Source organism: Diadema antillarum, unplaced genomic scaffold (assembly GCF_040938485.1).
Source record: "Diadema antillarum isolate AM-2024a unplaced genomic scaffold, OU_Dant_1.0 seq00000690_RagTag, whole genome shotgun sequence".
Lineage (NCBI taxonomy): Eukaryota > Metazoa > Echinodermata > Echinoidea > Diadematoida > Diadematidae > Diadema > Diadema antillarum.
This window is the reverse complement of record NW_027271595.1, coordinates 117,385-233,963: the sequence shown is the minus strand read 5'-3', so window position 1 is coordinate 233,963 and position 116,579 is coordinate 117,385. Positions and strand designations below refer to the sequence as shown.

The following is a 116,579-nucleotide window of genomic DNA, read 5'->3' as shown; positions in this document are numbered from 1 at the left end:
ATATTCATTTTGTTGACCCATTCAAGCAGCCATTACCATGGACACAACCTCGGGCTTGGTGACTGATTGATGGCAGCAAGGAACTTTGACAGGCATGCAGTAGTAGGTACTACCACTGGAGCACTCTCAGTCCTGAGTGACCCGATTACTGTAACCCACTCTCTCTCTCTCTCTCTCTCTCTCTCTCTTTCTCTCTCTTTCTTTGTAGTTTATTGAATAATACCTCTTTGTTCTTTAAAGCCTTGTTTCTTATCATTGCACACTTGTGTCCTCACATTGTTGGTGGAAGAAATACAGTCAACACTCTTTGTTTTCAATGCACATATTAGTTTTTAATGTTTTTGTTTATTTCATTCATCTGTAGGTTGCAAATTAGGGTCAATGTCTTACTTTACACGAAGCTCAAGTCTCTGTGTGTTTTTCGATTCCATGAGAAGTGATTATCCCTCCATCAGTGAAAACATAACATACAACTGTCAGTTCCTTGCAGTATGAGTTAAGCAGATTTGTTACAACAATAATCTGAAAAATCCCTATGTACATATCTTGTTTAAATATCCCCTTTAAATGGGTGAACTATGATATGATATCAATATTTTTGCATTAGTGTGGGTCAATATAACATAAAAAAGACATTAGTTATGAAAAATGATAATTTAAGAAAAATGACCTTCACTATAGGGCTCACACCCGTAAATATAATGGATTCTTCCCGGCCTGATCACAAATTCGTACCAAAGATACCAAAATTAATTCAGAAAAAAAATCATTAAAAATCAGGAAATGAAGGTAGAAGAAAAGTTTTTAGCTTACGTTGATGAGTGTGAATTCCTCTACAAAATATGTTCTGCTTGGCAGGTGATAGGTTTTTCTTGTGGAATTTAAAGGGACTAATTTAACTCGGCGCACGCACAGAAAATCAGAGCCTTTTTGAGTTAAAAAGACACGTAGTCTGACTTTGCGGACCTTTTGACAGAGTTTGAACTGAAAAAAACCGCTTGATATTTTGATGAGTGAAAGGGCACATCTTACTTTATTTTGACATGCGATATGAAAGACGCCGTTTGTATGAGTTATTTTACAGAATTTTTTAAAGTTTGATTTTTAACACACATCCCTATGGGGAAATATTTATGGGTGTGAGCCCTGAAATGGTTTTAGCGCAGTGAAATGGTTTCGTCTGAGTGACATGGTACGCCAAAGTGAAATGTATTTTTGTGAAGAGTGAAATGAATTTGTATTTAAAAGTGAAATGCATTTTTGTGAAAAGTGAAATGAATCTTTATGTAAAAGTGAAATGTATTTTTGTGAAAAGTGAAATGAATCTTTATGTAAAAGTGAAATGTATTTTTGTAAAAAGTGAAATGAATTTTAATTCAAAAGTGAAATGTATTTTTGTGAAAAGTGAGATGAAGCTTAATTCAAAAGTGAAATGTATTTTTGTGAAAAGTGAAATGAATTTTAATTTAAAAGTGAAATGTATTATTGTGAAAAGTGAAATGTATTTTGATAAAAAGTAAAATCAATGTTTGTGAGTGAAATGTATTTGTTAAAAGTGAAATGAATATTGGCTGGAGTGAAATGAATTTTGTATTGTTTCCTTAATGGCGTTCCATAGACCACACATCGAAAGGAATGGTTTTGAATTTGACATATGCGATGAGTGTGTGGAGCTTTTTCTCTCCGTTTTACGTCATAACAACATTGTCTCTTTCACTGTTTGAGAAAGGTATGTTCTTCACAATGTGATTGTCGCATCACTCCAATTTATATTAGTCACTCACAATATTTGCGCACATGAACATGCACGTGTACACACACGTTACTAATATGCATATTTACATATCAATAATCGTGTGTGTACACATGCATGTTCATACGTGCGTAACAATGTGTGACAATAGTAGAAAGACAGATATACATGTTGTATAAGAGCAAAACCTGATTCATACTTAGAGTTTATGGCATTCTGATTTTCAGTGAGTGTATAATACCGCAGTGAGTTCAGTATGAATGAAAGGCGTGTTGTGAAGGACTGGATGAGGTTTTCTCATTAATCTCTTATGTGAAAACGGTATGAAGCATGCTTACTGTAACGTCGGGAGTGTGTAGGCCCTTTTCAGGACCACAATACAATGACTAGTAGGCACATACATACCCAAGAAAGAATACGTGGTGCACCGTCAAGCCTTCTACATGTACTTCAAAACATCGATCTGAATCACTAAAAACTTGTCAAACAAGCTTTTAGACTAATAATGTTCCCACAGGCGTGACGTCCCTTTTGTTGAAATCGCAACTTATAGACCGTTTCAGTTATTTATTATGTATGTTTCTTTTCGTACAGCCTATAGTAACGGAGTATGTCATTCACCTGCGCTCTTCTATAAAGTTCCATATAGGCAAGAATTCACTTACCAGGTACTATAGTTGTTGTTAAATGAAACAAGCCCTCTGAAAGCTTTGTGGTTGTTCAAAGAGAATTCCGGCTGATTTTCAGACTTTTACTTTTAAACAACTAATGGGTGCAGACTTTCAAAATTTACAGTGATTGGGATAAGGAATAAGAATGTTTTCAAACATAACAAATCGAAAATTAACATGGATGATGGCACGGCAGCTTCACCATAAAAAGAAAAAATACATGAGCGGGGACATACAAAGGGAAGCAGAACAGAAGAAAAGAGCATGCATAAATTCTACACAGGTGGTATTGTAAATGGGTGGTACTGCTACGTTGTTGAAATATGCGAGCCTCCTACTCAAGCATTAAAATGGTGAGCGCCCAATCATGCATTCCTACACTCTAAAAAGACTCGAGTCAGAACTGACCCGGAACTGGGTCCGTTGGGGGTCATACACCGTTCCGGGTCAGAAATGACTTGGAATTTGGTCATGAAGACCCCGAATGGGGTCATCCTGACCCGATTCATGACTCTAAATGGGTCATATCTGACCACATTCCTAGTCATTTCTGACCCGGAACGGTGTATGACCCCAACGGACCCAGTTCCGGGTCAGTTCTGACTCGGATGTTTTAAGAATGTATAATAAAGCTGCTATGCTTGTATTCGATGGAATTTGTGTTGGGTTTTCAGAATATTGGTTTCTCTGCTCAAGTAACACAATCAATTCCACAATCTAAAAATGGAGCTGTCGATTTCTGTGCTGTACATGATGTGAAATTATGAAAATCAACTGGACTTCCCCTTTAAGGGCAACCTTTGTGAACCAAACATTCATAAAATCTGAATACATTATATAGGATCGGTCCATTGGTTTTTAGGACATGCAAGAGGTTTGAACACAAGCAAAATGCCAATGCATTTATGGATTTAAAGTGATGGTTTATTGGTTGAGATGGGAATTCAGATTATTTTGCAAGATAGTTAGAAACCACTTATAAACTTGCCACCTTGGAATCGTATATGCTGTTTAAAGGGATAGTACAGTATTGGTGGAGATGAGAATTGGGCTTTTAACTTTTTGCGAGATACCAACAAAACACTTAGGAAATAGTACAGAGCATACCATTTTAACAGGAATTCAAAGTTTATTTGATGAAAATCGGGTTTGGAATGACTGAAACATCAAAAAATAAAGTAAAACAAAGCGACCGTATAAAGTGTGGGTCCCACACTTACTAGAATCGCTCTGTTTTGGATATTTCAGTCATTTCAAAACCAATTTTCTTCGAATAAACGTTGAATTCCTCATGGAATTACATGCATTTTCATATTTCATAAGAGGTTTCTCATTATCTCACCAAAAAAATTTTACAAACCTGAAATTAGGTCTCAACCAAAACTATACAATCCCTTTAATATTGCATGTAAGGGTTTGCTATTATATATCTCACAAAATCAAAAACCTAAATTCCACTTCAGCCAAAATTATACCATCCTTTTAAGAAGTTGCTTGGGCTTAATCTTTTGTGCTTGACAAGCTTGAGCTTGTGCTTGAAGCAATATTGCTGTCATATATACACTTTATAAATGCATTTGTTATTTTCTACTACTCGAGTAGGGTCCTATAGGTCAAAGCACTCTCTCCGAGGAGTGTGCGCCAAATATTTGCAAGGGAGGCAATAAGGGAACGGCTGCAAAGTTACATTTACACCCTGGAAACGAATGTAATTTGTTTCTATTTATCTTCATAATTTTTTTGTTCATTTTAGTATTTATCATAATTGTATTGTTGCTCTCCAAAATAGGACCTGTTGATGGGAACATGTGGTGTATAGTCCTCTGTGTCTATCTAGAAAGGACATTTCTGTTGTATGTAGGTCACTTGCAAAGGCTATCAAAAATTAATGCTGAATTATGACTGAAATGATTCAAGAATTACATAAGTCACTGAAAGCAAATTAATACAAAGAACTATTGTCTCTGAGATATGATTATTTATTGCCCGTTTGATCGCATGCATGGCATGTGTTTGATATAATGTATAGGCCTAATGTGCACATAATAATGAATATTCTTCTAAGTTGAATTAAAAATTGATATAATTGATAGTTTTTGTTTTAGTTGCAAAATGTGAGGTCATGATATGTTGGTATGGTGTATGTCGGATGTCAATAAGTTTTTGTTTCAATTACAGTTGCACTTTATAACGTCTTTGGTGTACTTTTCTCATGTTTAGGTATAAATGAATTATTTCCCAAAATATCAAATATTATTATGTACAAAGATTTTTCACTGCTGAAAATAAACTTGTAATCAATCTTACAATCCATCTACTTATAGGCCTTAGGTTTTGGGGCCATCTTCCATCAGAAATAGATTGGATTTAGGCCCTACATAATTAATCATGTAAAACTGTACAACAGGTATGCACAAAAATTTAGGGCTCGACATTAGCGGTGGTCTGGGGCCACTGCAAATTGATGTTGGGTCACCAAATTTCCCAGTCACCATCATTCTTTTGGTGGCCCGGCGATCGGCAACTAAGATTCAAGAATTGCTATCGAAGTTTATATTTCTGACTTTCATCTACAAACGTCCTTTCATTTCGCGCGACCAATATATTTCTTCTTCCGTCTTTGCGGGTCCCCAAAATTGCAATTCTGAAGATTCTATAAAGCTCGAACCCACAAGAGCTACCAGAGAGAGGGAGAAAAAAAAGAAGAAGTTACTAGTAGTATTGAGCCCGAAACTGCACAATTCTATATTCCAAAGACGAAAACGTTCCCTACCATTGCCTACTGATGTGGAAGGTGAGATGGGCACCCCTTCCCACCCCAACCCCCTGGTTGCTTTGCAGTTTAGGCCTACTCGATCAATCCCAGATGCAGCCGGCTGAGAAACTTGGCATCCCTGGCTATTATTATGATGTGACATCACTTTTAACCCATAGAATACTATTTAGAAAAAGTCGTCATAAGAAAGTTTTCTACTGTTCACTTTTTGCTGCTATTTTGATCAATTATTTCACACCGTGAAGTGTCTCCCTCGTGACGCATGCAGTTCACAATCAGTTCGATTTTTTTTATTTATTTATTTTTTTTTGGTTCTCACTGCAGACGTTGTACAGTATGGGAACTTTCGTTGTCTGCTATGATATTATTCTGACAACAGACTTCGTCAGACTGGCGTTGACTCGCCGTAGATGGAGGCTTTACCAATCACTTCCAATAATCATGCATGCATATAATATGCAGCTCGCAGGGGGAGCCGGAGCACAGAACTCTTACACATGTGTAAGAGTTCTGTGAGCCGGAGGGCCACGTGCATTGCATATGGATGACTATCCAGTAAAACAAGGGGTCCAATGTCGAAGGAAGTGTCTGGATACCCAATACTAGAGATCAATAGTACCGCGCCGCCCCTTGGACAGCCAAGAAACTACAGGCCGAACTTCCTACAGACAGGCATAGCATACAGCTACTCGCAAACAGCGAGGTTGGTCGAGGTTAGTCGGAGGTGCATGATAGCCAGAGCTGTGTTTGCTGTGTGTAGACTTTACAGCGCCGCGGCCACGATATCCTTTGGCCTGCCCTGGGAACCCCGGGCTGGGTCGGGGGGCGGGGCGGGCGGGCGGGCGGGCGGGCGCTTTGTTGTGTATGTGTGAGAGCGTTCGGGCTGGTCGCAGTTAGCGTGAGGATGAAACTCTATCCTGAGTCTTTATGCTTGTAAAGTTGTTCTGATTATTACATTACTAGGAATTCTAGAATCTAAATTAATACAGTACAAGTAGAGCTCTAACAGTTAGATCTATTAAAGGAGACAAGAAGAAACCAGCTGGTTCCAGGTTGGAACAGAACACACGAAACTCATTTTCACTTGTTTCTGTACCATCTTGGAACTGCAGCAGCGACCCCAATACGTACCGTACAGAGCTGTTACTGTGTACACAGCGCCCCGCGCCGGGCCCGGGGTAGCCCCGGAGACCGCGCCGCCAGGCGCGGTCCTGGCGGCTTCCCCCCAGTTTCGCTAATGTGAGAGCTCCCCTATTCTGTGTGCTTGTGCGAGTGATTGTGAATTCTGTGAACATCGGTGAGCTGCTTATAAGACATCATTTTGTGCATCACAAGCAATGAAATGCCTCAAACAGTCGCCGATGATAGTCATTTAGGTTTCATCGACCCATGTAAGTATTCCTAGTTGTTTCTGTTGAAAATTTAAGGAAATATAGCGCCGCAAAGGCACCCGTTTGTTCAACATGAAGATCTGAAATGGGAGCACGGCGCAGCCGCCACACTGCGTGTGGCGGCTGTCGCAGTTAGGCCCGGGGTTACATCTCTCACTGCATTTGGTTTGATTTTAATCGTTTAAAAAAAGAGAAAATGATCAATGTACTATGAAAGTAGAAAAAACAGATTTGCACTGCAGAGTATAATTCGGTCCTTTGCCACACCAGGGGGCGTGGGCCAGGACCAGGAGGTGTGTCACCTCCCTGGTCCTTCCCAATTCTCAGGTAATAGTAATTGCACTCGGTACCAGTCCACGTACTAGTACTAGGCCTATGTAGTAGGCTACCACTACGTGTACTAAACCTCGGTCTCAGAGCAAGCTCTAGCTAGCTCCTGCCTTGGGTCATATAGTGGCACAAAGGATGGAGTTGAGATCTCTCGGTCTCGGGGGCAATAACAATCACAACACCTCGAAAAGCAGCAGACATTCAGTTGATATCTGTATTCGTAGTTTTGGTTCAATTCTCTGCTGCCATCTGTGGCCGATGTTGTCACAAATGCTTTTTTTTTTTTTTTATGCCCTGACATTTTCACTGCACTGTGTATACCTGTAGCTGTACTGACTCTCTTTTGTGGCCTTCTGTTTGAACAGAATGCCACACGGTGTGATATCTATAAATGCAGGTAGAACCCTTGGCCTTGGTTTCTTGAACTTGAAGAACAGATCACATCTCGTTAAGTCATCAGCAGCAATTTTCAGCTCCCCCATCACCATGGCAACATCTAATGGAGCTGCTTCACCATACATTGTGGTCCACAGCTTGTTCAAGGATGGTCCACGGGGCATCTTTGAATGTATGAAGAGAATGCATCCAGAGGTGTTTCAGCTTTGTCACTTCATCGATTGTGATGTTCCCTTTTCAGGTAATTTTTTACTGCCTGGTTGACGAATGGGTTTTAAAACACTTCTGCTTGTCACATGCAGTATTAATGTGTCTTGGTCAAGTCAGTGAAATGGCATATGAATCATGATATATAATGACTTACAGTTTATTGAATCATGTGGCTCGTTCTTATCAAAACTGAAGTTGTCTAAGGAGTCCACTTCAACTTTTTATTCAAGCTTGCACTTTTTCACATGGATGAAAGTAGAAATGCAGCATGTGCAGCACCTCGGAAACAATCTAAACAAGAACGACAACTCGTCGAAGAGATATGAAACTTCCCTGAGTCTGAGAATATTCCCCAGCACAATGAAAACGAGAAGAAAATAGAAATGTTGATTATTTATATGCAAGCTATTATGGAGAGGTACAGGCATACATTTACCCTGGGCATGTAGCACCTTGAATCGAAAATGAACTGCTGTCCGCCAATTTTACAATTTTGTTAAGACACCAAACATTTTTAATGATCCTAAGTAATTTGTAACTTTCCACTGCAATTCCACTAAAACAGCTCTTACACGTACATTCCTTGCGCATGACATGATCCCCTTTCCCTGCTTTCATAGATGAAATCATTGAGAAGTTCAAGAAAGCAGACGTTCTCCTGTTGGATACAGAGAGATTACCATCCTTAATGAGCCTGCTGCAAAGTGCAAAGTGGGTCCAGTCAACATGGGCAGGTAAGTTTTCTCGGCACCTTTTAACCCCAAAACATCAGTAGAAGGGTGCTTTTCAACTTTGTATATTTTGTATGGCTCTGAGATGCCAGGAATGTGTATTTCTTACACATCCCAAGAGTTAGCATTGATGTGTTTTCAAAATACCAAAGTTGTAAGATTGCTACTTGAAGGTAAAAACAGCAAAAATGGCTTGTATGATACTTTGTATTCGTCAGGATGTTGGAGTTTGTATACCGTTCTCTAGTTGGAGTAACAAGAAAGACCTTGTATGAATTTGACATTACTGTCCCAGTTTATAGTGTTAAGGGAAACTTCCGGTGTAATACTCCTCTCAACTGTATCAAGTTGTTTGTAATCAGAAGCGTGGTAAATTGTGGATCATTCTACGAAGAATTTGTAGTCCGCCACATCTCATTGTGAGTATATGATACCATCATCCAAGTATTTAGCTGGGTAACTAAAACCGCATCCAAGTTTTGGATTTGTAGATCTGTAGACAAAGGTTCAGGAAAACAACAATGTGATCTTTCGTTTGAGATTGCTTTCACATGTAGTTTTTGTGCAACACATAGTGTGGCTAACATACAAAATACAATGAACATCAATTTCATTTGTGTGTGTGTCTGTGTGCGCATGTGTGTCTGTGTGTCTGTGTGTGCATGAGTTTCCTGTCTAAATACAGTCAAGGAATGATGCACATTGTGCCATTTTTTTTAGTTCATTATCTGTTGAAAGTTATATTTTTTTTTAGTTTGCTGAAGATGCCTAAAGTTTATATCTTGTTTTTGATGAACAAAAACAAGTCTTATTTTAGCACTTGTGTGCTTTGATTTTCTTCTTTCTTTTTTTTGATAGCATTTTTATTTAGGAATCAAGTCCAGTAATGATGTTCATCAATAATCAGGGTAGAAGTAAATTAACAATAATTTCACATTGACATCAGGTTTTAATTGGTCAAAGGTCGTCGTACCTTGGCTTGAAATGTTTTATTCAAGTCATAACATCAGCTAGGAATGTTTATCAATCTTTGGTGAGAAGGATAAGACAAAGAGATATAAGTTGCCTGAAATTGTGGAAGTGATAGGTGAAAGGTCACCAAAAATTGAGGTTTTCTTGCTGTATGTTGGTTTTCTTGCTGTAAATGTCCAAAGGGACGTAAGTTCAGCAGTAACGTTGGTTGGTATAATATCTAGAAATAAATTTAAAAAAAAAAAATTTAATGAAAATTTCCCTTGTGCAGAGAGGATTGAAGGTCAGTCCTCAGTTTGTGGTCATGATCAATGAGCTTTGTCAAAAAGTGTGTGAGGGACTGTGTCCTTGCATTGCAAATTGAGTGGTTGCTTGAGAAGCACAGGTCTCCATTTTGACTGTGTACAACAGTCATGTTGTGCTCTCCTTTTTGTTTTTATTGCAGGAGTTGATGGTTTTATTAATCACATGGATCCTTCCCAGCTGCCTCCCAAGTTCACCCTGACAAGGTTTGCTGGAATATTTGGTACGCACATGGCAGAGTACGTCATCGGCCATATTGTGGCGCACGAGCGACGCTTTGCTCTCCTCCGAGAAGCGCAGAAAAGGAGTGAATGGTATGATTGAAAACCTTTTTTTTTTCTTTTTTTCTTTTGTTTTAACAAAGAAAGAGGGGGCACAGGCCTGGTGCGCCCCCCTCTAGATCCGCCACTGCTTAAGTTCTCATTTGTGATAATTTCATATCATTTGTTTATGTATATTATGTATATGATGATGCCATGATCAAACTCAAATAATTAAAGCATATTTATATTATGAGTTCCAGATTTGACAATATTATCTAAGTGAAGCAAACTGGAAACACATCGATTGTCTTAAAGACCTGTTCTGATTCAATAGGTAACTTACCATGAAAAGAACTCATTAGCTACAAATAAAACTCTTGCAAACGGTTTTGCTATTGTTTTTGTGATTTTAATGAATGTTTAAGAAATCGCAGCTACACTGAAGTTTTGACAGATGTCTTACATACTTTGATATCTCAGAATAAATGGCCTAGTAATCACTAGAGTAATGGCTCAATATCAGCTTGATACACTGATAATGTGCTATTTACAATAGTTTGTTTTGCTTTTTATGCCTCCGCCAACGAAGTGGCCGGAGGCATTATGTTTTCGGGTCGTCCGTCCGTCCGTCCGTCCGTCCGTCCGTCCGTCCGTCCGTCCGTCCGTACGTACGTCCGTCCGTCCCGTTTTGTTTTTGTCGATATCTCAAGAACCGTGTGGTGGTTTCACATCAAACTTGGTATGAGGGTATATCCTGGGGGGATAATACTTTGTTTGGATTTTAGGGTCACGGGGTCAAAGGTCAAAGGTCACAGGTTATTTTGTGGAAAAAAAAGGATGAAAATTCATGTTTTTCTCCATATCTCGCAAATGGTTCAAGGTATCTTCATGGAACGTAGTATATATGCTTGTTCCAATGGGCAGTGATTATCTAGGGAAGTTGGGGGTTATGGTTCAAAGGTCAGGGGGGGGTCAAAGGTCAAGGTCAACTCCTCAAAATATCACTACTTTCCTTATATTTATGCAATGCCTGAAGGTTTGTTGTTTTGTTTTTAACTTGATGTATACATGTATTACCCAATATATATTCTGTGGGAAGTTTCTTGCAGAAAGGTCAAAGGTCAAAGGTCAAGTGAAAGTGCTGAATTGCACTTTTTCCTCCATATCTCAAAAGTAACTCAAGGTATCATCATGAAACTAACATATTTATGCATGTTCAACCTAACAGTGATTCTCTTTGTAACTGTGAGGTCAAAGGTCAAAGGCCAGGTTTAGATAATGCTATTTTCCCATTTGATACTGAAATTATACTTTTTCTCAATACCTTGAAAATTACTCAATGCATAAACTTATAAAAGGATCAAAAGTCAAGTAAAAATCATCAGTTCCCCAAATACCTGCACTCTGACGTTTTACTCATTCATCCCATTGAACCTAGTTCTAGGAAAGTGAACATTCAGCACATTTGTGTCAAACCTGTCATTTTAATATTTTGCCAATTGTGTGAAACTGTCATCACTCATTGTCAAGACATTGTACTATAGACCTATTAGGAGAACCATGCATTATAGTGGAGGCATATCAGTCGCCGTAGCGATATATCTAGTTCCTGAAACTTCTGTATCAACAGGGTTCAAGGAGAATACACCAGGATTGGTTATCACTTACTCAAGGGCAGAACTGTTGCTGTCTTAGGTGCTGGGGACATTGGCACTGAAGGTATCAAGATGAAGACTTTTGTTTTGTTTTGTTTTGTTTTGTTTTGCTCTGATATTTTATACTAAGTATATCTTCAGAATATAATTTGGTAGGTTAGATATTTATATGAATTTGTATATATATATATATATATATATATATTCTTTTTTTTTTTTTTTTTTTGTTAAGTAGAATGATGAAGGATGATGTGTAATATTCATACTTTTGTAATTTGGTAAAATGTAATATTTTGTGCAATATATTTATATTTAAGTATGATTTTTGATGTAGATGTTGTGTATGACAGTTCAATGTGTTTTATTTAATTTGAATGTATCGATCTATATGTCATTGCAATGTATTTTAGCCTTCGGGCTACGAGTTTGCAAGTTTTTTTATCAAATGAACCATTCTAATAATAATTAAAAAAAACCACACACACACACAAATTAACTGTGGTCTGAAATATTGTTACTTGTGTCAAAGCTATATATTAACAGTTCAAATTTTGTTATTCAAAGGTATGAACATGAAAACGTGTCAACATATCATGGTGCATTGGACAGAATTGGTCTGTGAAGGGGTTGAAGGATAAGACATTGAGATTCTTGAACAGCCTGTCATGTGTAGATGCTGCTGTGTGTGACATCTTAATGGTGATTAATATCATGGACCTACTTCGGATAGTAGGTCCACGTTAATATGCCGCCAAATGCTAGCTGTGTATAATCAGGTTTATTTTGTAGCAGCTATTACCAGGCTTACAAAGATATGTTCTGGTACTACATCAACTTTAATCAGGCAAAATACTGTTAAGCCAGTTTCAAGTTTATACTCTGTGTGTGAACACAAATAGAAAGAGCAAAAACAACAACAAACTAACAAACAAACAAGTGAAAAGTCTTATATGACTATACATTGTTACCATATTTAATGCCACTTATCTGTTTACTGTGATTGTCTACTCAGATATTGTCTTTGAATAACCTTTGCGCTTAGCTTTAATGAATAAAGCAATCATGAAAATTGGCTGCAATCTTCGACCATTCACTCTACACATATCAAGGTTCATATCAATTGATTGCTCTGTCATGGGTATACTTACAGAGCTTGGTTTACTGCCGTCATACATGTACCATGAAGAAGTCTTTGAATGCAAAGTTTATGACATAATCCTTCAAGGAATCCTTGAGTTTGAGATACACTTTCCAAATATTTTGGACATAAAATTGCTTTGTTGTAATAAATTATTGTATGGGGTTTGTCATTTAAAAAAAAAAATCAAAATATACTCAACCACTGCAAACGTACGTTTTTAAAGACTCAGTTTGACCTTTAACTTTCACCATTGTCAAATGTGCTCCAAAACTGAAAAGATGTACATGTGCTTTCCCAAAGTTGATCATAATGATACTGACCTTTGAAGAGTTGTATTCATCACTAGTAATGAAGTTATTACCTCCGCCAAGGAAGGAGGAGGTTAAGTGAACATTGGCGTTGGTTTGGTTGTTTGTAAAATAACTCTAAAAGTTTTGAATGGATTAAAAATGAAACTTGCATAAAAAGTCAATATCTACACAAGAAACACCTCATTCGATTTTGGAAGAGATGCGGGAATTTTATGGACTTTTAAAGGATTTGTAATCTTTTAGCATATGAGGTCAACGGACTTAGGGTTCAAGCTGCGCGTACTGGAGGTTTACATACATGCACTAAAGCACAGGCTCTGCTCGACATGCAAGGCACTGTGCAATGACATAAACAAAAGGTTTCTATTTTGGGAAATTTCATATGTGTAAGGGTGAAAATGAGTTGCTGGCTTGGTGGAGGTCTGTGCTCCCGGGTGCTTTTCTAGTTGCTTATCAAGTTTGGCTCTTGCATCTTGACTGTGTGACATTAGACCTCTAATATCATGACTCAAAACCTAGTCTTGTAGATTATGCAGGATGCAGGATATCTGGTTCCATGACATTTGCTCCTGCAACAATCGTTCCCATTATTAAAGTATCTGCACGCTGGGCCAATCACAAATTCTACCCACAACAATAACCCTAACCCCAACCTAAAAATGCTATCACAACCCTAACCCAAAACGCTATCACAACCCTAACCCTAACTCGAAGTCCTTGGAGAAAATAAGACCGGAGTCGCAGGAGCAAATGTTGTGTCACTGGATATCCATACTCAAGATTACATTGAGATGATACCTCCTGTATTTATGAGTTATTGGAATGACAAGATATAACTGTGCATGAAGGTAAAGACAGCAAAAATAAAATATTTGCTGTACCTTGTGGTGGCATAAAAGGCATGAAAAAAAGAAAAGAGGCGAGAGCGAAAAGACAAATCTCATAGAGACAAGAAACAACCAAGATATCACCAGTTGCATTGTACTTCCCATGATTCAAGCTAGCATGCAACTAGCTCTTACAGTAGGAGAAGGATATCAGAATCATCCCCCTTGACTTTTTGTTTGTGACCTTCCTTCCCTGTATTGACTTCAAAATAGAGCCCATCTGCTTTGAACATTTTGGCCCGAATTCACGAAGGTGGTACAATTGAAACCATGGTTTAAACCATGGACAATTTGTATGGAGCGCCAAGTGTCGCATGGCCTATTTCGTTACAAAATCGTTCATTTCAATGTTCATTTCGTTGATGATCATTTTGTTGATGAAATGTTGTCATTTCGTCGATGAAATGACTGATTTCGTAACGAAATAGGCCATGTAACACTTGGCGCTCCATACAAATTGTCCATGGTTTAAACTTTGGTTTCAATTGTACCACCTTCGTGCATTTCGGGCCTTAGGCTTTCTGTCTACACTCTTGCCGTCGTGTGAGACTGCACTGTCTTCCTTTTTCAGATGTTCAACTCATTACCCTCTAGATTTTAGCACATGCCATGCCATGCCCAGTTTCCGTAAGTATGTTGGAGTAGAAGTGGATATTTCCCACCAGTTGGTTTCCCATACCGAAATCCAGATGTTCCGTCAGATAAAAAGTATTCAGTATAAAACTAATGTGGATTTGTTTTGTCTTTGACTGTTTCTTTTCAGTTGGGCGAGTGTGCAAGGCTCTCAACATGCGAGTTATTGGCCTTGTAAGGAAGGACCTTCCACCTGCCCAGAGATCCAGCTCCATTGATGAATACAAGTAAAAGCAAAAAAAACAGAACAAAACAAAGCAAAACAAAAAACAGCGTATTGTATGTACGCTGCAAATGCCGCATGTATTGTATAGTGTTCTGTTCAACACACCGGAACTGTCTTTCAGGACATGTCATAGAAAGCTTTACGTTTTATTTATGATTTTTTTTTGCATAGTGTGCAGGAAATATCATCTGCTCATACAGATTTCATGACTTTGATGATTTTCCTAGTTGAGATTAGTGAAGATTTTGTTTATGCTTTGATACATAGTTTTGTTGACATTTCATATCATCCTGTCAGAAGTAGTGTCATTTCGTTAGTTCACCCCCTAGGCTGAGGTGAACTGTCCTACATACTTTTCATCTTCCATGTGAGTCCGTAATCATCTCCTTTAACCTGTTGCGGACGGACTGATTTGGCTTCAACAGGCATTTCCCATAGACACTTGCCCAAGTGTACTCAGGACTCATTCTCAACAAGTTAAGGGAACAACCATTCTAAGGAAGATTTTTGTTTTATTTTTTTTTCTGTTAAATCATTGTCAGTGAAATATTTGTACAATGGCCATCACTTCTGTGATGAAAGGACCAAAAAATTATTCATAGCATTTGTGGAAGTTATGGCTGTGCCTGCTGTCAAATTCTGTACTTTTGTCACTACAGTAAACCCAATATTTTATAAGCACAAAGCTTTGGCCTAGGACTTATGCCTATCATCAAAATGTAAAAACAAACAGAAGATGTGCTTGATATTTGTGAAGGTACCCAATACAATAGCAAGCAACATTAATTATTTTCTTGGCTTTTCACTGTAAAGAAATCATACCCATACAATCTATGTAGTTCAGTGGCACATGCTTTTAATGCAACAAACAAACAAACATACAAACAAGCAAAAACAGGTAAACAAAAGTCTTCTTTAGCCCAGGCTCCCTTTAAAGGACAAGTTCACCTTCATTAACATAAGGATTGAGAGAATGTAGCAATATTAGTAGAACACATCATTGAAAGTTTGACGAAAATCGGACAATCCGTTCAAAAGTTATGAATTTTTGAAGTTTTTGTGCAGTAACCGCTGGATGAGAAGACTACTGCAGTGTGTGAATAACTTAGATGTCACATGCGTACAACAATGTAAGGAAAATATAAAGAGAATTTCACAAAATTTCATCTTTTGAAAAAAGTACACATTCCCCCCGACTCGTTACCGACAAATGTTATGGGTAATATTATTCCCCCTGCCTTTAGAAAGCGGCAAGTCAAGTGCTCTTTTATTATGCGAAAAAAGTGAAAATATGTCGAATTTTCTTTACGTTTTCTTTATACTGTTGTACGCATATGACTCACAAGCTGTAGTAGTCTCCTCATCCAGCGGTTCCAACACAAAAATTTTAAAAATTCATAACTTTTGCATCGATTGTCCAATTTTCCTCAAACTTTCACTGATGTGTTCTACTAATATTGCTGCATTCTCTCAATCCTTATGTTTATGAAGGTGAACTTGTCCTTTAAGTTATCATGATGACTCCAACAATATGGACCCTTCTCTATATCCTCCAGGAAGGAGTGCTGCTCCCAGCGGGGTATGTTAGACTTGGGTATTAAATAGGCGCTAATAGTGATTGTGTAATGTAAGCATTAGATAAGACGAATGGGAGAGAAAAATGTGCTCTCCACTGTGAAAGAGTACCAATGTTCCTGCCCTTTGAACAGTCGCTCACATTGATATTAATCTATGTGGGCGGGGGGGAGCATGGAAGGGACTGTATCCTGCAAAGCTAATCATCTATTTGCTCTCTTATCAACCACATGAAAAGATACGACTTGCCACTTTGACCCCATCAAACAAATACCGGTAGTACTGTTTTCCCCTATTGCTGCTAGTGTTGTAGCTATTACATCTCCCCAAATCATGTTCATGCACATGTTCCCGCACTCTATCATGTCCATTTTGCTGAGTTTGCACATTTTGCCGTATGTATCAGTGTAAATTCATTGACTTGGCAGAGATATGATCTAATGCAGTGAGTGCAAATTAGGTATAAAATAAAATAAAATAGTGTATCTTTGATGGTAGCATTAGAAATGCCTGGTTCCCAGTGTGATTGGTAACAAACTGTCATTTTGAAGAGATGACACAAATAATAATCTTCCTGCCTTTATAAGAGCTAATGAATTAATGAACAAACTATATCATTTGTAAAACTGGAAAAAAAAATGGGTAAACAGTATTTTTGACACATTAAATTATATAACAATCACATGATCCTTCCTCTTTGTCATAAAAACTTATTAGTTTTTGTGTCCATGTGGATTACTGGTTTCCTCTCAATATCATACTCATGCTAAAGTTTGGAGCATCTAAATGTTTCGATAATGCAACTTACAGTGTGACTTATATACAACATTAATTTGCCACAACTTTTCTTGATTTGCCGAACTTGAACACTGGGATAGAAAGATATGTATGTGTGCCAAAACAAACACTTCAGTCATGCACTTGTTTGCATGGGAAGGACATAATTTGCTAGTTTAACTGACTACTTGGATAGTTAAAGTGAGTGAATATAATGTTTTTTATGCCTCCGCCACGAAGTGGTGCCGGAGGCATTATGTTTTCGGGTTGTCCGTCTGTACGTACGTCCGCTTTCGTTTACGCGATAACTTGAGTAATATTTACTGGAATTTTACCAAACTTGGTTCAAGTATGAAGTATGATGGGGCAATGATTTGATTAGATTTTGGGTGAAATCGGCTAAAGGTCAAAGGTCAAGGTCAAATCATGAAATTGTGTCCGTTTACGCGATAACTCAAGACTGGATTGAGCAAATTTCACCAAACTTTGTCCGAGGATGATGTATGATGGGACAATTACTTGATTAGTTTTTCAGTGAAATCGGACAAAGGTCAAAGGTCAAAGATCAAGGTCAAATCCTAAAATTTATCTGTTTACATGATAACTCAAAACTGGATGAAGCAGCTTTCACCAAAGTTGGTCCAAGGATGATGTATGATGGGACAATTAGTTGAGTAGATTTTAGTGACACTGGCAAGAGGTCTAAGGTCAAAAGTTCAAGGTCAAATGCTACAAATGTTGCTATTTCCCCCATATCTATGCAATGCCCGCAGTTATTTTCTTGAAACTTAGTGTAGACATGTAGTACTGCGTAAATATTCTCCAGGGAGAGTTTCATGTCATAAGGTCAAAGGTCAAAAGGTCAAAGGTTAGGTGAAAATGTTGCAATATCACTTTTCTCGCAAATGGTTCAATGTATCTTCGTGGAACGTGGTACATATGCATGTACTGACTGGCAGGGATTATCTAGGGAATTTAGGGGTCATGGGTCAATAGTCAGGGGTCAAAGGTCAAGGTCAACTCCTCAAAAATGTTACTATTTCCCTCATATCTACTAGTTTATGCAATGATTGCATTATTAGTTTTAAAATTCAATATAATAATATGTATTACTTAATGGAGATTCTCTTGGAAATTTCCAGCCAGAAGGTCAAAGGTCAAAGGTTAATGGTCAAAGGTCAGGTTTAAATGAAAAAAAAGATATATTTAGTACTGTAATTACACTCTTTCTTCATACCTTGAAAATTATACTCGACGCATAAACTTATACATTCTGTAATAAGGTCGGTCAGAAGTCAAGTAAAAACTTTCAATTCCCCAAATATGTGTACCTGCACTCTTTAATAGACAATTATAGCAAACCCAGATTATGGAAAGTGAACATTCAAGATATTTCTGACAAACCTGTCATTTCGATATATTGCCAGTTATGTGAAACTGTCATCACACATTGTGAAGACATTGTACTATACACCTATTGGGAGAATCATGCATTATGGCGGAGGCATCAGTCGCCATCGCGACATTTCTAGTTTCAAATTGTATTTTGTAACAGTCATCTCATTTGTGTGTTTGTAGGAAAAATGAGGATCTTCCATACGTCCTTGGCGAGGCTGATTTCGTTGTCAATGTACTACCCAGCACTCAGCAAACAATCAATTTTCTGTCTGGGGATGTTTTGTCACTATGCAAGAAGGTAAATTAGATTTTTTTTACTGTTTCTCATCCTCACAATGTTTCATTGTTTTTATTGTTGTTGCGTTTGCTGCTGCTGCTGTTGTAAATAGTGTCGTTGCAAAGAACTGGGGAATTTGTTGTGTGCATATATATGTGTGTATTCTTAATTTATTCTTAATTTTATTGAGAATGCAAGATCCACTGTATGCTGATACTTAATCATGTGAACAAGCAGATTTATATGAAAGGCCTATAAATTTCCGAAGGTCATACTCGTACTAATGTGAGTATATTATGTTAGGATAGGTGTAGTTCATGTGAGTATTAAGTTATGTGAGGATATGTGTATTTCCTGTCTCTGTAAAACATTGTTTTCTTCTCTGTGTCCTATATCTCGGGCAATATTTTTCTTCTGATGTCGTTTGTCATTGAAAGTACAGAAAATAGGGATTTTTTTTTTCCTAATGTCTTTTTGATGATTTGCCACAATGTCATTCTCTATGTGCATTCACAGATAATTAATCCATCAACAAATTTTGTGCAAAGTTTATTGTGATAATAAATGCACCAAGGCACGAGCTAGAGTTTACCATTACTTACAAGAGTTATGTCAAAAGTTGCAGTCTTTTCACATGTGTGTTTGGAGGAGGAAACTCTAAATCTGTGACCAAAACAGTGTATAGCAATTACCTCACTTTGCTTTTGAAATCAACTTTAGTAGACAAGTGACATTGTGTGTTTGCATTTTGCAGACTTCAAGTGACATATATGTTTATATTTTGCTGACTTCATATTTCATTTAATATCCCCTTGTTTTGGTTTTTTTTTAAAGGGAATTTTTGAGTCGCATGTATTGTTTTCATCGGTATCAGAGTTAGCTCACTTATATTATATTTGTTTTCTGTCAATCCCATTTATATTCTTAGAAACCAGTATTTATAAATGTTGGACGTGGAGATGTCATTTCTGAAGACAGTATCATCAAGGCAATAGGGTGAGATTTCAGTATGAACAGAATAAGAGTGTGTTTTTACACATCCTGATGTTGCAGTTTCATGATGAGTGGCTTTACTTAATTGTAATATTTTCTGTTGCACAAAAGCAGCAAAAAAAAAAAAATGCCAAATAGGACTTTTTGTTTGGGCAATATTTGTAAGAATAAACATTCATAATGAGGTTCAACCATCAAAATTGGATGTTCTGTATCAACTGAAGTCAGTTTCCCATAATCTATACGGAAAAGAAAAGGGGTTTTGAAATGAAAGTTTTATTCAAGTGCTCTGACCCCTTGTCAATTGCATATGTGAAGGGATTTGAAGTCTGTTTGGCTAAAAAGGGGGATTATCAGATTATCTCAAATATGACATACACACTAAGTATATTGTATTCATAGAATTATTTTATGACCTAGAACAAAATAGTTCATAGAACTATTGTGTACAATGTCATCTGTTTCACAAGTGGAAAATGAATTAAATAAAAGCATGAAATGAAGAAATTTGTGTCAAAAGAAAGACTGATAAATGCAAATGCCAAGTTTTCAAGGACAATACTGTGTACACTGAATATTTCTCGAGATTTTTATTTTCGCAAATTTCACGAGTCAGGTGCTATTTACGAAATTAAAGACACATGAAAATATTGACTCTGATCCCGAAGTAAATGTGATGTACGTGGGTACACTTCTCTGTTTAGTACATGACTCGACGTTCGCGAATTTAACCACCCGTGAAATCGTTGGGAATTCCCGATTGGCGAAAATTTAAACTCACAAAATATATGCCGTATACAGTATATGAATACTGTTATAGGAATAAGTTCCCAACACAAGACTGCTCTTGCTCTTCTAATTTTTGTAATAGACTGATAATCATTGATATGCTTTACAAGTTTGTAACCTGAGGATGAAATCATCACTCTGAATGACATTTCAAAGTCCAGTCAAGACCATGAGCCCTAGCTATCAAAAGAAATTAGATTCTGTTGATGTGCTGTTGAAAGATTAGATCTTGCCAAGTTAGATGGATTGTGGATCGTTTGTAGCTCATCAGTTCACTGTGTGTAGATGTTTTGAAAACATTCTAGAACTATAGCTTAGCTCATGCCCCTTTTAAAAACAACATTCCGTCGATTTAGTTGTTTGACATTCTTTTGATTTTGGATGGACAACATGGTCATTTTCAAAAGTCATGCCAACAGACAGACCAACATGAAATTTGTGTGATCAGTCATTCTAAATAAAGTCCAGGATGTTTATCTCAAATGAATATTTAGTATGGAAAACATATTGCAGGGTATTTAAGAGCTAGTCTTGACAATCTGAGACCAAGCAGTACTTCCATAATTTGCAAAGTACTGTATACGCTATAATTTTTGCTTACATAAATGTTCGTGAATTGCCGCCGTCACACATATTCGCGAGTGGTAAAATTCGCGATTGGGGGACCAGAGAAAATATGAAGTGGCAAAGAAAGTGTGAATTTTCAACTCACGAGCAAATAAGAATGATACTAGTTATACACTGCATGAAAAAAAACTTACCAAACTCTGCGAACTAGTAAGTTGGAATTCAACATTTTTGAAGTGGTTAAGTCCATCGCGCTAGATTTCTGACGAGTGGTCCCCTTGCGATAATGGATTGGCTCTCTACAGTATTCGTAAGTAGACGTGGACGTGCGTAAACAAGCTTAGCCAGTATGGTCTGTTCGGTAAGTCGTGACATGGTATACTAGTACTGAAATGTTCGTATCATCAAGGCAAGGCATTCATTTTGGAAGGTAATATTTTCGCGTGTTGTTAATTTCGCGAATAGCTCCCGACACGCGAAATTCGCGAAAATGAAACCCCCGCGAAATATATAGCGTATACAGTATTCACTCTTTCCACTCATCCTGCTTTGCTTTCCAGGGAGGGGTGGATTTCCCATGCTATACTCGACGTCACCAATCCAGAGCCGCTACCAAAGGAAAGCCCTTTGTGGCAAATGCGAGAGGTAGAAAAAAAATATCAACTTTGTTTAGTTCTAATGATTCAGAGTGATCAATTGGGTTGAATCAAACATAAAAGGACAAAACATGAGACTTATACTTGGTATTAAATGAATTTAAAAATTTGATATTACATACTAATGCAGGCAGGAAATTCCACATACACTGTATTTGGCCCAATCTACCAAATTGATTTGTGAAGGAAATTGAAGATTACACTAGATTGGTGAAAAAGTTGTCTGCTTTTGGTATCATAATTATGTACATCCAGGTTCAAGGAAAACTTTTCCATCAAATACTCCTGGTAATGTTTTGGAAAGATAATGATGCATTATCATACAAATACCTATTTAATTTATTAATATCACACACACTTGAAATATGAAAACTGTAAAATAAAGACATGGGTGAAGCAAAAATAAATCTACATTTGAACAGATATGATAACTGTGTTACATGCATGCATGATGTATAAAATTATTTCAACATTAGCTAATCTTCCCACTCGTATGCTTGACTGAAGCCTTTGTTTTCCATTTGCTCAGGTTACCATCACGCCACATGTTTCGGCACAATCACATGGTCCAGAGGTATGGTATCACAAATTTTTAAAAGTCAACATTGTCTATTTATGTGTTCAGAGAGGGTACCATACAGGGAAAGAGATACTGTAAAAGTGGTTTCTTTCGCGTACATATACTTTTGCGGTTTCCATCGGTGCCGATTTTTTCGCGTGTGTTTAAATTCACGGTTGACAAAATCTGTGAATTCACAGTCGGCAAAAACTGTTTTATTTTACACATGAAAACCCAAACTATAATCCAATTATTCTTTTATTTATTAAATAGAAATTGAAATTAAATGCAGACTTACCTGAAATCCCGTCTCTCGAGTACTTTATAACATGCTTGTACCTACATTGCGCGGTATCGCTGTGTGTGTGTTGACCATCGATACACTCAATGTGCGGAATCTTCGTGTTTGCATGTGCGCAATATCGTTGTAACAAGCGGCGAGTTCAAAACATTTTCGCGTGATGTTAAATTCGCGGTTCAACATCAAAGCGCGAAAAGCGCGAAAATAAAACCACCGCGAAAGAAACCACTTTTACAGTAGTTCGTATCTCACTTCAACATTAGGGCCCTGTTATAGAATGAAAGCCAATCAAGCACATTCAATTCAGGTACCAGCCAATTAGAAATTGGTATTCAAACACTTTAATGTTTGATATTCTGACTTATGTTTTATCTCAGCTTTTGTGCAAGATGGCCCAAGAAAGATTGTCTGTGTTTGTCATTATATATTTGTGGGCTCTTTATGACAAAGTACCAGTTTGCAAAGTTTTTAAAACATTTTCAGTGATTGAAATGCTTGACAGTTATACGATGAAAGACTATTACACTTGATTGTAATGATTATCTTCGCTGTTTTAGAGTTAGTTTTAGTAGTAGTGCTATGTGTATCACAGTCATTTCCCATGGTTCCAAGGGTGATAAAGGCATGTTTTTGTTGTATTTTAGGCACAAAATCACAGACAATGTAATCAATGTGATATACTGGACCAAAAAAACAAAATCTTCTCTCATGAAGAGTGTAATATCAACATGTTATCACATGACAAGCCAAAAGTGCATTAATTGTATTCTAAATCTTTTGATCCACCCAATATACCATGATCTGATTAGCTCGTCAAATGGTGTCGTGCTGAGCATTCTGAATTCAACCTTGATAGGCTACCGAGTCATTTCATCTTCTCACAGAAATGTCCCATATGTATGACTGGAGAAATGAACTCATGCATACTTTCATACTGACATTATACATACCTGAAATGTTGCAAATGCTTGGATGGTAGGGATTTCCATACTAATATGTATCAAAACAGAAAACTATAACAAACTTCACTCTGAGTGCTACAGTTCTGTCATGTGATTCTCTCTTGTGTGGAAATTCACTTGTAGGTCACAGAGGTGTTCATGGAAAACTACAAGCGCTACATCAACAAGGAACCACTCAAGTATCAGCTAGACTGGACAGCAAAGTACTAGAATCCTTGACTATAGATTAATTGCAGATTACCTGTATACTATTACATACTCGAACTACAACTTTTTTTTTTTAATTTGAACTCATTTTATGTATCAGTATGGGAAGTCTTTTTCTATGATAAATAAAAGTGTATCATTTTGACTTTGTGTAGTTACTTCTCAGTACTGCTGGTTGTGGGGGTAAGAAATTGGTGTATAGCAAAGATTCTTATTTTTCTAATTGATCACTGTACATCTATAATCATCTTTCATTTACATCCATGCAAAGCCCTTAAATTGCTTCATTTATACATTAGTAAGAGAAGTGTAGACTTGTCCCAGAGGACCTTTACAACATTTTGAGAGTTAAGGCTGCATATGCACCTTTCATACATGCACAGTCAGAATCTGAATCATAAAACTTATTAAAGATGCAGTCATATACGTTCCACTGGCTGTGAAAATGACTTATTCAGTTAGCTTTCTTATGTGTCATGTGTGTGGCTTGTGTGTTTGAGAAACTGTGTGCTTCCCAACTTTTATGTATTCTAATCAGTTGAAATAACTCCCTAGAAGACACTGCTTATCTTGTAGCTTCCAAACTCACTGCCAACAAGTGTGTGCACTCTCTTTGGGTGAGGTTGTTTTATGCAAATTAGGCTACTGAACAGACTATCAAAGCAGTGGTTGGTGGTTTGGGGGTTTTTCCAATATTTTGGGAATGCTCCTGTATCTACCCTTTTTGAGGGATACAGTTTTGTCAGTTACGCTTCTTCTGCGGCTGAGAAGTGTTTTATGAAATTGAATCAACGTTGATGCAAAAATACCAGTACTTAGGAAGGGTAGTCCTCTTGTATGATTGATGGAATAGACCCAGTAAAGGTCAAAGTGTAAGTGCCACCCTTTTCTTCAGTAAATATCATGGAGTAACTCCTTGAAATGACTCACATAAGATGTTGCAGGCTAGCTTATCAGTGCAAAACTGCTCATATTATGTGCAAACAAAGCTGGATATGACTTTATCAGCCCTATAGAAAGAAGCAAACAAAGAACTTGCCTTGATACAGCAGCATTGTGTTACATTCATCATTAAAGTTTTTGTAGCTTTGTTTATTGAGAAATGTGCCTATTTGCCGATTGATATTGGTTTTAAATTACTGTAGGCCCTACATTTTGACAAGGAGAGAAAAGGGTGTGTTCAACTCATATTGACTCAGACTTATGGCTGAATAGAACTACATGTATTAACCAGTACAAGAATGATATAATAGTGAGTGTTCTGCAAGTATTTTGAATTTAACTAATTACCAAATATACATACTGTAACAAGTACAGGACTGGAATATTCTGTAATGATTTTCCTTTTTTGTTGTAATGTTAAAAGTTTTTTCCCCTCATTTTTAGAAACTACAAAGCAATGTCTGAACCTTTCATTTTGTGGCAATTTCTTAAAATTCCTTTAAAGATTAGATAATTACACTATGAGTTCTCTTTTATACAGTTCATCTGAGATTTTTGTGACTTCACATTTAAACAAGTGTTTAACTCATGATGTACATTTTTGCAAAACCTTTTCGTTCAGCATTAAGTAATGGATGCTAGATTCCAAGTGCTTTTGCATATCTATAGTTTTATGTCAAATTTTTTGTCTTTCAACTACTGTCTGACTTTGAAAGATTGTACTGTATGTATTAGGTGAAATGACAGTCTAATTTTCTAAGTTTGAATGAAAATTGCATGTGAAACATATTAGGGCAAAATTTGAATCATATATGGAATATATACAATATTAAACTTTCAATGAATTTCAACTGGAATGCATCACTTGCTCAAGTTGCCAAATCTAAAGGAAAAAGAATGATGTGAGTGATGTCTGATTTTTTTTTTCTCATCATCAGAGACCTCTAAGCAGAAATTATATCATTCCATGGTGAAAAAGAGTAGAAAACACTTACAGTAGAAAGAAATGTAAACTTTTTTTTTTCATCTCTAGCTTACAGCAGACAACAAAATGATTACAATGTGGGGAGAAACAATTTTTTTTTTTGTATGTTGTTTTGCATTAGTAGCTAATTGTTTGTCACCAAATTTGACATTAACCTTCAAGTGAGTCTGAGATATATTGATGAAAGACATGAAATCTGTGTGTAATTGAATATGATAGTCTCTCAGACAAGCCCATGTTATTCCACTGCCTGCAAAATACAGGTAATTTGGCAAATGAGTTATTTGCAATCATGTGTATGAGCTACAAATTTGTTGATGCAGTCATGTCTATTCACTGTGTACCCTGACTGTACTTTGCCATAGTTTTGTAAAACATCTACAAGCTGCAAGAAGCTCGGTAGCAGATGAACTAGAACACTGTACATGATTTATGCGAAAGATTGTGTGCTTTGTTTTATACAGTATCAACCATTGATATGTTAAAATATTTGTATGTCAATATGCACACAATTTTTTTGTATGTTGATGGAATTGCAGTCATGTCAGAAGATTGTTTTAAAAAAATAGAATAAGAGATGTGACATTTATTCATCAGACCTCAAATTGTGAAGCTGTCTGTCTATAGAGGTTTCAGTATGTGTGATTGGCTGTGCTTGCATATTCCTGTCTAAACCATGTGTGTATCCCAACATTGTGACAGATGAAAAACATTACATTGTAGGCCTACTGTAAAACAAGAAATATTTGCAGCATGCAATTTTCGTGAAATGGAGCTGATGGCCTTTTGAGAAGCATGAAATTTTCACGAATTTGCACTGACATTCAATGTTTATAGTGTAGACTAACTATACACAGCCCAATCGCTGTAAAAATGTGTTTTCTACAGCGACTGGGCTGTGTATAGTTAAGTGTAGAGAGAACATTTGTGTGCATTTTGGTTTCGTGAATCTTTGCTCCTTGTGAAATTCGTGAAAATTATGCAAAGTATGCAACAATGTAACAGGACCTTCAGGTAAATACAAGGACATGGCCAATGCATCTCTTATACGTCACACACACATAATCACACATCCAGATTCGTTGCCCGACACAATATCTTTTCGGAGAGCTCTGAAACTCTGTTTTTTAATGTACGTGTGGCAGATTGTTGTAATATCCTGTACATGATACTACATTGCAACATTGTTTGATTTATAGGAGGGTGATGTGGTTATGTATGTGTATTCATCAAGCCACCAACCACTCGATAGAGAGAGCAAGAGATATATACGAGCGCTACAGCATATTTCCTGCTTTTCTTATAATGTGTTTATTTTGTTTTTAAATGTAAGTAACATTAGTGTATGCAAGAAACATGGGTTTGTAGATGGGTGAGATCACGTCACTCTAAAATTTGAAAGGTCAAGACAGACACAGAGCTGTGATAGATATGTGTGATACAGTTGAAGTGTTTAGTTTCTAATCAACGTACATAAATTGTATTGAATATATCAGATTTATTCATAGCAGCCATAAACCAAGAAGGGGCAATTGTCAACTATAAATGGAGAGCCTATATACAGGGCCTGCGGAACGTATTCAAAATGTGTGTGTGTGTGGGGGGGGGGGGCACTTCTGGGTTTCATGAGCTAACAAGTAAGAAAAAAAGGCCTTCAGCACAACTTCTGGTACCACTTCCAGGTTCCTTCAGCTGACAAGCAAAAAAAAAAAGTCTTCAGTGCAACACCACACTTCAAGGTCTCTATTTCTTTCTAGTGACACTTATGCACTTGCGGGTAAAAAAAAAAAGTGGGGGGGGGGGAGGCCAAAGTGGTGACACCTTATGTATTCCTTTGTATGGTGCAAAAAAAAAGTTGGGGGGGGGGGGGGGGGGGCAGCTCCGCCGGCCATGATAGGCCTATATACAGGCAGTGTTGTCTCAAAAATGCTAATCCCTACTGAAAATGGCCTTATATATCTTCTTCTCATACAGTTTTCTCGTATAGTTTGGCTATCGCCAGTCTTCCACGTGTTTCGTGCCCGAAGATAAACACGCAAGAGAAAGATAATTCACTTTATTACGCGTGGGCAGATATCAGAAGGAAAAAGTGTGAAAGTTGAGGATAGTTAATTGCATGGACGGTCAAAATCACTTTTGCTAATGGGAAAAAAAAATCAAAATTGTGTTTGTTTGTTTGTTTGTTGGTTGGTTGGTTGGTTGGTTGGTTGGTTGATTTGTTGGTTTGTTGGTTTGTTGGTTTGCTTGCTTGCTTGCTTGCTTGCTTGCTTGCTTGAAATAGCATTGCAAAATATAAAGTTGTTGACGTGAATCGTCAATCCAAATTGTCCAACATTTAACCGACAACAACAGTTCCTGAGTACTACCAATCCAATCAGGTGACCGATCATATGACATTATTTTCTCACGGGGTTTAGTCTGGTTCGCAGACGTTAAAATATCATTTGGTTGGAATACGGTCGCACTTGGCGATCATAAAATCAGGCTATAATCTTTTTAAAAAAACACAAGCATTTGTTTCAGTATGTAGAGACTGATATAAATATAATCATCTTCCTCTGGGGTTATGGGGAAGAGTCGTAGCTTCACGTATCTGTGAAAGAAAAAGTGATCGAGACTATTTAAAAAGCCTAGGCCTACATTTGATCTATGAACCCTCGCTGCATTTAATATCAACGCGGTGCGTGGTGCCGGTGCGGGGATGCGGTGGTGCATGGTGGTCATCAAAAAGGGCGAAACTGGAATTTTCTACCGTAAACTTTACTCACTCAGGCTTGTATGGACTACGCAACGAAGTGTGGTAGCGTAATCTGTCAACGCCAACAGTCTTCACTTTAGAATTTGTTGTTGTGGAATGGCTAAGGTAAGAATCTCTCTTGACTTACGGTAGAAACTCTACTTGATTCCAGTCAAAGAGGTCAAGTAAAGTCATAAAGTCAAAAGTCCATTACTGAGCACAGCACAGAGCCGGGCCGGGCCGGGGGAACCTGCGCTCCTCCACCCATTGTCCACGCAGCGCAGCGGCGCAGCTCCGTTCATGCATCATGTAGGTTAAAACAGTCGGATATAGCGTCTATTATTATTATGAGAGAAGTACGACTATTTGACATTAGAGAACGTCTATAAACGTCAATATTAACACACTAACGTTAGTAGTCCTCTGACGACGTGCAGACTAAAGTAGGCACCCTAGAGAAGTAGAAGGAAAGTGATAACCGGTACATCAGATTAAAATTAGTCACATTACCTGGTTAAGAATGGAAATTTACTTAAATCTTAAACTCTGTATGTTCTTTCATCCAATTTTTTTGTTGTTGTTGTTCATCGGATGTATGTACTAATAGATCTAACGTTAATTCTAATATAATTGATATTTAAGGTCTAAAATTCTAAAACTCTAATGCAGAGACTCCAACCCAAAGCACCTTCTGATCTGGTGTATAATTTAGTGGAGATTCTCCCGCCTGAAACCCCTAGCAAACGGGAGACTCCAAGTTGATGTGTGCAAAGCGCGAAATTCCCAGGGTTCTAGATGCTCTCTGATCTGGTGCTATCTAAGGTTTATTTTTTTCAACATAGGATAGCAATAAGTAAGAAATCCTTTCCAACGGGAGACACAGAGCCACCAGGGCGGGAGAAATTAAATCATAAGCGGGAGAACGGGAGATTTTGCAAAAATGAGTTTTCGGCGAGAGATCTCCCGTCAAAAACAGGAGAGTTGGAGTCTCTGCTAATGTTTATGTCTAATCAAAGATGCTAGTACTAGTAGTGTGTAGGATCTTAATCTAATTTTAAAGGACAAGTTCACCTTCATAAACATAAGGATTGAGAGAATGCAACAATATTAGTAGAACACATCAGTGAAAGTTTGAGGAAAATTGGACAATCGATGCAAAAGTTATGAATTTTTAAAATTTTTGTGTTGGAACCGCTGGATGAGGAGACTACTACAGCTTGTGAGTCATATGCGTACAACAGTATAAAGAAAATGTAAAAGAAAATTCAACATATTTTCACTTTTTTCGCATAATAAAAGAGCTCTTGACTTGCCTCTTTCTAAAGGCAGGGGGAATGATATTACCCATAACATTTGTCGGTAACGAGTCAGGGGAATGTGTACTTTTTTTCAAAAGATGGCATTTTGTGAAATTCTCTTTATATTTTCCTTATATTGTTGTACGCATGTGACATCTAAGTTATTCATACACTGGAGTAGTCTTCTCATCCAGCGGTTACTGCACAAAAACTTCAAAAATTCATAACTTTTGAACGGATTGTCTGATTTTCCTCAAACTTTCAATGATGTGTTCTACTAACATTGCTACATTCTCTCAATTCTTATGTTTATGAAGGTGAACTTGTCCTTTAAGTACCCTTGACCGAAAGAGCGGTCTGTATCTGGTCGTCAGGGATATGTTCGGCTTGGAGTCTGCGTCTGGCTTCACGGATCCCCTCCCATACAACATGCTTACACTACAACATAGTACAGGTATATAGTCTAGATTAGCTGCTGCTACTCTCATCCTATTTCTATCTGTCCATAGGGCAGGGTTACCATATCCAGGATATAAATTCCAGGAAAATTCAAGCAACACTTTACTTCTGCAAGTCTGCATGTGCAAGGGTCCATATGCCAAACATGAAGCATTGCTTTATGTAGGTAGACACCTAGAGTAAAATACCCTGTTTGCAGCAGGCTTTGTTCAGCCTCTACAGGGTGCCTATTTTTTTCGGCAGGGGCCATATTTCATTTGTTGATGAAAAGACCCAATCAGGTGTCACTTCCTGTAACACTTGCAAGTAACTAATGTGCTTGTGTTCTAAAGTGGGATTACACATGATGTTCATTAGTTGTTTTAGTGATGAATGAAAGTGCCCCTGCCAGAAATAGGCACCCTGCTGCAATAGTGGGATGCCCAGTATAATTTCACACTTGAGCAGCTGCATCAAGGGATTAATATATTGTATCAAGTGCCAACATCGTTCATATAGAGGAAAATGTTTACCTATTGACATTTTATTGTAAGTTGCAGGGAAGGCTTTCAATCCTTGAAAAGAAATATGTTTACTGGAGTGAATGATTCATGCAAATGTAACCAATCCGACTTCAAATTTGAGTATCATCTCCTAATTGCATTTATTTCTTACAGAGTGTGATGTCTTGCTTCAATGTGTTGAAAATTGCGTTGGCTTTGCTGGGTTGCACTGTGTGCATTGACCACACCCGCGCTCTCAATAATGGATTAGCCTTGATACCACCTATGGGATGGTTGTCATGGGAGCGGTTCCGCTGCAATACAGATTGCATTCATGACCCAGAGAATTGCATCAGGTATGTTCTTGTGAATTTCTGTCTTTGAGATCATCATTGATGAAAGTTTTTGGCACTTGTCATGAATTTATTCAATCATGTATGCAAGATTTAAGCACAAATGTTGTTATCACTTGTAACTGATTACAATTTCATGCCATGTCAAATGTACAAGAATACTACATACACCATATATTTCGCGAGTCTAAATTTTCGCGAATCGGGAATTCTGGACGATTTCGTGAGTGGTTAAATTCGCAATCGTGGAGCCCTGTACTGAACAGAGAAATGTACTCGTGTATGTCACATCCACATTTGGATCAGAGGCAATATTTTAGCGTGTCTTTAATTTCGCGAATAGCACCTGACTCGTGAAATTTGCGAAAATGAAAACCTCGCGAAATATTCGGCGTATACAGTAGTATCATTCAAGTGCATGTAGATATGCTGTGCTCACACTGCAGTTGTCAATGATAATCATTCTATAATATTGTCATGTACTTTTTAATCATTAACACATCTCTTTCATGATTTACGCAACACATTTTTACTAAGTTCTGGTCTCATGCTGCCAATGTTGCTCTGGTTAAATCTCCAAGATTGAAAGTGAAAAGTGTGAAACTTCATAGAAATTATAACTTTATGTATGCATTTGATTCAAAAGTGAGGTAAAAATCACTTTTCAATGTGGTTGCAAGAGAACCTAAAACTCAAGCAGTACAGTTTGAAATATGTGATTTATACATCATATCATCAGAGTAGCCCCTCACTCGTTATATGTCACCTTTAATTCACTTTCAGTGACTTTGCAAAAATTAAAGATCCTATTTAGATATTACAAATAAATTTTATTTCTACATGCCCCACCATGTAAGTGCTTTTCTGTTTAGGTCTCCCCATGCTAAGTTTGTCTGCTTGTCTTTCTGTCTTTGTGGGTGTCTTATTTGTCTGCCTGTCTTTCTGTCTTTGTGCGTGTCTTGTTTGTCTGCCCATCTTTGTGTATTTGTGGGTTGTTTCAAGTACAGCTACATAATGACTCTGAAGTTTTCATTCCCCCCCCCCCCCCCCCCCCCCCAGTGAGCACTTGTACAAGACTATGGCTGATCTACTGGTTAGTGAGGGCTACAGAGATCTTGGCTATGAGTACATTAACATAGATGACTGCTGGATGGCTGGCACGAGGGATGAAAATGGCCGACTCTATGCTGACCCAACACGTTTCCCCAATGGCATGAAAGCACTGGCAGATTATGTGAGTCAATATGTAGTGTATTTACTTCCATCCATGATTTTTTTTTTTGGTTGTTTTTTGGATAGATTAAACAGCATGTCACACAATACCGAATATTGTACAGCTACCATGGCAGAAAGCTCATGCACAAGAGGAAGTCACTGGACTGGGTAAGAAAGAATTTCAACCTGAATACTAAAAAGCATTGCACCCACAAAGTCTCATCCTTAAATCTCCACTGGTATTGATCTCTTGTGTGTCCAATCGAGAGGAAACCATCAGCGAGCTTTCTTGACTGAAAAATCAAAATTTCCTCTGTCGGGAATATTATCATGTTTTTGTGGTTAATACAGCTGTAAGTGATGCTTTTCACTTACTTGCTGTAAATGTGAATATATGTTTATACTTCTGTATACATATGTGCTAAATTGTGACAGTGAATCAGAGGCTGCACTACATTTGCTTGATGTGCCTTTGTTGTAAATCACAAGTTGCCTTTTTTTTTCAAAGTGCTTGCACAGCTACACATGTATTGTTAATAATAAATAGTACTTTCAAATGTGATCTTGGTGTTTTATTTCACAGGTCCATTCTAAGGGTCTCAAGCTTGGAATCTATGAGTCCATGGGCTACTTTACCTGTCAGCATCTGCCTGGAACCTATGGCCATATAGAGACTGATGCACAAACCTTTGCAGACTGGGGCATCGACATGGTAAAGATGGATACATGTCACACTGCAGGTGCTAAACTAGCAGGAGAAGGTATGACTGCGAGTTGGTTCCACTGGTGCTTCAGGGGCCTTGCGTCTTTCAGAAGGAACTTGCCACAACCACTTCAGTCATTTAGAATCAGAATGTCGCGTGTCAAAACCTTTGATAAATGTGTGTGTAAATGTTACTCTTTGTACGTTCATATAAGTTTTAACTTTAAAGTGCTCAACTACTGTATTGATCTTTGTATATTGTGCAAGACAGTTGAATAGAGAGTTACACACTATTATTACATAGCTAATAATATGCTGGGCTTACATTGTACGCAGGGTTTATTAACTTCATAGGGTATGATTTTGAGGTATATACATATATTTTATATAATTATACATGTATATGTTTTGAGGGGGTGTCGTCATGAAAGTGGTATAATCATTATCCTTTTGTAAAGTGACAATGCTTAATATGACAGGATTTTACAGAATGATGTTACAACTGAAAAGTGTTTATATTCAAAGGTGTGCTGATGGCTTTTTGCTTGTATTGATTTATCAGGACTTTGTCGAAGGAAAAGCATACTGTAAAACTGGATACTGTTCGCGTGCATGTTGATTTCGTGAATTTGGCAAGAGCCCAAAGCTATGAAACTAAAAGGCACGCAAAAGTTCTTGTCTGCACTATATGCATTGTATGCCAGTAGCAATTCTTGAAAATGTTATGCCGCGATGAAGGCTGTTGGCACCATTTCATAAAAATTTGATGGCTCGAAAATATCTTGCTTTGCAGTAATGCATCTTTTATGTCTTCCTCTGATAACAAACATCTTTTTTTTTCTCCTTCTGTCTCATTAGGTTTCATGAATTTTTCCAGAGCAGTGAATGCAACAGGAAGACCAATTTTATTCTCATGTGAATGGCCTCACCTACATCCTGTAAGTTTTATGTGGTAGAATGCATTACACCTTCATTTATCATTGCTTAACATTTGCATATTTCAAAGGTCATAGTGTGAGTATACTTTCAAGTGTGTAAAAAAATATGTGACTTGATTTCACTTGTATTTCTTGTTACATCATTCCTTGTTCATTCAGCTGTACACACTTCCCAGTACTTAACAAGAGCAACTATACTCATGAGAGCGCAGAATATGGTGCCATGACATTTGCTCCTGCGCCAATTGCTCCCATGAAATATCTGCATAGCCCATGCTAAGCCTAGCATAAATTCTACCCACAAACATAAACTATGCCCTAATCCTAATCCTCACAACAAACTAAACCTAAGACCCTTTTACAACCCTAACCTTAACCCTAAATCCTTAAAGAAAATAAGACCAGAGCAATTTTTGCAGAAACAAATGCCATGTCACCCAAAATGTAACTTGAATGCATGATGAAACATAATTGATGATCTGCTAGAAATTACCCCATCTGGGAGATCATTGTTTCAGTGGCAAACTGTGATGAAAGAAGTTGAAGAATGAATAAGTTACAACTGTCAGCTGTTGTGTCCATTTGATAGTATGCAGTAGAATAAAAACTAGAAGGTACATGTAGTTCTTGCTGACTGTATGTTACTGTAGTATAGCGCACTCTCGTTACAACAAACACAGTTAAAACAAAATTCTTGTTAGAGCGAAGTACAAATGCAGGTCCCAAAATAATCATTCATGCAAATTTCTATATACTTTACTGTTCGGCTATAATGCAATTTCAACATAATGAACGAAAATTGCTGGTTCTGAGGACTTTGTTAGAGGGAAAGTACCCGCCTGTAGTTCTGCTGATGTGCATCGTGTGTAGCATGGAACAAAGTTGAATTTCTTTCCAGTGAACTATTCTTGCGATAGATATGCTTGTGGTATGTGAAGGATATCTATCTGAGTGATTTCCATAAGGACAAAATAAAGCAACCTCTCCCAAAAGAATGTAATGCTTTGTGTCTGCATGTTAGGAAATTATATCTTGTTGAAACTATAGTGTACACATGGATATGATACGGTATAGAATGATTCACTTCCAACAGCACTTGGAATACAACATTCAATCTGTTATTACTGATAACACCTTCATATCTCCCCGCCCCCAAGTATCAATGCAAACTTCTTTACTAAGGCCCTCCTATAATCTTACACATGTCTTTTTGTTTATTTCAGTCAAATCTGACAATCATCGCAGAGTACTGCAATACCTTCAGGAATTACATCGATATACAGGACTCTTGGGACAATGTCATGACAATCATCAAATTTTTCGCTGCACAGCAAGACGAAATCACCAAAGTCTCGGGTCCTGGCAAGTACAGCGACCCTGACATGGTAAAAAAAATATTTTATTCATTTCTAATAAGTTTTGATTGATGTTGGTTTTAAATTTTCAAAATGATACCGATTGGAAACTTCCATTGCTTGAAGTGCAAGAAAAGTTTCAGTTCTGACACCAGAACGAAAGAGCAGTTTTAGTCACAGATAACTATGAATGCCTGTGTTTAAAACACTTTATTGAAATACCACAAAACTCTTGATATCATGATCTTAATTTGTTCAAATATGTGGCAAACTACAATGTAAATGATAAATTAATCGCCTTGTAGAAATTGTTACATCAAGAAAAGTAATCACCATTTTTTTTTTGTGCCTGCTCTCAATAGGACTGTCATTACATTTCATTGTGTTTGTTACTGCAGCTGAAAGTGTAATCCATCTGTCAGTGTGATCTGTTTGCCCTTGTTTTCTGTGAAATGTGCAGCTGATAGTAGGGGACTATGCCCTGAGCATTGACCAATCCAAATCACAGATGGCATTGTGGGCCATCATGGCAGTCCAGATGTCCATGTCCAATGACCTTCGAACTTTGGCACCCTGGGCCAAGGAGATTCTGCAGAATAAAGAGATCATAGCTGTCAACCAAGATCCTCTTGGTATCATGGGGAACAGAGTAATACAGGTAATGATGAAGTCCCACTGCAATGTCCATCTTTTTTGTAGCAGATCTTGTTATCAAACAAAGGTTTAAGGTTTGGAAACCATTGATTTTTGTGTAGTATGTGTTCATGAACACTTGATATACTTCTGTCTTTGGCAACTACAATTTCCCCACCAAAACTGAAGAGAAAAAAAAATCTAAAATGTCAGTTCATTCACAAGTTCTTCTTAACTGACTAGAGTGTGTTTGATCCATCAGACACAGCCACATTATTACAAATGAATGATGATATCATTTTCGATATCATTTCATCAGATCAACCTTTCACTCTAGAAAACTGTGGTGAACGATCTGATATCTTAACTGACAGATAGATGTACCCAAGTTTGATCATTATATGATGTCGCATGTTAAGACCCAAAAGGACTCGGAAAAAGTACTGGGTCCATTTGATGTATGTTATATGCTATTCCTGAAATGTTATCGAGTCACAAAAGTAGCGTGCAACACACTTTAAAAAATTTGTATTTCTCTTAATCACTTCTTTCAGGCACCTGTCAATATTGATGTCTGGGTTAAACCTCTGACAAATGCTGCATTTGCAGCTGTCGTCTTCAGCAAGCGCACCGACATGCCTTACAATTTCACCCTCACCATATCCAAGCTAGGATACAATCATACGGCTGGGTATGTCATGCGTGACCTCTTCCTCCACCAGGACCTAGGGACCTTTCTCCCAAGTGAGACAATTAGCGTCATGGTGAACCCCACTGGTGTCGTCATGTTGCAGGGTCGCCCTGTCACGGGCAAGAAGAGGGGGAAAGTTTGGGGAGAAAAATGAGACTTGGACTGTCTACGCTATCATGAGACATAGTAAATGCCCATTGTGGCTAACACGTCATGAAGCTTATCAGAAAATTGTCAATCTTTATTCATGCAGTTAATATGACGTATACAAGTCTACCCACAGAAATTCAGAAGTTATCATGAGAAAATTGTACTTTATTCTTTACACCTATCTTCTTTTTCTTTGTTCTTGTGCAAACCTGAATACATGTATGTTGTTGTCATGATTACAGTTTCTCTGTACTTTTCATTCCTTGTTCTTGTGATTCTCAATTAGAAATCGTAGATGCTCAGAAATCAGAACTCATGTCATAAATTATCAGCATCAACACAAAGAATCAGATATATGATGACATAAATGGTATCCCGGGGTACCAAATAAAAATCAGCCATTTTGTTGAATTATTTATTTTTTTAAAAGGGTTGTACCCTGGGTGCCAAAAAGAGGAAATTATTTTGGTGCTGGAGCTAGCGTGCGCTAGCCACTGCACTGCACTGCACTAAAGCACACGCTAGTGGTATCGCAGCTTCCATGCAGTGGCATGGGAATGCTATGTACACGCACACACAGTGCATGCATTTTTCTCTGGCTGTCCTCGAGTGGACGTGAGGTGGCGCTACACAATGCGGTTACCCGGGGTACCGGGTACTACGGTACCCCGGGGTGACACGTGATGCATCATATGATGTGCTCTCTATGATTTTGAATCGTGACAACCTTGAAAGAAATTTATCATAAATGTATTAAACTGACAATTGAAGATGTATGTGGAACTACAATAGATTTGTGTGCTTAAAATTGAAATATTTTTGAACAAATTATATTTTCCACAGGTTTATATTTTTGTGATTGCCTCATAATTTAGTGAAAAAAAAAGATATGAATATACATGTATCAGTAGTTAATGATGGAAATGTTGATGAAGGCTACATTGTTTAGGTCAGGAGAGGATACAGACTTGGTCTCCAATGCAGCATCACTTTGATTTCTAGTAATGTAAGATGCTCTTTCTAATGAGATATGTGATACATTGTAGTTATTTCTTCTTCTTCTTTTTCAAAGAAGGCAGGTATGCAGTCATTTTTAATTTCCAGAAAATTATTCTACGGGAGAAGGAAATGTTGATTAGTATCTACATTTGATTTTGAATGTGCTACATCAGCATGCCTTCTTTGTTGTGTTATCTTTCTGGAAGATATCAACCCTCTTTCATTTTTCCATTTCGAATTATTGTGAAAAAATATATATACAATAGACCTAATTTTACAGTTTTGGGCATGCTTTTTAGATAGTGACAAATTATGTTGTGCATCAACACAAATTGTGTGGTAAAGAGTGAAGCAAGAATGGAAATGCCAGTATATCTTTACCTACTTTTGGAAATAGCCTCATTCACTCCTGAAAGTGTAATATGACACATCATGGATGGATTTACCTATTTCTGAAAATGTTTGTACAACACAATGTCTTTCATGAGTTGTTGCATTGAAACAAAAATGTGCAATTCCACGTTCACTTCTGAAAGTGTACAACACATGATGTGAGACGGATAGACCTATTTCTGGAAATATTTGGACAACGCAAAATCTTTCAGCTGTTTATACATTGAAGCAACAGATGTGCAATTTTCCACACCAGTATTAAAGGGGAAGTACAACCTGAGAAATAAGTTTGTTTGAATAGAACCAGAAAACTGAGAGGAACAAGATAGTAAAAATGTGACCAAATTCTGTTTAAAAATAAGAAGTTAATCAAAAAGAAAGTGACTATTCCATGATTTGGCATGGGAGATTACCTTCTATATGCCCTGTGCATAAAGTTCCATGAAATCTCTCCTTTTTTCGTTGATGACGGAATATATTTTTTGTATACAGTGGTTGTGTAGAGAAATATTTACAATGATTGCATTAAAGGTGTATGTATACCATTGGAAATTTACTTGATGTGAAAATGAACATTTCTCATGTTATAGTACAAAGCAAATGGGGGGGGGGGGGATGAGCTTGCGCGCTGTGACATCAGCCTGAATTTTCACTGTCCTGTTCCTCTATTTTTTTTTTTTTTTTTTTTTTTTTTGGGGGGGGGGGTTCTGTTCAGACAAACTTAACTTAGGGTTGACTTCTTGTTTAGCTCTTTGCCTACATGCATGTGGTCTCTACCATACCATGTGTGCAGGGGATTTCAGACCCAAAAAGGGAAGAGGTTGAATTCCTGCTTGAGAGTCATCTCTATGTGTATTGAAATATGGTCTGGCTGATAGTCTGCAAAAGTGGCTGACACAAGTTATGCAATAACAGTGAAACATCTGTGTGAACTGCTGATATTTGTACTGCTTATACCAAAGAAATATGGACATTTTGTACAGATTTTCATATCCAATTTATTTCATAGTGCAACTTGAGATAATCATGTTGTGTTATGCTTCCATATATTTGTTTATGTATAGGCAGGGCTCGACATTAGCAGTGGCCTGGGGCCACTTAAAGTTAATATCGGGCCACCAAAGTTCCATAAGGGTTCTTTGGTGGCCCTATCAGGCAGCTTACATTCAAAATGGATTGTTATGTGACCTATGGGCCATTACATTTCCTTTTCAGGCCACCAAAACTTCAGTTTTAAAGATTTTAGTGGCCCGGATGTACCACCACAGGAAAAAAATTTAGTGTCGAGCCCTGTTATACATGTAGGTATTGTATCCCTGGTACATGTACCAGAGGATATTTTGGATTCAGCAATATGCCTCCACTGCCGCCACATCCTATTTGTGTACATAAAACTGGCCACGTATCTTGACAGATTTTGTTCAAGTTTTGTACAGAGGTCTTTAATATCATAGTCAAATCTGAACCCATGTAGATTTTGGTGATGCTAACCACAATGCCTTCCCTTTTACAGGGTCAAAGACAGCCAACATGCTATATTTCTTGCTTGTGCTCTACCGTACACATTTCTAGATTGATTTTCTTCAGAACTTGTAAGGAGGTGCATCATGTTGAAACTTCAACCCTTTATTGTCTTTGGTGATGCTCCTTCCAGTGTTCTGCCTTTTATCGGGTCAAATGCATATTCTGGTTGATGCCTCATGTGTAGCTTATGGGCAGCAATTCTTGACATATTTTTTCCAAAACTGATATGGAAGTGCATTATCTAAAAATCAAGCTGTCTGTAAATTTTGATGGTAGCACCTTCTCCTGTTCCAGCCTGATAAAGAAAACATTAGTTGTTGTGTTGTTGTTGTTTTTTAAGTCTCCTTGTCTGCACTTTACCAGGATTTTGTTCAAGATTTGTACAGAGATGGATCACCATCAAAAGGTCTTGACCTGGATTACTTTTGGTCATGCTTCCCGTAATGCTTTGCCTTTTATAGGTTCAAATGCCGCCACCATGTTATACATCTGTATTTCTTGTGAAAGTGTCTGCTTGGATATGACATTTTCGAGCATTTTCAAGTTTTTCAAAAAGCTCTATTGACAGCACATGCCAGACAGAATCTTGTTGAAAGAAGTTGGCAGATGTCTTCTGCTCAGTTTATCTGTTGGCATGATTTTTGCATTGCGCTGGTCTTCAACATCCAGTGGTATGTATGATTTCGATTTCATTTTATGTATACATGCACTGATTTTTGATAATAAATTCATACTCTTCTTTCTATGTAAAAGAGTTTGTGATAATTCCTTTGTATCTTGATTTTCTGATGATTGAAGAATGTCACAATTAACCCTTCAGCTGGCAAAAACTCTTCAAACGTTCAAAATAGCTGTGAGGCTAAGAAAAAGATAAGTCTGTTTTCTCATTGGTTTTTTGTGAACGATATTTTAAGAGATTTTTTTTTATCTCAAACTCTCATGATACAACATCTTTGTGCAATCAAAAATCAATTCACACATGTGCTTTCAGTCACTTCCACCATTGCTAACACAACAGCATAAAGAGAAGAGGAATCATCCTTGTTATTTTATATACAGTGTATAAGAACCAGTGATCTCTGTTTAGTAAGTTTGGTTTAACTTTACTCCCACTTCCAAGGTATGTTAAAGGGCTGGTTCAGTTTCAGTTGAGATAGGACTACAGGTTTGCAATGGGGTTTTTTTATGAATTTTTTTTTTAGATAATGAGTTGCTTCTTATGAAATATGAATGAGCACATAATTATAAGAGGAATTCAAAGTTTTTATGATGAAAATTGGTTTTGAAATGGCTGAGATAACCAAAACAAAGCAATCCTAATAAAAGATGGGACCTTGTTTTATTTTGTTTTTGATATCTCGACCACATAAAACTGATTTTCATCAAATGAACTTTGAATTTGTGAAAGAAACAACCAATGTAAAGATTTGAATCGGTCTGATTAAGTAAGTATTGTTAAATAAACAAAATATGAACAATAGTTATAATGAAAAATTGTTTCTAGACTAAACCATCTACATTTGTGGTTTATTTAGAAAAATAGTGATACCTCCTTATGTTTTAGACTTTATTGCAAAATTTTTACATGGTAGGATGTTTTTGTTACAACTGACGTACACATATGCATCAAATGTAATATCTTGAACATTTTTGACATCACTACTCCGAATGGCGGTAAACATAGAACCTTTGAATGGATGGTATAGTATTGGTTGAGATGAGAATTTAGCTATTAGCTTTTTGCAAGATACTTATAAACCACTGTATGAAATGTTAAATACCATACGATTCTAGAGGAACTCACAATTTAATTTATTTGATGAATTAACTTTATCAGTTTTAAAATGGCTGAGATATCCAAAAACAAAGTAAAACAAAGCAATCCTAATAAAAGGTGGGTCATATCCCACAATTGTTAGGATAATTGCTTTGTTTTAGGATACCTCTCGTTTCAAAAACCAATTTTCATCAAATTAACTTTGAATTCCTCCCATAATTATAAGTTCTTTCATATTTCATAAGAGGTTTCTCATTGTCTCACAAGAAAAGAAAAGGAAAAAAAAGTCGGAAACTTAAAGCCCCATCTCAACCGAAACTATACACCCCTTTAAGAACAGGTGTGAGCACAATCCCTGCGCAGATAATCACATGACCTGCCATCTGCTGGCTCGTCATGTGACTACAGTCTTGCAGTATGGAAAGCTGCAATACGAAAGGTACCACGGATAATGAAACATATTAGAATGTATAAATCAGTATCCAAAGCTACATTCCAGTAAAAAAAGATCGAATCTAAATTATTATTTAATAGCTAAATAAATCATATTTGTAGAAAGTATAGACATATTTTTACAATGTACTCAACCTGATCTTTCCGTTTTATTTAGCAATTTTGCTTTCCATAAACAGAAACTCCTCCCCCCCCCCCCCCCCCCCCCCCCCAAACACACTGCAGCTAGCGATAGGCACGAGTCATGCGATTCGTACCGTACCATCCACATTCGTTTTGTATTTGGTGGAGGTCAACAGCAACACGCACCACATCCACCCCTTTCCTTCGACTGTCGCGACATACGTATACAGACGAGGAGCCTGTACATGACACATCTTCTGCCGACCTGAGACTGTGAGAGGATTTGGATTTTTGTTTTCTTCGTCTCGATCTAAACCGTTAGGCCTACTTGTCTTTGGTTAGGCCATTTTGCATGTTTTGGTGAGTATGGAATCGGGGATTAGGCCCTCCCTAATAATGTTAGATCTAACTTGTTACGATAGAACCGTGTCTACAAAAACTCTGTCTCTGTAACAAGTTAGGCCTAGGGTTAAAAGTCTAACGTTAATATTAATAAGGAACCCAAAGAGCAATGTGGATTGAGTGAGATGAGATGAGAGCAACAACATTAGTAGAACACATCAGTGAAAGCTTGAGGAAAATCAAACAATCAATGCAAGGAACGTTATGAATTTTTAAAGTTTTGGTGTTGGAACCGCTGGATGAGGAGACTACTGTACTAGAGCAGAGGTTTAATGACGTATGAGTGGACAACAATATTAAAGAAAATATAAAGACAATTCCACAAAAATTCACTTTTCTAGCATTATGAAAGAGCATTCAAGCACTTTACTAGCCACTGTCAGAAAAGCAGGGGGAATAATTGCTACCTTTATATGTCAGTATCAAGTTGATGGAATTTGCAATTTTCACAAAAATTGATGTGATATTCCAAGACAAATCTGGTGATGTGTTCACACCTAAACATTTATGACACCATGTGTGTTGTCATTTAGTGAATGCTGATACAGTGTACCGCTACCGGTATTTGACTTTGGAATTTTCGAATTTTCTCTCTTGGGTATTTGTACATATTATATGCAAACATAATTTTTGTCAATTATTTAGCATCTGTAGCGGACTTATCCTTGCCGATTGACCAGGCAAGCCACGCACAACCACAAGGTCCTCTTATCACTACTTAAAAAATAGTTTTAGGCAAGTCATATTGTGCTAATACTAGGTAGTGCGAGCCGAGCATGATTCAACCACAACGCTGTCCAAAATTTGACTGCCTGCTACGTGTAGAAACCCTTACGCTTTTGTGCAAGGTCGAACCTTCTGTCCATGGCATGGGATCGAGGTCGAACCTTTTGGTGCAGGTGCGTTAATATTAAACTGCAATGCTTCAGTAACTTGATGTGATTTGATGTTTATCTCTTTCAATGCGCTTCATCTTCAGCAAGAGAAAGGAAATTTTGGTAAAGACATGTCTAGATACAAAGACAAAGTACCAGTAGTATGGGACTTTTGTGAGGAGATGACATCATTGGCAAATTATGTGAAATTCTTCATAGCTTACTTCCCATCAATCACATAAATTTGAACCAAATTGATTATCAGAAAGCGTCAATGCAATATCTATGTCAACTTTTATGCCATCATCCATAACTCGCTCTTCATGAGAGATTGCCACATATAATGCTGCCTGCACAATCAACATGGGAGCTAAACATTAAAGGGATCGTACAGTTCTGGTTGAGACCTAATTTCAGGTTTCTAACATTTTTAGTTGAGATAATGAGAAATCTCATATGAAATATGAAAGAGCATGCAATTTTATGAGGAATTCAACGTTTATTTGATAAAAATTGGTTTTGAAATGGCTGAGATATCCAAAAAAGAACGATTCTAATAAAGTGTGGGACCCACACTTTGTAACGATCGTTTTGTTTTACCTTGTTTTTGGATGTTTCAGTTATTCCAAACCCGATTTTCATCAAATAAACTTTGAATTCCTCTTAAAATGGTATGCTCTGTGCTATATCATAAGTGTTTTCTTGGTAAATGGTATCTTGTAAAAATTCGAAAGCCTATTTCTCATCTCAACCAAAACTGTACTATCCCTTTAAATGATTGTGGCAAGTTGAAAGAAGTCATTCGAGGAATGTGTGTGTATGTTTGTCTATCTGTCTCACTGTTTGTCTGTCTGTGTGTGTCGGTCTGTATGTGGCTATGTATATGCTCTAGGAACTGCATTTTTTATTAAACCACCTTCATTAACTTGCTGTAAATCATTTGGACATTTTCTTACTATTTGATATATTACCCGGTACTGTTTTTGTTTTTGTTTTTTTAATCTGAAGTTGCTGCATACACATGCAATATTAAGCGAGTGCAAGGCACTATTAAATGTTGGAATATGGAAAGTGTTTTTTGCTCAAAACATAACAGCCTAATAGAACATGCCAAGTCCGATTTTTTAAAAAAAAAGTTATTTTACTATGATTTGCAAAAACAGGGCAGAGCAGTGATGCAGTGTTCTGTTGAAACATAAGGAGTCTGTAGCTTGATTTTATTGTTGTTTTTATTCTTGTTTTATTGTTTCATTCACATTTAGTAAATCTCCAGTGAAGTTTACCTCGCAATCATGATGAAGACATTCCTGGTGCTGATTGCTCTGTGTGGCGTTTCCATGGCCCTCGATAATGGCTTGGCAAGGACTCCCCCGATGGGGTGGCTTGCCTGGGAGAGGTTCAGGTGCAACATTGACTGCAAAAACGACCCCAAGAATTGCATCAGGTATGTCTTTACAGGAGACAGCACTTGGTGAAGAGATATAGCACTGTACAGTGTGCATCCAATTTGTTATAATGACATCTTGTTCATATATATACAAAGCAAAAAAAAATCTTTGTGATGTGCCTGTATTATGTGATACAAGGTTTGGTGATCATGTGGCTGTCACACCATCTTGAATGTGGGACGTTTGAATGTCGTCAAACCAGAAGAAAGATGCTTTCTTCAGTGGAAATGATTACTCCCTATAAAGCAAGTATAATGCTACACCTATATCAGGATTATTTATTACACACTTTATAAACAATATATTTAACTCTGGAAAAAAAGAAAAAAATTAGTTAACAGGAAGTAGTTCATCCTTGCTTTAAAGAAAATAAAAAAAAAGAAAATGCATCTGCTGATGAATGAATTGCTCATTTTGATTCATAGTTTTGACAGAGAATTTCATTGAGACAGGATTCCAAACCCTGCAGATTATTTCATGTGATACCCACTTAACTCGTTGAGGACGGTTTGATTTTGCTACAACATGCAGTTCCCAAAGACACCTGCCCGAGTATACTCAGGACTAGGTCCTCAAAGGGCTAAGACAGATATTAACACAAACATCCAAGAAGATATGGAATGATGTATTCATTCTTAATTTATTTTAAAGGATGAAAGTTTTAAGATATCAATCCTATCATTGAATTTTGCTATAAAAAAGAAAAATTGTAAAAATCATTGGAGGATGTAGTAAAGATGGTCAGATGTTCTGTGCCAAATGTTTGCAGTGAAAACCTGTTCAAGGAAATGGCTGACCGTTTGGTGGAAGATGGGTACCTTGATGCGGGATATGAATACGTCAACATTGATGACTGCTGGTCAGCAAAACAGCGAGATTCTCAGGGACGTCTCCAGGCTGATCCAGACCGATTTCCCAGTGGTATTAAGGCTCTGGCTGATTATGTGAGTAATCATTAGCGCATCCCATTCTGGGTTATATTCCTTTACCCTCACCAAAAAAATAAAGATAAAAAGAAATAATTAAAAAATGTAAACAAAACAAAAAGAGTTGCAATGGGATCAAATTTTTCAACTACATGGTCAATAGTATTGGTGCTTTGTGACAATACTCGCAAGTTTACAAGAATATGTACCCATATACACCATGTATTATTTTTTCAGCTCCTATTTTCTTATACTATGAAAGTGGACATTTTTCGTGCATTTTGTGCTACCTGAAGCGAGCATGAAAGTCAAAGCGCAACAATATTTTGCTTCTTTCGTGTAATACATGGATTATTTTTGTCATTGATCTCAAGGTAGATATTGTAGTGGTATAACTTGGTATATTTTCTTCCACAGCTGTCTTGAAGACTTTTTCTTTTGTTTTGAATAATTCTCAATAAGTCTTCTCAGCAGTCTACATTTTTGTTTGTACTTCTTGTACCACATAACTTTAATCTGATGTTGATTCTACGACCTCTTGGTAAATAAAATGACAAAGCTTTATTTGATTAAGGGATTTTGAGAGACAACGCCCCCAATGCCAACGTACTTTTCAAGCATTCATGTCCATTGTCTTTACACACTTTATTTTTCCCTGGAGGCTTGTTTTGCATCCTGTGTTATGGCCTTGTTGGAATTTGATCAGTCCTTAAGAGATTCTATATCACATGTTTTAGTTTCTTCAAACAACTGTTTCACTCTTTAGTCAACATTTAATTTGTCATGTGCACAGCATGTAAACAGCCAGACTTTGGCTTTACCACACTGCCTGCGTGGTAAAAAGATGGTGTGATGTTATGAGCTTTGTGACAGTTCTCGGGTCTGTTATCAGTTTCCAATGATAATACTTCATTTTTTTTTTATCAAGATGCCCTTCCCCTAGTCCTTTGGTTTAGACAAGCAGTGTAGTGAACAGATTTATTCAAAGGCCATGGCAGAATATAAAAGGGATACACTCCTCATAGGTCTTGTAGACCCTGGTTGTTGCCCCAGTCACGTAGACATGATGGACAACCACAGATCTGATCCAGGGTGATCCGAGGTGAGATCCATGTTGACGCATTGGACATCCTTGGACATCCGTGTATGTCTGTGTAGATCCGGGGACATCCGGGAGGCCAACATGGCAACTTTTGGAGGTCAAAAACATCCGGCGTCATCCGGGGATTGCCGTGTTGGCAGAGCAATCTGAGATGGTCCGTGTGGATCCGTGTAGATGCCATGTTTGTCCGTGTAGATGCCGCGCTCTTCCGGCCTTATCCGTGTAGCTGCCATGTTAATACCATGTGTACAGTCATACCAACACTCGTCGACACTCCATCGAGGTCGAAACCATCCCGGATCTTCCCGGGTCTCCTCTGATCTCCCTGGATCACCGTGCAGATCCTTGAGGATCTGTGTTTATATGTGACTGGGGCCTGAACACAAGTTAGCTGGCAAGCAAAACAATGTTCCTCCTTTCAATTCAATTCCACATTCTCATCCCACCCCACCCCAACAAGTCTACGCAGGTTGATTTTCTCACATTACTCGTACGATTGTCATTTTTTCTGTTGACAAAGTTTGCCAATATTGAATATGCAGAGGCATGGAAAGATACTACCACCACGTTCCTTACAAATGTACATTGTATATAACTTAGCCAATTATTTCTGTCCATTTTAAAGGTACATAAAAAGGGCCTCAAACTAGGGATTTATGCTGACTATGGAAACTTCACCTGCGGAGGGTACCCTGGGAGCCTGGGTCATTTGGAAGTGGACGCACAGACCTTTGCCGACTGGGGTGTGGACATGCTGAAGATGGACGGGTGCTATGCAGACCCCCACACGATGAAGAAAGGTATGATACTCTGGTGGAAAAAAAAAATGAACAAAAACAAGAATGTGTAACCTTATGTTTATGTTTGTCGTCCAGTTTCTCAAGAACACACATGGTGGCTATGGCAAGACATTTTCATGTAAAAGGTCCTGTATAGTGTTGTGACATTCTGTGAATTAGTCACCCTGAAGTTTACAATTCAAGACCTCTGTAGAAATGCAGCTGGCCCTAGTAGAAATGTGGCTGGCTGACTATTATGTTCTTTTTGAAGGTGTACAAAAAAAAAAGTCCACCCCATTCCCCCATCCATGCCCCTTATAAATGTAGAGTATGAGAGCCATTTTATTTTAAAGCTATAAGATTGTCCTCAGAACCATGCAGAATAATGGTTTAAGTTACTGGTTTAATTCTGCTGCATTTAATTTTTTTCAGCCGACAAACTTTCTATGGAATATTTTTCAGTATGTTGATATGATAGCAACTCTTGCTGGAATGACAATTGTCATGGTAATGACAAGATTCCAGCTTCCTGATTGGCTGCTGCTAAGGGAAGTTGCCATTCCATCAAGAGTTGCTATCCTAACATCTTTTATGAAATGGGGCCCAGCTTGTTGATCGAATCTGCAATTAGAATTGCCTAATCATGTAGTTGTCTCTGTTATTACCTTCATTTGTATCCTTTAATGATATCACAAGTAGATACATATCTTATTAGAATCCACAGACTAATGTTGTGCAATTGTAGCGACTTTGACATCCCCATCTTATTTTCCATACCAAGTGGACATTTATACATGCTGAAGTGATGGTGTAGATTAAGTGACACTTTTAGCTATCAGTTACCATAGTTCTAAGCATGTCCCAAAATATTGGAAAGATATTATTTGGCCCCCTCTTTCTCCTTACATTCTACCAGGTTATCCAGAGATGACAAAGTACCTGAATCAGACTGGTAGACCTATCCTGTTCTCATGCAGCTGGCCAGACTATGAACGTGCAACTGGCATTACGGTAAGAGAGCACAGTCTCATAGATTACTAGTACTTTTATTAGGTCGCATACACCAAAGGCTCAAGTAAACTTTTTGCAATCATTCATCGTGTGGCGTCTGCCGTGAGGTATGCATTTTGCATAAACTGTTAATAACATTTTCAGCTTCTCCTTGAAAACCTCTGGATGGATTTTCACCAAACTTGGCAGGTAGCATCCCTTGGGAAAAAGGATCTCCATGTAGCGCGAAATCACATTTGCCGAGAAGTTTCGGGTTTTGCCAGAGCGGGTCTCATATAGCCATACGGCAAATCAGCTCATACACATTAGGTGACGTCGCTCAAATCCGATGTTTCTTGTAGCGAACGGATCTACGTGGTCATAGAAATTGGGTGTTTTTTCAATCTCAAAAACAGTTTGGGGGTAAAGTTACATTGTCTGAAAGATATCCAGTTTTGTTAACTAGCTTCTTAGCTTTTCGTAGATAATTAACTTGTCATATTTCTAGATTCTCTATAAATTTCTGCTTTAAAAAAAGATAAAGAAAGAATAAAAATCTTCTCTAGATCCCAAAGTGACAAAGCTGAGCTAGTGGTATCAGGGTATCAGTAAGTGCACTGGTGACTGTAGTTTTAAGTTTCTCCATGGCAGATCCAGTGGTATCCCCATGGGGCCCTATGGAGGGGGGGGGGGGGGGGTGCAGGGACCATAGTGGCCAAACTTTATATTGTCATCTTCTTCTTGAAAATGCACCATCAAATTTGAACCAAGCTTGACATGTATTATTGCTGGAGTAATTTATACGTTTTTGTACAGATTGACACAATTCCTCACTTGCAGCCCCCAGGGGCACTATTCCTCGTAAGAGAAAGTATGCAACTCAGATTTTTTTTTCTTGCATCCAGTTTCTCAATCGATACTCTAAATACAGATGAGCCAATTACAGCACAGAGCAGTATAAGAAATGTAGGGTGCATGAATTGCAGCTTTGCACTAGTTTTCAAAAGGGCAGATATAATCACCTATGACTTTTCTAGATATGGAGGACCTTGAGGGGCATCCAACCAGGGATCTCAACTGAATACCGAATCATTGTACGTGTAGCCTAGAAACCCAACTCGTGTTGTAAGTACATCAATATGTACAGCAACAATGAATCATTTTACCACACAAATATTCTCACCTTCCATGCAGGACTGTATCTGATGCAGAAAAGAACATATTTGTTATTTCTTATTTCAAAATAACACATAGTAAAGTTGCCAGAGTGAAGGTAAAAATGCACAGGTGTCTGCATGCTCTCCACCATTCGTATGATTCCGTGAACCGGCTTGCTCACTTCTCACAGGTTGACTATAAACTTGTGGCAGAGAACTGCAACATCTGGCGTAACTATGACGACATTCAAGACTCGTGGGACAGTGTCCTGAGCATCATTGACTATTACACCAAGGAGCAGGACACCCTGGTCCCTGTGGCAGGACCCGGGAACTTCAACGATCCAGACATGGTCAGTGTTGTCAGACGAAACCAGATGTAACTACAATATACGCCGAATATTTCGTGAGCTTTTTATTTTTTTTTTTGCGAATTTCGTGAGTCAGCTGCTATTTGTCAAATTAAAAACAGCCGAAAATATTGACTCTCATCCTGATATGAATGTGATGTATGCATAAACTAGTACATTTCTTCGTTCAGTGCAGGACTCCACGATCGCAAATTTAACCATTCGCGAAATTGTCAGGAAGTCCCGATTCGCAAAAATTTAAGACTCACTAAATATATGGCATATACAGTATGTAAGAAAATTTTTGTGAGTTAGTCCCTGTGGCAGGACCCGGGAATTTCAGCTATCCAGACATGGTCGGAGTTGTCAGACAAAACCTGATGCAACTATGTAAGCAAAGCTTTTTGAGTTAGTGATAGGCTAATCTTCTGGCTGTGATACACAGAAGCAAAAAAAGAAAAAAAAAAGGGAAGGGGGTGGTGGAGAGACACATTGATGCTTAGTTCGTAACATTATTTGATATCAGTGGTTAGCACTGTATTTCTAAGGAGATTTTGTGATCCAAGACATGGTTGATCACTGCTTTAGCTCTCTCTGTGCAGGACCTCTTATGTCCACTTGATTACTCCTATTACTCACAGGCATAAAATCTAGCATAGCAAAAAACAAAAACAAACAAAAACAAACAAAAACAAAAACAAAATGATGGTTAGCATTGCATTTGTAAGGAAATGTTGTGATCCAAGACATGGTTCATCACTGCTTTAGGTCTGTGCAGGACCTCTGTATGGACACTTCATTACCCTTATTACTCACAGACATAAAATCTAGCATAGCTAAACAAAAACAAAAGCAAAACAAAACAAAACAATGGTTGCATTGCATTTCTAGGGAGAGTTCGTGATCCAAGACATGGATGATCGTTGCTTTAGCTCTGTGCAGGACGTCTTATGTGCACTTCAGTACTCTTATTACTCACAGACATAAAATCTAGTGTAGCAAAACAAAACAAACAAAATAAAAACAAAAATGTAAGCAAACAAACAAACAAAACTGCTGAAAACTGCTCCAATAGTGTTGAGCCATTGGAGTAATATGGAGTAAAAACTAGGGCCCCTTTTGAGTCCAGACATAAAATCTGAGAAAATCTGAAAAATGGGGTGCTTTGGTTCAAGTTACAGGATTTTATGGTTTGTTTGTTTGGTTTTTTTTTCAGAGGAATGAAAGATTGCTATCCACACAACCATGCCTTAATGTAAGGGCCAAAGAATGTTTTATTAAAGTTGCTTTCCTTCTGTGTGTGCGTTTTATTGTTTTTTCCCCGTCAGGCTTTGTGGCCACAGGTCACAAATAGAGCAGGCACAAATATGGGAAGAATTTTTAGTGTTTGTTTGATAACTCTTTACGCAGCTCATCATCGGAGACTTTGGTCTGAGCTTTGAACAGTCCAGGGCCCAACTGGCCATGTGGACCATCTTTGCTGCCCCAATGTTCATGTCCAATGATCTCCGCACCATCCGACCAGAGTTCCGGGAGATGCTGCTCAACAAGGACGTCATCAATATTGTGAAGGATCCATCTGGTCACATGGGCAAACGTGTGCTACAGGTCAGTGAACTTCACTTGATATAATTTGCTAGCTCTCCTGTCATTCTGCTGACACAGTCTGAGAACACAGACCCCTTTTCTGAACCTATTTACAGCTTGTGTGACCACACCTAAGTATTAAAAGCAATGTGAGGTTAAGGGTGAAGGGGGTTGGGGTTGGTGTTTCACACTGAATTTCTCCTCAAGCAAAACTCTCGCCCAAATTACCGACTATGAGCTGTATCCTAGGTCCACCTATCATGTCTGTGGACAAAGACTGCCTAGATTTTAGAATATCGAAATGAAGAAATTCACAAATGTGCATGACACTGCAAAGCAAACACGACACAGGGAATTCAGCTCTTTAGGTGAGAAATTGATAAACGGAACATTTGGGTCAAGTTCTGTGATATTCCAGAAATTAGCTGATACATGCATTAATGCATTGAGACATGATTTTTCTAAGCTATTTCATTTCAGTGTCATTTCAAATTTCTTATCATAACATTGAAGGAGATGAGCAGGCAAAATATGGTCACACTTAGTTTTGATGCCTGGTATGTAAACCCAGGATATGAGGTGACAGAAAGTGAACCATGTGTTGTTGGACAGTGTCAATGTATACAGCCAGAATTCTGTACATATTTTCAACAAGAGGTGCTTGATTCGCAGACTTCATATTAATCCCACTGTTGTGAAAAACATCAATAAAGAATGCAGATTAAAAAGGAAAAAAAAAACCTATACAAGTAAGATATCTTTATAAGCTTCAGAGAGCAAAGCAAAAGCACTGTGACGTTGCCCAAATAATATCTCTGTAGTTTTAACATGCTACAAAACCAGCCAATGCTTGTCACTCATAGCTTGCATCATTTTGCCAACTCATGTTACTCAGGATTCACTGCTACAAAAGGGCAAAACTAACCCACAATCACTAAAGAGCAAAATAATAGTGTGGCTGTTTGTACGAGCTTGTACGTGGATTGCTTAAACAAAACAAAATAAAGAGCGAAAAAGATGCCAAGCCAAATGAGTAAGCATGTGTAGTTCATTTTCATCATCAGCTACCTCATTTCTTCAATTTCTTCGCTGCTTTGCATGCTTTAAGATGACCATTTAACATTGATAAACATGCACCATGCTTTTGACTGTGCAAAATCATCATGTGTCTTATTTTTCAACAAGCACACCCATGAATATTCCATCGGTGTTGACTGTCTTTTGTTTGGACACAATCATTTTATGCTCCTTTATACGTCATGTCAGAACAGACTCAAAATATTTCATTCTTTCAGCCTGTACCACTGCGTTGCACAAATTTGCATTTGCCTGTTTAAGCATTCACCAAAGTCATTCCAATCAATTTACCCCCCCCCCCCCCACATTGTCTGCCCAAGCAAGTTCCAGTTCTATTGTTCTGCCATTGTCTAAAGCATGAGCCAAATTTTTATCTTTTCATTATTGCTGTAATCGTGGACTAGCCGTGGATATTTATTTTTTCGTGCGTCATTTGTAATGTCAGTGGTTATCTCATGCATCTCACAAGCTGCATGAATTGTCATATTTACATCAAATTTATAGATATAATAGATAGTATGCATATCAAATTACATGAAATAAGTTCAAAATTATAAACATCTTGTCTATCATCTGTATAGTGTTGCAAATATGATCAGCTTGGGTCGTTGAACTTGTGCATCATTTCTGTTAGGTTTGTAGGGTTAAAACAAAACATTTTAAACTGTTTAAGTCATGAGATGATTAGATTTACATGTGTCACTTCTACATGAATAATGACAAATGAAATTGTCAAACTGTTAACAGGACAGGAAAGTGTAAGTGAGCAGCAGGTGTGCCTTTTTTTAATGAATTATATGTAAATGATAAATTTATGTATTTGCAATGATGATTATGATTTGAGATGGATACATAAAGATTTTTAGTCAAAGGTGGCTTATGTTCTGATCTCTTGATCTACAATTACAAATGGTTTCTGTGCCAGGGACTTTAGACAGTGTTTATAATGCTATGGGGTTTTCTGTACCAATCAGCACTCAGAGCAGTAGGGTTTAAGTAGTCAAAGCAGTATATTATTTTTCCCACCTACTACATGTATGTTATCTCATGCGATCTTGAGCATGGAAGTGTCAAGGGGTATTACTTAAGTTCTGAAATCACCTTGCTTTTTCATAATATTATTACTGTAAATAGATCATAGTAATAAAATAAGATCATGCAAGTTTTTGCCTACTGTTGCTTGTTGTGCAAGATGCCATTACACCTGACCAGTTTGACTGAGAAAACCATAGATTTACCATTCAGCTAAACTACTCGCTATTAGTCTGTCATTACTTAATGCTGTGTAGGCTAACATTGGGCAGGCAGGATATTTTACTCTCAATGTAGAAATCAAATTTAGGTTATTAAAAAAAAAAAAATAGATAGATATATCTTTCAAATTCTCAGAACAGTGCACTCCCATTACAACGAACATGGTTATAACGAAATTCCGGTTACAAAGAAATAAAAATTTAGGCCGCAACATTATCAGCTCTATGAATTTTTCTTGTTTATTTGTTCGGTTATAATGAAATTTTGATATAACGAAAGAAAACTACCGGTCCTGAGGACTTCGTTATAATGGGAGTCCACTGTAATCTATCATAGAAAAGTTCTACGTAAAAGCTGCTATTTTTGCATACAGATAATTTTTCAAATGAGGAGGTCACAGACATTTTTATGAGATGTTGTTTTAGAGATATGACACTTTCGTTATCGTTGGACGAAATTAAGTGCACATATGTCTGTCTGTTCACTCCACAAATTTAATGCGATTAAGATCAGGTGGCAATATTTATCGAGTGTTGTTCACATATTCGCAGCCCAACAGTGATTCCTGAAATTCTCAAAAATGAAATTTGCAAAATTAACAGCTTTTATAGTGTATATGCACTTAAATTTTCCTGTTCACGATGTCTGACAAGGAAGGTGAGATTTGAGTGCACGTGGTTACATTGTGTGTATAACCTCCGCCTCCCGTTTAGAACACAAAGTATCACATTGAGGCGTGGACGAGACCGTTGCAGAAGTCGCGATGGCTCATAGCCATCACGAGCCGGTACGTGAAGCTTCCGATCAATTTTAACACGACCCTAAGCCAGCTGGGGATCCCCGCGAGAGCGAATGGTTACATGGTGAGCGGCGTGCAGGGCATGGGTAGTGACATCATGCAGCATCTTGGTATGGAAGATACTCTGACACAGAAGGTCAACCCAAGTGGCGTAGCACTTATGACGGCATTACCAATGCAATGATACTTTATGGACGAAGATTATTCTCTCATTCTACGAGGAAAATAGACTTTATACAGAGTGAAAGTGAAATACATCATGTACTGGACTTAAATGATATTTCCGCTGTTTCGTTTACAAGAAGAAAATATGTACTGCAAAGGGTTTGTTCAATAAGAAGTATTTATGGATTTGTCATTTTATACATTTATTTAAAGAAAACAGTAAAGTGTTGATGCCAAACAGGTGTGTATTCATACACTATACTCAAACTCTTTCAAAACAGTCACAAAGTTGAAATTTTGTAAAGGATGTAGGTCCGGAAATGAAGTGATAAATTGCATTGTGCCTTTGCCTACGGTAGAATTGCTGCCTATGTATTAAGTTTATGTGTGCAATAGTCACATTGATTAGTGTGCATTGCCCTTGTCATACTCTTTTTGTTGGTATAAATTGAATTATGTGCTCCTTCATGGTGATACTTACTCAAACACAAGATTGGAGTTTACAGTTCTCTTCTATTTTTTCTTCTTTTCTAGGCCGCATTGTCCTACAGTGTTATCAGATGCGCTTTTTGTGTACAATGTAATAGAATACATACCGGTATATCTTGTCATATCTCCATGTTTGTAAGTGCTATGAATTCTATCCCACCTAAGTCAGCCTCACACAAATACAAAAAAAAAAAAAAAAAAAATTGGCTAAGACAAAAAAAAAATTTACCCCAGTTGGACATTAGCAGGTGTTAGTTCATTTGTTTTATTTATAAAGTAAAAATCCACATAAGTGGAAAGATTTTCTTCAGTCCCTGTTGTTGGATTTAACTGAGGGGAGGTTGACTGTACTTTAGAAATAGATTTTGCTAAGCAGCTCTCACAAAGAAAGTATTACACTCGATAGTCTGCACGTTTAGTTAACAAGCACAATTATCAAGTTATCTCGTGTATAAGCAGAATATTTATAAGTAAGTGTGTAGAAACTGGTAATTCATCAGGATACAACCAGAGCAGAGGCTGTGGAATGAAAATTAAATTTGGTGTACTGTACAGTATGTCCCAAAAAAAATTACAACGGGGACCTCCGCAATGATATCTTTCAAAATAGTGAATCAATCTAAATACAAATTCAGGGTATGAAACTATAACTCATTGCCCACATCTTACGGAAAACCCCATTCGATTTGCTTCAGTGGTCAAAGAGAAACGAGGAATTTTGTAGAGGATATCGGGAATCTCTTCTGTCCAAATTCTGTCTATTATTCACACACAAGAGCATTGAACTGCTAAAATTGGAAGAATCAGACTCATGACATGCTTTACAACAATCCACATTTCTCTGTGACCGCTTAACCAAATTGAATGGGATTTTCTGCAAAATAGAGCTATGATGTTATATTTTAAGACCCTGAAGTAGCACTTAGACAGGTTGATCATATTGGGTGTTATCAACTCGAAAAGCTGATTGTAACTTTTGGGGCGACTTACTGCAGTATGTCCCCCAAAAAATTACAATCAGATTTTCGCATTGATAACGGCCAATATGATTAGATTTTTTAATCGCTACTTCAGGGTCTTAAAATATAACATTCTAGCTCTATTTTGCAGCAATCCCCATTCGATTTGGTTAAGCGGTTACAGAGAAATGTGGATTGTTGTAAAGCATGTCATGAATCGGATTCTTACGAGTTTAGCATTTTGATGATCTTGTGTGTGAATAATAGACAGAACTTGGACAGAAGAGATTCCCGACATCCTGTACAAAACTCCGTATTTCTCTTTGACCACTACAGCAAATCGAGTGGGGTTTTCTGTAAGATGTGGGCAATGAGTTATAGTTTCATACCCTGAATTTGTATTTAGATTGATTCACTATTTTTAAAGATATCATTGCGAAGGTCCCCGTTGTAATTTTTTTGGGGACATACTGTATTTTGGTAAGATTGCATATTATGCATCTATTGCTGTGTATCAGCACAAATGTAACACCTTGAGAACTTTGTAGATGAATGTTTTATGTGAATATAGTCTCGACATGATCGGAGAAAATCTTAGTTACTGTGCTGTAAGTGTTGGATGTTTTCAAAGGATTAGCAAGGAAAAAAATACAATCATGGTTGTGAATATAAAAATTTGGCTCAGTCTTTCATTCCACTGTGCTGTATGCTTAGTCATTCATTATTTTTTGACATAGCCATCAAGGTTCACATCATTCTTGGTGGAAGTGTTGTTTTGCTACCACACCACACACAGACAATCAACAGCCTTGATTTTGACAATACATCCTATCACTATCAGTAATACATCTATCACTGTCAGCATTAATTGATGTAACCAGGAATTTTTTTAATGTTGCTAGATGGAAGAAAAAAATTGCTGATTATGTGACAAAAGTATTGCATTTTTTTCTGCTTTTCTTTGCTATTTTCTTTTGGGCAAATGTTCTTTTCCAATAAATATTATGCTAAGAAGTGATTGCAATAAAAAAAAAAATTGTTCCAATCTGTTTTGCTTTATACATATATGATCTGCAAATACTGCTGTGGCTTCACACTAAGTGCTTTGTGCATAATTTGTACACATTGGTGATGGATTGCATATACTGTATTCATTGTTGCCACTGCCATGAATATTCTGGGTGAGTGTTTGATGTGTTGGCATATTTGTACTTTCATGATATGCATGATTCATATTATTGATGTGTATAGAAAAATGTGTTTCACAAAGCACAAGAGAAAAATGTCCTCGATATATCTGTAATGCTAGAATGGAGTGGGATTGCCATTGTAGTCATCTTTATAAGTTCTGCGTATTCACAAATATACACTCAGGAATTAAGGAAGTAAACACTCTTTCAAGCTTATATTTCTCATAGAATGTTTAGCTAAATGTTAATGTATTATATACCATGTGAAAGGTAATTTAATTGGCTATCAACTTGGTAAGTCAATAAAAAGGGAAACTTTATGCATGAGTGAACACTCTTTTTTTTCTCTTCCAATGTATAGAAATAAAGATTGCAAAAATGAACAAGTCGTCATTCATGCGTTAATGCTCTTCCATGTAACAATAAAAACAAAGACAAATTAAACACAATAAAAAACATGAAATCAGTTGCATATAAATAAACTTATATTCTCTTCAATATCTTTAAAGCCCAAAAGATCAATAACACCAAAAAATAATGGAGGAAAATGAAGAATTCACTGTCAAATCCAATTCAAATGAAATGAGAGATGAAGCAATATTAGCAAAAATGGTAGGAGTTTGAATTGATTTCTCAAATTGGGACAATAGAAAATTATATTTGGTTCTTGAATTTGTCTCGTATATCATAAATTTCTAAACTGAATGAATGAAATAAAGATATTCTGTTCATTTAATCATCTTTGTGCCCTTACTTTCTATGTCATTTGAAGTTTGAGTTGACAAAAAATTCTTGTAGTTCCTCCCCCTTTCATTTCCCACTTTGATTTTGTTTGAGGTTGAAAAGAGATAAAGAGAATGGAAACTTATTTTTGCTATTTCATTCATACCTCGCATTGTGTTAAAGTAGTCTTTTATTACTATTGTTGTTTTAAAAGGCATTTGCAAATGAAAGACAACATATCAATTTTTGCCATTTGTACGTTTGTGCTTTGGAGGAGAAAGACAAATACGTTCACTCATGCATAAAGTTTTGATTTATATTGACCTACTGGTTTGATAGCCAATTGAATTTAATATGGTATGTATTGCACTGTCTGATTTTCATCAAAATCTTCTATTAAAAATTATGAACTCGAAAAAGTGTTTACTTTATGTTTTTGCTGAGTGTATATTGCTTGTAGGATGTAGGACAGACAGTTTGAAAGGTGGAGAAAAACTTGCTGTCCTGTGAGTATAAAGTTTATGAAAGGCTTGACATTCAAAACCTACTATGTCATCATAATATATTTAGAATTTTTACATTATAAAGTTTGCCTAAACACGTAACTGACACTGAAATCTACCTGATCTGTACATGATAAGGCTGGAACATAAACAGCATACCATAATTTCCTCTGTGTAGTGATGTTTAACAATATCGTTTCCACATGATCATACATAACAAGTTATATTAGCAACTATTAAACATATAAGGAGTCTCTCTCTCCCTCAATATGTTTATGCATTTACATTTAGTATGGTTTATAAATATATTGTATTTTTAAGATAACAATAATGATAACATTCAGAAAAATAGTTGACTAGAAAGGTGCCTTATCAGTACATGCTCTGATTTTATGAAACCTATATAGGTAAATGAAGGTGAAGGTAAATTCAATTCATATATATTCAAAAACATTCAATTTCTGAATTTATGATAATTGGATGATTTTCTTAGTTTACCGCTGCAAATGCTGTGGGGAAAATCATTCTTAACCACAGCAATATTTGGTAAAGCTGTGTTTATGATATTGGACTCATACAGTGTTTGAATATAGGCGTGATAATGAAACTTCCTTTTGGAAATGGCACAAGTATAGAACTTACTTTATGGGATATATGTATATATGTATGTATGTACGGTGTATATATATATATATATATATATATATATATATATATATATATATATATATATATAATTATATAATGTGTGTGTGTGTGTGTGTGTGTGTGTTATAGATGCTACCTAATTGCATAGGAGATGCCATGGCAGATGACAATACTACATCTACCAGTATGTTGGACAAACAACTGCAATATTCACATCTGCTTGGCTAGAGCCCTTGGTTGCTAATATCCTGTAACATCTCTCACTATGTCATTTTGAATGGTTTTCATTTTGTTTTCATGTTGATTTCAAGCATGTTGCATGGGATTATTTGAAATTGTTTTGCAGTGGATAGAATGCTTAATCTGATTAGTGTTGTACTCTGAATGAATGAATTATAATCTGTGTCTCCACCCTACATGTTCTCATCATCATCATCACCACCGCCAGCGCCTTTCATCTCTTTCTCATTTTCATTATTTTTACTCAATTATCATCAGCTCTCTCATGCATGTACTTTTGAGATGGCTTTGTTGATCCAGTTGAGCATACTTTTTGTTTTTTCATTCATCTGCCACATCGTTCAGAGGGCCAACTTTGACACCTTTTGCATACGTCATCAACTATCAGATTGCTGAATTCAGTAATACATAGACTGATTTAGTGCAAGGTTAGCACACGGCAAACCACTGATCTTGGGTTTTTAAAAATGTGTATGATTCTAAAGTGCATGTCTTCGTTCTAGTATAAAAGGGCCCTCCTATGGTGAAGAGCTTCAGAATTTTAAGCTGTAAATGATATGATCCGGTGCATACTGAATGTAATGTTGTGGCATATTTGATGAAAAAGATTGTCTCAAAGTGTGACCTTCTTTGTGAAAGGAAATCCATGTTTTGTTGTTGTTGTTGTTGTTGTTGTTTTGTTAGGCGTTGGAAAAAATAAATATCAAGCATATAAGCATCAGAAAGACCCCTGAGGCGTGAGTCTCACATGAAACTTGGAAGTCTGACATGACTGTTGTTCAAACTTTCGTCATTGATCATTGAACCAAGTGTAAAAGATATAAGAAAACCCTATTTCTACCAGCAAATCATTCTATCTGTAGAGTAAAAATAAAATAATGGGAAATCAAATAGATAAACGTTAAGACTAACATGAGGAAGAGAGAGAAATTTTATAAGGAACAACAAAATGTAACAAAGAAATGCAAAAATAAAAAGTTAAACTAAACGGGTAACAAAGAATGAATATGAGGATATTTGCACTTGTACCGTTATTAGGCCTTCTGGTTACAAAGGTGCGACACAGTAGAACCTCATTCCTGTATTCTTCTTTTATCTCCCATCTCACTTAAATCTGGGGTAAAATAGGTATTTGCAATCTACTAATCAGATGCTTGTATGGGTGTCCAACCACCATCAACCATCATCATCCAATGAAATAAAGAAGGAAAACATGTTTAGAAATACATAACAAAATTCAAAAAATAGAATACGCATGAATCGACATGACTTTTGGAGGTTCTTATAATGTAAAACATTGTTGATTATGTTAAAACGCAAGCAGACTCTCAGTGCTTCTAATCGGGCTAAAATAAGATCTTGGACTTAATTTGCATATCTGATCAATTACATGTATAATGAGATATTGATAATTTCAAAATATTTGAAGACACAGTAACTCTTGTAGATTACCACACGGATGTCGGCCGTGCCAAATTTCGTCATGATCGCGCCACTGGTGGCCGAGATTTCGCCCCCCCCCCCCCCCCCAAGTGCAGGTGTATGTATTACCTTTCAGTCATTCCATCATGAAAAAAAAAAAAACTCAATGTCTTCATTTCATTGCATTACTCGCATGTCTAATTATCATCTCATCTCATATCACATCATCCCACTCATCATATCCTTTTTGTACTCCCATTCTCTTCGTTTTGACACGGATCGGTGCCTGTGATATCGTGGATCCAGGACCACAATGTTGAGATCTGGACCCGTAACTTGACGCTCGGAGAGTACGCCACAGTCATTTTGTACCGCGGAACGGATGCGCCACTGAACTACACGACCAGCGTGAAGAAGTTTGGCTACGCCGCGGGCATTTACGATATCGAGGACATGTTCACTGGACGCGACTACAACGATTTCAGCACCGACGATTCTTTTTCGATAGTTGTCAACCCGAGTGGGGCAGTGATGTTGAACGCCATCACAAGTGAACGGAAAAGGGCGCGTGGTAGAGGTTTTGTGGATGTCCGAAAATACAGACCTGTACAATAATGGAGTGAATTAATTCATACAGCGTGGTTTCCCTCTCTGTGTTGAACAATTGAAACGTCTTGTGGAAATTATTGTTTACATGTTGATAATGTCGTAGTGTACTTATTCGTTTGCATTTCCGTTCTTTCTTGTCTTTTGTTCTGTCTTTTCATATTCTATTAGCGATTTCTAAGATTTCCAAGCGCTTGCGCTGCATAGGTAAATGTGAAATATTCTTGACGGTTGCACTGATAACTAATGATATATGGGACTGGATGTGACCGAGCTGTTCTCGCTTGTTTACTCTTTGCTATGAGGAATGGATGGATAATTGGATATTGCAATGAAGTATACCGGAGGAGTTTGTATCATGGGGCCTAAATTGTGGAATTTGTGGTGCCGAAAACGATCTATTTTCAGTCGTCTAAAAAATTTCACTCCCATATCTTATTACTGGACAGTAAATCGTATGTCCTCATAAAGTAAACCAGCATATATTATACATCTGAGATCTCATTTTTCACTCCGCATACGCTATACATAAGACGCAGTCCATTCTTTGCGAACATATCTTTTTGTCAGACGAATCATGTTCATTTCATTGTGTGGCTCATGTTCATGCATCTTGTAAACCTTCGTTCTTATACACTGTTCTCTGCTTATCGGATGGCGTCCTGTTTTTTAGAACTCTGGGCGGCATAAAGATAACAAATAAAAGAGGGAATTTTCATTTAAAGATGACACACTTTTTAAATGACACACTTTTCTGTTACAGGGTAAGGAGAGAAGAATGAGAAGAATAAATTCCCGTTGTGTCATTATTTTGTGATATCACTTTGACTTATTAAATAATCCAGTTTGCTAGTTATTAAATCATAAGGCAAAGTTTTTAACCCCCCCCCCCCGTAGAGGAGTTACCCCACCCCCCCAAAAAAAAAACAAACAAACAAACAAACAAACAAACAAACAAGCAAACACACAAACACACAAAACGAAACGAAACAAAACCGTATAGAAAAAGTGGAGAGAAAATGGCTTGAAGATCTGCGTATACATTCCGAGAATTGCAGAATCAATTGCTTTCTTTTGAATATTTTAATATCTACATCAACCTGAAAACTAAGCAGAAATCCCATTGCCTCCTCCGTACACTCAAAACACAAATACAGATAGACAGATACATACAAACATAGGGTACGTAAACACAAGCAAAATGCACAGGGAGCAAGTTCACGAGTAGCGAATGTAATGACAAATGATCGGCGCTGAACTGCCACAAGTCTGCTAATGATAATATTGGCATATCAAAATATGCCCTAGCATGTGTGAAGATGTCGTCAACAAATTGTAATTCTAGAAATCTTGAAGTGATGGTATGTACGATCTAGGCCTAAGTCCTGCAGTAATGTTTTTGTCAGGACTTACAAGACAAAAAAAAAGAAGAGAAAGTTGATAAGGGTGTCAAAGGCCTGCATGCATCGCTCTTACTACAGGATGGAGCTATCGAAATCTGGACGAGAAACATGAGTCTGGATTCGTACTCCACGGTTATCTTGAACAGAGACACCAGCGTACCGACAAACTATACAACCTCCGTGAAAAACTTCGGATATCATCAGTGGATATACATGATAACCGATCCGTTTGCCGGACGAAATATTGGCCAGTACAGCACAGACATGAACATTTCACTTGTAATCAACCCGTCGGGTGTTGTTCTGCTATATTCGTATCCCTTCTCGGATCTTTCGCCTCCATGACGCAAAATGAAGAGCAATTTCAACCCGTTTCCATCTGAATATTATTATACCTCCACACCAAGTTTCCGCAAACAATGGATTGGACTTCCCATGTGGATTAGGCTAAGCAGTGTGAAATAATGATACTTCGAATATCTGTTACACAGTTTGACTGTTCCTTAAGGCATCTTTTATAGTACATTTGGTGTTAGTGACAACAAATGGTAGGCCTACGATTCTTGAAGCGACATGATTTTACATCGTAAACATGAATTCAGTGTTATGATGATGATGATGATGATGATGATGACTTTTGACCTCGTGAGTTGTTATCATATGACATTTCTATGATACATTGTACTTCGATACGTTCTGCAATGATTCACCTATATGTAGTGCATTGTACTAATGTCTTTCAGAAGGCCATCTTGCACTTAATTACGCCATTTCTATGATATAATGATAGTTTCCTATATACCTGCTTACAGCGTTGAAGAAGTGGTTTTCCGGAACCTCGTTTAAATCGAAAGTTTGGAAATTGAACAAGAACATACAATAGTTAGGGAAAAAATCAAATTACTCACGACAAACTCATGGCAATCAAGGATCTTGGTGCAGGTAAAGTAACAGGACGTGCATTAGAATTCACTTTTATCTAACGTTGGCTCAAAAATCTTCTTTATGTTCTGATGCCATGTTATTTATTGCTTGGATAATTAAAGCTATAGTTTCCTACATTTGAAAGAACTCACAATGTAATCATAGTGATAACTGTAAGTTCTGTACTTGTGTACACGTACAACAGCACTGACATGCGAATGTAGGTGAAAGATTTTCCTCCTCTCCAACAGGACTACTGTGATGTAACCACAGTTGGAGTTGGCTTTGTGCAATGGTAGCAACGCTTCTCCAGAATGAAGAATGACTCAGTAGTATTATTAAAAGAAGTATGATGACGTTGGCTTTCTTGTATCCCGTGAACAAAGTATACGTATACAATACATGTACTTCATACAAATACATGCATTCTTGTTGATACTTTAATTCTGTTCATCGTTGGTGAAAATCAAAATTGCAGATGACTTGCACTGGTATCGCTGTCTCTGACATAGAAATGAATCATCAATATCATAATTATTTTGAAAATTATTCGACAATCAATGATGATGATCTCTTTCGTCCTTGTCAAACTTGTAAATGGAATGATTGTCTTCGGAGTAACAATCAAATAAAATCGTAAATGTAGCATGATGATACGAGACGTTGTCCTGTCATTTTTCTGTTTCTGACAATTTGGTTAAAACCCGTCAAATTACTGGTCAAAATACCTTTAATGTCATGGCTTTCTCAAAGCTCACTGAAATCAGCTTTCAAGTTTCTTTGCCCATGTTGTCATCACGATTTAAATATACGTACATCAGTGTCATTTATATAATCACATTCAATGCGTAATAATGCCGTTTTTGTTTTTGTTTTTGTTTTTTTTTGCTTCAGGTAGTCTTAAGCATACACGGAATCGAAATGAAACTATTTTCCTGTTAATATCAACGTTTCAAACTTTGCACCAATCACAAACGCGGCAACGCCGTCATGACGTTGACGCTGTGTGGTGAATCAGTTAAAACTTCGCATTTGTATTTGATTACGTAATACTATGGAGCTCCATGGTAGTAGGCCTACATTCTGGTGTGTGATGCAAATACAGTACACAATTTTCCCTCCAAGAAATAAAAGTTCATGCTTTTGCCGCCAGATAAAAATCGCCTCACAACAATTCAATAATCTGCACGCATAATACAGTTGTTAAAACACATGCAAATCAAGCATCGCAATTTGTTGTTGTTTTTTTTTGTCTACCAAACCAGTGGGTTTCATTGCATTAAAAAAAAGGTCAGTTCATCACCCCACAAAGTAACAGAACAGAAGCTTTATTTGAGTTGCTTAGTTCATTTTTGGAATAACGAACCCTACCATATACTCGTAGAAATGAACTTAATCGAGATTATGTCGAATCCCCTTTTCCCATTTTTTTTCTCTTTTTTTTTCTTTGTTATTAATGGACCCTATTCCATATTCGGCGAAAAAATGAACCTTCGGTGTGACGAACCCATTTTAGTTCTGGAAAAGCGAATCTTCGAGATAACAATTATAATAATGATAAACCTTCGGATAAATGCAACAAAGTTCGCATCTACAGACGAACCTCTGGTAAACGATTTGTGTGTGTTCGGTATAACCAACCTTTGGAATAGTGAGCAACAACAGTCCACATCATAGTGCGGAGAATGGGTCGGTCATCATTTCTGTCCTGTGCACATGTGCATATACATGTACGATATATATCAATGTGCGCGACGATGAAGGGGTCATTCCTCGATCTCAGACTCGACCATGGATTAGAATAGTGGCTTCTCCTTGTAGGTGTCGTTGACGCGATGTCGACTTGGACAATTAAATACTCACTGGCTTGCGTGGATCGTAAGGCATGGACGATACTACAACCACACTGGATAAACGTACTCTATAGACTTCGAGGGACGTGAAGAAGCTTGAGTCAATTAATATCTTTCATGTCTTTGAATATTACGAGTAACCGTCCTTTTATTTTTTTTTTGTTTCATTGTTTGAGGAGGAAAGCTGTTAAAATGTTTATAAAGCTATGATCTCGATCTCTATCTGTCTATGTCTATCTATCTATCTATCTATCTACTAGTATCTATCTATATGTCTGTCTATCTGTTTATCTCTCTATCTATTTATCTGTCTATCTATCTATCTATCTATCTATCTATCTATCTATCTATCTATCTATCTATCTATCTATTTGTCTATCTGTATATCTATTTATCTGTCTATCTATAATCCATCTATCTCTTTCTCTGGATCGTTGCTTCTTTAACCAATACTACACCACTCACGAATATTAATTTGTCATTTAAACGCTACCTCGCAACACTGTTGCGTCGAATGATCAGCATCCAGTTCCACGCAAACTGTCGGTACCGGTAATCGACTGAGCTGTGATTACTGATGCGTTTTGTGAAGTCAAATGGTCATCTTGAAGCTTTTTTTTAATGAACGAGACCTGTATCAACGATGAGCTCGTTCGAGGAGAGAGTAACGAAGAAAATTGAGTTCCCTACTAAAAGTCCTGTTTGCAAACATTTATCAGACACTATAAGCAAGAGTATCGTCATCTGCCTGTGCGTCTAAGCTACCAGTCATGATATTTTGCCTTAAACACTACTCTCATCACACTTTGATTTCATTAGCTTATGCAAACCAGGGCTGCCATTTTGTATGCTATTTGCAGGGGAAGATTTAGTGGCGAGTAATGGCTCAATTTGCCTCTTCATTATTTATCGTGTAGATCGAAGAAATCGACGTGTGGAAGAGGAATCTCACGTATTACGACGAACATGCTCTCGCCTTCTTCAACCCGACCAAGCACAACCAGACGGTGTCGCTCAAGCTGCAAAATATCGGATTTAACTACCTCATGGGATACGAACTCGTCAATCTCCTCGATCACCACGACATCGGTCACTTCGATCCGTTCTCTTCCTACGATTACCACGTTCCGGCAGAGGGCGTCCTACTGATTTATGCCTATCCCAGCGAGTGACGCACATCGCGAATTTTGACGCATTCGAAGCAACCGCGGGAATCATCATGCCGACGAAGACAAATCCATGTGATCGCCGATATAACATGACAATGAGTGGACTTCGCGATTTACAACAGCTCGTTCTCATTAATAGAAGTAGTCAATACTGAACAAACAATTGTGTCCATTTGAAGATGAGCTCGATATGTACAAACAGAAAGAAAACAATCCATTGTTTATCATATTAGGTACGATGTCACTGAGAACTATTAATTTGTGACTTCAAAGTATCTATCTGTCAGACAGAACATGTCAGTGTCACAAACTATGGTGCGAAAAAAAAAAGTTGACATGATCACAAGTAAAATGTTTCGAAAATTCTCTGATGGGTGCATGAAGAATATATTTTTTTTAATTCCGCTCGCGAAATCATCTGAGAGGTTGACCAAAATGTTTTCATCGCATCTGTTGCATGACTGCAATCGATAAACGTACTCCCGATTGTTTTGTTCAAATAATAAGATTTTACGCTCTAACAGAAGAAGGCCGCATATAACTTTCGTTTAGAAAAAATAACAGGAAACAAAAAACAACGCCACACAATAGACAAATAACATACTTTTTCTCCAAACCAGGTGTTGTGCTTGGCTATATCCTACATAATATGATTTTTATTCATCAGCATTCTTTTTCCCGTTAGTGTTGATATATATTTCTCAAACGTATATCATTGTTTTGTAAAATCGAATAACATAGATGTGTTCGAAATGAATATCATACATCCCAAAGTCAAATTTCACATCCACGTGGATAATTTGCAGGATGATATTCCATGATTACGAAAGCAGCATCATAATAGCTGCGTTCGTAATAATTTCAGACGGACGTGATCGACGTGACTGATTTATCTGTCCCACCGAGACGCCTAGCACACCTCACTGAGCAAATTTACTGACTGATAGTCTCGACTTTTTTTGACTCCTGCCATTGAAACTCAGATCGATGGAGTCGACATATGGAGGCGGAATCTCACCAATTGGGAGGAGTACAGCGTCGCCTTCTTCAACCCGAGTCCCGAGGACAAGACGGTCTCACTTCAGCTCAGCCACATCGGGTTCTCGTACGTGTTGGGCTATGCAGTGATAGACGTCTTCAATCAAAAGAATTTCGGTCATCGAGAGATTTTGTTTCCGTACAACTACACGGTCCCCGGGGAGAGCGTGCTTTTGACTTATGCCTATCCCAGTAAATAAAGTTTAATGATCTAGTGCGAGAATGTCATCGATGTCATTAGCAACAGTGTTGATGGCTGGAATCAAGCATGGTGAACACTAAGCACATGTCATGGTTGCGTGATAAACCAACAGCAGTCGACCGAAGACGGTATAAACGTAAATTCGGGACATGCACGTACAAAGAATTTCTGTCATATCGACGTTGAGAGTTAATAATTATTTCCTATTCCATTGTACCATTTAATCGTGCTAACCGTTCTTACGATCAAATGTATTTCATCCTCAACTTGACTAAGAAAAAAAAGTAGGGCTAACTGTTGAATGATGGTAACGAGAGAGAAAGTTTTTCAGCAACAAGACTTGCCACATATTTCATCAAACGTAATATTATTGTTTTATTGCAAAAGCTGGCACCATTTTGGACAAGAGTACTATAGTAAATTGCAAGACACTGTATGTCAAAGAGACAGTATGATTATTGTCGTGGGGATGTTTCTCGTGACCAGGTGACCATGGTGACTTTGTCCAATGTGTTTGTGAATAAAAAGCAGTTCAATGCACCTCAGAACAAACTCTCTTTATGAATTATTCATCATTGCATAGGTAAGAGAGAAAGGGAGAGAGGAGGATTGAAAACAGTTATTTAATCGGCTGCTGAGGAAAGAGTGTCATCCGAGCTGGTGCGTATGATAATCATAGTGGACTCCCGTTATAACGAAGTCCTTGGGGCCGGCAATTTTCTTTCGTTACATCGGAATTTCGTTATTACCGAACAAATACGCAATAAAAACATAGAGCGGATAATATTGTGGCCTGACAATGCCAATTCTTTTTTTCTTCGTTGTAACCGGAATTTCGTTATAACCGTGTTCGTTATAACGGAGTGCACAGTATTTGTTAACAATTCTTGTGATTTGATAAAAAGAATACAATGTGTGTACCCAAGAAAAGCTTGTTTTCCCTCTGAGTTCACTTGCTTTGCCCATACTGCCACGTACTGATGATGACAGCATTATCACCATCAGCCTTGTCATTATGATTATAGCATCTGTGCGCTTTCATTTGCAGTTTAAAATTAACCAGAACTATATGGTTGTCTAGAAAAACACAATAAATACACACATAGATCCTATATGCAATTTAGCTTGCTTGCAACCATACAAACATTGACAATAGTGTTCTTTGCTCTCTTTTGTTGTTGTTCTTGTATCGTACTTTTCGCATGAAACTGTTTACGCTTGATGAATGCAAATGGAAAAAAGACTCACAATTTCGTCAAATCAGGTCATCACTCACACCTTAAGAAAAAATGAAAATGCATAAAGTGTTCTGCTCAATGATGCAATCAGTGCAAGTATCTCATACATTATGGAAAATAACGTGATTATGATACATATATGATTTATGTAAGTATACGTGTTTATTGATATGTACTGGTGTGCATACTGATGTTCAGACTGTTCTTGTAAGTTACGCTTAGCCTCACTTAAGCTTTAATCTGGTATTTGATTCATTTGAGTCATGATATGTGATGAGCTGCGCAGATGTGGAGCTGATACCAACCTTTACCCGCCAAGATTTCTGTCTTGTCTGCGTGTGTGAGCTGCTTTATTTCATTCGGGTCCAATTATTATTCACATACTCTAACCCCTTTCGTGAGAACAGCTTCACATAATATACGACCAGTAACTTATAAAGGGAGAAAGAGGAGAAAGGCTTTTTGCCAATATGACACCTTCTGAAGTATTAGCTTAGAATAGTTTCAGATCGAAGGAAGTATCTTGTTTTCACCAGGTGACGTCACACGTAGACGCGTACGTTCGTTCGCTCGGCTACCATCAATGGGTCGCTGCGTTCCTGAACCGTGAAGACGGCGGAAGCCCGACTAACGTCACAGTGACGTTCAAGGCGCTGGACTTACCCGTGGACCAAGTGGAAGGATTTGACGTGCTCAACTTGTTCACGAGGGCGTACTCAGGATATCTTGGCCCCAACGCCAATTACACCTACACGGTACCGCCAACGGGAATATCTCTTGTCCTCATCGGTGAAGCTGAGTAGAACGTCGGGACATTTCGGGACGACAGACTCCAGTCTCTCAATTAGTCGTGCTAGGGACATTACTTGTAATAGAAACATTAAATGTTTTATTCAAGGATAAACATTTCACCCGTATGCTATAGTATATAAGGCGGAAACGTACATGTACTTCGATCAGGCTTTATACATTCACACAATTATTTGCAAGGCTTTCAGCAAACTTTTCTCTATTGATTTGAAGTTCATCTGCTACATAAAGGGAGATGTATCAACAGTGAGATACGAAATTATAGGTAGAGCCCTTTCCAACAATACAAAGAGACATTTTACGTAATGCCGTGCATCTTGACGTTATCTGAGTAAACTGCATAATGTGATTACAATGTATTCAAGCAACACGAAATATTGTTTATTAAATACTCAGCAAATACACTCGTCAAATTCTGATGACGAAGTAGTGGCCTATAATATAGACGACGAGAGGACCTAAGCCAGTGTGTCGGCGTGTCGGAAAGTCTGATTTTGATTGTGTTTCTGTCTAAAAGGACCTGCTGTTCAAGTATACATGACCACTAGGGTGAATTTAGTGATGTATTTGAATAGTATTAAGTATATTGACTGCTGGATGGCTTCAGTAGCATCTGACATAATTCCTATATCTCCTGCGTGTATGCAAAATCTGCACTTATGTCATTTTTGCTGCTTATTCTTTAATTGTTTACTGCATCAACACCCCCCCCCCCCCAAAAAAAAAAAAATAAAGAAATTCAATCTTTCCAATAATGTTAAACATGACGATTAGTAAGCTTGTTACATGACTGGATTTCAAGCGGCTTACATTTCTTTGGCTTTGTTTTGTTCATGCCGAACACACATTCTTTGAAGCGCTGTAGAATAAGGAGTTTTCTCGAATGATTATGCTTCTTTTATCCTTGTTCTTTATTCACTCTATATATCAGGCAGTAAACCGTCTCATGTTAAGGACCAAAATATTTGTATTCGTTGCGTAATGCAATCACTTTTAGTATGATCATTATCATTGCTCCCACTTTCCTTTAGTTTGTCTGATTTTTGCTTTAATGATGTACTTTTCACACGTAAGAATCGGTAAAATTGGGTATAACGAAGAATTTCCCAGCGTTGGAGAAGATAATGTTTAACTTTCCTCATTCCTTTACGTTTGTGTGGGTGTCTTCAACGTCCATACTTTTTGTGACTGTGGCTCCTAACTTTTAGCATCGTATACTTATTATATTTTTGACAGTATGTGCCTTACATAATATATACCAAAGACAAAGAAAGCAATTCTGAAATAGTACTTGTACCCCATCCTCCATCTCATTCTTCTGGGGTTTTTTTTCATCCTTTTCTTCCTGTGGTAGGCCTATGGTGTGTACCCCATGTCTCCATAGACTTATATGGAAATAAGAGTCTGAATTCGAGTTTAGCCCGTATAATACTTTCATTCAACAAGGCACAGATCGATGTACAGTGCCCCTCTTGACCCAAACATCAGAATGGATGTAACAAAAAAGTATTTCGCCTGGCTGAAAACCAGCCATTCATCTTCTTCTACTGCTGTTCTTGCTGCTCAATGCAACTAATAAAAATATAACTATAAAATGAACAAATCGATGAGAAGTAAAATCAGTCGCTCCTCTTCATTTTTCCACCTTACTGTTTCACCGCCAAAATATATCACCATTCCATGTCCCCAGGCTGTTAGATCAAAAACCGTGTGGAATAAAAGTTTTCGTAACGATATCCGTATAATGTCTTATGTCAAAGATGACCAACGCTGACCACAGTGTACTTGAGGTAAGAGGAGGACATGGAGAAGACAGTGGGATGAAAAAAAAAAGAGGAGGAAGAATGGAATGGTATCAATGGGGAGAATGATGGTAATCATGAAAATGATGACAGAGTGATCATCGTGATAATAATAGTTGATGTAGTGCCGCTGATACTGAATGAAGTGATGTTGCTGATGATGACTGAAGTGATGATGCTGATAATGAATAAAGTGATATTGCTAATACTGATTGGAATGATGTTTCTGATACTGACTGTAAGTGACATACATTGTTGATACTGATTGAATTGATGTCCGGATACTAACTAAAGTGATGTTGCTAATACTGATTAGCGGATTAGCGATTGCGGATACTTATTATATGATGTGATCAAGCTGATGTTGATTGAGATGATGTTGCTGATTATGTCTGTAAGTGATACTGTTGATACTGATCGAAATGATGTTGCTGACACTGATGGATGTGGTGTTGCTGAAACTGACTGAAGTGATGTTTCTAATAGTCACGAGCTGCTGACTATAGGCGTGCGTTCGTCCGACCAACCACGCTATACGCAAGGGAAAAGGTATATACTATAGTATCGCAGCTGCACTACCTTAGAGGAAAAGCACAGGTATATTTCAAAGACGTTCATTCACTAGAAATCATATTGCAAAATAAAGTGCAGCCTGAGTTTAATCATTTCCGGTGATTCATTACTGTTAAGGAAATACAGTCATGTTACAGGTCATATAGAGAACTCAATTTGTGATGCGATGCCTGTATATGGTATTCACCTGGACTGTATCATCGGTGTGATCACCTTTATTTTTTTTCTTAACGCACCTTTGATGATATAGTCAATCTCTCGATTGCTCATGGACGCAGAAGCAGGACTTGTAAAATCAGGCACATTGTACTTTACACAACAGCCGAATGTCATGAATAATTTTATTTCCTGTGATTCTTATGTCTAGTTGGAATGACATTTTCAACGCTTCATGTCACACGAAATACTCAGACTGTAACAGCGTCTCTGCCATCTGTTTGCCAGCACAGGTCCCTGTACTTTTGATGTCTCGATATGAATAGAATGAGGATGATAGATAAGCGTTAGCTCAAAGACTGAACCGATCCCCCTCAGTCAGATAGTCATGCAGCGTGCCGGTATCCGAAAGGAACGATTCATCGTTTTAATTAGCTTAATGGTGCAATCATCGTTAGCATCAAAGCCTTAATGCTCCCTGTAATTGTTGTTGTTGTTGTTCATCGCTACTCTGAGTTTATGTATACACCCAGCGTACCGATTGCATTGGAGATGGTGTCCTCATAATCACATCTTGTTTATCCCAAGAGCTAAAGCTGACTTTCTCCCCCCCCCCCCCCTCCATCCCATCTTCCTCTTTTCCCCCTTTCTCTCTACGTGTCACGCTGCACATTTTCCATGATAGTACACCAGAACAACTCGACTTTCTCTCGTGCTATGTTTGTTCGTTTGGTTTTTACGGGGCCTAATTTGCAATTGCCAAAATTTCTGTTTGCATAGGGCTAGGCCTACACTATTTTTTAATGATTTTTATAGCTTAAAGGTGCACTGACCCGAGATTTAAGAGGGCGCTGTTGGATGGAGCGCCCTCTTTAAACCTGGTTCCGTTTCCATTTCAAAGCAATGTATAATCGCTCTATTATATTTTGATCTTGTTTATCTTGTTTATCCCCTCATCTCCCAACATCCGTATCTGACCTTACACACACACACGTTGATATCAATGTGTTTAGTGATGGAATGATTTGCAACACACAATCACACAAACACACCATCATCAACAGACAAACCCCTATCGAAACTGTGCTGACACAGTGGGCACCCATTTTCTCCCAATCAAGAGATCATTGTGTATTCACTCTGAAACATTGAAATCTATACAGTGTCCCAGTATTTTTCTCCAGTGTCGTGCAGTGCTTCCTAAAATCCTTGCCTTGTCGTAAGATTTGACATTATCTGATCAGTGCCCTTGCTTAGTGTAGGATTAACCATCATCATAACACTTTAGGCCCTACCCTGACGGTTTTGCTATCACTGCTTTGAAGGTCACGAAACTCATCGACGCGTACGTGCGCGAGCTGAGCTACAGAGGGCAGAGTTGGGCTACCGCGTTTCTTAACCGCGGTAACGGCGGCTTAGCGGTCAACATAACCGTGTCGTTCGAAGAACTTGGGTTGCCGGTGCACGGTGTGCTGGGCTTCGACGTCACAGACCTGGTGAGCGGGACATACTCCGGTTACCTGACCCCCGATTCGTCATACTCCTATCTGGTGCCTCCCACGGGGGCTGTGTTTGTCCTTATCGGGACAGCACGATAAGTCATGAAGGTGTACCTCATATGCCCACAAATTTCTAATGCGCTAGTGCAATGGCTCCAAAGTAAAGATAGCAATCATCATTTGACACAAGACTTAATTTGGCATAATATATCAGCCTATACATTTCTGTGAATCAAAGAGATTTTCGACTCATTGTTTAGTTTCACAGAAGTTTCACTTCCCACATGAAGTTCAACTAACCACTTTACTGTTTCACCGTCAAATTCACCATTCCATTACACCAGGCTGTGGCACATGAAGATGATATTTGACTTAACAAAACGAGCATATTTTTTTTTAGCACGAACAACTCATAAACTCGACAGAAGTTGAATGTTCCTTTATCAACTTGAATCATCTAAGGTATTATGACACTACGCAGACAGTAAAGTTGTTATACTTAATCATGTTGCATCATGTGCGTCATGATTACAAAATGTACCTCCTGGCCATTCATTCTTATATATACAACGGATCTATTCGTGTTTGAACATACCTCACCCCAAGATCTTGATGATAACGAATTAACATGTATACATAGTTATGCTTCGATATCAGACGCACTTAGAAATACTCATACTGATACGATATAATTTCGTCCACTTTAATGGAAGTTGCATGTATATGTTATTGTTATTGTTATTGTTATTGTTATTGTTATTGTTACTGACTATGCAATACTGCTTTAGATGCACGAGTATAATCTACACAATCATGATTCCATTCTCTCATTATGAGTTTTCGACATGCGCAGTAACAGAATTGTGATAAGAACGGCGCTTAAACAATATTGATTTTGTTCTCCTATTTTGGAGATCATGTGCATAAACTATTATTGAATGATGATACATTTATATACTTTGTCGTGTCATTTCATCTTATTGTTTATATGGCAGTCTACCTGTTAACCTAAATAATTATGATCTGTATTTTTGTAATCTTCAGTTGAATAACTTTGTCGTGTTTTTTTTTTATGTTGAGATTTCACGTATTACCTTCACAAAGAAATTTAAAAAATGGCAATGTAATAATGGAATCATTATTTCGTTTCTCAGAATAGGTCACTTTTTTCCTGCAATTTGATTTGATTTTTTTTTGTTTTGCTATCGCAAGTGTGCATTGCTTTCCCGTTGTTTTATCCGTACATACATTTTGTATTTTGTTTCATGAACATGACTTGTACTTTTTTCCAAAATTGCTCAACTATGAAGTGCCAAAAGTGTCCTTCTACGTTATGCACTATTTTTTGTTTGATTGATGTAAAAATTGAATTGAATAACGCTGTATCAAAACAAAGCAAAAGTCGTGGTATCAAAACAAAGCTTTGTTTTGATATCGGATATCATCAAGATTCCTGAAGAAGGAGTTGGACGCCGAAAATCTGAGTTGAATAAAGGTATAATTTTGTGGCCAAAAACGTACGTACCTGTTTGTTTATAGATGTATAATATTTACATTGATGCTCTGACATTGAGCTAAAATCACGGTAACGCAAAGTATAAACGATGTAGCCGCAATGTAAGTTTCAGGCAGACTCTACATTGGGAGCTTGTTCTTGTAGCTTGCTCCATTTATCGGGGAAAAATAATCGTCTTCCGCACATTAACATACACGCAAGACTTACATTTATAGGATACAGTTAAACCACAAACGCATGAACAGTACTCTAAAGACAACACAAAACCGAAGACACTATTTATCATTCAACCACAGAGATACAGACATAATTATAAAACTAGTAATTCGATGCTCTTAAAGGAATGGTATAGTTTTGGTTGAGATGGGGATTCAGATTTTAACTTTTAGGGATATAATTAGAAACCACTTATGAAACATCAAAGAGCATACAATTCTAAAGGAATTCAGAATTTGTTTGATGAAAATAGTTTTTGAAATTGCTGAGATATCCAAAACCACGTAAAACAAAGACTATAAGTGGTCCTATACAGGAAAAGGTGGTCCCATACCACCGTTCAAGGACCTCTTTGTTTCTGGATTTCTCAGCCATTTCAAAATTAATTTCCATGAAATAAACTTTGAATTCCTCTTGAAATTGTATGCTCTCTCATATGTCATAAGAGTTTTCTCATTATCTTACAAAAAAAAAAATGGACACCTAAAACCCCATCTCAATCAAAACTATACAATTATCCTTTGAAATGTTGGTATTAATCTCAATACTTTCTTGTATGTGCTGGTAGTTTGAAAAGGGAATGAAATGCACCGAGAAGTTTTATACAATTTATTAATTGCAATATAGATTTCTTTGTCCATTAAGTCTGCCAATTTGACAGGGGAATGAACTGTACCCAAGCGTTAGAATTTTATGGTCGTTCCGCCTAATTTCGATCGTATAACGTCACCCCATTGAAGAAAATACAATGAATAAAATAGAAAATTACTGCATTACATCCGCCGCGCAATAACTCATATAACCCGAACATGTTTACCCATTCCCTACGGGAACCTGGTGGACTGTGTTAAGTCTATGGGGATTTGTTCAGAATCCGGTATGGAACAGGTTATAATAGACAAAATCATACGGAGACACAATAATTCGTGATACGCTATCCCAAACACAGAATAACATGCACGACTTTAAGGTAAATCCATTTACGCTTCTACATTAGCATTAAAAAATGGAATTGTGAGTGAACACAGTGCACAAAACACAATTCTGTATAATATTGGAAATATAAGAGCATTTATATACCATTGTAATTATATAATACAGACGTAATATTAAATTAGTACTGCTATATATACCTTATATTGTAAGAACATTGTGCATATTATAAAGCCAGGTTAAATTCAATCCCCGTATGTCAAGTCGGCTATATGTTATAATACAAAACCATGCAATCCAATTCAATGCCAATACGTTCATTTGGGATTGAACCAAGATGAAATGGAAACAAAAACAAAAATATGCATAATAAACAAACTTCTGCTAAGCTGCTTCTATAAAGGAATGACTGCTCAGGTCCAATCAAGACGCGAGATATACATTTATGGTTTACTAATTCCTATAGGCCTACTGGTATAGGTTCTACAAGTGTTTTACGTGCATGATGATGATGATATAATGGTAAATGTAGACAAGCAAAATTACAAGATAAGTTGTCACACAGATAAACAACTGATTGTACGAACTCAAGACGTGTACATTCATATTACTCGATCAATTTCAGAATTAATGTGGAAACAGACAACAAGCGTATATAATCATCTTGAGTTTCATGTGTTCTCTCACAAGTGCAATTGCGAAATTACTGATCAGTTATCAATAATATAGTTAGCATATGGCCAAGGGAAGGAATGATTATGAATTATTCACGAATATGTGAATATATATACTTGTATTTATCTCAGTGTCTAAAGCTCTTCCTTTGAGGATATCGAGCACTCTTCATAGAAGGATAGAATCACCAAGTGTATATACATATATATATATATATATATATATATGTAATATATATGTGCATTCTATATATATATATATATAGAGATATATATATATATATATAGATATAGATAGAGAGAGAGAGAGACAGAGATGTTATAAAAAAAAGGTTTAGCATCGACTCTCAGTGTGTATACATTAACAATAGGCCTTCATCAAGGATTGTAAGTATTTTTCTCCGTGGTCCGTGGAAGAGAACGAAGAGAAAAGAAAAACAACAGAAAATGGAATATAATAATAATAATAATAAAATATTGAAAACACGATATGTGAAAATTGTAAGGTATTACAATACAATACAATACAATACAATCAGATCATTTATATAGCGCCCTTACACAGTCAATGACTGGTTTCACAGCACTTTACAACAACATTCAGTTACAGATTGGCATCAAAAAGGAAAGTCTTAAGATTCTTCTTGAAGACATCATCGTATTAGGGATCCAAGAACACGTTTATAGGGCCTACTGTGACTAAGTTCACAATATCTAACTAGTCACTGTAGCTTAAGGCACAAATATGATTTTCCATTACACAACAATAAAATCATATTTCATCCGGTGATTACAAATGAATAATTGGCAGTATTTGGTATATTGTGCCCCAAAGATGCGGAAATAAATCACCCATATTAGTTTTTGTTGTATTCACAGTTAAAGATAAAGATATATTTACAGGTTGAATGTTTGAAAATTGATGTTGATATAAGATAATGTTATATGTTTTTCTGTTTTATAACGTTGGCAAAAAGGTGCCTCTCTTATGTTTTACATGTCATTATTGAATGTTGTTCATGTAATTGTGTATTGTATATTTTTGTTTTGTAAAAAGCATGTGAATAAAACAAATATCCATGATATGGACAATAAAGACTGAAATGAAATGAAATGAAAGGAAATGAAATATTCATGAAACGATCAGCATAAGGATATATTCCTATGGATAGATACAATTTCGCCACGAAATTTGACCATGAGAAAAAAAAAAGGACAATGTGGCCAAATTTGGCGTGAAGTTTTGTTGTAGAGTCCAGCGGCGACTTGGCCGACAACCCTGGTCGCGGCATTTAGCTGAAATGCGTTGACCCCCTCATTTTCTCCCCCTTAAGCACATGAAAACAATTTACAGGTGGCAAGTCTGGGGTTGTTCTATTGGGTTACCGAAACATATCATTTCTATATATATATATATATATAAAAACAAAATGGTGGTCCAACATGTATTTCTAGTGGCCCCGGACCACTGGATCCTGCTGCAATTGTCGAATCTTGATGTATTTATTATGTAAATACAAGATGTTATTCGGCATGTTCGGTATAATAGACAATTCCGGTCTGAAAAGAATGAGTAAAATTTCACAGGCACAACAATGAAAATTTGATTGAAATCGGATGGAAAATTCAAAATAACACAGTATCAATACAATGTAGTAACAAAGAAAAATACATGAAATTAACAATACTACGCATCACAAAGGCAGATGAAATTGAACTAAAATTAAAGTTGCAGGAAATGGAGGAGACATGCTGAAAAGCCAAGTTTGTATTTTTCAGTGTCCTCGTGGACAAAATAACTAAATACTGTAACATCAAGGAAGCAAGTTGCTATATATATATATATATATATATATATATATGTATATATATATATATATATATATATATATATATATATATATATACATGTACATATAATATATGTAGTCGTATACCTTGGGCTGACGGAGACCGCTACCGATGGTTTCACGTCCTTCCGCTGGACGATCTTCAGGCGGACTGGCTCCTAAGGCTGGCTGGCTGCGCCGCGCGGTGGGTCAGTTTCACGCTCCAGTGGCTTCCTATATATATATACATATATATATATATATATATATATATATATATATATATATATATATAATATAAAAGAGCACACACATACAGACTTACACAAACAAACAACAAACAAACAGTCTTGTTAAAGACAAAGAGAGAGAGAGAGAGAGAGAGAGACGCGGAAGGAGGAACAGAAAGAGACATGAGGACAAGACAGGACAGGACCTTGTTCTCGGGGTTTTTTTTTTTGTTTTGTTTTGTTCTTATTTCGCCTTTTTTTTATGTTAACCTTCTTTTTTTCCCTCACTGGGATATTTATTATTCTCTTCCATCCGACTGTATATACACGTAATACATCATATTTCAAATAACATCATACTTTTTTCAAATACAATACAATATAATATACCTCAGGAAAAAAGGTGTCTAAAGAGACACCATTTTTTCTGAAACACTTACAACTTATGATTATTTCTTCCAATGAATTTCTCTTTATCAAGATATTCCCTTATACTATATTTACATAAATCAAAACGAGGCGTTACTTTTTCTTATTTTACAAACATAAATTTCATATCTCACAAGCATGGTAATACAATTCAATGCCGAATTGTTAACCCCCAAAACCAAATAATTTATTTTCCGTCCTAAATGTTATTTCTAACCCCGTATTAACATTAATCCATTCTCTTACTTCAACCCACCAGCTATCAACATATTGACACTCACTCAAAAATGTATTAAAGTCTCAACATACACATTACAAAATAAACATTCTTTTCTTTAAACCAATCCAATTGTATTCAACATCTTATTCGTATGTAAAATAATTCTATTAACTATTTTAAACTGAAACCATCGTAAATTAACATCCTTCGTGCTCTTGAACGGGGCCAACGAAATAGATTGCCATTTCTTTTCTTCAAATTATATCAGTTGTCGCCATTTTAAAAATCCTTTACATTGATATGCATGATTTCTATTCTTAACAAAACAGCATAAAATTATGGGAACATCCTTTACGATGTTTCATAACCAATTTTAAAATATCAGGTATAATCGGTTGACAAAACTTTTCAATATTATTCATACCTCCATCACAACTTGCTTTTTTAACTGCATGACACATTCCAAAATAATCTAAAATGTTAACGTCAACATCATATTTCCTCTTAAAAGCAATAAATGATAATACATTTCCTTCTTCATCTAACAAATCATTAACAAAACGAATTCCTTTTTGATACCACTTTGGTTTGAAAACCGACACATTCCCTATAGTAATTTTGTTATTTTTCCACAAAGGTTAATTGGCACTGAAAATAATTGCAATAAACCGAAAGTAAATCGCCGTAAGCTGTGAATACTTCTTTCCAAAAGGGATTACACGTAAGTGAGGCTTGTTCAAATAAAAAATCATTTCCGAGACTCATATCTAATTGATGGGTTTGGGGTAAAATATACTCAATAATTTTTCTGACCATTTATCCGTTGTAAATAACCATCGCCTAATCCATGATATTTTCAATGCTGTAACCTGTGTGTAAATATTTATCATTTTCACTCCTCCTTGTGCATATGTCTGAGACATTTGAATTCTGTTTATTTTATCCCGCTTCCTTTCCCATATAAAACTAGAAAACATATCATTTATCTCATTCAAAAAATTAAGTTTAGGACTTCTTTCGTCTTTATACATTCCACCTTGTGTTGGCCTTTTTGGTCAAATGACATTTAAGATACTTTAAAGATTTACATTATTTGTTCTACGTGTGTATAATTGTTCCGTTCCTTCCTATAGTTAAATTTTTTTTTAAAAATTGTTACAAGGCATATTATGTTCAGAGGCCGTAATCCAAGTCAAGCGTTTTGCTTATTGATAACGGTCTCCTCCACCTGTACACTTAAAGATCTGTAATGATATGTATGTATTATTTCGCATGACTATATTTGTATTGCGACATTTTGTTTATATTTTCATGACTTGTGAATAATATGCTCGATATTGTTATACTTACTTTCTGTTATGTACAAGTGGAGAAATAAAACTTACTGAAACTGAAACTGAAACTGAACTTTTCTGAAAAGACAGGCATGACAGGAAAAAGGCGAGAAGGGAGAAGAGATAACGGGTCTATACCAGCACACGCGAGGCAAAAGATGCAATGGCTCACCGAGATAAATTTAAAAAAAGGAATAATAGAAAAATGAGTATGACGTATAAGAAATAAAACGCCAATAAAAGAATAAAGATTTAGCAAAAATAGTCCTAGTTAATGGCAAATGAAATGAGTTGGATTGCCGGGTATAACAGGGTACTTGAGTGTTGGATACTAGAGTGGTATATGATCAATTCAAAGGACAATTCTGAAACAAATGATAAACCTTGATCTAAAAGAAAAGATAGGCAAACATAATCAGTCTTTTTCACACTCGCAGAATTGAATCATCGCACACGATCAATGGAAAATTGTTAAGTGATATGACATCATCAGATCACTCTTATTTTGTGCATTCATATCAACTGTTCGAAATTGTTTTGAAGAAATGTCAGCAAATTTTAATCTCTAAAGTCTCGTAATGGTTTTGCTAATCCGAACTTCTTATACATTTTCGTTATTGTGTATTAAACTTAATTTGCCTATCTTTTCTTTTAGATCAAGGTATATCATTACTGTCTCAGAATTGTCCTTTGAATTGATCATACCACTCTCTATCCAAAACTTCCATAAGTATATAGACTATATTTTGATTTTTATGAGATTTCCACCATTGCTTGCTTTGGTTTAAAAAAGTACGCAACGAAGAAGTCGATATATTACAGCGGCACTGCATTAAAAATGAATGTTTATCAATGTGAATAATCACTGAAGTGTTTACTTCCCTTCATATTTTCTGCCTTCACTTGTAGGTATGATTCCAATTTAACTTCAAACACCCAACATTGTGAGTACGCGTTACCAAGTTCAAAATCTCTTCTCATTTACAGTATTGGATTACGAAGTGATCGAAATAGAACTAAATACTACATTAGGCATAATGCTCTAGTGGTTTCTCGTTTCTGCATGGTTAAGGCAGACTCCGAAGGGAACAGCACTATATTGGAGGCACAGAATCCTATAGTTTTAACCAGAAATTCGAAATTCGCAATGGTAGGGCCTATGTTTGCTTTATCCAAAATTTTAATAGCATGTAAGGACTCCTTTCAGGGTACATCATGGAGTGTCAAACATGCCAACCATTCTCCATCTTTCAACCAGTCACTAGAAAACAAATTCTTTATAAAGATGTGTACCCATGTTTTACAGCACTTATAGTGGGGCAGATATGTGAAAAAGATGCTCACATCCGGTGGAAAGTATGAAATTTTGAGGCGCTGATTTCAAAGATTGCCGGATCCAAGAGATCTGATCACGGGGTCGGCCGCCATTTTGAATTCCAATATGGCCGCCGTCAAAGATCCCTATCTTCAGTTCTGAATGACATTAGCCATTGGAATTTGATATATAAAAGCATGAAGATATGATGACTTCAATAACAGACTTATTTGATGTGTCTGACAAGCTGCACGGCAGCCAATTTGAATTTAATACATATTTGCCATGTTGGAGTGTTGAAAATCTCTATCTCGGGTTTGTAAATTAGGCTACCTGATTGAGCGCGCGTTTGTAACTGATAGAGTGCGCGCTGATGTATTTACATTGTGACGTCAGTGAAAGGTGCATTATGCTTCCTTTTTGCTGCACTTTTTGACATGCCCGTGAATGTTAGTCGTGATGTTTGTCTTCGTAGCCACATTGGAATTCAAAATAGCAGGCATTGCGTTTGTCAGACACATCACATCAGTTAATATTTTAACTCAGTATGTTAAAATACTTGCTTACACCTAATTTCAGGGTCACTCACCACTTAGAAATCGAGATAGGGATTTTGAATATTTCGTCGAGGCGGCCATATTGGAATTCAAAATGGCGGCCATTCGATGTTTGTCAGACACTCAATCAATCTGTCATCAAATTCAATGTGTCAAAACGCTCATGTGTACCAAATTTTGGTGCCACAGGTCATTCAGAACTGAAGATAGTGATCTTTGAATTTGTTTTGTGATGGCGGCCATATTGGTCAGATCTCTTGGATCCGGCAATATTTGAAATCAGCGCCCCAAAATGTTAACACAGTACCACTACAGGATTATGTTTTGGAGGTCATTTGCCGCCAGGGAAAGGAGAGGGGTGGAGGAGTAGGAGCTTATATTCATAAGATGCTTAACTATGTTACACTGAATTATTATGTTGAACACACGGAAAGTCTTTGGTTGAGGATAAATCAGAATTGTTTTGATAAAACTGTGATAGGAATAATTTATAGAAAACCAAATACTGATGTTGAACAATTTCGAAATAGCTTGCTTAATGTTTTAGAGGAACTTAATGTTGGAAAAACAGGCATTGTACTTCTTGGTGATTTCAACATAGATATATCTCAAACGAATAATCAAAAGGTATATGATTATCTGAGTATGGTAGAGAGTACAGGAGTGCAACAGATTATCTCGTCACCCACAAGGGTGACAGATTCTACGTCGTCTATTATTGATCATATTTATACTAATGTGTACAGTCATACAATTCATTCAGGTGTCATTGAGACAGATGTGTTAGATCATTTTCCAATTTTTGTAATTTTTGAAAATGGGAACAAAAAATCGAATGTCTTTGTGCAGAAATTTGCCCGATCCTACAAGTCATTTAATGCCCAGTCATTTCACGAGGATCTAGGGAAAACTGAATGGGCACATGTATCTAGATACGACAATGATAACACAGCTTATAAAGTTTTTCATGATATGTTTGAGAAAATATGTGATAAGCATGCACCTACAATAGAATATAATGTATCCCAGAAAAAGAACAGCCCAAAGAAACCTTGGATCTCATCAGCGATTCTTAAATCCATCAAGAAGAAGCACAACTTATACAAAAACTACAGGTCTTCAAATTTTAGTGACGAATGCGGAAACAAGTATAAAAGGTATCGAAACACTTTGGTAACAGTCATTAAAAATGCAAAGAGATTATATTATTGCGATTCTTTTAATCGTAATAAAAGTAACATGACAAAGACCTGGGATACTATTAATGAGTTAATTGGTAGAAAGGGTAAGAATAAGCATTTGGATATAGAAAAGTTAACTATTAATCAAGGTGGAATTGATAAAGTTGTATCTTCTGAAAATGAAATACCCCAAGAACTCAATAACTACTTTGTCACTGTTGGGTCAAATTTGGCAGAACAAATACCAAATGGGCCTCCTAATAGTTGTTTTCAAGATTATTTGGGTGCCAGAAACACAAAGTCTTTGGCTTGGAAACCTATAAGAGAAGAAGAAATTATGGATATTGTATATGCTCTTGATGCTACAAAGTCTCATGGTTATGATAATTTGTCAATAAGATTGATCAAGGACGCAGCACCATTGTTTCCCCATTGACTTATATCTTTAATTTGTCATTGGAAATGGGCCAATTCCCAGATGCACTTAAGATTGCAAAAGTGACGCCTTTGTTCAAGAAAGGTTCGAAAGATGACCCAGGTAATTACAGACCTATTTCGGTTCTACCAGTAATTGCAAAAATTTTTGAGAAATTAGTCAATGGTCGTCTAATGGACTTTTTAGAGTCCACTAAAATTTTGTACAGACACCAGTATGGATTTCGTAAGAAATACAGTACAAAATTATCATTAATCAATTTGGTTAATACATTAATACATTCAAATGATAAAGGTGAAATAACCCTTGGTATATTTATAGATTTCAAAAAGGCGTTTGACACAATCAATCATCGCATCCTTTCAGCGAAATTAGAATATTATGGCATAAGAGGCATTGTGTTGCAGTGGTTCCAAAATTACCTCTCAAACCGATCGCAGGTATTGTGCTACAAGAATGAAGTATCCAGTAGTAGAACGATCACATGTGGAGTACCACAAGGATCAGTGCTAGGACCCACACTGTTTCTGTTATACATCAATGACTTACCTAGCTCAGGTAACTATTTTCAGTTCAGACTATTCGCTGACGATTCAAATATTTTTCATACATTTCCCAAAGGTACAAAACATATTGATATGAATGATGTAAATGGAAAATTGAATGAGGTACAGAAATGGTGTATTGTGAATAAATTAACTATTAACTTGAAGAAAACAAATTATATGATTATTAAAGGACCAAGACAACCAATTGCAGTTAAAGGTGTGTTAACAGTCTCTGAAACGGTTATAGAAAGAGTAAATGTAGCATCTTTTGTAGGTATCCAAATTGATGAGACCTTGATGTGGAAGGATCAGATTAAATGTATCAACAAATGCATTAGGCGCAAAATTGGCTTAATCTTCAAGTTAAGATACTTTGTTCCAAGGCATGTTTCTCATGCTTTTATATAAATTCTTTATACAATCACGTATACTTTATGGAATTGAAATATGGGGAAGTACCTACAGAAGCCACTTAAATTGTATATTTTTAGCGCAAAAAATGGCCGTGAGAGCAATTACATTTTCCCCCTTATGAACAGGTTCTAGGCCATTATTCACCAGTCTAGGAGTGTTAGATGTTTTTGACCTGCATAAGCTTGCAGTGTCAACCTTTGTATATGATCTACGCAAGGGACATTTACCACATTCTGTAACGCAATATTATGAGCCAATGAATCATGCATACAGGACTAGAGGCAAAGATCATTCCATGCTTAGACTCCCGAAATGTAAAACGACACATGGTACATTTTCCATATCTTTTGTCGGATCAAAGTTTTGGAATAGTTTGCCCAAAAATGTTCAAGAGGAAAGAACAAGATCTTCATTTCGAAGACACCTAAAAAATCACTTGTTAAAAGAAGTTTAGTGAAGAAAAGAAATTTCAATGTTCAGTTTAATGTACTTCTATAGTACAGTTACTTTAAAAGAGTAGACCTTGCAATAAGCAGCTTAAATATACATGTAGCTATGATGGGAGAACCATTCTCGACTAGCACTTGTGCTAACTTTTGGTTCCCCCTTTAACAACATTATCTTCTGTTTTTCTATTTTTTTTTCGATTATTCTTTTTCAGAACCTCTGTCTATGCATATATGTCTACATTACATACTTAAAAATTGCGCCCCTAATTTCTGAAAAAGACTATTGTTCAACCCCAACCCCATCCCGGTAGGGACTTTAAGCAAAGTCCACATGATATGCTTTTCAAGCCCTTAAAAGGGGTCTTTTGAGGGTGATTTAAATGTAATGAATTTTGATAAATTTTGGTGAGCGAGCGCAGCGAGCGAGCCGAAAATTTGTGTATTTCAGCTGACAAAACATGGAATTCTTGTCATTTTTTGCTTACCAAATCTTACAATTCTAATCAAGATAGTGACGGCCTTATAGATAACGATTTATCTATACCAACAAACTGAGTACTTTAAAAAATATTCTAAATCAGAGGGGCATTTCATGAAGCATTTTGTCCGACAACTTGTCGGACAAAATTTGCTTTCAGCCAATCAGAAGCAAGGATTTCAGTAGCTTTTAACAGTTTGTCAGACGAAATATCTGACGAATTGCTTCATGTAATGCCCCCCCCCCCATGTACGCGCGAGTGAGCCGAAATTTGTATATTTCCGCGTCATCATCACGTTTTGTTCTTATCTCCTTTTTAATTTTGATAAATTTTGGCGAGCGAGCGCAGCGAGCGAGCCGAAAATTTTTGTATTTCAGCTTACAAAACATGGAACTCTTGTCATTTTTTGCTTATCAAATCTATACAATTCTAATCAAGATACAATGTATAGTGACGGTCTTATAGATAACAATTTTTACCAACAAACTGAAGACTTGAAAAAATACTCTGAGTTAGTACGAGCGAGTGAGCCGAAATTTGTATATTTCCGCGTCATCATCAGGTTTTGTTCTTATCTCCTTTTTGTTTTGATAAATTTTGGCGAGCGAGCGCAGCGAGCGAGCCGAAAATTTTTGTATTTCAGCTTACAAAACATGGAACTCTTGTCATTTTTTGCTTATCAAATCTTACAATTCTAATCAAGATACAATGTATAGTGACGGTCTTATAGATAACAATTTTTACCAACAAACTGAAGACTTGAAAAAATACTCTGAATTAGTACGAGCGAGTGAGCCGAAATTTGTATATTTCCGCGTCATCATCACGTTTTGTTCTTATCTCCTTTTTGTTTTGATAAATTTTGGCGAGCGAGCGCAGCGAGCGAGCCGAAAATTTTTGTATTTCAGCTTACAAAACATGGAACTGTCATTTTTTGCTTATCAAATCTTACAATTCTAATCAAGATATAGTGACGGCCTTATAGATAACGATTTTTACCAACAAACTGAGGGCTTGAAGAAATACTCTAAATTAGTACGAGCGAGTGAGCCGAAATTTGTATATTTCCTTACCTTTTGTTCTTATCTTGTTTGATTTTTTTGGCGCCCCCCCCCCCCGTATGTTCGAAACCGTTGGCGCCTTCTTTTGATCCAATTGGCGATCGCTTCAGAACGAAAGAAATTGCAGCCGCTGCTCAGTGAAACATTTTGCCTGCTAAATATAAAATGACATGTGTGAACACAATAGAAATTGTCATTTTGTCCGCTTCATTTCATTCTCTTTGCTTTTTCAGTGATAAATGTATCACAACGAAACTAAATGTATTATAGCACATGTATTCTTATGTAAGGTAGATATAAGTATGTAAAATATATGCTTGCAAAGCTGTAAGAACCTTGTACAAAATCATTGTATTCTCATAAAAATTTCATGTTATTGTATCTTACACTGTGGAATTTCATGTTAACATGTTATCATATTCGTATGTATGTTGTTAATAAACTCAACTCAACTCAAAAAAATACCCCTATATGCAAAATTTCATACTTTCCGCCGGATGTGAGCATTTCGACCAATTTTTGTTACATATCTGCCCTACTATTATGTCCTCTTATCAAGGGGTAACGATCAGTGATTAGTTAAACGTTTACTAGTAATTAACAGCACAAATTGTATTGTGTAACAATTTATTATTTTTTTTTTTTTTTAAACTATAACTACAGGTACAACTGTATTTCAGATAGGCTTCATACGTACGCGCGTTTGCGTTTGGCCCGTACGAAACGAAAGGAAGGATACGCATTGGCGGACGCGGACGCACGAAGTATGGAACTTTATGTGCGTTATATGTAGCGGCTAGCTAGACTAGCTATCAACGAGTGAGGCTACCCGCTATACATGTAATATTGGAGCCGTATAATCATCAAAACAAGATGGGTGTCTTGCAAACCTGCATGAAAATTGTCGGGTGGATTCCCGTAGTTTTCATTGCTGCAGTGATTGCTTGGTCGTATTATGCTTATGTTGTGGAGCTCTGTATACGTAAGTTGGGCAATCGTAGTAATACCTATCAAAATACAAAGCAACAATACAAAATATGGTGTGGATATTTGCCTGTGTTGTACGTATTTCATATTATCCCATTCACATGATACAGGATCTTATCTGCAGCAGTGAGTCCGTGAGTCAACTTCAGTGAATGGTTCCTGCAGTGTCATAGGCCTACACTGTATCTATGCGAACAGCACCCAAGCAGATACGCTGTGAATGCTGTGTGTGTGGATTCCGTGTCATTGTCCTTGAGTTTGTTTGTCCGTCTGTTATGTAGATTCTGGCATGATTATGAATGATCATGATTCATGGCAGACCTGTGGGGTGTGGAATGGCATATAATTATAATTAGATGGGTTCTACTGAATGATTAAAAGAAGACTGAAGACTGAAGCATTAACTTTCAATTTATGGCAGGCAGGGCAGGGTAGCATAGCCATAGCTAACGTTAGACAGAAAGATCCGTCTGTCCGGAGGAGTCGTTTATTTTTTTTGACGTTATCGCTCTCCTCCGTAGACAAGGAGGGGATCCGTGAAGCCAGACGCAGTCTCCGCGGAACATTTCCCCGACGACGACCACATACAGACCAATCTTTCGGTCAGAGCCATAGCGTAACAACGTTAGGCATAGCTAGCCGGCTACATGTAGATCCATATCCAAGAAAGGTTGAATAGAGTCCAGAAGTCACTGTTGTGAATTGTGTTGTTACGATCTAATGTTATAAAAACTTATATTGTTACTGTTAGGCCTAGTAGCTAGGAGAACGTAAACATTAATCTGTCTGTAGTGTCATAAGTTTTATAACAAAATTAACACAACTTTTTTTTTTTAAAACTATGAGTTTAACGGTACTCCTCCCTTTGGAGGGGGTTCCGTGACGTAATCGTGAGCTCTGTGGAATATATCACTGCCCCGACAAACTTTTGAACGAAGTAGAACATGGAAGTCTAGAATGGTGTGACTAAAGTAGAAGATCTAGTTCTGCTGGTACTGTTGTACCATTGCATTGACTATGTACTTTCAACTGACTTTTTATGCATGGTGCCAACATTAGACTATTAGATATTGGTCAAGATGGTTACACTATAGATAGTTCATAATAAATTGAATACATGATGTAGTCTACCACTCCTGATGATATGAGTATAAAGAGGTAATATCCAAGAACTTACATCCTGATTTTTTTTTTTCTACTGTAGGTCTAGGTCTATTTGATAATGAGACAATTCAACTATCAAATTTTGCCAATGGGAAGTCGGGATATACATTCAAGTAAATCATACTGGCCGCCTACAGTATGTTCTCTTGAAGGTCACCATGTGTTTTGCATGCTTGGTTCCCATTGCATTGCCACCTTGCCCCTTGCCATTTGGAATGTTTTTGAGAAAGATGTGCTAACAACTTTAATCATCAGAACTATGTTTCCCTATAGCCACACTACAAACTTTCACCATTTAGGTTTGTCAAGTATGACAGTGATCTACTTTTGAACTGTAAAATATGTCTTCTTTTTTACTTGTTTTGAGATTGAATAATTGCTTAGTATGTGCAGTTTTGTATAGCAAAAGAGTTAACTTGTTCCATTGGCATTATGTATATTATTCTTTACATGAAATCATATTGTTCAATAACTCTTTACTCGTGTTGCTTTTTCTTCCAGTTACCCTTGCCCATGATGACAAGTTTGCACAGATGGGTAAGTATTTGAGTTATATGCGTATTCATAAATAGTTTCATGTAAATTCAAAGTTCTTGTAATCTGTGTATAGCTGCATGAGAATCATGATGAGTCCATTCAAAAATATGTCACATGTATATAAAATGTGTATGTACAATGTATTTACAGGGCTCGACATCAGCGGTGGTTTGGTGGCTGGATGGCCCAGTGCCACTAGAAAATTATGTCAGATAGCCAAACTTTCAATTAAGGGTTATCTCTTGGTGGCCAGGTTGGGCAGCTAAACTTTGAAATGATTTTTTTTTTCCATGTATCTTTTTATTTCGGACCACAAGAATTCCAAAGTCAAAGATTGAAGTGGCCTGACACACAGAAATTAACCATCTCTATTGTTGCAGAGGCCAGAGGGGCAAATAAGTTTGCTTTTTCCGACGTATGATTTCCAAGATATGATATGTACAAACAGCACATTTGGTAATCATAGTAAAGTTTAGGAGTCCAATCTCTGTCATAACAAGTTGTGAAAATTAAAAGTGACTTTTGAGTATGGCTTAGCAAACCACCAATCAATGACCATCTTTTTTTTTTCTTTTGCAGCTTGTCACTCAGTTTCTGAAAATTGTTCCCTTGTGATTTTGTGATTTTACGAAGCAGACATAGTTCATATTTAACAGGGTCATATACAATGTTAATTCCACTATGAATCTTATAGTATACTTTCCTTACAGAGCTAGTATTGCACATGGTGCAAATCTGTGGAAATGCAATTAAATGAAAATTTGTGATCACATATGGTGATTTGTCCAGTAAATTTGATTTCCTGTAGAAGTCATGCAGAATTACGTCCAGACAGAGTTGAACAGAAGTACCACACAGTTTGAGTAACTTCAGTGTATTTAGCTTACCAGTATGTAATGTTGATATCTTCTGCAAAGTTGTTACCAGCAACATTGTATTGTGCAAGGGGTACCTCCTGCTCCAGTCCATGTTTTAAACTCCCTCAAAGATCCTTTAAAATTGTAATTTTCATCTGACTTGTTGCAAAAACAGTATCACCAAAATAATTTGTTTTGGGTTTTCTTCTACTGATTTTGTACAAAGCAAAGTTCACTGAAATTGGCCTAGTTCAAAAAATAATTAACTTAACATAAGTTTCCACTAAATATACCAGAATCAATATCTGAATTACTTTGTACTTTCTAATGGCATTTTAGCTATACCAAATGCACACACATACTCACACACAAGCACACACATATTATCTTCTTTCTCTCTCTCACACACATGCACACACACACACACACACACACACACACACACACACACACAATCACAACCAACACATCCAACCTGACCCCATGGAAGACCAGCCATTGCAGCTGAATATGGGCTATCCAGCCATCTTCTTTGAGGGGAAATGAAACAAACAACACACACTTTATGCACAAACAATATGACATACATTTGTACACAGATCATGTACATTTGAATTGTCATAGCCTAGTGTGAGATTCATTTTTCTGTAATCAGTATCTCCTTCATAAAATGTATGTACACCATATGATGATGTCGATCTGCAAGATTTATGACTACAATACCTTTGTACACCAGGAATGGTGAGGCATCTACATGTATTAGCACATCTGCTATTGAGTACAGTTTGTGTGAAATTTCATGCAACAAAGGTCAACATTATGTAAACACAGGATGCATGTCAGTTGGTTAAATAGAAAACTATGGCTGGTGTACTGTAGGATGACTTTAGATGGAAACTTCCATTTAAGATCATGTGGATGAATTTCCTATTGTCATTTGGCTTCTTTCCAATGAACAGTTTCACCAAGCATTGTGCAATTTATCTTCTGTATAGTTTTATGACACACCATTGTACATGTTGGTTATTTCAGAATTGGCCTGTAATGCATGTAACATGCAGCAATTTGAATTAATCTCCTTCTTTACCCCAGAAAATGCAAATGAAATCTTCTTTTATGTAGCACTTCATACTTTTCACAATCTAAAATATATGATGAAAATGATGATTTCTGTCTACAGTGTAATATCCATTGTTCTAGACATGTGATTTAATTTATTGCATGTTTTGATTATTTTAGACTGTAGTTTCAGTCAAATGACAACTTTCTAAACCTGATCGCTGATCAACTACTTTCTGGTCAAGATTCTCAAAAGAGATAGAGATATGAACCATTGGCTAAATCTGTAGGCCTGTGAGTTTTCTTATTCCATTTGTTTTGTTTACTTTGAGTTGACAATGTGGTATTGGAAGTGAAACTGATTTTAGTGCAAGAAAATGTCACATTGTTCCCCCCCCCCCTTTCACATTTCGTCATAGAAACCACTTTTGTAAGATATCAAAGATATTTAAACTCAATGATCATCTCCTATACCGGTACTTACAATAGTCAATTTTAGGTTCTGAGGTCATCTGACATGAAGCTATAGTTGTTAGTCCACTTTAGACAAATGAAATATAAATCACTATAAAAGAAATCCCAGGGATTTTGCTTTGCTAGGGAAGGTCTTGTTAGCTCTTGGCATAACTCAGGTGTGAATCCAGTAAGAAAGCAGCATGGATTGTATCATGGACCTTGTAGGTCCATGATTGTATGTAGCACACTGGTACTAAGCCACCGCTTGAGGGTAAGGTGTTGTGTGTCAGGCAGGAGAGCATGCATAAGTAGACATTCTTTGCCTGCTGCTGGCACACAAATGCAGACACAGAACTTTTAACCCTTGCTGTGCTTCGGTTGCCGCTTGGCATGCACACCTGAGTGCTTTGGTTGTGAATGGCACAGATGTCTGGAAGCTTAAAGGGAACCCAAACCCAAAGAGAAATTTGGATTGAGTACCGTAAAAGCAGTGCTCAACATTAGTAGAACACATTGTCATTGAAAGTTTGAGGAAAATTGGACAATGGATGCAAAAGTTATGAATTTGTTAAGGTTTTGGTGTTAGAACCGCTGAATAAGGAGACTACTAGAGATTATGACATGTGTGGACGACAATATAAAGAAAATATTTAAAGGAAATTCCACTAAAATTCATTTTTCATAAAAATTACACATTCCATCAACTTGATACTGACACTGTTAAGGGTAGCAATTACATTTGTATTTCCCCTGCTTTCTGAAAGTGGTTAGTCAGGTGCTCTTTTATTATGCTAGAAAAGTGAATTTTTGTGGAATTTTTGTTATATTTTCTTTAGATTGTTGTCCTGTACGTCATAACCTCTAGTAGTCTTCTCATCCAGCGGTTCCAACACCAAAACTTTAAAAATGGATAACTTTTGCATCGATTATTTGATTTTCCTCAAACTTTCACTGATGTGTTTTACTAATGTTGCTGCTTTCACTCAATCCACATTTCTCTTTGGGTTTGGGTTTCTTCTAATTGACAATGAATAGAGATTACCTAGTAATGTCCATGCTATCCCCATTGTCACCTTAGCCTCCCTATTGGACTGTGGCAAATTGCCACTCCTGAATGGGCTTGCTAACTTTACAGCTAGGTTTAAGTTTTGATGGATTAATGAATTCATGCTGATGAGAAAACTTCTGGTCACATGACAATGGGTCACACAGTCCCGGAGTATCCATGGACTTGGGACGACAGACCAAGAAAATGCTTTCAATTTCACTTCCTGGGTAACTGGAGGGAGGACTTTACACCCAAACTGGATTGACTCTGTGTTATTTAAGTTTATACATATGACAAGACAGCATGTTATCATATTGAAGTCAAAGGTACATGTATTTCCAGTTGGAAAAAAAAAGCAGCATATATATACTACAATGACTTTGCTACGTACAAGTATGTATTAGAAATTTGGTATTTGTTTAATAGTAGTAGACAGTTTGATAAATGATACAGTAACTACCTCCTGTGTGAGTGTCAGAGTCTAAAGATGTAATAACAAAGTTGACTTTTAGTTCTCCTGAGCATGTTACATTTGGTGTTCTGAATTGACACATTAATGTATGTGTTATGTTATGCAAAATCTCCTTCATGCTTTACGTCATCTAAACACCACAAAACTTCAAAGCCAATTTTCTGAACACTGTCTATCTTGTGTACTGGCTTCCCTGTCAATTTTCTGAACACTGTCTATCTTGTGTACTGGCTTCCCTGTCACTTCAGTCTGTAGTAGGATTTGTGAAATTCAGTGGGATATTCAAAGTAATGTATCATTTTGAAACAATAGACTTTGAAGAATACAATACCTAGAGTAAGATTTACAATGTATTCTATGTGTGGTGATTTTCTTTTGCTTTTGTGGTAAATAGTCTCACAGAAATATTTAAAGATACTTGATATTGATAAGAATTAATTGTTTGTATTTTCTCTTTTTTTTCACAGTATTTTACCTCCTGTTCTACCACATGTTCCTGGTGATGTTCGCTTGGTCATACTGGCAAACTATCTTTGCTCCTGTTGGAACCATTCCTGAAAGAGTAAGACAATTTTAATTTTTCATTTTTACTGATCTTGCACGTATGGCAAGCCATCTATAGCTAAGTGCGTGAATGCTTGCTAAGTGTGCAAACGCTTGGGAAGCATGCGAACTCTGTGCGACAAGTACGTGCAATAACACATGTATACTGTGTCTATCACCAGTGAAGCAATGTGGGGCCAGTAAAAATCAATACATCGCTATCCATTCTATATACTTACTATGTGCATTGCATTTAAAAATTTGATGACCAACTGTCTGAAAACACTGTGACAAGTTATGAACCCACCACAGCCATCAATTTCCCAGTTTTTGGTCACCAGTATGATTTATATGTGTTTATGTGAGCTACACCATAACTATCAGATGTTTGATTTTCTTTTTTTTTTTGTCTTGTATCCTAGTAACAGAGGGCATGGCATTATATTTTTTTGGTATTTGGCATGACTCATGTCCTGCGAAAAAGGCTAAAAAAAAATGATATGAAACAAAACAGGAACTGATGTAACCATTTTCATAGCAAAGCACAGTGCTTTGCTTGCTACTATTGCAGATCCAGTGATCAAATTTAGTAAAGACCCATGTTATGTTTCGATGCTGCTGCACGGAAAGTTTTGATCAGGAAGAATTCAATATAACATCCTCAGTCGTGAAATGTCTTCTTAGTTTAAATATTTGCAGTCCATCATGATCAAACGTTGTTATTTTAACCTTGATGATATTCTCTCTACTGTATTATATTAGATATTTGACAATTACAGGGTGTACGTTCAAGCTGTTTAATGCAAAAATGTATTACTATGTCTTTTGTTCCTACAATTGTTTTTACATGTATTAGCCTAATATGAAAGTTCTTGATGCAGTTTAACCCATTGAGGACGAGTCCTTAGTGTACTCAGGCAGGTGTCTCAGATGGGAAATGCGTGTTATAGCAAAATCAGCCCTTCCTCAATGGGTTAAAAGACATGCTTTTAATGACAGCCATGTTTTTGACCTGGTACTGCCAGCATATTTAGAAAAATCAGTTATGAAAGTAAGTTTGAGAATATAGTTTATGTGTACCAGCAGCATGATGAGCACATACAGTAGTAGGAAGTTACATGTAAATACTTGATCCAAAAATGTATAATTGCATCACATCTATCTTCTGCAATTACTGTGCTTGTAGTGTGTGTATGGTGGCTCATTTAACTGGACATGTTTACAAAAATATTCTTGTTGGAGATTCAATCTTAACAATGTATGTGCCACTCAGTTTTGACTCTGTCTTTTCTTCTTGCTATTTGGACATTTCTACATTGCTGTTTGCATTATTTCAACCTCTTTCCATTGTACCCCAGTGTGTAAGTTTCCTACTGCAACTTGCCGGTATATTGAATCAGCACAACTGTATTTCTATTTTTAGAGTACATGTACCATTATCAATCAAATCATATGTTCATATAAGGTCACAAATTTTTAAAGTGAGATATCACTGAATATCTTTAGTTGACCCTGATGGAATAAAATAAACTGAAATGAATAGAACAGTAAAAATTAAAAGACAGATGTGAGAAAAAGGGATGAGATTTCAAGATCTCATATATTTTCATCAACCAAGATGAAGGAATGGTGTCATCACTTCATAATTCTTTCATTATTAGTTTGTACATAAAATTACTAAGGATATTGTAGGGTTGTTTTTTTTCAGTGATATACAAAACTGCCACTCCCTTTCCTGGAAAAAGATTATTTTGCCGTAAGTTTATTTGCCTGTATGCCTGTCTCTCGGTTACCATCACATTGTTGAATGTATCTGACTCTCTCCCTCTCTCTCTCCTTATGTATGCTAGTTCTTCCTGAGTAGCGCAGAGCTGCAGCGCTTTGAGAGTGAAGACCGCACAGAGCACCAAGTAGAAGTCCTGCGCTACATATGTCGGGAGAAGAGGTTACCTGTCCACACAAGGACGTATGGTGGAGGTCAGGGTGAAATGATTTCATGGCAGTCATATTGTTTTATGTGTTTTCCTTCTTTCTTTTTATGGAGATTTCTCAGCAGTGTAACCTTGTCACTGATGTCAATTGCTCTTTTTCTTTGTAATTATAAGGGGAAAAAAACTGTGTAATGGCTTCAGGATTCAGTTATTGTTTTTTTAACAAATGTCTATTTCACCGCATAGTCCCAGAGCCATGTGTATTGGGAAATGATGAGTGTAGTTACTATGATACAATTTGACTGATGATATATCAGAGAAGACAGTAGATGATTATAATGGCAGCTACGAAAATGAGAACATTCCATTGTGTGTGACGATGTAAATTGTAGTATTTTGGATGTGTATGGATATGAGAACATGCCAGTGTGTGTGTGAGGATGTAGATTATAGTATTTTGGATGCATAGGGATATTTAATTGTTGGTCCTAGCATCAAGTATATATGTGTATTTTGTTATGATATAAGTACTACACAGACTTACAGTACGTACAATCAGCGTACAATGTATAATAGCTATGAGCGGTTGTTTGCGAAAATATGAAGGTCAATGTATGATTCTTTGTGAGGATGTTAATGATATTACTTTGTACTGAGTGAATATCAATTACTTTATTTTTGTTGCTTTGCAGGTATACGGTTTTGCAATGTTTGCAAGGCAATCAAACCCGACCGGTGCCACCATTGCTCCGTTTGTAACAAGTAAGATAAGCTTATTTTGTCTTTCTTAGTAAAACCATGCTTGTATAATACCTGTGTTTCAACATACAATTAGATTGAAGTTGCCTTATAGTTACACCTTACCAGTATCACAATTCTTCCTCAGCAGGTTTTTTAAAACAAGTGAACAAACATGGCAAAAAAGCAAAACAAAATAACAACAACAAAATAATTTGTGTGCTGTTGGAAATGTAAATTTCTTTGTGGTCACACAATGAATGGTTTATAAATTCAGTGATACTAAACTCTGATATGGAATCAAGTGTTGCATACTGCAGGTAAATTTGCATTTTTGAAGGGGAAAAGAAAATTGTTTTCTTATCAAGCTTGGAATAAGGATAAGCACCTGACATATGTCAGGATTTTGAAATGGCTTTCCTTCAGCATAATACCATGTTACATTATTGCACCCTTGTAGGTGCACTACAAGTTGATTTTTGGAGCAGACTCAGACTTGTTATGCAGAATGTTTAACCATCAGTGTGTTTATGGCTTTCGTCATTATGATTTTACATGGGAGCTTTAAACTGACTGACGTCATCATGACTGTGATGTCATATGGAAACCTCCCCCCCCCCCCTCCACTGCACCTTTGCCCATTAGTTTTTGTAGGAAATGTAATAAAGTCTATTTTCCCAAAAGAAATGTGTAAATGACTCTCCTCATCAGATATGATGTGTTGCGTATGAATGAATGCCTGCCATGAGGCAGTAAAGTATGCTTTTAAGAAATTTTTTTTTTTGTCTATACCTTACTGATAAGTGGTAGTTTACAGGTGCTGACGTAATGTCACCACCAAACTGGCCTTCTTTTCGTTCCTATCAGACAGGATTGATTCATGTATTTAAAACGTAGTCATGACTTTCTTAAGCTTTTGGTTTTTCTTTTTGAGTTCAGTTTGATATGATTTGATTTTTACCTGCCATGCAAAAACAAGTACTAGAGTCCTCACTGTTTGCTGTCTTCTGAATCCCGCCTGCAGATGCATTCTGAAGATGGACCATCACTGTCCGTGGGTCAACAATTGCGTCGGCTACTCCAACTACAAATTCTTTGTTCTCTTCCTGCTCTATTCAGTCCTCTATTGTACCTATGTTGCCCTAACTGTTCTACCATATTTCATCCAGTTTTGGTCGGTGAGTAGCCTGACTTTTCTTAATGTGTATGATTAAACCATGTTAATGTTTTCACTTGGCGAGAAATTAGGACACTCTCTAATTTTCTAGATCATGAGCAATTAAGATTGGCACAATCTTTGATGTGTGCTCCTGTGAAATACCTTCATGAATTCTTTGTTTGATTAAATGGTGTAGGAGAGAATGCCAAACTTTGGCATTTAAGAGTAGACTTTGGTGGAGAGGTTTAGATCAAGGGTTGTTTTGATGTTTCTTTGGTAATTCATTACAAATCTTTTCATATGAGAGCACTGAAGATTGATGGATTATCAAATAAAAAGATCTGCAATGGAATCCATGTTATCGTTTTGTTGTGGAGTCTACATCATGAGAAATTTGATGAAACTCTGTGAGGAATTGTGTAATGGTGCACACATTAAAGCCAGGCATGAAATGATGTAGAATTGTAATTGATTGAAATGTAGAATATGAGGATACAGTGAAGCAGATTTTAGACAATGTGTGTTCTGAAAATTGAGAGGGTGATGAAGGAATATTTTGACCCGATTCGTTGAGGATACCTCCAGATTACAGTAGGTCAAACAGACAGCAAAGTTTCTTAGGTGATTGAAAGTCAAAAGACCACCCTGCGATATGAATGTACGTAGGATTCTGTGCTATTGAAATATATAATTCTGGGCATTGCCGTATTTTGAATTGACAGGACATAACTGGGCAGGGTTCGTCCGGATTCCAAATCATGTTTCTCTTTCTGTTGTCGGCCGTGTTTGCGCTCAGTGTTCTGGCGCTGTTCTGCGTGCACAGCCGCCTCGTCTCACAAAATCAGTCAACACTAGGTATGATGGCTCTGAGGAGTCGGTCTTAGGGTGCAAATGTTGAGATAAGTCTTCATCTGGGTGAGATCCTTCCTGGTTCCCTCCTTCCAGCCAGGCTCGAACGGGCAAGAACAAGAAGCTTTGTAGCATGACCATGTCTGAAAGAGTGCCAACAATGATACTACTTAGCATTGAGAAGAAATGACACAAACTGTGGTGTATGGTTATCTTTTTAGACTTTAAACCAGAATTTAGGTAGTCAAACAATTTCGTGGAATATAAAATTTGGCTTCGTGTCGGCAAGGGAAGGAGCCAAGATGGATGCCACTCAATTATCCAACAAGGGTGTTGGTTCTTTGCACTAATCATTATGTATTTCCCTTTATTTTTGTTTTCCCCCCCTCTCTCTGTCCCCTGAACATGCTCTTATCGGGTGCCTTGCTGTCCACTTAAATAAACCAAAATGCCCTGCACGTGGCTTTAAAATCCCATACACTTCTACCTCTCTCCAAGCTTTGTTTCATCCATCCATCATCTGCTCTGCCATCCTTCAAATTCCTCCTCATGTTTCTTCGTCTTGAACATCATCTCGTCTAAAATCTGTCATTAATTTGTCTGATTTCTGTTGCTCATCCCTGCTCTTATTCTATTATTTTCTTGAGTTCCTCGCTCAATTCCTCATCTTGTTTTACTTCTTCATCCGATTGTTATAAATCCTCTTTTTTTAAATCTTCATGATAATAATGATGACCACACCACTTTGTTTTACACACTAATAAATTACTCATTGCCATGCCATCTAATCTGAATCTCTAAAACAACAACAACAACAACAACAAACCCCTCCTTTGTAAATGAGTACACCCCTTCTCCTGCCCGGCCCCGCCCACACTGCTCGTTGTGCATCAACTGCCCATGTTCCGCTCCGGTCAACCCACCCAGGGCGGCTTGCAAAACAAGAGTGGGCGATTCCACATCCTCTTCCTGTTCTTTGCAGCGGTCATGTTTGGTATTAGCACCTCTATTCTCTGCTGTATGCACACCCATCTCAGTCTCGTCAACCGCAGCACCCTGGGTAAGCTTCAGTGGTGGGTGGGGCCTTTTGGGTGGGGCCTTGGGGTGGGACTTGTTTGAGTGGAGAAAGAGCCCAGAGTCATTACATGAAGTAATCTGATAATGAGCATTTCATACAAGTTAAATCTCCTGAACATGAAGAGAAGAAAGGAAATTGTACCTGACTTAGTATATATACTTAATATTTTTCAAAAAAATTAAAGTTGTTGCCAAAGTTGCTATGGTGTGTTTCCTGTAAAACTTATACAAAATAGATGTCTTACTTGCAGGGACATCACACATGATGAACTCCAATTTGATTGGTTGTAATATGTATTGATTGCATTATAAAGCCAGAAACAGAATGGAATATGACCCCTGTCCAAATATTGCAAGAATAGGAAAAGAAATCCTTATTGATATGCAAATACTGGTAACAGAAAGCTTAGATTTTATCAGCTTGAGCTGTAACTTATAAAACTAAGACAATTTTCAACATCCATCATTGACAAGGAAACTTAATTTACTTCTCTGAATATGATTTGCTGTATCATAACCATGCACTTAGACACAGAATACTAGCTTATAGTTTTTTCATTCTTACTAGTAGCAGTAGAACTTTTCCAATAACACAAACAATGTTTGAAAACACTCACATGATCATTTGGGTTTTTTTTTTAATTTCAGTATCTGTTGACAAAAGGATAAGATATGTACTTTTTATGTTTACTGATGCTTGATATTATCCAACAATTTCAACATTGTCTTCTCTCTCAGTTTCAGTGCCTAAATTCGTAAGTCAAAGAATCACATGACAAAAGTATAGCTATGTTGTTTTATGGCAGATACTGAAGGAGATCAATGTGTAGCTTACATCAATCCTTAATGTACAGAAGAAAACATGTTTCTATTGCAAGAATAAATGAATCACTAAAGAGAATAATTAAATCAAACACATAAGTTTTCATTTTGCAAATGTGAATAGAAATCGTTATTGTCAAATGTTATACAAATAATGAATGTTTATGAGTACAATGGACAGAATATTTCACGAGGTGAAAGATGAAATGACCCATTCAACTCGGCTGCACCTCGTTGAATGGATCAAAGATTTCATCTTTCACCGAATGAAATACTCTGTCCATTGCATGAATGAAAAGCATTTATTATTTGTTTTACATAACGCCTGAAAATAGATCCTTGTTATCTAATGTTTTATTAACTATTTTAGAAACAAGAGAGAATCTGAGATCAAGAGAGTGCTCACTGAGGGCTGTACGCTAGCGCGCTGTCGCATAACGCACTGCAAACGCAAGCATCTTATACGCTTAGTGTACCGGGCTCTCGGCGTGCGTGCAATGGAGCAAATCGTATGGATCCAAAATTGCATGGTAAATGGAGCCACAATTGCACGGATGATGATGTCATAGTGAAATTGGCCGAATGATCAATGTCAAACAGCCAATCAGATGACAAGGATCTCTTCAGGCGTTTTATGATACATCATAGATTTATTACTTTCAGTGCATTTTTTTTTTTCAGTGGGTAGGATAAGCCGTAGCAAAAAATAATATTTCAAAGCCATGAGAAATACTAATGAATATATGGACCTCTCTGCCAAAGAGATCAAAGCCTTTAATATGCATGAAAGTTCACTGCTGACAGCAATGTCAATATGCTGTATATTCTCAGAGAAATTCAACTTTCTACACGTACCCTGAAAAACAGTGAACAGCAATAACAAAACAACAACAACAACAACAAAGATATGAAACTCATATGCCTACAGAGTACTTTGGGTATGTCTCTGGCACCAAAATTTTTTTTACCATGGAGTAAAACAGGGATTAGTGGTAACTTTGCTTTTCCGTTAATGTGACGTTGCATCATCATGGAACATTGTTCATATGCTGTCCTGTGCCCTGTTAAATTATTTTATGAACCTCTATTTGTCATTCATTTTGAAGTCATGTGTCCCAAAGAATATTTGCATGGCTGAGTGTAGTACAAATTGTGTTTTTTTTTAGACTAGTATTAGTTTCATTTGCGATCCTGAATAGTAGAAAGCCTTAAAATGGAAAGTTCATTCCCCTGGCATGAGTAAAAACACCTTCTTCTTCATTCTCATTGAAGTGTGGTAAGAAATATGAACAGAGATTTGCTGATAGTGTGATTACTGCAGTTTGATTACTGTTAGCTGAAATTATCAGGAATTGATTCAAATTGGTTCTTTTTTTCTTTAAATGAGTGTTGTATAGATTATAGATGATAATCATTTTTCTTTGAACCGATAAGACTGCTGCATGTGATATTTTTCATTTACTGTAACACCAGTTTAGGAATAATGCGCCCCTCGATATACCTACGTTCTGTAACAAGATAGCTGACAAATTATTCTAATGGTGTGGATGGGAATCTTGGCGAATGTTATATTTTTTGGCATGGTGCATGTTCACTGATAACTGGCAATTGCAAATTTCATGGGGCTGAATGGAATGTGCAGGTGATGTTGATTATATAAGCATGTCAAATCACAAGAGTGGAGGCAAATTCAGGAGAGTTGGTAGTGATTTTCCTGACACCCGACCATTTGTTCTCATTTTAAGAATCTTTCCGGGCACCAATATTCCGCCATGGACCGGACAAAGAGGGATTTAGTCATGGCAGTTTCAGCGAAAACTTCAAAGATATCTTTGGGACCAGGAAGAGGTACTGGCTCTTGCCAATCTTCACAAGGTGAGACATGATGAAGTTCTTTTCACAAGCATCAAATTGAACCAGGAAATATGTGCAGGTATTCCATTGATCCTCATCCAACTTGCAACAAAAAACAAACAAGCAAAAACAAAACAAAAACATAAACAAAAATGTATATTCATGAAAAATAGAACTGTAAAAAAAAAAAATGTGTTGCTGTGCTGAGGAGAGAAATTTGCGTTTTCTATGTTCATTTATTTATAGATGTAAAGTTCACAAGTTTGGATGGAACATACTGAACAGCATAGCTGGTGTAAAGAGGGAACTGCATAGATGAATAACAGTGAAAAGTTACATGGTAGTATGTGAGTGTAAGGTAAAACACATACTCGACACATTCAGTGTGAGGTACACTGTATTGTTCAGATGTGGTGTGCCAAGGAATTTCAGTTCATTTTTTTTTTTTTCAATAGTAAAGCGAATATCCTCTTCTCTGTTAGCTTGCACAAGAAATACAGAAGGTCTTCACCAAGTTTGTTTTGGGGTTTTTGACTAACATCTTCAGGATCTGTGGAAAAGCAAAATCTGCATGTAGTGGTGTATTACTGGGCTGTCTTGCAGAAGGCAAGTTTAATGATGAAGAAGAAGTTCTCAGGGATATCTTGGTGTGGCACAGGTAGTAGACCTATCTGATTCATAGCCATTTATATAGGAATTATCAAATACCTTGGGATGTATGCAGCAAACCAGACATTTCCAGTACCCCTATCAGGATGTGGCGTACTGTATCCTTTTTTCCGTGTATGAATGTATGATTGGTTTAAGGTTGTGGGTTTTTTTATGGGGGCGGGGGTCAATTGTGGTAATACCAACAATATTTCCTGAATCAGTATTTTCAGTCCATTCACCTTTGACACTATTGAAAGGTATCTTAAGATAGGGGATGAGGTCTAATTCTAAAATTGCATTTAAGAATATTCCTTTCATTCAGGCATGGCACTTGTTTCCTTTTTTAAGATTGAAACATATACTGTAAAAGTGGAATTTTTTGCGCATTTCGCGCTACCAGGAACTAGCACAAAAATAAAAGCATGCGAATATTTTTGCTTGCCACATGTTGCAGTAGTTGATGTCTTGGTTCTACGGAATTAAAAACACGCGAAACTCTTCATGCATTTTTAGTCCTGTGCGAGGAGAGGCATTTTGATGATAACACTCTATTTTGTAGTCTTTTGGTAAAGATCAGACATTTGCCAGGGGTAGACTACAAGACAGTTTTGTGTGTAGATGATCATCATTTTGATATCAGTCTGGTTATAAACATTGACATCCGACCACTCTTTGAAGTTTTAGCTTTAGAAATATACATTGTGTGAAATACTGCTTTACAAGTGCATTTTGTATCCCTGTTCATGCCATCCTCTTCGTGTGAACCGCAGCAAGGGAGACGGTGTGGTGTACACAGTCCAGTGCAGGGATGATGACTCCGACCGCCTCCTTGATGCCGGTATCGACAGCGATGTGTTGAGTGGGCAGGAGGAGGATGCCAGTGGTGAGTTGATCCCCCGCCTGTTGGCGTGGAAACCAGTACCTAAGTTTGGGAGGATGGAGTGCGCTTACTTCACACAGTGGCTGTGCTTTGTTTTGATTAGTTTCTACGCACCTTTTACCATGTACTTTATATGAGACAGCTGGGGAGTTTGTTGAATAATGGGTCCACTGACTGCCTTGAAGCCCCATAGAAGTGTCATTCCTGTATTAAAGCAAAGAAAACAGCAGGAAAGTGTACAGTAATCTTCATATAAGCAGAGCTTTAATTGCCTTGGATTAACAGTTATTTCTGCAGTGGGAATTATGTATCAGATGAAAGCAAGGAGTACCTCGAGGTGGATCTTTTTCGTCGACTAAATGACGTCTGCACATGCTATTTGCATATTCATACAGTATTATCACATGTTTTGAATTATGGCATTCCTACTCTGGTTACAAAAAAAAAATTTTATTCATCCATCATACCATATTTGCCCAAATTGTCGGTATGTTGTCAAAAGAATAACATATAGCTGTACAAATTAGTAAATTTGTGGATGCTAATGTAGAGGAGGGTCCAGATTTTACTACTAAACTGCTGAATCATTTGAAGTAAAAATCAAATGAAAATAATATTCTCCAGTCTCATGTAGTCTTTGTCATCTATCTATGAGATTTTCTTCTTTTTTGTTTTTTGAGATGTCACAATGATGCATTGACAAGAAGGTGATGAATTTAGAATGTAAATAAAAAGGCTGAAAACACGACGGCCGTTATTCAGAGAGGTAGTGTAGATTTTATCCATGGTTTGGATATTCTAGTAGTCCATGGAGTCAGCTTGGATTTACATAGTTTTAAAAACAAACAAACAATAAAAAAAAACAACAACAACAACAAAAACATAAACATTATAGACTTTCCTTGCACATCAGCATGCATTCATTATTGGATGTCTTGGTGGCATTCCAGTTGTTTCATACACATTTAAACACATTCAAAAATTTTCTTTATGAATTCTGGCCAGAGTGTGTATGAAATAAATAAATTAATAATCTGTGTCGCGCTGTTTGGGTACTGCCGCACAGGAAATGGTGACCTCCATGGCAGCATTCGAACCGGAGCCAACTACCAGTCCATGAGCAGCCAGCAGCAAGTGACCATCCAGATTGACCGAGAGAAGGCCGGCCCAGGTACGTCCTGAGGTGTAGCTAGCTCACAGGGTGAGGACTGCCGGGAGATTGAGTCTCCCAACACAGGGCATGGAGAGTCTGAGGATAATGCTTTGATCGTGGCATGCCATGCAATGTTCGAAAGCAGAGACGATCGCTGTCTCTTTTTGCTGGATATAGTGTAGGTTTAGAAGCAAGAAGTTACGAAATACTCACTTTTCAAAGTGATAGCAAGCGTAATTTGAAAGATGAGGTTCATATTTACAACCTCGATTATTGTGATATCAAGTGTTTCAGTCTGTACAGGCTTGTGTTAAGAGCAAGAACAAGAAACAATGCTATCTGTTACTGGTGCTCATTTGTGTATGTGTGCATGTGTCTGTGTGTTTGTGTTTCTATGCGTCCCTCTGTCTGGCTGTCTTTGTCTGCCTGTCTGGTTTGCTGTCTGTCTGTCTGTCTGTCTGTAACATCAGTGCAGCTGGATCTCCCTATCTCTCCACAGATCAAGTGATGTTTGCTGTGATTGCATGGCATTTATATCAGTTTCCAAAGTTGTATTGACACGTGATATAATGTAGATTGGATTACATGCTGTGAATCAGAAACTTTCACAAATTTAACGAGGAGGCAAGATCAACGAAATTAAAATGCCCGCAAAAGTTCTTGTCCACACAGTGCATTGAATGCATGTGGTTATTTGCAAAAGTTTCATGCCGCAAAAAATGGCCGTCAGCTCCAATTCGCAAAAGTTTCATGCCACGAATGTTTTGGGCTTTACTGAACTCTACAAAATCGCGCTTCTTAAAGTGTGCTGCTTTGCATGTGCATATGTCTGTTATTGAATGTTTTATGTTGCCTGCTGCTTTTCATATGCTGATGGACTAAAGTTTTGTTGGCATTGTTGATGTGTACCTACAATTGTAGTTTAGTTGATGTTGTCACTCAAAGTTGTACTTGAGGTTTGTACCACATTGTCAGCAAATCTTCTTCCCTTACATTTTGACTGTCGACAGGGGGAACAGTAAACCTTGGAGCGGATATTGAGGCAGCCAATGGCCTGAAGTGAGCAAGGATCGGATATAGAAGAAGACATGTAATGAATAAGGAGAGTAGACTTTTTATAAGGGAGCAGGAAAGAACAGTGCAATGCAAAGCCATTGGCTAGTAATGGTAGGTTGTCTGCAGGACGCCAACTAGCTCCCAGTCATATCTGGCAGTGCAATGAAGGGAAACAGATCTCAATATACGCAGCACAAGACCCATGATTGTTTTGAAATATCTAGATGTTACATTCCTGGATTTGACTCTTCATGTTTCTTCTCATCGCACAGACAGTAGAACTGTGTCCCACGTCTTCTATAATCTATGCATATCCTTATTTCTGTATCTTTTTATTTGCACATATCCAAGTACGTTCCCACGCTTCATGACATATATATTTACAAAGTTAGTGGGACGAATGACTTCAAGCATTGTAGATCTAGTGACACGTCATAAGTGCTTCCCCAAAAGCTGTTCACATCTTAGCGTAAGCACTACCTTGTGATGTCATACACATTGGGAACCGTTTGTCTTCGTTGCACTGTAAGGCCTGTGGCACCCACCTGCATGAGGTAGGAAAGTATTCTTGTGACTAGTCTCAAATTCCCATTAAGAGTGACTCAAATCTAGCATTATTTATGTCACGCATGGAAGCTTGCCTGTATAAAGGTGGTAAAATATATGTGAACACTGGCACTTAGCTCTGATCATATGTGACCTGACACCATGTGAAAGCCTGAAAAAGTCGCCAAGCATTATATTTCTGTGATATTGTCAACTTGCAAATTCTCCAAACTCCAGGCCTTCCAATAAAGAGATATTGTCTCACAATCTTTTTTCTAAAACCAACCACAAAAGCTGTATGAAAGCTGTCACTAGATAAATTTTATTTTGACGAGTGGATTTTGTAGATGCAGATTTGCATTTAGACATAACTCATCCATCAATTCAGAAAATGTTTGTAGCGTGCTTTGTAAATCCCCAAAGTTTCAGATTGTAAAATGCATGAAGACTGTAGCTGAGAATAGAAATGAAACTTTGCTTAGGTTTTGCTTAGATGTCTTTCCTTTCTTTTTCAAATATGTGGTTGTTATTCAAATTTCCTCGGTTTGCACTTTTCTCAGCTTTAAAGGTCTGCGACTTTATCAGGATGACTTTGTTGTAGGTCACATATGTGGCGAGTCACTGTCAAACCCAAACAAAGCTGCCAGCAAGAGCTAGTGTACTGACCGACAGACAATACAGCACTCTCCGCGTAATCAGGTATCGCTTAAACGGGTACTCCGTTTAATTGGGTAGTAATGTCAGAGTCAGCTCCAATGCACATTAAAATTACCTGATAATCGGGTTGCCTCTCCGCATAAATGGGTAAATAATTTTCTTCTAATCTAATTTCTACCCACATTTTATCGCAGATATAACACTGAGAAATCATGCATGTCAAATTTTCCACGGCTAATTGCATTCCCTGCTTAATTTGCAAAGAAGATCGATCATTTGGGAAGTGATTAAACATGAAAACACATGTACACTTTACCGACTTGCCACACGAAAGGGATGTATAATATGCCGTGTAAACACGCGTGTTAAGCATGCAGTGTAGGTGTTTGGTGCAGTGTACAATGTATGTAAATACACATTGTGTGTGTCAGTTGTGAATGAGACGTGTTCTTCTGTTAATCGGGTACTCCGCTTAATCGGATAAGAAACACTCTGCCCGAGCCTACCCGATTATGCAGAGAGTACTGTACTTTCCTCATTGAAAGATGTTGTCTCAGGTCTCGTTGCATAGTTGCTGGGCACAGTGAAGAGTATAGAAGAAGAATTGATCTGGCAGCTATGTTTGGGATGGATAGTCACTATGTGGCATCTCTTTACTGTTAGCCTTGTCTGTATATATGGTATGGAAACTCTTACATTGGTACTAGCTGCCTGCATCCAAAGAAAGAAATGTAGAATCTAGTAGTGATTTTTTTTTTTCTTCTATTGTAAGTACATTGTATTTTGATACGGGGAGGATGGAGAGGATTAAAAAAAAAAGAAAAACAAGGTAGAAAATAATATGGAGGAGAAAATCATATGTGACTAAACAAGTGAGTCATTCAAATTACAGTCAAGGATATGCAGATGTGTCTCATCGTTGTAGTTTTGGTGATAGCTGAGCTGAGTCAATTATTCCATTCATTTTTTTTTTTTTTTTTTTGAAATCATGAAGTAAATTTGTGCTGTGTTACAGGAGTTCAATGGAAGAGAGAGTTCAATTAGAATTGGCATTCATTACATGCAGCTCCAAAAATTAAGCATAGACGTTATCTTTCATAATTGAGACAGGGTATGGGTATGGTAGCAAATTTAATGTAGTGAAATGTACTCTGAACATACTGACATTCATGTGATACTGATGTTTCAATGTAAACCTCGCACCCCGAGTCTACCAAAATTATCAATTAATTTTAGATGTGGCTGTGAACAAAATTTCTCAGCTGATATCCGCAAGTATGTTGCATTTCAAATATGTTTCTCGAGCGTTCAATGAGCAAATGAGACAAATTATAGATTGCGATAAAAGCTTGGTCTATGACTGCTGAGTAAGTTTTGCAGTTCTGCACATGTAGGGATCATGTGAGAAGTAGTGGATACGCTTCCATCTTGGTGGAAAATGAGCAGTAAAATGTGTCAGTGAAGTGGTGGTAATTGAACGTGGATGTTTCAGGGAGAAGGATGCTGTGAGAATTTGCAGAACTATCATGGATTTCATACAAGTACCTCGATTTCAGATATGTGCGTGATTATACATGTACTGTATTCTTTGCCTTGAGCAAAGAGAATAATATAAAGGAAATGGAGTTCAATGAATAACACAATCTCTCTTTAGCCGTCAATCTGTTCAGAAACATTACCTTGTTTCTAATTGCAGCCTTTCATCGTAGCACACAATAATGTAATTATTTGTTTTCCGTTCCAGTCTAATTTTTTTTTTTTCGATAACAGAACTTCGCATTTAAATTATCTAAAATACACCATTGAGAGAGGTGAATTGAAAGGTAATCCTATTCAATTTTAATATTGTTTGCTTGAGGTGTTTTCAAATCCTTAGTCATTAAGTACAGTGTGAAATAGTCATGTATTGAGTTAGTGGCAAGACCAGCAAAGAATTCCTTTCGTGTTTGGAGAGGAGACTAGGGTACAATTGTATTCAACTTCAAGACTGACATGTATTTATGAAGCAAAGTGCAAAAGGGTATCAAGGACGAATACGAATAGTACTTGTATAGGGGTTTATTGCTTTGAAATGTAATTTAAAAGTATTTTTGATGTCGAAAAGTGTAGTCTATTTTAATGAAATCTCTTGGAAGATGTGTTATTGTTTTGATGGTCAGCTTTGCTTGGTCAAATGTAGGAGGGCAGAAGAAAAGATTTGATGATTTATATTTGATAGTGAATGCTGTATGTCTGATATATCGTTGTGTATCATGCACTTAAAAGCCTTACAGCAGGAGAAAAGGTATTTTTGGAATAATGTGAACATTTTACTCAGTGTTTCAGTGGTATCAGTCTGCCTAGTGTCAATATGTGTCAATGTGAGTGAGTAGAAAGTGTGTGTAGCCATTTCGGGGAAGATCTTGAGCCAGGTTTTCCGAAAGTAGTCATTCACATTAAGCCGCTCCATATCAGAGTAACTGTTCTTACATACCCCTCAGACTCGTAATACACAGCCTCCACCAAGTTCTTGAAGGCTGACTCAAGATTGAGGAGTGTTTGAATCATACACCAATAAATTATCGTACTAGCAGCAGCTCACTTGCTTTTTCAAGACACCTGGCTATGCTTATGTGTGTATAATATAATTTCATGCAATATATTTTGTCTTTTTGTTATTTGTTTTACCATGCTTCGTGTTTGTGTCAGATAGAAGAATGAATGTGTAGAAACGTCTAAAAAAAAGAAAAGTCGTAACTTTCAAATCGTTACATTTCCGCTAAATCCAAAATGGAACCACCTTCTTTCCAGCACTGTATGAAGAGACAAATTAGGCATGATTGTCTGGATAGGCTGGTTTCTTCTTGTGTTGTCATGTTTTCCTATTTGTAAAGGTATGCGATCAACGAAAAAGATAGTTTGGGCATCATTTGTGTGGTTGTGCAAGTATTGAACAAAAGGCACATGTCTGTCGCTGCCATCTGGCTGATATTTGCCCATGATCATTTTGGAGTTCATCTTAAATATAAGAAAATATTTCCAAGACGTGAAACTGGAATGGTGACCTAAGTCCAGCATGGCATTTAGTGTTGATATTTTTTTGGTATAAGACATGTGTGCACATTGCTATATTTATTTATACATAAATTTACCAGATTTATATCTACCAACTTTCTTTAATATTTGATAGTGTATATTCTCTTTCTCTTTTATATTGCAAGTCTTGATTTTGTATAATTCTGTAAAACCAATTACTCGCAGCATGTGACACATTTTAGCAATTTACCTCCTAAGAAAGAGAGGAGGAAGAAAATAGATCAATGTAATCCAAAATACTTGTTGTATAATGTCACCTATTAAGTTAAAGTGCAGTTGAAACAGTCCTTTGTAGAAATTATGTGTGACAATACATGTATGCCTCTAATGTCTGTGACACGTAAAATTCCAATTGTAAATGCTGTTGATGTAGTCTGTGATGGAATGTACTGCCTTACAATGATGACGCTCATTAAGATAGATGAATAAAATTTGGTGGGCAGAAAGATAAACGAGTCATCCAGGGGAGTGTGCTTGTTAAGTCGTCCTCTTTCAGGAGACTTCTAAGAAATTGTGCATGTTTTCCATGGTTCCATGACATTTTCTCCTGTGACAATTGCTCCCATGAAATGTCTGCACGCTCAGCCAAACATAAATTCTACCCACAAATTCAATCCTAATCCTCACATCGAACCAAACCTAAAACCTTATCACAACCCTAACCCTAGCCCAAAGTCCTTGGAGAAAATAAGACCAGAGCAGTTGTTACAGGAGCAAATGTCGTGTCACCGTTTTCCACATTTGCATGCCTATGCTGTTAAAGGTAGGGGATACCGTTTACAGACCTCCCAAAATGCAGCAAAACATTAAATATGAACCTCAGGGGACTTGCTTAGGCCACTGCTTAGAAATTTGGAAGTCAACAGTTATCTAAAATTTGAATGATGCACAAAACTCAACTACTCAGTAGTTCTGTGTGTCAGCCACACTTAAGCCTTTTTGTTGCAGTCTTCTGTATTTGTTATCTATAAACACAAATCTAAAAGTACAAGAGCTGATGTAATAACATATAGAGTGTGTGGCAAGAATGTATATAGAACTGTTTGTAAGTGTTGATGAACTTTCTTCACAAAATATACATGATGGACACACATGCGGTGCATGGGTCTGCAAAGGTAGCCTAGTAATGTACTGGAATTTACGGTGAGCCCCGAAAAAAATTCAATTCAAAATCTAACGGTCAAAAAAAATGTACTAAATGTTACCTTCCACTTTCAATACTTTATGGGAGTTTCTAAAATGATACTCTCTTCAACATACCACTGTATTTATACAACTCTTCATTTAAGGCATGCAAATGGGATTCCCTATCTTTAATATATGCCTTTTCCCCCAATAGGTAAACCCTGTTTCAAATAATCTAATTACATGAAAGTGTTCACATATTCCAAGCTTTCTCCCTTTTGTCATAATGGCACCAAACTAAATACAAAATGACATTTACAGCCCAAAGCACAGGCTGTAGCAAAACTCATCTGTCCCCCCCCCCCCCCCCAAGTTTGTCAGAGGGCAAATATACAGTAGACTGTATAATTTATTTACCAGGTAGTACATTGTCTCATGTGTGTTAGATGGAAGAATATGAATACATTATCGTATACACATGCATGTATGTATGTACATTGTATTTATGTACAAGGTATGTATGTAGTATGATTATGCAGGGCTCGACACTAATGGTGGCCCGGTGTCCCAGGGCCACCAAAAATAAAAGTGGGGCCACCAAATTTCAGAAAAGGGCAAATTTGGTGGCCCACCTCGGGTCACCAAAATTTTTTGAAAAGTGTGTCAATAAATTCGTAACTTTTTGCGCCGGAAATGCATAAATACATGCAGTGAGTGTGCGACTTATTAAAAAAAAAATGGACTTTTATCAATGTTTTTTTTTTTTTTTTTTGGGCCACCAAATTTTTCTCTCGGGCCACCAAAAATTTGAAATTGATGATTTTGGTGGCCCCATTGGGCCACCGAAAAATAAAGTTAGTGTCGAGCCCTGGATTATGTTATATAAAAACACACACAAACATATATATACGCACATACATAACATAAAATGGACTGCGACATATGTATTATATATTCATAATATGACTTGATTGTTTGAATTGGAATCAAATGATGTCCTTTTCTTTCACGAACATGCTTATGCATGTTTGTGTGTGCATACATACAGTATACCTCACAACTCGACGCCACACAAATCGACTCTGACACTTTACAAGTCGACGCAATCAAAACTTACCAACTTTTTTTTTCCTTGTCATATGCTATGAAATTCTTTGCATAATTCAGCACTGCGAGTTTACAAATCACCTTTATGTCCAAATGATTGTGTGGTCCCCTTTGAGGGAATCCTGTTATTACTTGCCTCACGTAAGTCGCCAAGTAATTTTGCTTCTATACCTAACCAATGATGAATGCAGAGACAAGAATGAGCGACTAGCAGTGTGGCCCATTTCTCTCTGATGTTTGTTGACATATACAGTCAAACTTGCTTAACTTAACTCAACCTCGCATCAAAGGTTGAATAACTGCCTAGGTCGAGGGTCTCTTCAAATCCTCTTCTCTTTGTATTCTACTGATTTTAATCCCTCATAAGTCAAGGGCTATTTCTTCAGTCCAAATAGATTGGACTTCAATAGGCAAGCTTGATTGTACAATTGTATATGTACACATAATATTTTAAAACATATATTCAGTGCACTCCTGTAATAACGAACATGGGAATAACGAAATTCTTGATAAAGTGAAATAAAAATTCAGGTCCCAAAATTATGTATTATCATTGTTTGGCTTAATGAAATTTTGATGTGACAAAGGAAAACTGCTGGTTTCAAGGACTTTGTTATAATGGGAGTCACCTGTTTGTAAATACAGTGGACTCCCGTTATAACAACAGCTGCGGGACCAGCAATTTTCTTTCATCATGTAAAAATTTTGTTATGATTGATTAAATGAACAATTAAAAAACAAAAACAAAACATGGAGCGGATAATGTTGCAGCCTGAATTTTTACTTTGTTGTAACCAGAATTTCGTTATAACCATGTTCGCCATAACAGGAAAGCACTATACATGCTTTGCATGCATAGTAAATAGTATCTCATTGCATGTATCCTAAAAGCCTGTATTTAACCAGTATCCCCTTTGAGATTTTGGATAACAAGTAGGAATCAATTGGATGACAAGTTCTGGGTAGGCATATTTTAATAGACAATAGCATTATAGTAAAAAGTAACCTCTTTCATGTTTTTCACAGATGGAATCAGGATTAAAACATTCAGTTCAGCAACGCAGACAGTTCATCCAGGCAGATACTGTCGAATCATGATTACCGGTACAATTCTTTGCTAAAAGGGCACTAGGGCCATGTGTCCAACACTTAATCAAGTGTTTACAGGACTGTAACATGGTTGTGACGTGTTCATTTAAAGGGACTGTACAGTATTGGTTGAGGTAAGGGATTCATGTTTTGAACATTTCTCAGTGAGATAATGAGAAACCTCTTATGAAATATGAAAGAGCATGTAATTTTAAGAAGGATTCTACATTTATTTGATGAAAATTGGTTTTGAAATGGCTGAGATATCCCAAAAAGTGATAATAATAAAAGGCGACATGCCACAACTTTATTAGGATCTCTTTGTTTCACCTGTGTTTTTGGATATCTCAGCCATTTCAAAACCGATTTTCATCAAATAAACTTTTGATACCCTTTAGAATTGCATGCTCTTTGACATCTCATATAGAGTGGTTTCTGAACATCTCGCAAAATGTTAAAAGCTAAATCCTAACCTCTACAAGGTTGGACACCCTTTAAACACGGGTGAGTGCACTACCTCTGTAAAAAGATAGATGCTCTGTACAGGACCCTGGTGATCATGAAAGACAAATACACAATTATATTTGAAAAAGGGCTTACCAGTCCACTGTAATACTATCTTCCCTCACTTTACTGCAAACAATTTGGCAACATTTCTTAATAAACTTGGGGAATGACTGGAATATGCTGCCTCCTTTTTATACTTCATACATGTATTATTTTCATTTAACTTTCTTGACCCCCAGGAAAGTCTTCTCTTACAAGAAGTGCAATTTGATTAAGAATACCAGAGTGAAAATATGCATTTAAACATGCACTTATCAAAGACAGAAAATAAGAGAAAATTTCCCATTAAGTGATTACAGCACTGATTCTGGGTTTTCTCGATAAAGAGTTCTTCATCTACATGTACTCAACAAGAACAACTGGGCTGAAAGCAATATGGTGGAGGTTTCATCATTTTGGGTTTATTTGGGGTAGTTGTTCTTTTTTTTTCCCTCTACATATCAGAAGCCAACGAAGAACTCTGTTAATCATACTTCAGAACTCTTGTTTGTGCAACGACAGCTATCTGTGCCAAAGGGAGAGGGAAAACTAATGTAATGTGCTTTCATCAGGTAAGATGTATACTGTTAAAAAGATGTTTTATTCATTAAAATCTCATCACATTCTGAACTATGAAACAAACAGCTACATTGCTTCCAGTCAATTTCAAACCAGCAAATGTCTATTATTATATACAGTCAAACTCGGATACCTCGACGTCGGATAAGCCGAATATCACTTACCTCGGGGGCGAAATGAAAGTCCCGATTGTTCCTATGGAGTTTCCGTGTATTAAAATTCGCGTAGCTCGAAAAAGATAACTCGAAATTCGGTTACCTCGAAGGGAAATCTAATGTCCCGATCTTAATTAACTTATTGTTTTTCCCAACATGTTGCTCGAATCGAAATTGTAAACATCACTCAGCATCTCCAATTAAGCGCGCGTGGACAGCGAAGACATGTCACATGTTTTCACACTCGATTGTAAATATTCTGAGACCAGAACAATCGCGCGCCCAAGAAGAAATACCCGATACACAGC

General features: G+C 37.1%; 4 protein-coding genes across 4 annotated transcripts; all 4 read left to right on the top strand.

The window, feature by feature from the left end:
* The first annotated feature begins 5,783 nt into the window (after positions 1-5,783).
* Positions 5,784-23,910, top strand: LOC139737356 (uncharacterized protein in proB 3'region-like). The gene is made up of 11 exons (XM_071648033.1): positions 5,784-5,903; positions 7,287-7,558; positions 8,148-8,261; positions 9,676-9,847; positions 11,427-11,515; positions 14,554-14,650; positions 18,580-18,697; positions 19,605-19,672; positions 21,586-21,670; positions 22,211-22,255; positions 23,627-23,910. The coding sequence occupies exons 2-11, from the start codon at positions 7,288-7,290 to the stop codon at positions 23,711-23,713; spliced, it is 1,146 nt and encodes a 381-aa protein (XP_071504134.1). The 5' UTR covers positions 5,784-5,903; position 7,287; the 3' UTR covers positions 23,714-23,910.
* Positions 23,911-28,491: 4,581 nt separating this feature from the next.
* LOC139737349 (alpha-N-acetylgalactosaminidase-like) lies at positions 28,492-36,879 on the top strand. Its single transcript, XM_071648025.1, has 8 exons — positions 28,492-28,500; positions 30,788-30,969; positions 32,026-32,200; positions 32,765-32,942; positions 33,743-33,822; positions 35,046-35,207; positions 35,638-35,835; positions 36,365-36,879. The coding sequence occupies exons 1-8, from the start codon at positions 28,492-28,494 to the stop codon at positions 36,653-36,655; spliced, it is 1,275 nt and encodes a 424-aa protein (XP_071504126.1). The 3' UTR covers positions 36,656-36,879.
* A 5,231-nt stretch (positions 36,880-42,110) lies between these two features.
* On the top strand, positions 42,111-67,351 carry LOC139737347 (alpha-N-acetylgalactosaminidase-like). The gene is made up of 9 exons (XM_071648024.1): positions 42,111-42,280; positions 44,460-44,641; positions 45,415-45,589; positions 47,299-47,473; positions 48,369-48,463; positions 49,791-49,952; positions 51,360-51,557; positions 61,312-61,617; positions 66,709-67,351. Exons 2-9 carry the CDS (start codon positions 44,490-44,492, stop codon positions 66,961-66,963), a joined length of 1,518 nt encoding a protein of 505 aa, XP_071504125.1. The 5' UTR covers positions 42,111-42,280; positions 44,460-44,489; the 3' UTR covers positions 66,964-67,351.
* Positions 67,352-88,955: 21,604 nt separating this feature from the next.
* LOC139737355 (palmitoyltransferase ZDHHC20-B-like) lies at positions 88,956-108,229 on the top strand. The gene is made up of 11 exons (XM_071648032.1): positions 88,956-89,081; positions 90,752-90,787; positions 95,147-95,241; positions 97,073-97,199; positions 97,846-97,915; positions 98,916-99,069; positions 100,827-100,959; positions 103,544-103,673; positions 105,074-105,186; positions 106,250-106,354; positions 107,347-108,229. Exons 1-11 carry the CDS (start codon positions 88,973-88,975, stop codon positions 107,397-107,399), a joined length of 1,125 nt encoding a protein of 374 aa, XP_071504133.1. The 5' UTR covers positions 88,956-88,972; the 3' UTR covers positions 107,400-108,229.
* Positions 108,230-116,579: the final 8,350 nt, after the last annotated feature.

Coding starts and splice junctions, on each gene's coding strand:
- LOC139737356 (XM_071648033.1), top strand. CDS start 7,288: ATGCCACACGGTGTGATATCTATAAATGCAGGTAGAACCCTTGGCCTT. Junction 9,848..11,426: donor GCGCAGAAAAGGAGTGAATG/GTATGATTGAAA, acceptor CTGTATCAACAG/GGTTCAAGGAGAATACACCA. Junction 22,256..23,626: donor CACAATCACATGGTCCAGAG/GTATGGTATCAC, acceptor ATTCACTTGTAG/GTCACAGAGGTGTTCATGGA.
- LOC139737349 (XM_071648025.1), top strand. Junction 32,201..32,764: donor TGAAAGCACTGGCAGATTAT/GTGAGTCAATAT, acceptor TTTATTTCACAG/GTCCATTCTAAGGGTCTCAA. Junction 33,823..35,045: donor AATGGCCTCACCTACATCCT/GTAAGTTTTATG, acceptor TGTTTATTTCAG/TCAAATCTGACAATCATCGC.
- LOC139737347 (XM_071648024.1), top strand. CDS start 44,490: ATGATGAAGACATTCCTGGTGCTGATTGCTCTGTGTGGCGTTTCCATG. Junction 44,642..45,414: donor GACCCCAAGAATTGCATCAG/GTATGTCTTTAC, acceptor AAATGTTTGCAG/TGAAAACCTGTTCAAGGAAA. Junction 61,618..66,708: donor GAAAATACAGACCTGTACAA/TAATGGAGTGAA, acceptor TTTATCGTGTAG/ATCGAAGAAATCGACGTGTG.
- LOC139737355 (XM_071648032.1), top strand. CDS start 88,973: ATGGGTGTCTTGCAAACCTGCATGAAAATTGTCGGGTGGATTCCCGTA. Junction 90,788..95,146: donor TGACAAGTTTGCACAGATGG/GTAAGTATTTGA, acceptor TTTTTTTCACAG/TATTTTACCTCCTGTTCTAC. Junction 97,916..98,915: donor CATTGCTCCGTTTGTAACAA/GTAAGATAAGCT, acceptor TCCCGCCTGCAG/ATGCATTCTGAAGATGGACC.